The sequence below is a fragment of the Sphaeramia orbicularis genome, chromosome 4 (genome assembly GCF_902148855.1).
Source record: "Sphaeramia orbicularis chromosome 4, fSphaOr1.1, whole genome shotgun sequence".
NCBI lineage: Eukaryota > Metazoa > Chordata > Actinopteri > Kurtiformes > Apogonidae > Sphaeramia > Sphaeramia orbicularis.
The window spans coordinates 43,818,459-43,962,637 of record NC_043960.1 but is presented as its reverse complement, the minus strand read 5'-3'; the positions used below and the strand labels follow the sequence as shown (position 1 = coordinate 43,962,637).

The 144,179-nt window shown below is 38.6% G+C and overlaps 2 protein-coding genes across 5 annotated transcripts; both read left to right on the top strand.

Moving 5' to 3' along the window:
- The first annotated feature begins 6,869 nt into the window (after positions 1 to 6,869).
- On the top strand, positions 6,870 to 54,775 carry plpp2b (phospholipid phosphatase 2b). Its single transcript, XM_030132774.1, has 6 exons — positions 6,870 to 7,386; positions 44,896 to 45,047; positions 46,349 to 46,611; positions 46,833 to 46,890; positions 48,571 to 48,747; positions 50,259 to 54,775. Exons 1-6 carry the CDS (start codon positions 7,326 to 7,328, stop codon positions 50,421 to 50,423), a joined length of 876 nt encoding a protein of 291 aa, XP_029988634.1. The 5' UTR covers positions 6,870 to 7,325; the 3' UTR covers positions 50,424 to 54,775.
- A 26,327-nt stretch (positions 54,776 to 81,102) lies between these two features.
- Positions 81,103 to 133,552, top strand: tle2a (TLE family member 2, transcriptional corepressor a). 4 transcript variants are annotated; one of them, XM_030131320.1, is made up of 20 exons: positions 81,103 to 81,761; positions 94,310 to 94,473; positions 107,185 to 107,248; positions 110,034 to 110,078; positions 113,299 to 113,361; positions 114,054 to 114,158; positions 114,522 to 114,735; positions 115,119 to 115,135; positions 116,728 to 116,823; positions 119,705 to 119,749; positions 120,485 to 120,646; positions 121,156 to 121,282; positions 123,539 to 123,735; positions 124,148 to 124,224; positions 126,391 to 126,640; positions 126,988 to 127,235; positions 127,793 to 127,940; positions 130,470 to 130,620; positions 130,924 to 131,000; positions 132,684 to 133,552. In XM_030131320.1, the coding sequence occupies exons 1-20, from the start codon at positions 81,738 to 81,740 to the stop codon at positions 132,789 to 132,791; spliced, it is 2,382 nt and encodes a 793-aa protein (XP_029987180.1). In that variant the 5' UTR covers positions 81,103 to 81,737; the 3' UTR covers positions 132,792 to 133,552. The 4 variants fall into 4 exon arrangements, with proteins under 4 accessions (XP_029987180.1, XP_029987182.1, XP_029987181.1 ...); XM_030131322.1 differs by having other exon boundaries at positions 81,104 to 81,761; positions 114,054 to 114,095; XM_030131321.1 differs by having other exon boundaries at positions 81,104 to 81,761; positions 114,054 to 114,128.
- The last annotated feature ends 10,627 nt before the right edge of the window (positions 133,553 to 144,179 follow it).

The window sequence follows — 144,179 nt, the reverse complement described above, 5'->3', positions numbered from 1 at the left end:
TATGTTGAAAAATAAAATATAAATTATCAGTCTGTGTTGTTCTGTTCTGGGTGAGGCCATGAACTTATTGAACGGCCCTCGTAAATGTTACATACACAAACGTTGCATATTGTTATATATTTGGATTATTATTGTGAGTAGATTAAAATTCACACAAAAACATAAGTGTTTATCTGAAAAGATGTATGACACCTAGACCCTGCTTTAACCCATAAAGACCCAAACAGCCACTGGTGACCAGAAGCATCTACTGATCTAAACTGTTTAATACCTGTGGATCCATTAATCCTATCAATACATGTAAATAATTGGTGTAAAATACATTTTGTCGTTTTTTCATGGTCATCAGATATGATCCATTTGGATGTTCAGAGGCTCCGTAGTTACCATGGAAACACTGTCATTTTACAGCATTGATTCACCAGTAAACCCATGGAGTTGGATCAATGACAGTGGATGGAGACATTTGTTTTTTGCTCAGTTATTGATATTTTGCTGAAAAAGTCATCAGTTTTCTCTGTTTATGATATAACAACCCTTAACTTTAATCTGAGCTTTTCTCAACATCTACATGATCAGTAAATTAAATATGGGAAAATACTTGATTTACACTGAAAAAATGCAAAATACAGAGGATAATACTATTATAAATGGTGATAAATCACTTATTAAAGGTTAAATTGAGGGAAAAATTAATTATTGAACTGACACAAAAGTAGCGCTGGGTCTTTATGGATTAAATTATGTCTTATGTACATTTATGGGACTTACATTAACGTCATAGATATTTGCATATGAGTGAATTATATAAGGACACAGGGACATGCAACTGACACATTTTGTCTTGAATTACATATGTATAAGTGTATGGATCACACCAAATATTGAGTTTTAATGGTTAAAGCAAATATGTCCTGAATTGTCGCTCTGTATTTGTAATATAAAACTTCAGTGGTGGGTGATGTGTTAGTTTTGATGGGACACAAATTAACTTCAGTGAACAAATGCAACTCTAATTTCCAATTTCTCATATTCCAATACAAAACCACGCTTTTTAAGGTTCCGAGGTGACATTATATCTCATCAGAAATATCCACACGACAGAATCCAGACAGACTTAGTGAGGTAAATGCATATAGAGGCGGACTCAGTGGGAATTATTAAAGATTCTGTTGAAATGAAGACTGTAAATATGTAAATAGTCATTGTACATGTATATATATATATATATGTATATATATATATAGTTACGTAAATGTGGACATAGTTCAGATTCCAAGTTTTCAGTAAACTGAATCCCTCAAAGATCTAAAACATCAGCTAAAAGCATCTACTGATCTGAAGTGTTGAACAACTGATGAGCCACTACTCCTATTAACACATGTGAATAATTCTGGTAAAATGCAGCTTTTCATTGTCATCAGATATGACCTATTTGGACTGTCAGAGTAAATGTTGTTAATATTCATAGTGAACATGGGAACACTGTCATCTTCTGCAATAAATCAATAAAACTGTACTTTGGCCAGTGACAGCAGACACTTGAGTTTATGTTCAGTTAATCATGTATTTTGCTGAAAGAGTCACTTTTTTATCAGTTTTCTCTGTAATCTTTGCATTTAATCTGATCTTTTATGAACAACTACATGATTAGTATTCAGATTCAGAAAAACTTTATTTATCCCTAGAAGGCAATTTAAGGCACATATGAGCAGCATGAGTTGAAAACAGGATAAAAGACAGGGCAGTTATTAACCCTCTGGTATCCGGGTGCACCTTTTAGGCACACTTTGCACTTTGTGTTAAAAAACTTCATATTATTTGTCACAATTTTAAAAAGGTTAGAATTCAAAAGTTGCTCATTTTTGCATGATCTTTAAAATGCTGGCTACCAACTAAAATTTGCACATTGTAAACAAAAGAAAATTACAAGACTAGCATCTGTCTCCCAAGTGTGCCTGAAACGCACTATTTCTTCCATTTGATATGTATGATTAGGGCTGACCTTGATTTACAAAAATAAAATAAAATCAGAGCAGAAAAATAAATCAATATATAATATTTAATAGTTTGATTTATAAGTGTGCATTTTACGCACACTTGGTGACAGATGCTAGTATTTTTGAACATTTGACCTAGCGCCAAAAATAATCATGCAAATTAACCAGTGTTGGAGTTAATCATTGACATATGCCAGGCTGCAAAAATCAAATAATATGTGATCCACTTTTTATGTAGTATAATGAAAAAAATTAATTTTTTGTGTTTTTTGCATCCAAAAAAAAATGGTTTGTTTACATCACAAACACGGCATTTAAAGGGTTAAAAAATGTGACAGTTATTGACTATTTGGTATTTTTATTTATGGCTCAAGTTGATGAAATAGAAAAAAGTGTAAAAGAATAAAAAACAAACTGTATGAAATTTTTTTTTGACATTATTCCACAAGTGTGTGAGAAACGCACACTTGGTGCTTAGTAAGGGCCTTGCTGGACGGGATACTGGAGGGTTAAAAAAGATCTAAATAGAAAATATAAGCAATATACACAGTACATCCAGTGCAAAAAGTGCAGTGTAAACATAAAATCAGTGCTCTTATTAAAAAAAAAAAAGATTGTTAAGGGAGGAAAATAAACAATATATACACAGTATATCCAGTGCAGACAGTGAAATGTAAACAGTGGTTATATATTGACATGTTACTGTACAGGTAGGAATGGATGATGAATAATAATACATACAACAGCAGAAGACAGGTACATGCCAGGCTGTGTACAACAGACCTAAGGTGCATATCGAGGTGATGTTTTTTTGTTTGTTTGTTTGTTTGTTTTTTGAGTCAGGAGAGAGTGTCTCTTCAGTTCAACAGGTATATCAAATATAATACCTGATTTTCCCTGAAAAATACAAAGGATAATATTATAAATTTCCTAATTTCATTGTACCCACAAGGACAATAAAGGCTATTCTATTCTATTCTATTCTATTCTATTCTATTCTATTCTATTCTATTCTATTCTAATAAATGGTAATAAATCACTGAAGAAATGTTACGTGTAGAGGGAAAATTCATTTGGAAGACAAAATATGAAAATATTTGTAGGTGTTTCAAAGTTTAACTATATATATTTAAAACATGAATTAACTTGACCTTTTAACTGTTCATATCTTAATAAAGACACTAAGAAGTAAATATGCTCATTAATACCACTGGCCTACAAGTAAAATGCTTCCCAAAGAAAAGTTGTGAAATTTTACCACGTGTGAGTCACTGATAAAGAAAAACTGAGAAATGTTGGTTGGCTGAAGTTTCCAAGATACAGTCTTGAGTCAAAATGTGAAATTTGAGCATTAATGAGAAAATGAGTTTAACTCCAAAGGAATATTTGTGTCAGAGCTACCAGATCTACTTCAAAACACTGTCTGCACATGACAATACATTCACTTTACAGGTTCTATCTAGTGGAACATTTATAAATGTATTGTATAAATGTACATAAACCAGTATATATGTGTAATAACACTGTATCATATACCTTGAAAACATCAGCAAACCAGAACTTTGGTCATTTGTTTCCCAATTGGTCTTATTAAAATACATAACATTTAGCACATTTAATCTTTGAGGCAGATAATTTCAAAGAATAAATAAATAAATAAAAAAAAATAAATAAATAAAAAAAAAAAAAAAATAATAATAATAATAATAATAATAATAATAATAATAATAATAATAATTGTAGACCAGTGTACTCTGTAAAATAACTAAAAATATACAAGATCTACTCAAATGTCACAGATAAATGCAACAGATGCCAGATGCCAGATGTCACCTGCTAACAGAACACACATGCTCTGGTCTTGTCCTCACCTGAAAAACTACTGGACATATATATCTTATCACCTGTCTCAAGCTTTGGAAACTGCACAAATACCATCTGCTGGATTAGCCATTTTTGGAATCTCTTCTAACTGTAAATTATGCAAAAAAAGATGAAATGGTCATTATTGCATTCTCAACATTATTAGCTAGAAGACAAATACTATTTGGATGGAAATCAGCAATCGCCCCAAAACCATCCTCATGGCTTAGCGACCTCATGCTTTTTTTTTTTTTTTTTTAATTTTATTTAGAGAAGATTAAATACAGTTTGAGGGGTCAGCCATCAAAACTTCAAGTAGTATGGGGCTCTATGGTTAAATACTTAAAAAAAAAAAAAAAAAAAAAAAAAAAAAAAAAACTCTAAACTACAAAAAATACTTTTAGTGCAGTTTTCCCATAGACACATTTTTTTTTTTTTTTTTTTTCTTTTTGCTGTTTGGCATACTATATATTCTTGTGTACTCTAATAATTTTACATGTCCATATCCTTATAATATTACATGTCTATATCTTGCGTGTAGGATGTAACTGTGAATAATTAGATTTGTCTACTATTAGGCAATTTTTTTTTGTCTTTGCTTCTATTTATTTATTTATTTATTTATTTATTTATTTATTTATTTATTTAATTTTACCCTTTTTGTTCTATGAGTATTTTTGCTATTTTTTATTACTATCATCAAATATGTCATGTAGGACCAGGGGTGGGAGGGTGAGGGGGTGGGAAGAATGGGATGTGTTTAATGCCTCTGAAATTGAAAATTCAAATGTTCAATGTAACTTAAATCTGCACTAAAAAAATATGATAAATAAGTATGATTTTAAAAAAAAAAAAAAAAAAGACTAGATAGGTGAAGTCACCTATGACTTTTCCACACATACAGTTTCAGAACACTTCAAATGATGAAATATAAAGACATTCAAGTGTTTTAGGATGTAGTGGTGGGACTTTTGGCTCTTTGAAGGGAGCCGTTCACTGAAAAGAGTCATTCAAAAGACTGGCTCTTTTATGTTTTTTGCATTATTTTGAAACACCAGTGTTTTAATGACTAAATAGGCTACATGTGATGATTGACATTACATTTTAAAGGTGTTTAATTGGTGCGGCAGTAAATATTATCTTACTGTAAAAAAGACTAGTTAGTTCAAATGTGTGGGCTAAATACATGACATGAGAGGTGACATTAGGCAAATACTGGAATTTGACAGAAAAACATCACGGTACATTATGTGGACTGGTCTGTAGCCTAAAAATCAAGAAGAAAATAAAACATTTTCTTATGAAATAACATTTTATCCTCCTCAAAACAAGAACAATAAATGTGTGTAAACATACAGAAAAAATTGCACAAAACACAACAGTGGTTAATCACTGCAATTACAGTATTTAAATACCTAAAAAACTGTAGTGCAATTCTCAGAACAAGAACAGTATGTTGGTAAACATACAGAAAAAATGCACAAAACACAAAAGCAATTTATCATTGCAATTACTTAACCCTTTCATGCATGAATTATGAGAAAATTAATCAAGATTTTTTTCCTGAGTGTTTTTATTCCTCTTTTGGCATGAAAAAAACAATGTGATTGAATTTTTTTTTTAATGAACCTGTTTTTCATGGAGTTACAAAAATGTCCACTCAGCTGGACACCATGCATTTAACTGCTGAAGCAAAGAAACATGTATTTAGTATGTCATACTGTGTGACAACTATGAAATAAATGTTTTTTTATGTTGCTAATCTGATGTTTTCTCACATTTTCACATACTATAATAGTAGTTATTACTCACTCAAATAATATGCAAAAAACAACAAAACACAACAACTTCAAAAAAAACCCAAACCTGTTAATTACAGTCTAATAACAATTAACAATTGATTTACACTGAAATATGTTGTTGCAGATCAGGTTTATCAAGAACAGGAATGTTACAGTAACGGTATGAATTGCAGTGTATTATGGGATGGTGCATAAGTATTCACTGTGTTAGTTGATATGCAAGTAAAATAACAAAATCCGTGAATATACAAGAGAACAGCTGTAGAATAACTGTCCACTGGAGTGACCACTGTGCATGAAAGGGTTAAATACCTTAACAACTGTAGTGCATTTTCCCTCAGAACAAGAACAATAAATGTGTGTAAACATACGGAAAAAAATTGCACAAAACACAACAGTAATTAATCACTGTTATTAATTTAAAAAAAAAAAAAAGAAGAAGAAAATAAAAAAAAAGGGGAAAAAAAATGAACGGGTCTTTACAAAGACTCGGTTCCCATCGTTCATTTCAAAGAGCTGTTCAAAAGACCCCCCCCCCCCCCCCAGGTATTTTAAACCTAATGTTTTTTGTTTGTTTGTTTGTTTGTTTGTTTGGGTTTTTTTGAACGATTAACATTGAACAGTAAATATACATAATAGTATACAACAACAAGGGTAGAAAGTTCCATAATTCACAAAATCTTTCACATTATATAGAGAAATACATGTAAGTAAAAACATTAGGAAAGAAAATAAATAAATAAATACATAAATACATAAAAATAATAAAATAAAATAAATAAATAAAATTAAAATAAAAATATGTAATAAAAATAAAAAAAAATTGCTTGAGGAATAAATAGAAATTATACAAATTGAATAAGATTATACATTTAACATATTTTTTTTGTTTGATTTGCTTTAGAATTTATACTGTTTCTCAAATTGTCCACGTAATTGGAAAAAAGGGCTTTGAAAACAGTGATGTTTGGACGTTGATGTATTATAAACCTAATGGTACAGTTCATTTCACAGTCTCCACGCACCTCCTTCTGGTCTGATCTGTAATAGATTTAAGGAAAGGAGGAAAAAAAAAAGAAAAGAAAAAAGAAAAAAATGACATGAACCGTAGGTTTACCAGGCCAGGCTGGAACAAAAACTGTGCTCTGTCTGTGCGTAAAACCTCAGAGGAAGGCTGTGATCACAGACCCACGGAGGAGCAGACGACGAGGAAGTCAGGAGGAGGGACTAAGTGGAGTGGCGTGGTGAAGACTGGATGTGTGTGTGTGTTAGTGTGTGTGTGGATGTGGTAAAAGGAGTTGACTGGATTCCCCCGGACGTCTCCAACCCTGTGGAGTCGTCCTGTATCTCCCTCCGGATCCAGATCCACTTTGGTTCTCCACGCGTAAAAGGGGTGGACGCGTCACTGCCGTGTCCTCCTGCAGAAGAAGAACAGTGTGTGACGAGCTGCCGTGTCCCCACACTTCCATACCTATGCTTTCAATGTCAGCACAGGTAGGACACAGGATCCCGGAAGAACCCGTAAGGCAGGTTATCAGGTTGTTTGCGTAGCGCGCGCCGTGTCCTCCACTCCACGAACCAAGTGGGCGCAGATGGACTTAACGTCGATCAGTTTGTTTGAGAAGTTGATCCTCCGACACTGAATGATCTAAGAAAGAATATGAAGGAGCTCAGGAAGAAGAAGCTGTACGTGGTGATGGACGTGCTGTGCGTATTTGTCGGTAAGTTTGTTGACGCACGGTGAGCTGTACACACACACACACACACACACACACACGCACACACTTTATCTAGGAATCACTTTAAGAAGCTGTCATCGACTTTAGGATCATATCTGCAGCAATAGGAATGGAACAAACACACTGCACTGTTCTGCATGTGTGTGTGTGTGTGTGTGTTATAGTGTCATGGAACCATTAGAAAACATCCCATAATAGTGATGTGACGTTCACGAACGAATCGACTCTTTTCAACGGCTCTTTGAAATGAACGATGGGAACCGAGTCTTTGTAAAGAGCCGGGGTTTTTTTTGTTTGTTTTTGTTTGTTTTTTTTTGGATTAATAATAGTGATTAATTACTGTTGTGTTTTGTGCAATTTTTTCTGTATGTTTACACACATTTATTGTTCTTGTTCTGAGGGAAAATGCACTACAGTTGTTAAGGTATTTAAGTAATTGCAATGATAAATCGCTTTTGTGTTTTGTGCATTTTTTCTGTATGTTTACCAACATACTGTTCTTGTTCTGAGAATTGCACTACAGTTCAGGTATTTAACCCTTTCATGCATACTGGTCACTACGGTGGACAGCTATTCTACAGCTGTTTTCTTGTATATTCATGAATTTTGTTGTTCTTTTTTTTTTTTTTTTACACATATCTTTATTAAAGTTTTAAGACACTACATATCTTTTCTGACATGAACTGGTAACATTATGTAGATCTCTCTTGAGCATAAACCCCCAGAATCACAAGCCCTCCCCATAGTTTTCACACAATTTATCAGTAAATACATGTTTCTGTGCGTCAAAAATTAAACACATAGTGTGCAGTTGAGTGGACATTTTTGCAGCTTCATGAAAAATAGGTTCATAAGAATTTTTTTTTTTTCATTATTGTTTTTTATGTTTCTTTTTTTTTTCTTTTTTTAAATTTATTTTTCAGAAGAACATTTTCCATTGCATTGTTTTTTTTTTTCATGCCTAAAGAGGAATAAAAACACTCAGGAAAAAATTTTGATTAAGGTTCTCATAATTCGTGCATGAAAGGGTTAAGTAATTGCAGTGATTAATCACTGTTGTGTTTTGTGCAATTTTTTCCATATGTTTACACACATTTATTGTTCTTCTTTTGAGGAGACTAAAATGTTATTTCATAAGAAAATGTTTTATTTTCTTCTTGATTTTTAGGCTACAGACTAGTCCACATAATGTACCGTGATGTTTTTGGTCCAATTCCAGCATTTGCCTAATGTCACCTCTCATGTCATGTATTTAGCCCACACATTTGAACTAACTAGTCTTTTTTACGGTAAGATAATATTTACTGCCGCACCAATTAAACACCTTTAAAATGTAATGTCAATCATCACATGTAGCCTATTTAGTCATTAAAACATGTGCTTCAAAATAATGCAAAAAACATAAAAGAACCAGTCTTTTGAATGGCTCTTTTCAGTGAACTGCTCCTGACTGAACGGCTCCCTTCAAAGAGCCAAATGTCCCATCACTATCCCATAACAACATGGAGTAGACTGGTAAACACTAGGTATGTGGATGCACATCTGAGTCCACTAAAGGAGCAGTGTGTTTGCACATATACTGTCTATGCTAAAATATGTGACATTCACCCTTAAAGACCCAGTGCTACTTTTGTGTCAGTTCCCAAATCAATTTTTCTTAAGTGATTTATTACCATTTATTATAATATTATCCTCTGTATTTTGCATTTTTCACTCTGAATCACAGGTGTCAAACATGCGGCCCGGGGGCCAAATCCGGCCCTCCAAAGGGTCCAGTCCGGCCCTTGGGATGAAGTTGTGAAATGCAAAAATTACACTAACATATTAACAATCCTTTTAGGTCAGGTTCTACATTCAAACCAATTCCATCTCAAGCGGGCAAGACCAGTCAAATACTGTCATAACAACATATAAATAATGACAACTCCAAATTTTCTCTTTGTAAATGTAAATATTTTCATGTATTTACACTAAAACAAAGTATAATTTCACAACAAATGTGAATAACCTAAATAAATATGAACAACCTGAAATGTATTAAGAGAAGTGAGTACAATTTTAACAAGACTCTACCTGTTACTAAATGTTTTGTGTATTTGTAGATCCACTGTGATCTGTGAGTTATAATGTACATGTGTAAATGATAAACTGAGGCAGAATATTGTTAAAATGACATTTATTTTTTCAGTTTGTTTATGTTATTCACATCTTTTGAAGGGATAGTTTGTAGATGTAAACCTTATCACAATGTAAATTTACTTTTTTTGGTCTAAAACAAAGAGAAAAGTTTGGAGTTGGTGTTATTTACATATTATTATGTTATTATTTTACTGGCTCCACCCACTTCAGATCAAATTTAGCTGAATCTGGCCCCTGAACTAAAATGAGTTTGACACTCCTGCTCTAAATCATGTATTTTCCTGTGTTTAGTTAATTGTATTTAATTTGTTCATGAAAACTCAGAGTTAATTCAAAGGTTATTATATCAAAACAGACAAAATTGAAGTAAAAGTGACTTTTTCCAGCAAATCTGTCATTAACTGAATGTAAAACCAAGTGTCTCCATCCACTGTCCATGGGTTTTACTGGTGAATCAGTGTTGTAGAAGATGACGGTGTTTCCATGGTAACTACAGAGCCTCTGAATGTCCAAATGGGTCATATCTGATGACCATGAAAAGATGACAAACTGTATTTTACACCAATTATTTGCATGTACTGACAGGATTAGTGGATCCTCAGGTATCAAACAGTTTAGATTACCTCTGGTTACCAATGGCGGTTTGGGTCTTTATGGGTTAAAGCCGGGTCTAGGTCTCATACATTTTTTCAGACAAACACCTATGTTTTTTGTGTGAATTTGAATCTACTCACAATAATAATCCAAAAATATTACAATATGCAGTGTTCATGTTTGTAACATTTATGCAGCATCCAAATATGACACAAGATGACTGCACATAAATATAGTGTACGAAAGAAAATTTAGAATTTATTAGAAGATGACAGCATTTCCATGGTAACTACGGAGCCTCTGAACATCCAAATGGGTCATATCTGATGACCATGAAAAGATGACAAACTGTATTTTACACCAATTATTTACATGTACTGATAGGATTAATGGATCAACAGGTATTAACCAGTTTAGATCAGTAGATGCCTTTGGTCGTCTGTGGATGTTTGGGTGTTTCTGCGTTGAAGTTCCCTGTGGAGCAGACATTTGTCATTCTTCTCACGGTCTGGACTGGATGTGCACCAGTCTGACTTTACCCAAACTTCTGCAGAGTTTTTACTGAGCGTCAGGAAGCTCAATGTTTGTTTATGGAAATCTGATATGCATATGTGTGCCCCTCTTACTCCTCATTTTCTTCAATATTTTGTCTGCCAGGAGCCCCCCCCCCCCCCCCCCCCTTAAGAATGTCCCACTTTTCAATATCCAGTGCATTTTTCCAGATACTTCCACCACTTTGTGTCCAACCACAAACCATTGTTTTTAATCCAGCTGCTGCGTGAGGAGGGATTTCCATTTAGAATCAGATGTTTTTTAACAGTCTATTTTCTCTGGTAACTAGAGCATCTCACTACAGTGAAGTGGTGTCTTGTCCCCCCTGTGGGCAAATAACTTGAGAAAAGGATTATATCATGTACATGTAAAACGGTTAACATTAGCCATATAGCATAATTAAAGTCATACGAGGAGGGGGCTGAAAAGTTCATAGCCTGACTAAGAAGGAGTTATTCCACAGCAATGAAACTTGGTATACATTAAATTCAACCCCTCCTGATACTAATTGCATGGTTTCCTTCCAGATAAACCCACACTGGATAAATAATTTAGGATTTTGAAAAGTAGTACCAGAGACATTTGGTGAACCATCCGTGGGACCGTGGTCTTATCAAATGTCTGCGGAAAAAGGGGTTAGCCCCCAAGCACATTCATGCTGACATGGTTGTTATAGGGCACAGGTGTCAAACATGCGGCCCAGGGGCCAAAACCGGCCCACCAAAGGGTCCAATCTGGCCCCTGGGATGAATTTGTGAAATGCAAAAATTACACTGAAGATGTTAACAATCAAGCATGTGAAAATCATTTTAGGTCAATTCAATCTAAGGTGGGTCAGACCAGTAAAATCCAATCATAACAACCTATAAATAATGAAAACTGCAAATGTTTCTCTATTTTAGTGTAAAAAAAAAAAAAAAAAAAAAGTAAAATTACACAAAAATGTTTACATTTACAGACTAGCCTTTTACAAATAATGTGAATAACCTTAACAAATATGAACAACCTGAAATGTCTTAAGAGTAGTCTGTAGAATTGTACCAATATTCTGCATGTTCTTCAATGATTTGTGCATTTTTGATCCACTGTGATATGTAAATTGTAATGCACATGCATAAATAATAAACTGAGACGTAATATTATTAACATTGCCCTTATTTTTCTTAAGAATTTTTAGGTTGTTTATATTTGTTCTTGATATGTTCCAGTACAGTTCGTAGATGTGAACATTTTTATTATGGAATTTATCTTTTTTCACTGAAAAGCACAGGAAACTTTGAAGTTGACACTTATCCTATTATTTATATTATTTTACTGGTCCGGCCCACTTTAATGTGGCCCCTGAACTAAAATGAGTTTGACACCCCTGCTATAGGGGATGATGCTCCAGCTTTATCAACTGTGCAAAACTAGGAAGTTGAATTCAAGATGTAGGGAGAATGAGGGAGGGGTGAAAAGCAAGCATTTTCATGAAATGTCTGTAGTACTACTTTTCAAAGCCCTAAATTATTTATCCAATGTGGGTTTATCTGGAAGGAAACCATGCAGTTAATATCAGGAAAGGTTGAATTTAATGTATGCCAAGTTTCATTGCTGTGCAATAACTCCTTCTTAGTCAGGCTATGAACTTTTCAGCCCCCCTCGTACACTATTTGAACAAAAGTATTGGGACAATAGAATGACAAATGATATAATATAGTTTTATATTGTGATAAATATCATATTGATTATTAACCCAGTGTTACTTTTGTGGCAATTATAAAAAATATTTTTTCCTCTCTATTTAGCCTTTCTTAAGTGATTTATCACTATTTATTATAATATCTGCTGGGGTCTGCTTGAGGTTTCTGCCTGTGAAAAGGAAATTTTTCCTCCCACTGTCACCAGTCACAAGTGTTTGCTCCTGGAGGATTCTGTTGGGTTTCTGTAAATTGGCTTAGAGTCTGGTTTTGACCAACTCTATATATAAAGTGTCATGAGATCTTGCTGGACACATCCCACCCTGGCCGGTGCCTCTTCAACCCCCTACCCTCAGGGAGGAGGTATCGGGTTCTGGGGAGCCGAACAAACCGGCTTAGAGACACTTTTTATCCCTGGGCAATAAGGCTTTTAAACAAGTAACTTGGGGTACTTGGGGAAAACTTTTAAACTTTTAAAGCTTTTAAGTTCTTAACTGTTATGCCTAAATATTTATTTTATTTATTTTAATACTTTTATTATCTCTATATTCTTAAGCCTTATTTATATACTATTGTGTTTTTATCTTGTTTATGCTGGATTGCACTGGGGGGGGTGGGGGGGGCTGCATAATTTCATTGTAACATGAGTACAATGACAATAAAGTTTATTCTATTCTATGAGATAACTTTTTCATTGTGATCTGGCGCTAAATAAATAAAATTTGATTGATTGAGTGATTTGATTGGTTTTCCCCTGTAAATCACTTTGGAAAAAAGCGTCTGCCCAATGCAGAAAAAGAGAAAAGAAAGAAAGAAATATCATCCTCTGCATTTTGTATTTTTTTAACTGAAAATCAGGTATTTTCTTAAATTTAATTCACTTATTGTGTAGATGTTCATTAACCCATAAAGACCCAAACAGTCACCGATGACCAAAATCATGTAGTGATCTAAACTGTTTAATACCTGTTGATCCACTAATCCTATCAATACATGTAAGTAATTGGTGTAAAATACAGTTTGCCATCTTTTCATGGTCATCAGATTTGACCCATTTGGACGTTCAGAGGCTCAGTAGTTACCGTGGAAACACTGTCATCTTCTACAACATTGATTCACCAGTAAAACCCATGGAGTTGGATCAATGACAGTGGATGAAGACATTTGGTTTATGCTCAGTAATTGATATTTTTTTGAAAAAGTCATGTTTTCATCAGTTTTCTCTGTTTTGATAAAATAACCTTGAATTAAGTCTGAGTTTTCATGAACATCTACATGATCAGCAAATTAAATATAGGCAAAAATACATGATTTACACTGAAAAATGGAAAATACAGAGGATAATATTGTAATAAATAATGAAAAATCACTTAAGGAAGGTCTTTATGGTTTAAAGCTCAGATTAAAGTTGAGGGTGACTACATCAGAAATAGAGAAAACTGAAGTAAAAGTGACTTTTGCTGAAAAATCTGTCATTAACTGAACTAAAATCAGTGTGTCTATCCGCTGTCATTGATCCAACTCCATGGGTTTTACTGGTGAATCAATTTTGTAGAAGATGATGGTGTTTCCACGGTAACTACAGAGCTTCTGAACGTCCAAATGGGTCATGTCTGATGACCATGAAAAGATGACAAACTGCATTTTGCACAAATTATTTACATCTTTTGATAGGATTAGTGGATCAACAGGTTTTAAACATTTTAAATTGGTAAATGATTTAGGTCACCAGTGGCTGTTTGGGTCTGTTTGGGTTAATATTGATGTTTACCTCCACCAAGGAGGTTATGTTTTTGCCAGGGTTTGTTTGTTTGTTTGTTTGTTTGTTTGTCTGTCTGTTAGTGTGCAACATAACTCAAAAAGTTATGGACAGATTTGGATGAAATTTTCAGGGTTTGTTGGAAATGGGATAAGGAAGAAATGATTAAATTTTGGTGGTGATCGGGGGTGGGGGGGCCATGGGGGGGGGGCACTGATCAGCCTTGGCGGAGGTCTGCGCTCTCCGAGTGCTTCTAGTTATATCTCAAATCAGCATGAACAGGACATCTTCCAGCTGTAGACATGATGTGTCCCAATATTTTTCTCCATGTAGTTTATAAACATCAATATTTCCTTAAAGTTTAATGGGAGATTTTTCTTCTTCAGTGAGATGTGAAGAAAGTAGATGGTTAGTTGTGGTAAAAAAAAGAATCAGTATTTACAGTCAGAGCACGAACGATATTGGAGAAATTTAGAGCCAGAACATTTAAAATCATAGTCACGGATGAAAAAAAACAAAATTAATGTTGAGCGAAACAAAGTAAAAACCATCTCTGAGGCATTTTAGAAGCAAAGATAACAATTTAAACTAAACTAATCAATGCAACGATACTTATGACAATATAAAACTATATAATAGCATTTGTCATTATTTTTTTGCATCCCAGACCCCTGTTAGAAAAGAAACACCTGAACTTAACATGTCCCATTACTTTTGTCCATATAGTGTATGACTTAGATAATTATTCTATGAGGCTAACATTATGTCTTTTGCTGTTATTGTTTGATGAACAGTACTGAATATAGGAAGTTAATGATAAGGCCCTGATGATAATAATGTTTATGTTCACCAACAAATAACAAATGTTAGTGCTCATCTACGGCCTGTGATGAACCAATGATAGAATTACATTTTTGTCGTCCATATTTCGATATGAGGAAACATAATTATAGAATACTTGTATATAATTTCCTAAATGTTCCACTGTTTGACAGAGAACACTTTAAAACCACAAATAACCTCCTCTTATGTTCCATCTTCTCATCTTGCTGCTGAAACCCTAATTTTTGTCTCTTACTTTGCCTTTAAAAACACAAATAATCATCTTGTTTTTTACATTTTGTTGAGTTCAAAATGCATCTTTTACATCATTTTTTATCTTGCATCCTTTTTGTTTTGTTACAATATTTGTGTATTTTCTCATGTCCGGGTACATCTGGTCACATCTTTTTGCATCTTTTACATCGTTATCATCTTGTTCTTTCTTCTTTGTCATTTTCTTTTTGTTGCGTCGTTTACATCTCGTCACATCTTTTACATGATCTCGAGTACCGTTTTCATCCGACCATCTTTTGTTGTGTTTTCATCTTGTATCTTTTTCGTGGCTTTTGTCCCATTGTGTTATTAACCCATAAGGACCCAGTGTGACTTTTGCGTCAGTTCCCAAATTACTTTTTCTCTCTATTTAATCTTTCCTCAGTGATTTATCACCATTTACTATAATATCATCCTTTGAATTTTGCATTTTTTCCAGTGAAAATCATCTATTTTCCTGTTTTCAATCGACTGATCACGTAAATGTTAATAAAAGCTCAGGGTAAATTTAAAGGTTATTATATAAAAACAGAGAAAACTGAAGAAAAGTTGACTTTTCCATTAAAATCTATCATTAACTGAACATTAACCCAGTGTCTCCATCCACTGTCACTGATTCAACTTCATGGGTTTTACTGGTGAATCAATGTTGTAGAAGATGATGGTGTTTCCATGGTAACTATAGAGCCTCTGAACGTCCAAATGGGTCATATCTGATGACCATGAAAAGATGACAAACTGTATTTTACACCAATTATTTACATGTACTTGATAGGATTAGTGGACCAACAGTTTAGATCAGTAGATGCTTTTGGTCGATGGTGGATGTTTGGGTCTTTATGGGTTAACATTTTTTCATCTTGTTGCATCCTTTTCATAATTTTCATCTCTTATTTTGTCTTTTTGCACATTTAAAGGTAAAACCACAGATAACCACCTAATTTCTTCAGCTTTTGTCGACTTCACCTTGTTGTGTCATAATTTACATCTTGTTATAACTTGTTGTTTACATCCTTTTCACTTTTTTTGTCTTATGCAGTTTCCGTCTTGGTTAATCTTTTACGATTTGTGTCTTTCGCATTCTATCCTTACTCTTTCCTTATTGCTAATGATATAAAACGTCAAATAACCACCTAGTTTCTTTCACAGAACTTTCACATTGGACTAAAAATCAGCCTCAAACTGCAATGAAACAATATTTCTTTTTTGCATTTATTCCATTTTTTGTGATAATATTGTTGCATCATGATAACTTTTTGGGTCCTGTCATTCACCAGCACCACTTTTTGGAGGAGGATGTTTTCAGCCTCAGATATCATGTGCGTGTGTGGAATGTATCACTGTGGTGGGATGTTGGGTTTCTGAGTTAATGCCACAAACTCTTCGACAGACAATATGTTGTGTAACGTCTGGGCACTGGCAGCGTTTTCATCTGTGTTGGTGATAGCGGTGAAGTCTCAGGAAGGAAGGATAAAGACTAGAACGATGATGATGATTATGATGATGATGCACACTGCAAAAATCTAAATCTTACCAAGTGTATTTTTCTCATTTCTTGTCAAAATATCTCTTCACACTTAAAATAAGACATAATCACCTAAACAGTAACTTTTCAGTGAGATTTAAGAACTTATTTTTTGACAATAGATCTTGAAAATCTTATTTCAAGAAGTCTTACCGAGATAGTTTTTACTTGTTCCATTGTCAGATTTTTTTTCTTAACTCAAGATTGTTTTTTGTGTAATTCAAGCTAAAAAAATCTGCCAATGGAACAAGTGAAAATTATCTTGGTAAGATTTCTTGAAATAAGATTTTCAAGATCTATTGTCTAAAAATAAGTTCTTATATCTCACTGAAAAGTTACTCTTTAAGTGATTAGGTCTTATTTTAAGTGTGATGACTTATCTTGACCAGAAATGAGAAAAACACACTTGGCAAGATTTGGATTTTTGCAGTGCATGGACAGATCTGCTTCTGCTCGTGCACTTTGAGCAGCTGCTGGCTTTCAGAGCGTACACTTGTCTGGTGACTGTTTTTTTTTCCATCTGTGGGAACATCCACAGACTGCTGAACTTGATAAGCCTCACCATTTCGCTGTCACAAGTCAGGGATTAACGTCTGGGTTGGGTTTGGTCGGTCAGGTCTTCATGGCTGATGTGCCTCTCCCTTCCCTTCTGCCACCCACGTTTTGCCCACCCAAATTATTATCGAGGCAACCCCAAAGCTTATGTGAGGTTTGCCCAGACATGTAATAACAGCATGCATAACTTATAATTATTCTGACCATTAGCCCATGTGGAAACGGTGTTTTAGTTAGGATACAAGTTTTGTTTGCAGTTTGGGGCTACTTACATGACTCTGACCAAACCAAAGAAACACATGTATGAATTACTTTGCACAGAATTTCACATTACTGTCCTCTTTTTGTTCAGTGCTTATGATCTTCTGTAGTTTTTCCACTTTACATAAAGCCAGTTCCTCTGAATTCAACAAGTCAGCTTGTCTTGTCTGACTCTGTGCCTCACGTATATGTCTCTTTATTTTATTTAACCTTTATTTAACCAGGAAAAAGCTCACTGAGATGAAAAATCTCCTTTTCAAGAGTGTCCTGGCCAAGACAGCAGCAGAAAATACACTAAATAGAACTCACAGCCATGCATCTACACTAAAACTATACATAAAACACAGTAAAAGTCTTTTCTAAAACCATACATAAATCACTAAACTAAGAACATACATATAAAACACCATCAATAATTTAAAAGGTACTAAAAATAGGCCAGATATTTGGCAAACTTCTTAGGCCACCATTAGTAGTTTGTAGTTTTGTCAAGGTTTTAATGACTATATATGTGCATTTGACAGCCTCTGGGATCAGGATACAACCAGAATATACAAAAAACATGTTAATCAAACATTTCAGAAGAATCTGCTTCTATAGACAAATACATAGTCATAGTGTTCAGCCAGGGTCAAAGTGCAATATATACTTAGCTCTACTGTTTCCTTTTTGTTTTGTTTTTCTCGGTTGGTGACATGTCTGTTTTTATACTGTATATATATTTACACTTCCTTTCTTCTTTAAACTTTTGCACTACGCATCACCAGAGAGTTGTCACTTACAATTTCGTTGTACATATGTATAATGACAATAAAGGCATTCTATTCTATTCTATTCTATTCTATTCTATTCTATTCTATTCTATTTTATTCTATTCTATTCTATACATCCAGCATTTAGACTGACCTCCCTTTAATAATCATTCATTGCAATTAAACAGTGCAATAAACCTTATTCCTATCCAACCTGTGACATGATCTGCATGTGCACAGCTGTAAATAGTATTTATAGTTTCCCTGATTTGTCTTTATTTTAATTTAGCACTTCTTGTGCTCTTGTGTGCTTTTGTGCTTTGCTGCTGTAAACCTGGAATTTCCCCTTGTTGGACTAATAAAGACATATCTTATCTTATCTTATCTTATCTTATCTTATCTTATCTTATCTTATCTTATCTTACCTTATCTTAAATCAAACATATTTTTGATAATAACAGTAATGGGTAATAAATAATAGATGTTTACTTTTAGTCTTATATTATTAGCCAAAAAATAATAAATAAATAAATAAATAAATAAATAAATAAATAAATAAATAATAATAATAATAATAATAATAATAATGATAATAATAATGATAATAATAATAACATATTTAATAACTTTGTGCTGTAAATATGAGCCGATGTCTAATGTTTCTCACTGCTTTGCAACTTTTATGTCACAGAGAGGCAGAGGTCACACTACACACCGACTTATTCCTGTAGAAATCAGTAAGAAAATCAGAGGTTTTTTTTTTTGTTTGTTTTTTTCTATTACATGCACATATTCCTGGTATTTTCTTCTTGTGTCATAAAGTAGAGTCTGAGAAATAAATACGCTCATTACAACCCTGCAGAAACACCAAAGCTCCCGTTGGCCTTTTGACTTTTGCACTGTGCTGTATATAATCAGAGCGTGGTTTCCTTGGCGTGTTTTCTGTCTCACACCCTGCCCTGCCCAGGTCAAACTAACAACTGTTGTTGTCATAAGAACGGACATGCCCTTCTCACAACATTCTCTTACAACCTAAACCCTCGGACTTAAAGTTATGAATTAATAGATCTAACAGTAAACACTACTGCTGTGATCTGAGGAGTGGTCAAAGCTTTGTCTAGATTGTTTGAGCTGTTTTTGTTTAGTTTTTTTTTTTTTTTTTTTTTGTTCCTGTCCTGTGTTTCATGTGTCCTGGGGTTGCATTTGTTGTTCATTCTAAGCTTTTGGCTCCATCCCTCCCTGTCCCTGTTTCTTGTCTTTTCTCTTTGGTTTCCTCCCTGTCTTTCACCTCCTCTTTCTGACTAAGTCTACACTCCGTCAGCACAAATAGACACTGGGTGTTGGCCGAGAGCTCGGAGGAACCACTAGAGGGTTAACCTCTCCCTGCCCACAGCTCCCACTCGTAGGTGTTAGACTGTGGGGGAGTTCGAGGAGGAGCGCGCCTCTCACTGCCATATGATTGGAAACTGCTAGAGGCGATATGAATGGCAATGAGCTGTGAGTTATGAGTAATGTGTTAGATACTCCTAGTATATTAAACAGCCTTAGGCCAAAGCACAAATAATGTAAAATATGCTCACACACACACACACACATACACACACACCATGCACGTTTGTTGTCTCTCTATAAGCTCTTTGTTGTGCAGTTTCGCTGAGTTCATATTGACAAACCTGTTTTGCTAGAAGTCAGTTATATCTTCGGTTACAGACACACACACAAACACACAAATTACATGCAAATGTCTGCATGCAGAGGAAGTCTTTGTAGTTTAATTTTCCTGTCATGTGATCACCTTTCCAGTATGACTGATTGAGGAGGATCCGATTGCAGAAAAAGATTCATAAATGTGTTTTCATTGGTGTTTAATGGAAATGAATGAAAATGTTAATCATTGTGTTTTTTACCCCCTATTGTCTTCAACATGTCCGTCCATCCGTCTGTCTGTCTGTGACACATCTTGTAAACATTCTAACTCTGAAAAAAAAAAAAACAGCTGGAACCTTAACATTTTTACCATACATACATCGTGTATAGAGCTTGGAGAAGTTCTGAAATGGGTGACCTTGACCTATTTTGCAACCTACTTTTCCAAGGTCAAATGTCTGCACACACCAAAATTCCTGGATACCAGTGGCAGCTGCTCATCTTTCAGACAGAGGAAGCTCATTGTCGGCTTACATTAAAAAAAAAAATTGTCAAGTTATTTAAACATACATTCGGCCCTCCGTTCCTTTTTAACAAAATGGTCAGTGACCTTATCGTACACAGTAGGCGTCTTTTCCGGGGACTGGACCAGTGTCCTCTGAATGTCCAGCAGAGCTAGGCTGCTTAGACGGCCTTGGCCCATTGTGTTGTGGGTGTAAGACTTCAGCCTTTTTAAACAAGAGATGCTCCTTTCACTCCGACCTTGATTGATTTAACTATCTACAAAACGATATTAAACTCGAACAAGAAATGATTAAATTATGTAACTGAAACAAGAAAACGCTGAAATTATGTTGAATTGAAACAAGGAAGTACAATGAGTGGGTTTTATTTACAGTGCAAGAAATGAACGAGTAATTTCGTAGTGGTTTCTGTGATTTCACAGCAGAATGCGCGGTGGTATTAAACTGAACTGTGTCAGTGAAGGAGGAGATCTCAAAATAGCTGTCAATCAAAAGGGATTCAGCCTTTTGACTGATCCTCCAATCAGCTCGTGGGATTCTGGCATCCAGCCTGGCCAAGCTCCGCCCACAGGTCCATTCACCCCCAGAGATGCCCGGCGTCCGGGGGCGGGACAACATCGTGGCATTTATCCAATTACCGTCCAGTTTTGAGGCAATGAAAATAACTGTTCCACTCAGTCCCATTGAAGCCCACAGACGCCCGGTGTCTACGGACAAATGCACTGAGCAGAGATGGATGAGAAAACAGCGACATTGGAATGTATGAGAAGTGAACAACATCGCATCCGTTGATTTGTGATAAAGCTGATTCTGAACAAACTCGTCTGTGAGATGAACGTGTTCTAACACATTTGTAGTCAATGAAATGTCAACACAACCGAACATATTTAACCATTTAATTTTCGTAATTTTAGGGGAAGCCGGGCTTCCCTTGCAGTCTATGAGAAATCGCCACTGCTGGATACATGGATAAGGAACCTTCTGCATTTGTCCAGGAGGGGGCGCTCCACTGTGTGTGACCCAGCAGATTCAGATAACATTCAGGAATATAAATTCTACTAACTATATCTTTGCCTGGTTTTCAGGCCGGGGGGGTTTTGCTGTCCCTTGGTCTTACTTTAAAATGAGCTGTGTGTATCTACAAAGGGAGAAAATCACCAGAGAATGTCTGATGTTTGGACAGATCAAACTAGATTCACTCTTTCTATCCCCATTTAATAACAGGTTTCATCCAACGTTAAGGTGCATTACCATGACCGACGATATGAATGTGAGCCAAAGTTATTATCATCTTAACTAAAAAGCTCCAAACAGACTAAACAAACAGACTCTAACAGGGACTTTGTGTTTCTTGTGGCCACCGCAGAGGAGTGGGAGGGCTATTCAACCCAGTCTGGTATATCCAGTTCAATCTTCACACTTCGTAGCTTTGTTCCAGTGCTGTGGAAAGGTCTGATACCCTCCACTGCCGTTCTGGAAAAGCAGTAAATGTTATCTGTGTTGTCTGTTGTGCTCTTGTGCTAAAGTCATGATGCTGTAACTGAGCATTTGCATTTGCGTCAATAGAGAAACACTAAGATAGAACATGTCCACATGAGGAAATGTGCCATGGTATTATATTATATTATATTATATTATATTATATTATATTATATTATATTATATTATATTATATTATATTATATAAAATGACTAAATCTCTATCAAACAAAAGTGCACATAAAAAGATGTGCGTCTTTGTTTAAAACAGTCCATTTTCAGGGAGTCATTGCAGCTCCCTGGTTGATCTCATGGGGTACTTTCAAATCAATAACACACAGATTGTAGACTAAAGGAGAATGACGATGTGCCAATGTTTGACACTTTATAATAACAAGTGGTGCCAGGCACAACAAACCCCATCCCTCGCACATACATATTGTTTCAATATTTGTTAAATATAAAAATTATATATGTGCCAAGTTTGCAGTAAATTGAAACAAAATTTATATTTTTATAGACATTTGAAATTTCACCATTTCTAAATAAATGGGGGAAAAAAAAGATTTTGAAAATTTTACAAAAAATTTAAAAAACAAGCTATCACTTAGATATTTTTGCAGAGTGATATCTAAAATTAATCTCTATATCTCTGCAACGTTTTAAGTAAATTGAGGTAAAACTGATGTTTTTACAGCAATTTGAAATTTTGGCCATTATAAGTAAAAGGGAAAAAAAATAATTTAAAAATTCCTAAGACATTAGAACATTGACCTAATTTTCCCAAAATGTATTCACATCTATTCTGGGCCACTGACAGTCTATAAACCCAGTTTGGTATGAATTCAACCAATAGTTTTGCTGCTAAAGTGTTAATAGACAAAGAAAAAAACCGAACCAAAAACAATACCCTTTGCCTCCCCTTCGGGGGGTGGGGTGATAATGGATTAGATTTAAATAGTGCTTTTCTATTTACACACACTCAAAGCATGTACACTGGCTCCATTATTCACTCATTCACTCTGGTGGTAAACTGCAGGTGTATCCACAGCTGCCTTTGGACAGGCTGACGGAAGCGTGGCTGCCGATCCACGCCATCGGCCCCTCCACCAAACATTCCGCCTTTAAAACAGTGTGAGTTGCACTGAAGGCAGGTGGGGGAAGTGTCTTGCCCAAGGACACAACGGTACATGACTAGGCCAGAGCAGGATTCAAACCGCCAACCCTCTGGTTATTGGACGACCGGCTGTACCTCATGAGCCCACACCCCCACTTTACTCCCAGTGATCCAGACGCTGAACCTTTTAAGTGTAACGTTATCACCATTCTGACTCCACCCACTACACGATTCTGACAAGTTCAAGGCGTTGGAAAGAAGCTGATGCAGATGAGCATGAGCTGGACGTCCAGGTGTGAATATGGTCTAGACCAGCACTAGATGTAAAGTGTCATGAGGTAACTTTTGTCATGATGTGGCGCTATATAAATAGGATTTGATTGATTGATTGACTGAGTAGTTCGAAGACATCTGCTGGACAGAGAATCCTTCGCACCTCTACATAACCACATGAGGATCTGAGGGTTAATTTCAAGGTAATACTGCTTCAACACCTTTCAACACCCAATTACAAAACAGTCACCATCATTTGAGCTAGGGATGCACCAATACCGATACCAGTATCAGGTATCGGGTCCGATACTCAGTCTGTGTGCTTGTACTCGTACTCGTAAAAGTACTCCGATACAACCGCACCGATACCACTTATGGCAGCGTGACATTCGCAGTTAAGTGCAGCAGGTACAAGGAGTAATGTCAGCAGTGTGGAGATTTTTCAAAATAAATGACCATGACAACAGTAACGTTGACTGCAAGTAATGATAAAGACACAGATGGATACGGACTGAGCGTTCTGTCCATCCTCTGCGTACATTCCATCCGTTTCCCAGGTGCTTGCGGATGTGTACACAGACGGAGAATTTGGAGCAGTACCACTGGGAACTGTAGAGGTAGCGGATATTTTCAAAGAGTGACTGTGTGAGTTAGTGAAAAACTACTGACATATTTATGACAGCTACCCTCATCAATATCAACATTAGTATCCACATTAGTATTACCTCTGTCGTCTCCATGTTCGTTATTACTGACTTTCTTCTTCTCAAAAAACTTTACTTTTCTTCATGGTATTTGTCCAGTATGGTTAATTAAGAGTGGTGCCCCCTGGTGGATTGATTGAGAAACGCTCATTCCAACTCATTAAATATCAGTAGCAGCACTTTGTTCCAGTCAGACTAATGACAATGACATTAAAGGCAAGGCAAGGCAAGTTTATTTGTATAGCACATTTCAGCAGCAAGGCAATTCAAGGTGCTTCACACAGGACATTTAAATAAAAGAAACAAAAAGAAACACATTTAAAACATTATAAAAGAAACATGTAAAAGGTGATTAAAAACAGCGAGTAATAAAACAACACATAAAATAAAAAAAAAAAAATAGAATAAAATAAAAATAAAAACACACACATATTAAAGTAAGAGTTGCAGTGCAGAGTTTCAAAGAGAATATAAAGTTTAAAAAATCAAAAGCCCTTTACTCAAAGACAGCAGTGAACAGGTGAGTCTTTAACCTTGACTTAAAAGAACTCAGACTCTCAGCAGACCTGATATTTTCTGGTAGTTTGTTCCAGATATACGGAGCATAGAAACTGAACGCTGATTCTCCATGTTTAGTTCTGACTTTGGGAACACAGAGCAGACCTGCACCAGATGACCTGAGTGGTCTGGATGGTTCATACTGGACTAGAAGGTCTCTGATGTATTTTGGGCCTAAACCATTCAGTGCTTTATATGCTAGTAAGAGAATTTTGAAGTCTATTCTCTGAGAGACAGGGAGCCAGTGTAGAGACCTCAGAACTGGACTGATGTGGTCCACTCTCTTGGTCTTAGTGAGGACTCGAGCAGCAGCATTCTGGATCAGTTGCAGTCGTCGACTTTTTAGGCAGACCAGAGAAGATACTGTTACAGTAGTCAACTCGACTAAAGATAAATGCATGGACAAGTTTTTCAAGCACATTTACAGCACATTTACAAAAGTAACTAAGAACTGTAATGATATTAAGTACCCATATCGGAACTCGGGATCAGCAAGTACTCAAATGTAAGTACTTGTACTTGTACTCATACTGGAAAAAAGTGGTATCGGTGCATCTCTAATTTTAGCTGAGCACTCGATTTAAAGTGTGCTGCATTACCTTAATGTCAAACAGTTGTTTCCCACGGGGACCTGAGGCCCTGAAGTGCTTCTTCAAACCTGCCAGACTAGCCCAACAGCAGCTCTGCGGTAAACCTGCCTGTGCCACTGTGTGACTTTAGAGTTTTAACATGTTAGTTCAGATCTAAACTGACATACAAACAACAAGATCAAGGCAGCGGTAAAATGTGTAAAAATGCAAAGTTTTTCCAGTGAATCCAGTGTTTGAGGTCGGACTGACTCAATATACTTCAGTTCCCTGTCCGAGAATGAACGAGGCGTGGCAGACTGCGACTGAAGAACAGGTGGACCGCTCACCTTCGATTAGAGTGCTGAATAGTTTGTTAATGCACGTTTCACAATGCACAGTAATCCTAAACATCTGAGTCCACGTCCGCCTCCGGGTGGGAAGGATGTCACTTTACAAGTCACTTGACTGTTTTATTTTTCCATGTATAATCACCAGTATTTATGGGTTTAATCACAACTGAGTAGTAAAAGTCACTCACTGTAGCTCAAGAAACATGTTTTAGTGTTAAGTATAATAATGAGGATACTTATCCAGTTTTTCTGTAAATTGCGGTCCTCAGCAGGAGTCTCCTATTGGCCTGTAGTACGAACTTTGCATATAATATTAACTACTGGAGGCTTTCTTCTTCTTGCCCACCTGGGTGGTGCCTCCTTCAGATTCGGGTCCTCTACGAGAGGCCTGGGAGCCTGAGGGTTCTGCGCAGGATCTTAGCTGTTCCTAGGATTGCACTCTTTTGGACAGAGATCTCTGATGTTGTTCCTGGTATCTGCTGGATCACTACTGTTGCCTTTCTCGAGCTTCTTGTCTTAGTGGCTGGATAGCTCAGTGATTTGCACTGCTGACTTTGGGGTGGAAGGTCGCTGGTTCGAATCCTGGCAGGAGCACAGCATAGATCCAGGTGGGCCCTTGGGCAAGGCCCTGTACTCTATACGCCTGTACCTCCGAATGAGCGTTACAATAAATGATAGAGCCATACCAGGTCAGATGTCGCCCAGGACAACAAGGTCTGCGTCAGGTGTTGGGGAACCAGGACATCCTGATGTCAAATTGGCTACTGGAACAAAACATTCATGGAGCAGGGCAGAGAACATATATATATATATATATATATATATATATATATATATATATATATATATATATATATATATATATATATATATATATTGGTAATCCAGTAAATACAATTAGTTCTTATGTTTTCACTTTATTTATGTCATGACACAATGATAAGCTGTGGTATTTACTAGAATTCCCTGTTGAAAAGTACTTTTAATATATGCTTAAAGGCTTTTCAGTGAGGCTTGAAGTTTGTTATATTCTAAATTTGGAGATTTTTACAGTAAATGATCCAGTTGGATATATCAAATATCAGTCCTTTTTTTTTTTTTTTTGTTAATAATCACTTTCAAACAGCCGTAATGATGGACTCTTCATATATTACTCTGTAGTAGAAGATGTCATACTCCCTTTCATTCATTTACTGTATGTCTGGCATGATTTCCATCTTATTTGTCTGTGACTACTGTGAGTATTTGTGGGTTTTGTTTTTTGATGCTTCTGGTTAGAGTTTCTTAGTGGTGTTTGGCCACTCCAGTGATTGTGCTGGGAAGACTGAATGCCCTGTGTTCTCACAGAAAGCCAGAGAAGACGCCTAATGGGAATGGTTTTCCTCAGGAGAGCCCTGTCATGGAAACTGAAGCCCTTTTAAAACACAGCTCCCTGAGAGATATGATCCTGCTTTTTGTTGCTGCTATTAAATTTATCATAAAAAAGTTACCCACAGTCACGCCCTGAAAGTTAATCCAGTATAAATGTAAAACTTTAATGCAGAGCTAAAACAAAGCTTTGAAAATGGGGAGAGCTGTCTGACTGGACAATATCCATATAGTTACAATAGTTTTAAGTTGTCAAGGAGAAAAGTGTTGACTTTTGACACTCAGTGGTACCAGAGTGGTGTTTTCATAGTGCATATGAACCAGTTTTTTGGGGGGGGTTTTATGTATCTTTCTCTATAAAGCTTTAAATCCTGACATTTTAATACAAGTATCTATATTTTCTACTCCTTACATTTATAAAACAGTCTCATTACTGTTAGTTTTAATACATTTGAGGAGCAACATCCTTTGCTTTTACTTATTGCGGACCTTCATATCAAGACAGATTTCAGTTTGAATGGATGGAACAGTATCCCAGGGTAAAGACGATTCATGAAGTGTAAGAGACACTTCTTACTTTAAATGCAGACCGTGGGAAATGTACATTTATTTACATTTATGCATTTGGCAGACGCTTTTTTACAAAGCGACTTGCTGGGGAAATGTGAGACATTATTACTACTAATGTCCCTGGTGGTAAAGTAAATGATAACACATAGACGACATGCAGATACTTTAAAAAGTAATAAACAGCTTGACCTTCAGTGAACCTTTAAACCAGTGTCAAACTCAGTTTAGTTCAGGGGCCACGTACACCCCAACATGATCTTAAGTGGGCGGAGCCAGTGAAAGAATAACATAATAACCTATCAAAAATATACAAATTTTTTGTTTTACTTTGTTTTAGTGTGAAAAAAGTAAAATTACATTAAAACGTGAATAACCTGAACAACCTTGTATAACCCAAAATGTCTTAAGAAAAATACGTGCAATTTAAACAGTATTATGTCTCAGTTTATCATTTACACATGTACATTATAACTTACAGTAGATCTACAAATACACAAAACATTTAGTAACAGGCAGAATATTTGTTAAAAATGTACTTATTAAGTTTTTGAAGTATTGTATTCTTGAGGTATTTCATGTTGTTAATGTTTGGTCAGGTTATTCACATTTTACTGTGAAAGGATAGTTTGTAAATGTAAATATTTTCATTATGTAATTTTACTTTTTTTTTTTTTCAGTGTAAATCAAGAGAAAAATTTGGAGTTGTCATTATTTGTTATGTTATTATTTCACTAGAGATCACATTGGTCTGTACGAGGCCCCTGAGCTAAACTGAGTTTGACACCTTTGATGTTTATTATCTTCAGTGTCATGTTTACACTTTGCAAAAGTCATCCCACGGGTCAGATTGGACCCTTTGGTGGGCCAGTTTTTTGCCCACGGGCCGTATGTTTGTCACCCCTGCTTTAGAAAATCATTCTAGATAGCTATACACATCAGGTTGACTTTATCCCTAAAACTAACCCCCCCCCCCCCATCAAAACGACCTCTGTGGTTTAGGTCTAAACCTGTGTGGCCTGCTTCGTTTGATCCAGTCCAAATCCAGACTCTTTGATTGCTGACCCTGATTTAGCCGCCCTCCCACCGCTGCTGCGACCTCGCCTGCCACCCTCTGTCTTCTTCTGCGCTGCTTAGAGCTAAGCATGCGTAAATGACAGACAGAGTGAAACAGCAGGATTAAAAATAAAGAATAGGCAGCGGCAGCAGCAGGATTTGGTGTGACCGGTGAAGTTGGGCGTTCCTCATGTGAATTAGAATTCCAGAGGCCAATGCAGGCAGACGTTGTAGGCTCAGCACATACCTTCCACATTAGTCAGTCCAGCTCGGGTTGAGATCCGAATGAGGGAGGGTTTGGTTGTTTTGTTACTGCAAGCCATCCTTCAAAGATCCATATACCTTTGGAACTATAGATTTCATGCTGTCACAGTATGGAATGAAACAAAAGAGAGATGGAATAAGTTCAAGTGCAGAAATGAGGAAGCAAGACTTATCAACATAAGGAAAATGAAGACAGAAAAGGGAAAATCATAGCAAGAGAAACCCCTAAGTGACCTCGACACTGGAAAGAGACTGAAGACGAGAAGCAAAAATGGAAGAAATTAGATGGGTGGTGAGAAAAGGGAAAGTTTTGGGCCAAGCAGGGCAGCTGAGGGGCATGAGAACACCACCTCGCACCACACACATTCACACTTAGCTTTTACACGCCAGAATACGCATAATAAAAACCCAGACCGTGTGTTTTCCGAACTGTAGAGAATAATGACTCGTGCACATGGTTCTGCAGGTGGAACCGGGTATGTCAGAGGTGTGTGTGAGACACTTTTCCAACTATGGGAGGAACACTTATGACGCTGAATGATTGTGGCGGTTTAACGATAATCACCTTGATATGAGTTGAGGCTGTTGGCGCTGTGAAAAATGTGTAAGGCTGAACAAATGAGAGACAAAGTAAAGGAGACGGGCCAGAAAAAAACGAGACAGAAAGAGGCAACGTTCTCAAGCCCTGTGTGCAATTGTGGTCCAAATGGTCTTGTGTAATTGCACATCTGCCAGCTAAATAAAGCAACCAAACCATGGAGGCCTCTATATTTACAATAGGAGAAGTGTGTGGGAGGACGCTGCGATCAAGAGAATGACGGACAGAGGGATGTAGCTGGAGAGAGAAGAATGAGCGGCTTTGAATAAGAGACAGAGAAGGAGAAAACGGAGTGGAAGATGTGAATCAGCAGTGGTGGAAGGCATGAAGGAAAGTCTCCTCTCACACTGATGGCTTTGTTCATCAGTAGCGCTGCTGATGTGTTCTGTTAGCGCTGCTCAAAACGGAACCAGGATGAAAATGTTCATAGATATGAGTCCATCTAGAATTAAGATGATGATGTTAAATCTGTAATTCTGTCCAGTTTGAATAAATAAATGAATAGAATAAAATAAAAGTTGATCAGTGAGGATTGGTAGATGTATCAAGACGAATACGTCACAAAAGTTGCAACAGAACAAACATGTCGCGAAAGACGTAACAAAGTAAGCAAATTGGAAAAGACACAAGAAAAACAAGGCAAAAGATGGAAAAAGACAAACTCAGCCAAAACTCAGAGACAAAAGTTGTGTAAAAGACAGAACAAGACAATTATGTTGCAAAAGATGCAATGAGGCAAAAATGAAATAAATACAAAAAAAAAACCTGTAGAAGACAAAACAGAATAAAAATGTTAACCCTTTAAAGTCACAATATTGCCACAAGCAACATAACTGAATGAAACAGACAGCTTTTTGAAATATTAATATCAAAACTGAATATTAGAAAAAAAAACAAAAAAACAAAAAAACAGAACTCTGGTGCCTAAAGGGTTAAAGATGTTAAAGACCGGACATGACAAACACAGCTGCAGTCTCTGTTTCCATGATCTTAATGATATTTATCCATTTTATATTTAACCCATGAAAACCCAGCGCTATTTTTATGTCACTTCCCAAATGAATTTTTCTCTCTATTTAACCTTTACGTGATTTATCTCCATTTAATATAATATTATCCTCTGTATTTTGCGGTTGTCTTATTTTTTTTTTTTGTCCCATGAAAATCAGGTATTTTCCTGTATTTAATTTGCTGAAAATGTGGATGTTCATAAAAGCTCAGATTAAAGTTGAGGGTTATATCAGAAACAGAGAAAACTGAAGAAGTGACTTTTTCAGCAAAGATATCAACAACTGAATATAAAACCAAGTGTCTCCATCCACTGTCATTGATCCAACTCCATGGGTTTTACTGGCGAATCAATGTTGTAGAAGATGACGGTGTTTCTACGTTCACTACGGAGCCTCTGAACGTCCAAATGAGTCATATCTGATGACCATGAAAAGATGACAAACTGTATTTTACACCAATTATTTACATGTTTGGATAGGATTAGTGGATCAACAGTTTAGATCAGTAGATGCTTTTGGTCGATGGTGGATGTTTGGGTCTTTATGGGTTTATATCTTTTCATCTTGTTACATCCTTTTCATAATTTTCATCTCTTATTCTGCATTTTTGCACATTTAAAGGTAAAACCACAGATAACCACCAAATTTCTTCAGCTCTTTTACATCTTGTTATAACTTGTTATTGTTTATATCCTTTTCATCTTTTTTTTTGTCCTATGCGGTTTCCGTCTTGTTTAATCTTTTACGATTTGTGTCTTTCACATTCTATCCTCATTTATTTCATTTCATTTATTCATTCATTCCAATCTAAATGATTGGAAAGGAGCAGGATGAAGAAAACTTATAATACCTGCCCCTTTCTTGAAACATCTGCTTACATCAGATACGTTGCCATTACAGTTATTAAAGTAAACAGTTTACCTGTCAATGCAAATAAAACAAATCCAACATCCATAAGTTAAATTATGTCATTACATGCTTTTATAAAGCTTCTCTATTCTTTCCCTATACAACCTCTTAAACTGAAAAATATTTGTACAACTCTTCTCTTCCACTGCCAAAGAATTCCACATCCTGACACCCACAACAGAAATACACATTTTCTTCACATTAGTCTGCACCCTTTGCTGTTTAAAATTAAACCTCCTTCTATGTTCTTCATCCTGTGATACCAAAACAAATAATCTCTGCAAGTTTGCAGGCAAAAGTCCGTTTCTCGCTCTAAACACAATCAGCAGTGTCCTCAATTCAACCAACTCTTTAAACTTAAACAATCCTGATTTAATAAACAACTCATTTGTATGTTCCCTGAAATTAACATTATACATGATTCTTTTTGCTCTTTTCTGTGATAAAAACAATGGTTTTATGTTACTCATATATGTGTTGCCCCATACTTCAATACAATAACTCAAATACGGCAGAATAAGTGAACAATATAAAATTCTCATTGTTTTATAATCCAACACATATTTTGCTTTACTCAATACAGAAATATTTTTAGACACCTTTTTTTTAACATAAGCAATATGTGACTTCCATGTTAATTTATCATCCACTATTACACCCAAAAAACGAATTTCTGAAACCTTCTCAATCGTAACCCCATTAATAGACAATGATCTGTCCTTACTCTTTCTTTATTCTATCTTTTGCTAATGATATCAAACTACAAATAACCACCTAGTGTCTTTCACAGAACTTCCACATTGGACTAAAAATCAGCCTTTCAAAGTATTGATAGGTTTAGTGGATCAACAGGATCAGTAGATGGTTTTGGTTGCCAGTGGCTCTTTGGGTCGTTCTGTTTTAAAATATAACTAAGTAAACACACTAAACCAAACCCAGAGGTAATGTGTGTATCACTTAGGGGTGTGTTGGGGACACTACAGACAGATGCAAATTTTCAGGCCAAGTGAATGAGAAGCCTCGGCCTTTGTTCCATTTTTAGGAGGGTTAAGTAAAGTGGGCTTGTCCTTAATCGGAGGCAGGGGGAGCTGGGGTTTTGCATCCTGTGACTTCAAACAGGCTCCCATTAGAGGCTCAGGCAGCAGATTTCTGACTGGCAGCTGGAGATTAACTTCCTGGACACATTCCAGACTGGCAGCACTTCCCTTCCTCCATCCGCACATGCAGGTGTTTAAAAAAAATGTTCTGCTGTATTCCAATAAGTTCCTTTCCTCACTGTATGCTCCGTTGTTTTTTTCAGCCCCCCCCCCCCTTTTTTTTTTTTAACTTGACAGGAAAATAGCAGATCTTGGATGTGTACGTTTAGCTCCACTCAGACACTCTGCTCAGTCTTCAGCTGTGTCAGTCGGGGCTGTGGGCTTGTCTCGTGGTATGCTGAAGACCTAGTTTGTCTACTGACGGCTCTATTTTTGCCAGTGAGCAGTGTTTGTACATGTTAGTGTGTCTGCTTTTTAGAGAGTGGCTGTTTGTTTCTTGCAGATTTTATCCTCGGCGGCGCTGCTCATGAGACAAACACACACTTTAACACCTCAGGACGTAGCAGTGGTTCTGCCTACGACAGCAGTCCACACACTTTACATTACTTTACTGGCAAGCTTTTATTTTCTTCCAAACTTGTAATTTATGTCTAACAAGTTAAAGTCAGGTGTCAGTTGCAACAGTGCTTCATTATGAATACAGAAATAAAAATCCATACTTTTTTTTACAAGGCGAGGGAGGGTTATTTAGGCACGCTGCTTCACTCCTTCCATGAACCGATGTAGCGACAGGCAAAGCTGTCAGCAAGCAAAAAACTGAACTTGATTAAAAAGATTTCAGAAGCACAGCCATAAAAAGTTTTAGCACACAACTAAACATATACTCCACCATGAAAATACTGATGACAGCCATGCAAAAGCAGGGTTTTTTTCAGTGGGAGGAGGTAGCATATTTTATAAACATTCTAGCTGGTCATGTTTTTTTACCCTTTTATTCATTAGTTCTGCTTAGTTTTGAGAAATTCTGTCCTCTTGTCACCTGCGTGTTCTGTATCTCCCTGTACTTAACTGTACTTCCAGGTATTATCAATGGAATTTGTGAATTTTGATGTCGCAGAGACGAAAATACAAACAAGTGGTTCCAGGCACAACAAACCCCGCCCTTCTCTCATATTGTAGTTTATTTTGGCATCAATCCAGCTGATGTCACCATATAAGTTGTCTCTATATATGTGCCAAATCTGAAGTAAATTGAAACAAAATTAATGTTTTTATAGACATTTGAAATTTTGGCCATTATAAGTAAATGGAAAAAAAAAAGATTTGGAAAAATTCATAAAAAATAGGAATTTTGTCCTACTTTTTCTAAAATGTTGTCAGATCTATTCTGGGTCACTAGCAATCTATAAACCCTATTTGGTATGAATTCAACTGATAGTCTTTTTGTTAGAGTGTTAACGAACAAATAATTATGTGTATTTATTGTGTATATTTCCATAAACTGATTGAGCGAATATACTAAGCTGTATTGTGTTACCAGTAGGTGGTGCTGTAAACTACACTATATATGTCTTTAATAAACAGAGTAGAGGAAGGACAGTATTTTTTCACAGATTAACAAGAGGAATATTTTAGTTTCCTCATCAGTCCAAGGCATGTTTTCATACTTATAGGAATAACTCCAAAGACGCTGCAAACAGCTGATCAATCACACCTACCTCTGAATGTGTTATAATGTGTTTCCATTTCCTTTATGAGTATTTACTAGTCTGTGAAAAATCATTTCAACCAAATAAAAACATTTTTGTGAAATGTTTTTTTTCAGATTTTGCCATTTTCCTCAACATTTTTCAAAGCAAAACTTCTAAATGTGCATGAAATATATTAATTGAAATAGAGTCACATGATGGTCGTCACTGGACACTTACATTATCCCTGTCAATTTAACATCAATTTCAAGCCACAAATAATTACATCATGTCATATTAGAATTAAAACTATTTGATTAGATATGTTATCAGACAGTTATAATCCATGCACAGTCCTTAATGTTGCATTTCAAACACTAAAAACAGCAAAGCCCCTGCAAGAGGTCCTCTTTACGGATGTTAACATACTGTAGGTTCTATCTGTGGAGAAACATGAGGTGAATAATAACAAATTCATTAGTTAACATTAACGATCTGGTTTTAACAATTGGTTGTTAATTTCAGTTACTACAGCAGTTGTGAAAATAAGTATTACGTACAGTATTGTGATTAGGTTTATATCATAATACCTTGACAGAGGGGGGTGTCGAGGCACAGTGGCAGCACTTCTGCCTCACAGCGAGAGGACTTTGGGTTCCATTCTCAGTTGAACCAAAGCCTTTCTTTGTTAATAATAATAAATTGCATTTGCAAAACACTTTTCATTCAAATGAATCTCAAAGTGCTACAGAGGAAAAGAAAGTCCTTGAAGAAATACTTAAAAAATAAAATACTCCATGTAAAACGTCACCATGTTGAATTTACCTGTTCTCTCTACAAAATGCATGATATGTCAGATTTACCCTACCACCAACAAGAGGTACATAATATAAGTATAGGTTAATTCTCCTGTCAATGCCCCTGACCACTGATGGAGGTCTGGGGTGAGCCCCTGAGTCCCTTCAGTGGCAGCCTAATGCGCTAATGCTAATCACTAATACTAATGCTATACTGTGTGTTTATTATCATGGGTAAAATGCAGAGAGTGAGCTGCTGCAGGGATAATAAAGTGATGTTAACCTTCAAATTTAAGCATTTAAGCATGTTTCTTGTCAGATGGATGGATTCTGTTCATTTGTCTGTCATCCATATGTGTCTGGGCTGACTTTCTCAGATGGAATTCTGCAGAAGTTTCACAGAGATTTGTCTCTTTGTCCTTTTTAAAAAATAAATAAATAAATCTTCTATTCTTCTATTTTTTTTTTTTTTATTATTTTACTTTTACCTTGTCACTTGTTGCATCTAATTTTACAAGTACTATGCATTTAAATGATATTGTGATTGTGACTAACTTTATTTCGAACATAAGTAGAGCAAAATACAAAGGTGAACGAAAGACAAAAGGAAACCATAAATTTAAACAGAACAGTCTAGAATATCCAATGCAACGAGCCAACCAAAAAACTACCTCGATGTGGCTCTTCAACGACACTTTATGTTTGAAATGGAGCAGGAAGAAGCTGAGCTTACATTGTCCTACCCCAATTTTGGTGCAGAGATATATGCCCACAAGACAGTTGCCCACAACCTTAATGAAAAAAGAGACAAATGCCCACAACTTTATTTCAGAATATTTTATTAGTAACAAAAGTAACAAAATTATATACATTGTTAGTAAGGAAATGTAAAAAACACTACCTGTGATATCCCATCACCTCCATATGTAGACATATACATAGCTACTAAGGAAAAATGTTACATGTTAAATTAAACAAACAATACAAGTCCCATCGCCTGAGGATTCATATGTGAAATATTCACCTCGACGAGTTATAAACATAAAGAATATGTTAAAGTCCCATGTAAGAAAAATCTGAATTTGCATTTACATGTTGAATTGAACTGTCCATTGCATTTTATTTAATGTAGCACATACCACGAAGCACCTTAGGTTTCCACAATCTGTTTAAAAAATTTATTTATTTATTTATTTATTTATTTATTTATTTATGTGTACATGTAGCACCTGAATATTAATAAAATATTCTCCAGGAAAAAAAATATCTAAATCAAACTGTCCTTTTGCATTATTTTAATGTATTCACACATCATGTAGCACCTGAAGTTTCACCTATAAAGCATTTACAAAATATTACAAATAATGTCCTTCACATTACATTATTCACTAAAATATCTGCAGTGTTTGCATCTTCATATAGTTCCCCCATTGGAATTGTCTTGTGGGCATTTGTCATGGAATCCCAATTTTACATGACTAATATATACAGTCAGTAATAAAATAATAACAGTCTAATAAACCTGGTAAGCTAACAGTGGTGGATTCAGGTGCACTGTAAGTGTGATGTGTTGGAAACGGCGGGTTCCTGTATTGGTCTGAATGTTGGAACCATTCAAAGTGTTTTCACATTTTGATCAAACCAAACTGTGGACAAAAACACCAAAGACTGTCCAGTAAAGGTTTCACACCTGGGGATTTAGTTGAGAACAAATTAAGAAGTCTGAATCCTCAGACCAAATGAGGGAGGTGTGAAAGTGCCCTTAGACCTTCCTTTGATGCTTTTCACCTCATTTTTTCCTTCCACTGCACTGTGATTATGATTGGCCTGGCTGTGGCAAGTGCTAAAAGCTTCATAAAACAGTTTAAAGTTACGGCGCCATCTGTGTAGAAATAATTCTGCCCTTTCTGCTGTTTTAAAGTGACGTTTACCTTCCTGTAATAAGTAAATAATCACTCCTTTGACTTTAGCCAGACTAATCTTACACAAGCTTTTAAAATGACCCACTGTACTCATTATGGGTGAGTATTGTCACAAATGTTTCCTCTCATTTTGTTTTCAGTCTCAGTTTGTTTTAATATTGTGCTAAATGCAAACACTTCATCTTGCCTAAAGAGTCGGCTGATGCAATATGTTGAATGGAAACAGACTTCACCCCCCATGTCTCCCACAGCTGGAGTGACTGCATATTGTGGATTCAGCCCCCACTGACCCAAAAATGTGAAACGTTTGTTTTCATGCAAAGCAAATCATGTTTTAAGGATTTTGACATGCTGTGTAAATTACACTTTGGTCCATATACTGACGATATCAAGATTCTGGAAACGTATGGAATAATATTTTGAGGAGACATAGCATCCGGGTGGTTGTTGAAAGAAACTGATGGAAAAATTCCAGATTTTACAGCCTGTCTTTGTCTGTGATATTTTAAAAGCCTCACAATGGTAGGGAAAGTTTCAATCCTTTATAGAATATGTCAGAGTAGCAGACAATTACAATTCTCTGGTCTCTTTAAATACATTCAAAATCATTCTAAATGAATGGGGAAAGGATAAATCCACATGTAGATGTTTATTCTAATTGATTGAATCAGATTCTGCTTTGAGATGCTTTTAAGGAACATGTATACTTTTAGTACCTTTTAAATTATTGATGGCGTTTTATATGCATGTTCTTAGTTTAGTGATTTATGTATGGTTTTAGTTGACTTTTAGTTCTCATTTTTATTTTTTAATTTATTTTATTTATTTATTTTGACTATTATTGTGTTTTATGCATATTTTTAGTGTGGATGTATGGCTGTGATTTCTATTTGGTGTCACTTCTGCTGCCAAGACACTCTTGAAAAAGATATTTTTTTATCTCAGTGAGCTGTTTTCCTGGTTCAGTAAAGGCTAAATTAAAAAAACCCCAAAAAAACAATAATAATTGGTGTAATAAACCATCGCTCGGTCCAGCCTGTCAGTAAAGGGACACATAAAGGTAACCGAGCTGCTGTTGTTTTTGACACTCTGCTGTGTTGTCGCCAGCTGGAAAGCAGGAAGCAGGACACAGATGCAGAGGCTGCCACCCTGACGCCACATCAGTAAATCCATACCAGGACGCTCCCCTGAGGGATCTGAGGCAGGATGTTAGCTGACACAAGACTCCACGTATTGTGCTGTGGTTGTCACAAACAGGATTTTGAGGGTGTTGAGAGAAAAATATGTGGACATTCTAATGTGAACACTCTACCAGCTCCACCAGCAATTTAACCAAATCCTGGATGTGTAAACAGGGATCCAGTGGGTGGCTGTTGGTGAGTGGGAAGCTGCCACACCGAGACAGGTGTCTTCCAGCTGCTGCAGCTCACAAAGAGTCAGGGTTGTTTGGAAAAAAAAAAAAAGGGTGAAGTCGGTAGAGTAGGTAGCTGTTGGATTAGACATCCACTCCAAGGCAGGGGTGTCGAAGTGATTTTCCTCCAGGGGACACATTCAGCCCAATTTGATCTCAAATGGGCCGGACCAGTAAAATAATAACATATTAGCCTAAAAATAATGACAAGTTTTTCTCTATGTTTTAGTGCAATAAAAAACATTTAATTATGAAAATATTTCCATTTACAAACTATCCTTTCATAAAAAATATGAATGACCTGAAAAAACTGAAATTTTGCAAGAGAAATCAATGCAATTTTAACAATATTATGCCTCACCTTATCATTTGTACATGTGCATTACACACAATGTTACATTTGGTAACAGGCATAATGTTTTGGAATTTGGAACTAAAATAAGAGCCGTTTGTACAATATTACATCTCATCTTATTATTAAGACAACTTACAGATCACAGTCAACCTACAAATACATAAAACATTTACTAACAGGCAGAATATTGTTAAAATTACACATAATTTTCTTAAGACCTTTCAGGTTGTTCATATTTGTTCAAGTTATGCACATTTTATTGTTAAAGGATAGTTAAACGTATATATTTTTGTGTTATTTTTTCACATAAAAATCAAGATGAAAAATTGTAGTTATCATGCTATTATTTTACTAGATCACATTGGTCTGTATGTGGAACCTGAACTAAAATCAGTTTAATGCCCTTGATCGTTAATATTGTACTTTTTGCACTTCACAAATTCATTCCACGGGCCAGAGTGGAACCATTGGCGGACTGGTTTTGGTCCGCGGGCCACATGTTTGTAAACTTGGGTCTTGTGACCTTTCTCTTAGGCTTTTGGTTACTGTCATTTGCCTTGTGGGTTAAAAATACTGGTACTGCTTTTGAGCTTAGATGTGTAATTATATATTTTAATTGGTGTCTGAGCCACTACTTTCAAGCTGCAAAGTGTTGCAGTGTCCCATTTTTTTATTTTTATTTTTTATTATAAACTTTGTATTTTATTTGTGTGTGAATTAACAAAACTGATCTTGAATACTGGAAAAGGTTCTGAAATCTGCAGCTTACGCTAAGTCTGTTTTTACTTCCATCTTGTTTTGACATATTTACTGTGCTCCATACTCACTGGGGATCTCTGTGTTTGTGTTTTTTGTCTAAACTCAGCTTCTTCAAGGTCAGCTTACCAGGAGTGAATGTGTGTGATGGTGTTTACTGGGCCTATAGGACACTGGAAACAATAGTGCCTATAGTGTAGTATGTATTGTCTTCTCCTCTCAGCACAAAGCGTCTGTTTTCCTGCTTCCATTCCTCACTGAGTCAGACGTGGTGTCTGTATCTGTAGCTAGCATGTCATCATACAGTGTTGGTAGTGATCTCATGTTCACATGGAAACATGTCAGACAACATTAAGAGTCAGACACTACTGTACAGGTGGAATAGGGTGTTCTATTATAAGAATACATAAAAAAAATAAGACCAAGGGTCCTGTAGTCCAGCAGCATATTAAATACAGTAATTGACATTCGTTTGACCTTTCAAAGTAACTCAAGGTCAAAGGTCATGGCACCAAATGAAAGCCCAAGGCTTTTTCTCAATACGCGTTCTTGTCTGGTCTTCCATTCTCGTGAAACGCCATCAGTCGCCCAAGATGCAGTTCATGCTGGCCCAGCTGTGAGCCCACCGGCTCGGCTGAACCGACGAAATGTATTACAATTACAAAAAATATATACAAAATGTATAAATGACATGTAAATACTAGTACAAACGTATTGAAATCAAATTGAGTGACATTGTGGTGATTTGAGGGAAATACGTTATGGAGCAGATGGTATAAATACAGCAGAGACTGGGAGGAAAGTTCACAGGTACGACGCCGTTTCAATTACAGATAGACTTGCGTTCTTAGGAAATACGTTCCCTGAGACTGTTCTTACCAAGACCGTACTCGCCGAGTTCACAAGACTGTACTCTGTGTTCTTGGTATTGAGAAACGGCCCATTTGTGACTTCCTATCTATTGCCAATTGTAATTATATCAATACCTTCAACTGTGTTAAAGATATAGCACTTTGAAATTTGTCCCTCTATAAACCAATGGGTATTTTAAAAATTTCAAAATTTCATACAAAATTCAAAAATCAATATTTCCCAATTTTTTAAATAGACTTGGGAGACCTTGCCCCAAGGAACATCTGCCATGAATTTCAATCGATTCTGGCAGACGGTTTTGGAGAAGAAGTTTCTCTAAAAATTGTTTACGGACGGCAGCTGATACCAACAGTCCATCAGACCTTCTGGCCGTTGGACTAAAAACTGACCCGTTTTAAAACCACTTCTGTCCAGAGCTACATAAGCATAAGTGCATGAAGCTCATTGTTACTGGTAATATTTATGTATGTCACTGTTGAGCCTATGGTCACTGTTGACCTCTTATCAATAAGAAGCATTTTATGATCATTTTTTATCTGTAGTTTAAGTAATAATTCAATAACATATCAGCTCTAAGTACCCAAGTAACACTTTAACCCCTGATGTGTCTGTGGTGTTTGTACTGAATGTATGATTTATTTTAAATATCCATTAAAATTCAACTATTTGCTCAATAAGAAAAAATTCAAAACATGCTGATAGAATAGACCTTGTGATTTCCATAGACATTTGAGCATGCTCAGTGCACCCCCCCCACCAGTGTCAAGACACATAGCAGTGAGTGACTCACTATAAAAATAGGCAGTTTGTTTTTGTGTTGGGTTTTGTTTTTTGTTTTTTTACATCATTTTCTTTGTCATTTTTTCTTTTTACTGTTGTTTGCAGTGTTGTCATGATTTTCCTCTTTTTTTATTTTTACTGTGTTTTTACTGAGTTTTGACCATGTAACTGCTTTTGAAGTTCGACCAGGTGCCAAAAAGCAGCTGGACTGATTTAGAAAAGAGAGATAGTTTCTTAGTTTAGCAATAATCAGTATTTATCAAAAAGTCTTTGTTTGCTGTGATGTAAGACAAATTGATGTGAGCTTGAATAGCACACAGTTGTTAGAAAACAATAAAAAAAAGTGTCTTAGTGTGAAATCAGTCTTACTTTTGCTTCTTTTTTCTGGTGTACTGTATTTATTCTGAATCAAATAATTCACAAGTTCCTATTTTAAAGCTAATTAACTTCTATTTAGTGTTCAACTGCATTTGTATGCTAACAACTGTGTGCTAAGTGAGCTGATGTTAGTTAGCATTTAAGTGCAATAAAAAAAGGGATTATGATCATATTGTGAAGGTAGCTCTTGTTCATTCTGTGCATTTCACTGTACTATTTCATACTTATGTGGAAATTTCATGTTGTTACCTCCGCCAAGTCAAACGGCGGAGGTTATGTTTTCATCAGGTTTGTCTGTCTGTCTGTTAGCAAGATGACTCAAAAATTTATGGATGGATTTTCATGAAATTTTCAGGAAATGTTGATACTGGCACAAGGTACAAATGATTAAATTTTGGTGGTGATCAGGGGGGCAGATTTTTTGTTTGTTCGTCTATCTGTTAGCAAGATAACTCAAAAAGTTATGGATGGATTTGGATGAAATTTTCAGGAAATGTTGATACTGGCACAAGGAACAAATGATTAAACTTTGGTGGTGATGGCGGGGGGGGGGGGGATCTGCCTTGACTGAGGTCTGCGCTCTTTGAGTGGTTTTCTAGTTTTCTGTGGAATATCTCTCTTTCTGTTCTAACTAAAAACACCACTGAATATCATGCAGAATGTTACAGGTTACAGCAGGAACAAAGGGGGACAGGACTTGGCGAGCACTCATTTGCTAATTTCACATTTACTTACATTTCCTAAGGCTCCAAACATATTGACCTTAATAGCATTTAAAAATCACTAATATTTACCACATTTTAAACAGTTCTCTCAGTGCATATCTCAGCTCTAGTATTTAGGTCAACTATCACATTTATTTTGTTTTCAGGATTAATTTTTCTTTTCACCAAATGAATTCATAGCTGTATTTACAGTAGGTTGTTGTTCTCTTTCCATCCTGACTGGTTTCTGGGTGGAGGTAAAATTCACTTCAGCTGAATCTTGATCTTCCATCTACTTGTATATTTTCTTTTTGTCTCAGTCTTCAACAGTTTGGACCCTTGGTCTCTCATCAGTCAGTCTTGTTGGAAGTCTTCCTGAAATTATGTCAGCTACAGACATTTTTTTTAAAGAATGGGAGGGGTGCACTGCTCATTTACACAGAAATGTAATACTGCTGGTGAGTGTACTTTGCAGGAGTGTGCAGTGCTGCTATTCCGTGGCTGTTTTTCTTGCATTTAGTATGTGGCTGCATGGCATTTCCAGAGTGGCCCCAAGACTGTCTGGTTAGGGATATCAGGGTGGCGAGTACTGTACGATTTTCAGAATGGTTGCAATGAACATTTTCATTCAGAGACACTATGTTTATAACGATTTTTTTTTTCATAAAACAATGTTAAATGCGATTTGCGATCAGTAAAGTTACATCATATTTTCTGAAGGTCAGTGTCAGTCACTAGGGTGGATACTGGATGATACTGATATTGAACTAATATATTTGTCACTGTCCACTACCATAGTGGAAAAAAAACTCCCCATGTTGTTTGTCTAGTTCACAGGTGTCAGACATACAGCCCACAGGCAAAAACTGGGCCATCAAAGAGTCCAATCTGGCCCGTGGGATGAATTTGTGAAATGCAAAAATTACACTGAAGATATTAACAATCAAGGATGATCATTTTAGTTCAGGTTCCACATTCAGACCAATATGATCTCAAGTGCATTAGATTAGTAAAATACTATCATAAGAACCTTTAAATACAAGTCCAAATTTTCCTCTTTTTGTATAAAAAAGTCAAATGACATAAAAATGTTTACATTTAGAAACTGTCCTTTCACAAAGAATGGGAATTATCTGAGCAAATATTAACAATCAGAAATGTCTCAAGAGAAGCATGTGTAATTTTACCAGTATTCTATATTCTACTACCAATATACGAGGGCCGTTCAATAAGTTCATGGCCTCACCCAGAAATACTGGTTGTTATAATAGAGGATGTTACATTCTTTCGTGATGGGATAGTGATGCTTGAACATCGATAGACCAAGTGCATTGCTGTAAATGGAGATTATGTTGAAAAATAAAATATAAATTATCAGTCAGTGTTGTTCTGTTCTGTGTGAGGCCATGAACTTATTGAACGGCCCTCGTACTATATTATACTAAATGTTTTGTTTATTTATAGATCTACTGTGATCTGTAATTTATAATGCACATGTAAATGATAAACTGAGTTAAAATTGCACTTACATTTCTTAAGACGTTTCAGGTTCAGGTTATTCACATTTTTAATCAAACTTTTTATATTTTCATAATGTAATTTTACTTTTTTCATTGCTGTTATTTTACTGGTCTGACCCACTTCACATCATATTGGGCTGAATGTGGTTCCTGAACTAAAAAGAATTTGACATCCCTGGTCTGGTTTGTATTTGTTTGTTTTTTGTTTGTTTTTTTGTTTTGGTTTTTTTGAGGGTTTTTTTTCTTAAGCAAATCACTCTTGTTTAGAGACACATTAAGCCCAGAATGCAGTGACAGCATTTTTACAAAACTGTGGAACATTTGCATGAGGAAAAATAGGTCACAATATTATAATGACTTATTTCCTGCAAGAGAAATATCATGAAAAAAGACACATCATATTAACGTTTTCACTGTGTAGTTGCAGGTCAGGGGTTGTTGTTCCTTTATATAGTAAGATCAATGTTAACATGTAAGTAGTGGAAGGGAAGAGAATGTCAAACAAGACATACAAACAGGATTATTCCAACGGAGTACATCCTGTGAGCCAGAGTACCCTCTGAAATGTTCAGGGATTTATCCTAAGATTCAAAGTTAGTTTGCTTGTTGTCCTTCATTTTCAAAGTCCAAGGAAAATAGTGTGAATGCAGCAGAGAGAGGAGGGAGGAAGAGAGGGAGTCGGTATTTTTGGGATGGATGTTTCCAAATGACTGAAGGACATCATTAGCTTCAATAACCTTGAGTCGAGCTATATTTGGTCATCTTTTGCAAACAGCCACATCATTCAAAAGGCGTGTTTTTGTGTGTGTGCAGTAGTTTGTGGACACTCTTGTGTCTACTGGGTAATGTGTGTGTTGTGTGATTTGACTTTCTGTTTGCCTACCCGTCTGTGTATATAAATCCTATTTTTTCTGCTGTTTATTTTTGTAATTCCTTGCTGTGTAATGCTACCCCTGACATTTAACTGCCAAATGTTTTCTTTTCTTCTTGTGGGTTGTTTCATCATTGTGATTTTAGGACCTAATGCCCCGAGGGAGAAAGAAGACAATTTAGCTATCCTTAGAGAAACATTTTCAATTTCCAACCTAGGAAATTATGTAATATCTGAAAATCGTAAAAAAAAAAAAAAAAAAAAAAAAAAGAGGCGGATAGGTTATTACATTTTTTTTCCTCCAACACACGGATCAGTCTAAATCCTGGTCTATGTTTGCCCAGTTGTTATCTTGGCAGTAACCAAGTATCATATATCACCATCAAACATTATCTCATTTCACCAAAAGCACTGTTTTTCCAAATATAGTAAATTTTCATTGACTAAACCAGATGTAGTCACGCTGTTCTTCTGGTGTGTGTGTTTTTTCTGCAGCGGCACTGCCCTTCATCATCATGACCATTGTGTCTAAACCATACCAAAGACACATTTACTGTGACGATGAGAGCATCATGTACCCCCTAAAACCGGATACAATTACCCATGGCATGCTGGCAGCTGTCACCATCTCCTGCACCGTCATCATTGTAAGTTTTGGCATCAGTTGATTACTCCTATCACACACTCTTTTCTGTTGTCTTCACCCACATTCTCAGGAGACACTGGGGTTGGGATGATAGCTGTGTCACTGAGCTCTGATGGTGTGAAACCAGATCATGAATAATTTAAACACAGCTACAGAAGGGAACAATTGTTTAATTAAAGATGTGAGTCATATTTGTCATGCTCCTAACCCTCTGAAAACATCTGATTAGCCAAAACCTTCCATTATGGGCTGGATTTTTGCCATCCAAAATCAAATTACAGAATTCTCAGACCACTTGAATTGTTGCCATGGAACAACAGCTCACCTGCTGTCAATGTTGTCAACTGAATCATGAAAAGATGCAGAAATGTGACAGTACACCAGCTGCATACAGAGACAGTTCGGACTGAATCACCTGAGATTTAATATTCATACTGAGTTAACAGCTGGTTGTCAAGGCCTTGTTTTCTTCGGAAAAGGGTCATGTGACATGTATGACGAATGTTCTGAAGTTCTAATGGAGACAGCATTAGAAGTGATTCCAAAAGTATACTTTTTATTTTATTTTATTTTGGGGGGGGGGGGGGGGGGGGGGATCTAGTGGACATAAGAAATGTCATATCACCCGTTGGTTTCTAAACTACCATTTTGAAGCCAGAAGTTTGTAAATGGACTGTCACAGTGGCTTAGTGACTGTGTAAAATGCATTTTATTAATAAGGTCTAAAACTCAGCAGGTAGATGAACATACATACAGTCATACAGACCTGTCAGTCAAAACCTGACCATCAACTGCTACAACCTTCTTTTTTACCTAATATATTATTTCCACATGTGTAAACTTGTCTTTTACCATTGACTGTAATCCTATTATTTTCTGAAAAGAGGTTGTGCGAGCTAAAAAGTGAGACTAGACTTACTCCTGGAAAATAAATTATTTAATATTGAAAGATAAAAATTCAGTACTGGTGTATGACAGTCCTAGTTTTTTGGAGCCAACCCCAGTGGCCATCAGTGGTATTACAACTTTGGGCTGTTTAAACACTGCCTCCATTTTGGAGCTGAGGTTCTACAGCAGTAGGTGTAAACATAGCAAAAGTTATGCATTTTTAACAAAAACCTATTTGTGTAGACAAAGGTAAATCTTTTGCTTTACTTTGCTTTTTTCATTTTTCTATTCAAGAAAGTGAATTCAGTAGACAACACCAAACCCTGATGGTCGCAGGGAATGTGCTAAGTGTGGAAAAAATGGAAAACCAGTCATTCTAATGATTGAGAAACTTACCTCACTTTCTCTTCTTAGATTTCCTCTGGAGAGGCTTATTTGGTCTACAGCAAGAGGATTTACTCTAACTCTGACTTCAACCAGTATGTCGCTGCACTCTACAAGGTAGTTGGAACCTTCTTGTTCGGAGCAGCTGTAAGCCAGTCACTGACAGACCTGGCCAAATACACCATTGGACGCCCAAGACCCAACTTCATGGCCGTATGTGCCCCCAAGGTCTGCACAAGATACATACAGACAGCAAACTGCTCTGGCAGTCCTCAGGACGTGACAGAGTCCAGGTAGGAGGAGAGGAACTACACATTAAACTTGTGCTTCGGGAGGGAAATATGCTGGAATTAATAAATAATAATTTAAGTGGTTTACTCTTCCAAAACTGAAGGGAGTAAGAAAGGAGCCATTGTTTGGGAAATGTAATTGTAGTCCTTTGAACATCGCAACACACCAATGCATAAAAGTGCTGAGTGATGCAATGGATTTTCTTCTTTCTCCTTCTCTCCAGTTTGTCCTTCTACTCTGGCCACTCATCGTTTGGCATGTACTGCATGGTCTTTTTAGCGGTGAGTACGGCAAATGAAAATAAAACAATGTAAATATGAATGTCTGTGTGGAGTAAATATTGGAGATGTGTCTGTGTGATCTCATTGCAAATATTCTCAGTGTGATTCAGGCGTAATAGTCCCCAGATGGGCTCATCCGAGAGCAGGCATTTGGATGAGTCTTCAAGAGCTAATTGTTGAAAAGGAGAAAAGGCCCATAGAGCCTATTTTATGCCTGTGGACATAAAAGGACAAGGCAAGAGTTCAGAGGAAGAATGTGAACACTGAGAACACTGATCTGGAGGCCTTCGCTGTTTTTTTCCCAGCAATGACGATGGCAAAGCATGTGCTGTTTTCTGTCTTCAGACCTATCCAGTTCATTTCCTTTGGCCTCGTTTCTTTGTGTTAAATGCCAGGAACCACTGTTAGACAGCTAACTTCAAGAGGCCAAACAAAGCAGCTGGCCCATCTCAACAATGTTTAGTGCAGAGACAGTTTGGACATAAAAGGCAGAATCTACCCAGCAGATACCTATTCATGACAGTGGTTTGGTCCACACTCTTAGTTTTAACACACAGAGTCAGCAAATATAACAACAATCTGTGTTTATGTGTTATATTGCTGAAAAAGTGTCCCGCACCATCAAGTCCTGCAAAGTGTGACTGTGTGGCACAGCTGCTGTAATGCAATGCCAATTTTTGCACCTCCAACAGCAGCCCATCAGAAGCCCAGGGAAGTCTGTACGGCTGCCAGGTTCATAATTTTTTTGGCATCTACTACTTTCCTGGAAATGAAAAGGTTTCAGTCCATAGTAGATATAAATTAGGTTTGCACTCAACACTTTTTTTACAGGTTTATTCCAGGTTGAGCCCCTACCAGCTGCTGTTGTTCCAAGAAAGAGACACAAATTGAGATGAGATGCTTATAGAAATGGAAATGCACCAAGAAAATATATTTTGAAGACACTGATTGAAGATACTGAATATTAGGTTGCTAACACATTATAGGGGTCGTATTGGACCCCATTTAATACGTTAATCCACAAGTGTCATGTGTTTCCAGAATGTGTGTTTTGAGTTTAAACCCCAAGTACCTCACAAATCATTCCTTTTCCTAGCTCTGCGTAGTCTTAATTCACTGTTTGTAAGACTCTCAGAGCAGAGACTGTATAGTTGTGATATTCAAAATATACAGGAATCCATACAGCTAATGCTTTCAGGGGTTTAATGTTCCAGTTTTACGAAGAAAAAAAAGTCATTACTTTTCGCAAGATGTCCCCTTTAATGTTTGTGATGTTAAATGTCTCTTTAAACAGATGGCAGATCTAGGAAACCCAACAATTTACCCAGAGCCTGATAATATCTTTTAGAGCAAATATAGAGCTGACTATCACAAAACAGGAATCTGACTGCTTTATTGTTTTACTGCTTTATCAGCATTGCAGTATATTAAAATATTTGTGTAGCATGCCAAGAGATGTATGCTCAGTTGGTCGTGTTGTTATATATTGTTGTGATAACCCTAAAAGCGCGAACAATGTTTTTTCACAGTGTAATATCATAGTGGCTGTACAAATAGAAAAGAATACCCATCATAAACATGTTTATTTCCCTTTAACTCTTCATTTCTTTTCTCTTTTCTCATTTTCTCCTCGACCACCTCCTGATCCTACCATCTTCTGGTTTTCTTCTTCTGCTCCAGCTTTATGTACAGGCTAGACTGGTGGCTAAGTGGGCCAGACTTGTCCGGCCCACCATCCAGTTTTTCCTGGTGGCCTTCGCGGTGTATGTGGGTTACACCCGTGTCTCTGATTACAAGCACCACTGGAGCGACGTGCTGGTGGGGCTGCTGCAGGGAGCACTGGTTGCTGTACTCAACGTGAGTTCCCCAAAGCTGACATTTAAGAACTACTGCACATTCCATTGGCTTGATAAAAGAGAGGTCACTATTTGATGGTCTGTGGTTTTGCTGAATATCCTCACAAAGCAGCATCTTTTATCCAGCCTTGACCACACTTTGAAACACAATCAAAATTTAGTTGCGGTTCTAGTTTTATACCTGATGACACTTTAATGTTTAGTCTTCTCATGTGGTTTTTAGCCTCAGGAAGCGAACACATGGGTGGGCAGTTACAGTTCATAAGAATGACACTGAATTGATATCTTACTGGTTATGATACTCCCTTCAAAGTGGGAGTCAGCTGCTTGAAAAGACCCAAAGACAGGAAGTAGCAGAGTCAAATGGAGAAATGGAGTGTTAGGCTGCATCCACACTAATGCTTTTAACAATGCACAGTGAAATACAAAGCATATGACAAGAGAGCTAATAACACTACTGAATAAAGGGATTAATACAAATTTCATGAATAACAGCTGACTTATTGTGAATGTAGTCAGTGGAGTCATGATAAAATGTAGAATTTAACTGCCCAACAACAGCTGTAACCAAGGCTGACATCCTTGCTTTGTTCTGTAAAGGGTTATGTGGAAGGGAGATGGCAAATTAGGGAAGGACGCATAGTTACTGATAAGAACCAATGAGGCAGTCAGTGCCATTTTTTTCAGTACACATTACAACACAGCCTTTGGATTTCTGAGCTAAAACAGGGTCAGTGAACATTTCCAAGTATTTCCATTTCAGGGAGTTTAAACTCTAGAATAGTGTGGACATTAACCATTAAATCAAAACCCTAATAGTGTGGACATAAGTGAAATCTTAGTGTTAGTAATACATCCTTTAAAGTGGGACTTGAGCACTTCTGAAAGCATATTTCAGCTTTATTTCATTCTTGCAGTAAAAATCCATAGGCAAGACATAGTTAGGGGTCAAGTGTGAGTCCAGTAGAGTGTTAGTTGATAAAAACCCACACAGTCTCATTGGCAGGTTCTCAGGCGAAGGTCGATTCTCCTCACTTCATCCAGCTGGGTTTCTTTATTGTTTGGCCATTTCCCTGTTTTGATTCAGCCACTGTCAGCACCACCATGTGGAAATTCTAGAGTGGCAAGTGTGTGTATATGTGTGTGTGTCCATGTATGATTAATTGGGAAGTGAGCTTGGGCCTTTGGCCTTCAACGTGCTGGGTACAATTACAGACCCTCTTGGGCATGGTGTTTTATAGCCTACAGGGGTTGTGCCTGCTCTCTGTGTGTTCCCCTCAGATGTGTGTGCATGTGTGTAAGTGTGAGAGTGTCAGTTAACAGCTGTGCACAGACTTGACCAGACGTAGTCTATGTAATCACAGTTTCCAGCCCAACCCCTACCTCCTCTGTATCCCTTATACTCTCACAACAGTCTGCACCAAAGATGTTGCTTAGAAACCAAAACTCTTCCCTTCTCTCCCTCCACTCCCCTCCTCTTGTCTCATTTACTTTTCTCTCTACCTCCTGCAGGTGCACTATGTGTCAGACTTCTTCAAGAAGCGTCCTCCACGTTGCACTCGCACTAGTCAGAACACCACCGATAGTGAGGAGCCAGAGAGGAAACCCAGCCTCCAGATTGCTGACTCTGAGCACGGCAACCATTACAACTACCACCACAACCCTGGCCCTGTGTGATAGGGGCTGACCTTATCACGGGGGAACAAAGGCTGTAGCTTGCAGACCCAAAACCTGTGGGAAAGGGCCCAAACCAGGGACATCAACTTGGATTGGTCTTTTTTTTTTTTTTTTTTTTTTTTAGTTCATGGAATAAACTTTGTTTATCAGCAGCGTGAACTCCACAAGAGTCCTTCTGCAGACTCCTGATGCTATGGGAAATGGTTCGCTCTGCTATGTGAAAAGTCCTGTGTTTGGTGTCTTGTCAAATTTTAGCTGTCCAGTCTCCATCAGTCCTTTGTGAGGAAGCTTGGAAGGAATTAAGATAAGGGGTCTGTTGCTTGTAGCTTTCATGCCCCCATCTCCATTTGCGTCAACCACTCAAACCCACCTGCTCCCCAACCACTGGAACGACGGAGGGGACTGCATCCCACAATCCCCTCCCAGAGACCCCCTGTTCTCCTGCACGAGAGAAAGGGGTATATATCATGTTTTAGACATCGTCATTGATGTGTAGTAAATGTATAGACTTAAAGCTTCATTAAGCAAAACACTCACAAATTAAGTGTAACACTATAGACTATTATCATACATAGTGCTTGTGCTATAGCATTTAAGCATCTTAAAGGTCCAGTGTGTTAGATTTAGAGTTATTTAGTAGGATCTAATTGTAGAAATGGAATATAATAATCATAATTATATTTTCATTTGTGTATGATCACATAAAAATAAGATCGGACATGGGGGAAAGAGTGACGGTTCCATGTTGTGCTAACATTGTTTTACATTAGAACAAACATCCTCTTCCTTTTTTTCCATTTTATTGCAGGTGACGATCAGCCTTGAGGTGCATTGCTTTCATTTACTATCTTTGCGTGTGGACCATAATTAATTTCCCCTTGACTAAAAAGTGGCGAATGGGTAAAGTAAGCATTGACTCTAACATGGGAAAAAAATGTTTGTATTCACTTGGTTGCAATTAGCAGGTCCACCACTAGTTGTCACTAACTGCTACACACTGAACCTTTATTTGAAGCTACCTTATGAATCTTAGCCAAATATTTACTCCCTTGTACTTCCTTGTTTTGTACAGAGCTGGTACAATACCTATACCAGCTACTTGTTTAAGTATGGGCCATTTTGATCTGAGCAGGTATGGCTGTTTCTCCGGTGTTCATTTCTGAAACTGCCCCCAGTTTAATGTAATGGAAGCGTGTTGGGCTTTAAACAATATAATATGTTAAAGTGAAGAGCTGATTCTGGGAGATTGGAAGTACTAGGGACTCATTAGGACTTTTTGATTGATGCTTAATGGAGCTTTAATGTTTTGTTGTTTTTTTTTTTCCTGTACATATCAATCAAACTAGTTAGCAATGATGAAAGAAATGTAAGACAGACCAAGGAAGGCAACAAGCACAATTTTATAATTCATTCACTTTCAGTGCACCTTAAATTGAGTACACACTCAAAGGTTATTGTGAATCAGGTGGATTTGTTCTAATTAAAATCAGATCAAGGTAGATTAATAGTTTTCCTCTGTATGTCAAGTAATCTTGACGGCAAAAAGCCAACAATGTGCTTCAAAGCCTCAACCACATTGCACCAGGCCACCCTGAGGTGTCTCTGAAACATGTAAAAAGATTTATCATTAAGGAGGTTTATAGTGACTTGATCTAAAAGAAGAAACTAGATACAGTCTTTAGAGATTATTTTTGATATTTGCTGATTGGTCTTAACTGACATACACTGTCTGGTGACTCACACAGTTATCCTCCTTTATGGTGTAGTTTAGTGGTATCAGTGGATGTAAAGCCTCAGGAAATCTGGCTTGTAAGAGTAAAATGCATTCAGTATGATTCCAAAGATGAGTTTCTAATCTACAAGATTCTGAATGAAGGTAATCCTTTAAAACTATTGTGATTAAAAAAGGCTCAGTTTGCTGTTCAAACCATTTATGAGACTTATGAGGCATATGCTATTAATTAGCTCATTAGCTATACCATTACTGAGGCTAAAAGTGTTAGCAAAATATGTTAGCTAGTTAGCTAGCTTTAAATATACTTTAATAACCTACTTAATAACACATCAGTAACATATTACATTATTACATACATACCACAGTATTTTACATTAGTGTACATGTCAAGCTAGCTAGATGTGTATAATTAGCTAATATCTAGCTAACATAGCTAGCAGACAGATAACGAAGATTTTTAGATTAAAGATGCCAGATTCTTTAGGTGTAAACATGACAGCCTTGGGGTCTTCAAGGGGAGGCCAGAGTGTCTTCTGTTTCAGGGGAGTCCTGGAAGAAATGGCTCATTTCTTTAAATCGTTGGTTCTTTGACAATCAGATGACCTCTGCAATGATCTTCAGCATTTTATTCATCTACCAGCAACTTAAAAACTACTTGACAAGATCTAAAATCCATAAAATGATCATTTCACGAGACAAGTTTAGCATGAGGTGTGGAAACAGGCGAGGCTCATTTATTCCAGCTCTGCAGTCTGTTGTGTACCCCAGCCCAGGACTAAACACATGCATTTTTATGTCATTTTTTCTTTTTTGTAGAATACCAAACCCAAGATAAAAATAACCAAAACCAGACTGATGTGACTGGCTCACAGTAATACATACACAATCAAAGATGAAACTTAGCTGTTATATTTTCAACAACAGTGAAACAATGATGGAATTCTTGTCAGTAGTCTTAGTATGTTTGATAGTTAGCCAGTAGCTATTAGCTAATGGGAGCTCCGTAAGTTGGTTTGGATAACAGACTGAGGTGTTTTTATTAATACTGGAGTAACTGTGTAATTAATCTCCAGTATAAGTATCCATCCAATTCACACCCAACAACATGTGGGATTTACACTGAAACTAATTTCAAATACATTTAAACATGTTTCAGTATATGACATAACTGTTGTGTTTTATGTTTCCAGGGGCTTTCAACTCACAGTGACTATTCTTTATGCTCAGCCTGGATCAGTCACAATTCCCAAATGTAATTGTAATATTTAGCCTAAAACTTGGGCCATATTAAGAGATGTGACATTTACAAATTATAAATACATGTATTGGCTTTCCAAACTGAATTAAGTGATAGCTCCATGTTTCCCCGGTGTGAAATGGATTGCAGAGATAAAAACCCTGGATATGGATAGCTTCATTTTCTTCCTTGATTCAACAGTGATATACCACTATTATAGTGCTAATCAAATATTAAGAAATTTGGCTTGCTTGTTTTCTTTTCTTTTTTTTGTGCTCAAATACACATTGAAGAAGGATGAGACAGCCATTTTGAAAATGGTGTTTAATTTATTTTAATATAAGAAGGTCTTTATGTTGTCTTGCAAGGTTGGAAATGCCAGCGCTGTTGAGGTTTATGTGCAATCACCCCTGCTTGCCACTATGAGCCAAAAATACTGTACCTACTAATGCTATGAGACATGTTTCATGTTGTGTGAAGGATGTGTATATATGCCTGCATGATTTTATTTCACATTTAAGTAAGCTTTAATTCCACCTGTAGGCCTACAGTGCTTTTTTTTGCCAACGCCACATTGGTGCCTTCTCAGACTAGTAGTGCTTGCTGGAGTTGCCACAAAAAAAAGGAGAAAAAAAAGGGATCTGATTCCAGGTCCAAACATAAGCCAGATGCCTTGGCAGGGCTTTTAAAGACCTGTTGTAGTGATAAAGGGTTACATACCCAAAGCTAGTAACACTGCTCCATTTCCACTTCAAAGACTCGTCCATGTGTCCCACCCCCCTTTCCTGTGTTGATACGTGAGGTTAATTTGTGAATAAGGTTCCCTGTACAGTTCTTACAGCACACAGACTCTGGAAGGACTAACAGGAGATCAGACAGACCACAGACCTGATAGGAGTAGACAGGAAGACAGTCAGGATCTCACCTGGAAATGATTGTGAGGCCCTTAAAGCTGAGCTGAGACTTTCAGGGGTGGGGTTAGGGTTATCCCATAATGAACCTTGGTCCCTGGGGTCTTCTACACATTTAAAACAGATTTATAACAAGAAACAGCTGGAACCAGTTGTGGTGAAGTGCTGTGCAAGCCCTGTTGCCTGCTCTGTACGTCTAAATCATCCCTGCATTAACTCCAGCCCAAATGAGGATGAGGATGTAGAAACATTGTACTTTTTTGTTTCCCCTTCAGGTTTGTTCTCAGTTGGTGATGTGGCTCCATACGTTACTCTGCTTTCTTTAGTCTAGTGCCTTAAATATGCACTGTTTGGTCAATCTCTTGTTTATATGTCAACGTGTTGGTTTGATTCATGTTGTGTTCATTTATGTATAGATTATATCTATAGTCTCAAACCCAGAGAGTTTTAAATAAAAATATAATCCACATTCTCGTGTATTGTTTTGCTTAATTACATTTATTTGTCAAACTATATTTCATGTTTCATGTTCATATTCAGAGTAGTTTCTTCCTTTTTAGGCCTAAATATGAAACCACTGAGGTGACAAATAATCAACTGAGCATCAACAGCATCTTTTCAAGGTGCTCCTAGCAAACTTTGAGTAATCTTGACTCCAAGCCATTTTCATTTATTTAACTGGTCAGAATATAAACTCTTCAGAAGGAGAACACTTTTTTTTTAATTTAGTTTTTTAAAAATAGTAAGTATTTTAGGTGAATCTGATGAGCCGCAGACGTTTATTTCATATTGACCCATTATTGACCCATTTTCCGTGCTTTTGTAGATGTTCAGAAAATGAGTAAATTATGGTAAATTACAGTCATGATGTTCTGTTAAAACAAAGTCCTTCACTCAGATGGTTCATCACATATATAGCGGTGCTGTAAGGCACTCTGACAACCACTAGTGTGTACTTTAGAGGTATTCTATACAGTCGGCAACACATTATGTAACATTATTTTTCTGTCTTTCTGCCATAATTTCAGCCCCTATATGATGAATGTGTTGTGGATGATGGCAAAAGATTGTGTGAGGTTGTCTGTTGCAATTTTGTACTGAGACTTTTTGTATTTCTTAAACGAACAGTTGCAAATTTCTCACGTAGCTTGGCACAAAAAGTAATTCCCTGTCCACAATAACACAGATATTTTTTCTAAATAGATGGTTTCTTTCACATGACCTTCTTTTTACAAAATATCTCTGTCCAAATGATAATGCAAAAACATCAGTCAACCACTACAAATGCTCAAACAAACAATTATTTCTGTTGGAGTTAAAACTGCACAGAGGCTGTAATCGGTCATGACAACACGTTACCTTAAGTATTGGTTGGGGTTGTGGAAGTGTGTTCTTTACATGATGTGGATTGGAACATCACACTGATTCTGTCCATCTCCCAAAGGCATCAGGTCATCACTGACTTATACACCTGGATTTGATGTTTCAGGTGCAGCTTCATTACACAAAGCAATAATAGACATGAGCATAATGGGATGTAATGCCATCGTTTTCAGATTTTTCCATTTTCCCTGTCTGCATGGATACACACAGAGCAGTTTTTGTTTTGTTTTTTTTAATCTACACTTTGGATAGAATTTTTAAAACTGTTTGTTTTAGTAGAGAGTTTAGATGTGGATGAGAGGCCCAAATGTAGAGAAAAATAATCATTTGCATATATCCTTGGGTGGATGCTTTTATGTCAAATCATGACTCCTGTTACCAGTGATCCTGTTAATAGTGGAATCTGACAGAACAGTGTTATTTATAAATCCTATTATATTTAGAAATCCTATTATTATTCTCCATTAGAACAGCAAGAATCAAAAGTAGTTCAATTAAAACCACAAATTTTAGCTTTTATTCTAACTATAAGTAAAATTTCCCCACAAACATTTGAAGTGTAATGAGCTCATGGCTATTCCCACTGTAACATCTCAGCATTAGAGGTTTTGTCTGTCTGGAGTTGGACTGTTAAGTGACTGATTCATGGCCTGCTTGTGCAAACGGAGTCTAATCAAGACAAACTGTAGAGGAATCAGGAGGGGTTAATCGAGGCTGCTCCACTCCCTCAGTGTGTGAAGGCTGGAGAATGGAATGCTCCTCTAAAATAAACACATATATTTATAACGAAATAAACACTGGACCCATGGGGACATTTGTGGGAGTTTTGTTGGCAGCGGCATTGTAAACCACTGTCATCCTTCATTTAAAACAATATTACTCACAAGCATGTTATGAAAGTTGTGCACACATATAGCTATTCTATTTTTATGTTAGTGTCAAAACAACTAGGAATGGAAAACATTAAGGTATTTTATTTACATGAGTATAAAGCCATTTAGTTTCATCTTCCTTAGAATGATTTACAATGAACAAGTTCTCAGCTATTCATTACTTTCTCCAGAGATACATAATATTCCCAAACTGAATATATTATCCTTAATGTCTAATGTACCTTGTTACATTATGAGAGATAGTTTCTATGGTAACCTGGGCATTTCTAAGCTTGGTGAAGGCGAAATCTGCCTGTGGTTGTAAATAGTAGGGCATAATCCATCTAAAAGTGATTATCCAGCACATACATTTGATCAATAGATCTATAATCTTCCTGGGCGGTTAATGAGGCAGTTAGATAGCTGACGCCCTGCAGCCTAACATTATCTGTGTCGCTGCCTATCCAAGCATCATGTATAACATCAAAACTCTAGAATAACGAGCATATGCTGTTAGAAAATCTAAAGGAGTGTAGTCTAAGGAATCTTTATTTTGCAGTAAAATGCATGTTCCTTCAGGTTGGTGTCAGAAAACATCAACATAACACAGAAAGTCAAATCCGCAGACAAACCTGAGAACAACGTAGCAGTAAAATCCGTAGTTCCTTGGAAAACATCACAAATCATGAATGGCCCGTGTGCGCACAGGGAAGGAATTCTGTGAATGACCAGTAGCTTGCTGAGATGTGGCTTTTAAGACGAGTGGTTTTGGAGAAACCTCAGCACTGAAAGCAGTAAACCATGACAGAAAAGTCCCAGGCGCCAATATTTTGATGCTGTGGTTGACAAGAAGCTATAGTATATACTTGACTGTTCGACCCATTTTGGGGACTGTTATTGCGGACAATGAAAGTGGCACGCAACAGGAAATCCATTTTTTTTTTTAGATTCACTTCAAAATAGTGTGATCCAATTTTGTGTTTTTCTATGATGAATTACTTGCACAGCTCATTAAATTATTCAGATATGCGGAGACTTCCTGTCACACAACAGACATGTCTATCATGATACAAGTCAAAATTATGAAAAGGCTCATGTAGAGGAAAACCCACTTCATCGCCTTTTAATAAGTGAGTATTCTGCAGCATTGATTCAGAGGTGTTACACTGAGTAGATTCTGTACTTTCTCATGGTGGAGGCCAACAGAGACATTTTTAGCTTGGCGCCGTATTCTAGCAATTAAAATGCCTTCAGAAATGAGCAGCTAGTCTCTGTTGTTTTTCTCTTCCTATTATAGACAGCAGCTAGTCCTCTTGCTTACAGTTCCCATCACCAAAAGTATTTATTTTGCAAAGAGGCACATTAATTAACACCATCTCTGGTCCATGCGCATTTACAAACACACAAACACACACACGGCTGCGTTATTAATGCAGGTTCACTGGCCTTGTGTAATTTGAAGAAGAAAAAAAACAACATATGAATATGTTTCTTATAATTAAGCCCACAGGACTCAAACCTTATGCACTGCCTGCTTTGATGCTGATTTGCTGAGGGAATTATTTTATGGTGGAGGTTCAATGTGTTGTTCACACAAACTGCATTTTAATAAGACAGCAACCATGACTAACACAGCTTTAAAATGACTTTTGACCACACAGTACGTTTCCTGGATTGTCAACCGCAGGTAAAAACCTTTATGAAGACAAATGTTGATGATGAATTCATGATGAGGAATAATTTATCAAAATCCTGAAAAAACAAGTAAATGAACTACCGAAAGAATAACAGATTCAAGCTGCCATTATATGTTTTTCTTTTTTATTGGACAGCATTTCCTTTTCTTTTCTCACTGAATAACAGAGAGCATATTAAAGCATGACCTGGTAGACTGTGTGCTTAAGGCTAAGGCCTTATTGTAGCATGAGATATTCGTACTACAGCCTTGGAGTGTTCAAAGGGAAAACAGTCTGTTCTGGTCAAGGGGCAAGGACCTCAGCTTTAAAATGAAATCAATGTGGAAGTATCTTAAAGGTGAAATATGAATGACTGGAGCTGGGTTCAATTCCAAAAAGCTATCATTGCAGAAACAGCTGCAATATTTTTAGCCTCTAATAAGTGATCTTGTTCATCTTTAAATTTTTGCTCCAGATTTCAGGTCAACTAGAAGCTTTGATTTCTGTCATATTAGTTTTGGACTGACAGGACTTGCTTTTTCTTTTTATTTTACACAACACATTTTTCCATGATAGAACTGCTGTAGGCTCCTCTGACAAGTCAGTAAAATGACTTTGTTAGGCAGTGCTTGATGAAATTTACAGTTTTACCGTCAGTAGACTAGTGTTTGGCATTAGCTTAACTCAGACCCCTTGTACTCCCTCAGCTCTGCCCCGTTTGTGCAAATATGGTCACTTCCAAGCAGGGCTGAACTGGGACAAAAATTCAGCCCTGGACTTTTTGGTCCAGACCGGCCTACTACAACCCGCACACAAGTGCTGTACTGAGCAGCCCTGTTAATGTACATACACACAAGCCCTTAATACCACCACTTTTACTGAACAATAATATTGTAACAGTAGTTAATCAGTGCTTGCTTGATGTGAACTGTATAATGTGATAATATTGAAAGTATAGCATACACATGTGTTATTCAGCTGACCACAACATCACCACTTCCTTCACACGGTGGAACGTCTGCTTCAACATTTTCTGCTTCAGTCTCCGGCTGGTGTACCATGTTACTGGTGGTTTCAGCATCTCCATCAGACTCACTGTCAAACTGGCGCTGGTCCCAGACCACCTGCTGTTGCTCTGAGGGACCTGGTGAAGCAGCAGCCACCTTGATACTAGCTCCGGCCCCTGCAGCAAACATCCTCAATTTTTTTTTTTACTTGTTGCAGCCTCAGCTGCTGGAGTTTGTCTTTTCTTCTCCCTCAATTTTGTGGCACTGCCTTTGCATTATTTTGTCGCCTTTTCCATTTTATTAATTTCTTTTACTTGGTAAGATGATACCACTATCTCTCTGATGACTCTCTTTCTCAACTCCTTTTTTCATAAGGGTGATTGGATGAGGGGTGGGACTCCTGGGCCACTGTAGCCTCTTTCGTAGGGCCACTGGGCCATGTATTCTGAAAACCGACAAGCCAGTGGACCAACTGTCACCTCTATGCTGAGTCTGCAGCTCTGTGGGCCGGTGCTGTTCAAGGTCAAGGATTGATCATTTAGATGAAAGACAAACCACTGGACCAATTACATGTCCGGGATAACGACCAGTACTCCATATGGCCTACTTCCAAAAGGCCAAAAGGCCAAAATGGCTAAATCACAAACTACTGGCTTTAAAACAGGAGTTTCTAAACCAATGTGTGACATCCTCTGCTAAATACACACATAATCTATTGTTCTGTTTGGGTGGGGTCATATGGAAGAAATGGCTCAACAATTATTTTGTGAAAACTGTTGTTTCCATAACTATCAGATGATCTTTGCAATGATCTTTAACATCTTCTCTGTGCGGGGAGTATGGGGTCTGGGGCCCTTTGCTAAGGGCAGTCCGGTCCTTGTATGACCGAAGCAGGAGCCTGGTTCGCATTGCCGGCAGTAAGTCAGACCTGTTCCAGGTGCATGTTGGACTCCGGCAGGGCTGCCCTTTGTCACTGGTTCTGTTCATAATTTTTATGGACAGAATTTCTAGGTGCAACCAGGGGCCGGAGGGGGTCCGGTTTGGGGACCACAGGATTTCATCTCTGCTTTTTGCAGATGACGTTGTCCTGTTGGCCTCATCGAACCTGGACCTTCAGCGTGCCCTGGGGCGGTTTGCAGCCAAGTGTGAAGCGAGCGGGATGAGGATCAGCACCTCCAAATCCGAGGCCATGGTTCTCGACCGTTAAAAGGTGGTCTGCCCTCTCCGGGTCGGTGGGGAGTCTTTGCCCCAAGTGGAGGAGTTCAAGTATCTTGGGGTCTTGTTCACGAGTGAGGGAAGGATGGAGCGTGAGATTGACAGATGGATCAGTGCAGCGGCTGCAGTGATGCAGTCGCTGTACCGGTCGGTTGTGGTGAAGAAGGAGCTGAGCCGAGAGGCGAAGCTCTCGATTTACCGGTCAGTCTACGTTCCTACCCTCACCTATGGTCATGAGCTTTGGGTCATGACCGAAAGGACAAGATCCCGGATACAAGCGGTCGAAATGAGTTTCCTCCATCGGGTGGCTGGGCGCACCCTTAGGGATAGGGTGAGGAGCTCGGTCACCAGGGAGGAGCTCGGAGTAGAGCTCCTCCGCATTGAGAGGGGCCAGCTGAGGTGGCTCAGGCATTTGTTTCGGATGCCTCCTGGATGCCTCCCTGGGGAGGTGTTCCGAGCATGTCCCACCGGGAGGAGACCTCGGGGAAGACCCAGGACACGCTGGAGAGACTACGTCTCTCGGCTGGCCTGGGAACGCCTCGGGGTCCCCCTGTAAAAGCTAGAGAAGGTGTCTGGGGAGAGGGAAGTCTGGGCATCCCTGCTTAGACTGTTACCCCCGCGACCCGGCCCCGGATAAAGCGGAAGATAATAGATGGATGGATCTTCTCTGTGCATTTGCAAATTCTGACACCCTCGATTGTTTTGTTAGATGAATGACAGTTTATGCCGATTTATGGCAGCTCTATACTTTGTCGTGAACCTGAATCATGGAATGTACGCACATGCATTTCTATGTCTCTTTTCTCCTATATAACTACTATAGAACCAAAGCTTAAAAAATAACGAAATTTTCAAAGACAATTAACACTAATGTCTCTCATCATCTGTTCTGTTGAATCATAAGACCAACTTCTTTCAACATTAGGAGAGAATAAAGCAACATTATAAAATTGAAATCACTGACTAACAGACTAACATGACTGAAGCTTAAGCTAAGTCACCTACAGGTTAGTCATTACATTCATGGACAGTTGAACCGCTGACTTAAGAACCCTTCATCTTTAGTCAGAATACCTTCACTGCAGCAATCTGTAACTTCATCTGTAAGTTTGTCTCAACATCAAGATATACACACACTAAAACCTTAAATTAAGAAAAACAATTAGTTAAGTGGCACTAAGGCCATGACTATCACGGTAACACTCTCCAAATCAAATACTGTAGAAAGAAAGAGGTGACATCACAGCCACCTTCAGTCCAACGTCGCAGAGGTGTAACTACTGATACAGACTGATGAGGCCATTGAACAGAAACAAGGTTTCTCCTCTTTATCGGTATATATACGTATATTGTATTTTTATTTTTTTTTACAATAGCAGAGCATGGACATACAGATCATGGGAAAAAGACGAAAATTTGGTGCTTTTTGAGAACTGCTGTCAGTTCTTCATGGAGAAAAAGTTGCTCTGTTGCTGAAAATCTCTGCAATATTGAGTTTCAGGTTTTTAGAATCAAAGTTCAAAAAGTAGGAAAACATAGGTCATGATTTGTCGTTTGTTTATTGTAAATCCATCCCAGGTCGGTGGTTGTGCTTTCTCAGTGTCATTCTGGTGCATTTATATATAACTTATGTTGAACTGAAAGTTGCAAATTTCTAAATTGCAGAGAGGTACATTTCAGTTCAGCTGCAGTCCAGAGAGAAGTTTTTGTTGTACTTTCCAGCTCACTTGGCTTGTTCACTTTGCACATATCAGTCTGATTGTAATCTGGTAATCCTACACAGACAGTGTGTTCTTTCAAAGCTTTCAGTCACTGGCAGTGACCAACTGGAAAGAAAGCAGTAGTGAGGGAAAGGTAGTGAGGCAGGAGAAGCTTTTGGCTGGAGCATAGGTGGTCATAAACAGTCTGAGGAGGTATCTAAGACTCCCTGGGTTCCAGCTTCCAGTCTCCAGTCTTTTGGCCTTCTGCGACTTGTCTTGGATAGCAGTTCTGTGCCCGGGGGCCCAGCAGTAGGGGCCATGCTGGATAATGGCACATTTCTTTCAGGCAGCATTGGGAGAGAGAGCAGCTTATCTGGCTTCTGGCCATCCTCACCACTACCAGTGACCCTGATGAGGGTTTTATATATTTATATATTTACACACACACCATTCCTCTTGCCTTCGCCAGTGGGTTTGTCCCCCAACCACCCCCACCTCCTCTAACCTGCAAGTCATGAGACTTTATAGATTTACGGTTGAGGGGAAAACATGTCCCGCTGTGGAACAGTAGCGACAAGGAGAAGTAAACAAACCATGGCTACGTCGCTGGAGGCTTTCTGTGACAGGGGCTCTGTTGGGAAACAGCCCAAGGTCCTGTTCCAGGCTCCAATGATGTCATTCCAGAAGGTACAGCACCATGTGTTAGAGGCCACGTGGATGAATACTAGCTGTAGTTATTAATGCTCAAGAAGGCAAATCAGGAAAGGTGGAGATTTATATCTGTGTCACATGTTTACACAAGAGAAAGACACACTAATATTCAGTGACATACAATAAAGACCTGACACACTGACTCCTGCAGAGACCACCACCACCCAAAGATGAGATGGTTGTAGTATTTAACCCATGGCACTTTTATTATACTCTTATGTTATGTTTAAGGTTCCAGATTTGGATTGCAGGAAAATATAGATTATCCCATGGGCCCAGAGTGGAGATACAGGCCTAACATAACATCTGCATGTGGATTTAACACACTGGTAATCTCAACAGACGCTGACTCAGCATTTGCTCAGCGTATAAAATATAATTCACAAATAGCAACATATTTTTTTTAATAACACTTTAACTAAATTTTTTTGTACCACAAACTAAACAGTCTGACCAGTTCACCATATCATCTACATAGAGTACAATCCCTCACTTCTGTCAGTATGATATAAACGTATGGGGTTCATAGGTGTAGAGTTTGAAAGGGGGGGGGGGGGGGGTTACTCTCAACATTTAGAAGATGTACACATGGAGATAAGCAGCTAAGACTGATGGGAGAAGATGGTCATCATGGAGTTTATAGACTGGATGTTTGGCCACATTGTTAGTTTCGGTACCGTTTTCCACCTAGTCCACTGTTTGAGTTGGGGACATCCATGTTCTGTAGCCTGTTCTACCACAGACCCAGGTCAGCATTCCAAAGTTTTGTCTAGACTGGCATGTACATTTAATTCTGTCATTGTCATAAAGTGAGACTCTGTTGCTCCAGAGGTGAGACACTTTCATCGCCCCCACCTATGTCTTGTTCAGGATGATCTTCAGTTCAGATCTCAGTGATGTCTGTAACAGAATACCAGTACTTTAGCTCGATTATTAAGGTCAAAACCAGGACATGGTGTGGTCTACACGCAAAACATACAAACAAAAAAATGGGATACTTCAAATATAACAATAATAGTGGGATATTCAATTCCATGAAATCACGCTCATCAATCTATCGTCTAGTGATTTGATCAATATTTTAAAGCAGGGGTTCAGGGGCAACATGCAGCCCAATATGATCCAAAGTGGGCCGGACCTATAAAATAATACTATAGTAACCTAGACATGATGTAAACTCCAAACCTTTTGAGTGAAAAACCGTGAATAACCTGAAATTTGCTAAGAAAAATAAATGCGTTTTTAACAATATTACATGTACATTACGACTTACAGATCACAGCGGATCTGCAAATACACAAAACATTTAGTAACAGGCAGATGTTGTTAAAATTGCATTTAATTCTCATTTCACATTGTTCATATTTGTTAAGGTTTTTTTCATGTTTTGTCAAAGGATAGTGTGATGTAAATGTAAGCATTTTCATGTCATTTTACTCTTTTATCACTAAAACAATGACAGAATTTGGAGTTGTCATTATTTATGGGTTATTATAATCATACTAGCGCACTGACCCGTGGGGAACTATGAGTCATATTAATACTGATATCTAGAGACTGAAGTTAGTAAATGTGTAGTTCCTATTTTAACTTCATTTCCCATCATGCAGCATGGTACTGCGCTTCCTGTCAACCAAGCAACGTGATTGTAAGGCTACTGTATTCCAAAATGACTAATATCGCCCAAAATATTGGTCCTATCAACTTGCCAAGATATTTATTGTGGAGATGTGACTATTCCTCAACTGTGGGTACCAAAGTGGACAGTTAAAAACAGTTTTGCATTAAATTAATTTGATTATTTTTCCTGGCCATTTTAGAGGCACAATGTCAGAGGTATTATATATATTGCATTTTGGGAGGATTTATTATGATTATGTTGTTATGAAATATTGGTATGGTATTGGAGATATGGGCAATATTGTTTGTTAATTACCTGGGGGGAGGGGTCTCAGGGTTTTAAAAGAGGGGCTTTCTCCACCATGAGTGAGTGGATGCTCAGCTGTTTACACGTAACAAGAGGGCTGTTTGCATAACTGAAGAACGATTTTTTTCTACTGTTGTAAATACCATTTTTCATATTTTGTTAATGAGCACTAATTTTTGCATCTCAGGAAGACGAGCATAGTAAATCACTGAATATCTTTTTTTTTTTTGACTACACCATTTTTTCCTTTTCATCCTGAGGAACTCCCTCACAGTTTCAGTTATTTAGAACTGTGCAGATACACACACACACACACACACACACACACACACACACCCAGATGCTCTGAGCCCTTCCAGTATTATGATATAGATTTTACTGGCCCCACCCTCTTGAGATCATATTGATCTGTATGTGGAACCTGTACAAAAATTATTTTGATTGATTGTTAATGTCTTTGGTGTTTTTTTTTTTTTTTTGCATTTCACAAGTTCATCCCACTGGTCGGATTGGACCCTTTGATGGGTCCACGGGCCATATGTTTGACACCTGTGCTTTAAAGCATTTGTTTTCATCAGCTTCGATTTCTGTTAAATTATCCCAGAACACATGCATGTACAATATGTTTTGAATGTGCAAAACATTTAGAGCAGGAACAGAAATCCTACTGAATCCTGTGAAACTCCACAAACTAAAACCACAAAAGAGAGTGGGACAGTAAATCAGGCCTGTATTTGTGTGGATTCATGGCATCGAAACGTTTATCTGCAAGGGAATGAATACTTAAAAACAATTCAGAAAGCCTGTTATATTCTGAGGCGTCACTTTGTGTCTGAATGTTGTATTATTGGCCCAATGACAATGGGATCTGAAATAGACCTCCTCATGTGCCCTCACCCTACTGCATCTTTACAGACTGGAACTACATCAGTAAATGGACGTCCATCAGTCCTGGTGCATCTACAGCCTGTCCATCCATGGGAGTGGATCTCTTCTTCACTGTGGTTCTCCCTCAGGTTTCTCTTTTCCAACTGGGTTTTGGAGTTTATCCTTGCCAAGAAGGAGGGTCTAAGGACAGGAGATGCCCGGGACATTAATCCATTTCCTTCATCTGCTGTTTATTTGACTGTTGTTTGTTTTCATTTCCAGTTAATTCTGTAAAGCCCTGTGAGGTAACCTTGTTGTGATATAGGGCTCTCTAAATAAAGTTGAATTGAACTGAACTGAACTGAACTGAACTGAATTGAACTGAATTGAATTGAATTGAATTGAATTGAATTGAATTGAACTGAATTGAATTGAATTGAACTGAATTGAATTGAATTATTCTTAACATACAAAAATACATTTCCACCATAAACTGATACAGAAAAGCCATAATTGCATACAAAATCCTGGAAATTAAGTGATGCTCAAAATTTCCTACAGGAGAAAGATCAGACACTGATTAATGTACCCCCCAATGTACAAAAAAAAAAAAAAAAAAAACACAGATGGGGGTATGAATGTGGTATATTTCAGTTTGAACAGTCATGTAATTTCTTTGCAGGAGACCACTTTGGGCTCATAAAATGTCTTTCCATGTGCTAGTTTGGCTGTTTTTTCAAACATCCATTACCACAATAAGCTCAGAAGGAGAACCAAGACTCCACACAGGCATCTCTTGGCACAAATGAAGTTCTTGTTATAAATCATGAGTCATCTCATCAGGAGTCTATCTTTTAATGTTAACAACAATGGGATTGAAACCGTCTCCTCTTTAGCTGTTGCCCATGAAGCATAGAGAGAAGGACCATAAGGGGAAGTGGGAGGTCTGGGTCCGTACTACACAGCCAGCTGGTCTCCCCTGGAAAATACAAGATGCTTTCATGTGCCAGAAATCAGCAGAGTAAGAGGGAATAGTGAATGAAGGAAGGGAAAATGTTAGTGTAGATGCTTCGAGCCAAGAAGCAGAAGGAAAGAGAGGGAGATGATGGTTCAGTTTACTGAAATTCAGCAATCTTCAGAGGAAGGGAAAGTGCTGGCAAGAAAGAAATGGAAGGGGAGAAAAAAAGAGTGAAAAACAGAAACCTGGATTTAGTTCAATAAAGAAACCAGAGACATTTAGTCTGATTTATGAAATGCTGATGCTCATCACAATTTATTGCTGATAAATTAAACAATCACATGACCTTATACGAGAGATATTATATTTGACCAAGCAGCTTAATGATGCTATTTATGAATGCAACTGGAAAAAAAAGGCTCAGAAAAAGTTGTATCCCTTAATAACATAATAAATATTTGTGTGAATGTGTGAAAAACCAAGTGAAAACATTAAAGCGTGACTGGGCTGGTGTTTGTGTGTACAAATTAGGTTTTGAGTCCCTTTGCAAAACCAGACTCCTATTTTAAAGTCAGGAAATTGTTGTGTCTAAAAACTGTCCTTCCATTTGGAGACATATCACAAAATGCATGTGACTGAAACTTTTAATAATCACCAAAAAAAAAAAAAAAAACACACTGGGGTCTGGAAAAAAGGAAGACAACAAACAATTTCTCATTCCACACAGATAATAAAAACTTCCACAGTGTGCAGTCAGTCTTTAACACTACCAGGTGCAGTGTTTACGTCAAATTTTGGGTTGGCTAATGGTGATACAGTCCTTTAGTAAATAAATATTTTCTATATGGTCAATATTTCTGTGCACTATAAAAATATGCGCCATAACTACCTCCTGTTTGTGCAATAGCCCCCCCAGCTGCTACAATGTTTCTGTTCTGTTTACACAAATTATACTGGTTATTCTGTTTTGCACTATTTTATTCTGCTATTTACATTCTGTTTATCTATTTATTCCTTATTGCACTCATTTATTGCACTCATTTATTTTTAGCTTGTTTTTAAAAGTTATATAGACCATATTTTAATTCTGTGGATTCCGGAAGCCAAGCAACAGCATTTCGTTGCCAAAATCTCACTGCTGTGTTTTTTTGTGCAATGACAATAAAGGAAGTCTAAGTCTAAGTCTAATCTGTATATTAACCCTTTCATGCATGAATTATGAGAACCTTAGTTAAGTTTTTGTTTTTTTGTTTTTTTCTTTCTTAATGTATTTATTCCTCCTTGGGCATAAAAAAAACAATACAATTGAGTTGTTGTTTTTTTCATGGATTTACAAAAATTTCCTCTCAGCTGCACAATGCATTATATTTTTGAAGCTAAGAAACAAGTATTTAAAACCCAATATCAGAAAATGATATGAAAACAATGAAATAAAAACATGTTTAATGCTGCTAATCTGTTATTTTCTCACATTTTAACATATTCTAACACTAGTTATTACTCACTTCATGGAGATAATATGCAAAAAATAACAATTAACAACTGATTTTCACTCAAGAACCAATCAAGAACAGCAAAGTTACAGTAATGGTATGAATTGCAGTTTATGAGATGGTGCATAAGTGTCCACTGTGTTGGCTGATATGGAACTAAAACAACAAAACCCATGAAAATACAAGAGAACAGCTGGAGAATAACTGTCCACTGTAGTGACCACTATGCATGAAAGGGTTAAGGGAGTAAAGCTCAGAAGTTAATGTAATTTAGGTTGAAGAAATGTAAGGTTTAACAGTGAAATAAATTACAGGGAATAAGTTAATTCATGTATTTGTTAAAAATATATTGACAGTGTTTACCTAATTAACTATTTACATTTATGTTTGCAGAATTATTATTTACACATTTACATGGTGGGGAACCAAAATTTACAATGAACATTTAGTTGTTTTTTCTCCGCAGGCACTACGTCAATTGTTTTGAAACCAAACATATATTGATGTCATAATCATACCTAACACTATTATCCATACCTTTTCACAAACTTTTGCCCATATGAGTAATCAGGAAAGCAAACATCAAAGAGTGTGTGATTTGCTGAATGTACTCGTCACACCAAAGGAGAGTTCAAAAATAGCTGGAGTGTCCATAAAGACTGTTTATAATGTAAAGAAGAGAATGACTATGAGCAAAACTATTACGAGAAAGTCTGGAAGATACTATTAAAGAAGAATGGGACAAGTTGTCACCCCAATATTTGAGGAACACTTGCGCAAGTTTCAGGAAGCGTGTGAAGGCAGTTATTGAGAAAGAAGGAGGACACATAGAATAAAAACATTTTCTATTATGTCAATTTTCTTGTGGCAAATAAATTCTCATGACTTTCAATAAACTAATTGGTCATACACTGTCTTTCAATCCCTGCCTCAAAATATTGTAAATTTTGCTTCCCCACCCTGTACACATTTAAATACTGTCATTTGTAGCGTGCAGCTGAGATAATCTGTTGAATCTGCATTTCTAAATCACTTACATTTCAGGCAAGGCAGATTTATTTGTATAGTACAATTTATACATAGGGCAATTCACAGTGCTTTACAAAAATGGAATAGAGACAGGTTAAAAACACAAACTTATGAACATTACCAGTCTAAGTACTGCTAGCTCCTGATTGGTTAGTTCAGTCATGTGAGGAGATGTGTCAGGAAGTGTTGTGGCAGCAGTAGTGGTCGTGTGTGAAAAGTAAAGCACTGTTTAAGAGGAAATCTGTCTCCGTCCTGCAGTCTCATTTTATTAAGAATAAACCATTAACCACCAACAAACCCTCACGTTACAAGAGTAATTAAACAGCATTATATTTTATTACTGACACCCTCAGTCCAACATGCCTCGTATCATATATTGTATCGTATCATACCTCATATCATATATGATAACTTAAAGAGATCAGCTCATACAAGTAAAAGAACTTAAGTCTGAAAGGAAAAGTGTACAACGTGTTTATGTTTTTATGTTAAACCCACATTCAAAATAAAAAGCAGTCTTTATCCATTTAACCATGGGCGATACGTGAATGTGATGCAACATTAGACTCAGATTACATTGTAACTTGCTGTTATACTGTTTGTATTTGCTCAAAGATTATTGAAATAAGCTTAAACTGGCAATAAGTTAACATACTGATGACAGTATTCACATAGAATCACACAATTGTACATCAAATTCATCCTCTACACAGAGACCAACTATATTTAGTATTTCTTAATCATTTATGGAACTTTTTAACAGTTGATGGTTTCATATTTAATTCAAAGTTGCAGGTTTTCTATATAAAGTTGGAATGATTTTGTTTTCAGACACATTCCTGTTTTTATTCCTATTTATACCCATCAGTAATCACATGTGACCAGGGGCAATGATTACATAATGGGTCCCAGTTACACTTTATCTGTCAAGAATAAATCACATTGTCATGGTCATTTGTTTTTTTATTAACTTTTTTTTTATTGGAAGTAATTTCACAGGTATGACAAAAAGGACTTCCATTCTTTCAGTTTTCTTTTTGTCCCACCCTACCCAAAAGAAGACAATCCTTAATGTAAATCCAATATTGACAAGCAATCAGTACAGAGTAGATACAATTGTCTAATTAACAAAAAATAATTACAATAAAATAAAATAAAATAAAATAAAAATAAGAAGCTGGAATAAAACAAAACAAACAAATGGACAAAAAACAACGCAGAACCAAGAGAAAAAAAGAAGGGGAAAAAAAAAGGGGGGGGGGGGGGGGTCTTGGTCATTTCATAATGTATTTTATTCCATCTTTATGAGCAACAGTGTACATTTAAGTCTAACTGTCAACATCACATTGATCTTAACTCTGTCATGCATGAATTATGAGAACATGATTGAAGTTTTTTTTTTTCCTGAGACTTTTTATTCCTTTTTACGCATGAAAAAAAAAATATGAACCTATTTTTCATGGAGTGACAAAAACGTCCACTCAGCTGGACACCATTCGTTCAATTTTAGAAGCAAATAAACATGTATTTACTGATATACTGTGTGAAAATTATGAAATAAAAACATGTTTAATGCTGCTATTCTGATGTTTTCTCACATTTTAACAGTCTTTTTGTTAAAAAAAAAAAAAAAAAAATGAAGTTGTTGATTACAGTCTAATAACAATTAGCAATTTTTTTTATTTTTAAATGTCAAACGTATAACTGCAGATCAGGTTTATCTAGAACAGCAAACTTACAGTAATGGTATGAATTACAGTGTATGGGATGATGCATAAGTGTCCTCTGTGTTTGCTGATATGAAACTAAAACAACAAAATCTATAAATATACAAGAGAATACCTTTGAACAGCTGTCCACGGTAGTGACCACTATGCATGAAAGGGTTAATGTAAGGTGTGGTTTTCTAGCCCTTTTTATTCACTCTTTGCATAGTGTCTGCATGCATATACAGTAAAATAAAGTTATTGGTACAATGAATTCTAATTTTCTATCAATCCTTGATAACTCTGGATCCTTGAAAGGGTTAAGCATGCATTAATTTCAGGATAATAAAACAGAATGTGTAAAATATACTATAATGTTCACTCCTGATTTGAGAGTGGCCTGTGTTGGGTTTCGGTTTCTGACTAACTCCCTCACTGTAGACTATGATCGGTGCATTTGCAGTCTTAAACACCCTCAAACATAAACATGATCACGTTGTTGAATTATGACAAGTATCTGCTGATAGTGTGGTGGCGACACCGTGTGGTATGATTTAAAACTGCAGCCTGATGCTTGAAAATGGCGTCACTGTACCATTTATTTTGCACTTATTTAAAGTTTGCAACATTTGTCATGGAAGTTGGAGGTAATCCACTCCATAGTAAGTATTTATCTTAATAATTTACTGCTACAGTATAAGCTTGCAGTTGTTGGAGGTTTTTTCCTGAACAGATAACTCTCCTGCTAAATTTATCCTAAAAAGCAGGTGGCTCCAAGAGTCCAGGTTGCTCTATTTTCCTGTGAATAGAAAACTTTATCATGGAATAAAATGTGCACACCACTGGTTATTAATAAAACTGCTGGAGTGTGACTTCCATCAGGAAATCTGAATGAATGAATGAATAAATAAATAAATAAATAAATAAATAAATAAATAAATAAATCAGTTTGACTGAGCTGCAACACCTTCATAAACCAGCAGGTGGCAGTATAATGCAGTGTTTCTGCTTGATGAAAGGCGTGCATTTTTAAGACTCCGGATGCTTCAAGAGCCAAGAGAGAATTTGGGGTTTGAGCATTGACGTTTATATGGAGGTCAGTTTTTTTTTTTTTTTTTTTTTTTTTTGTTTGTTTGTTTGTTTGTTTGTTTGTTTGTTTGTTTGTTTTTTTGGGTCATACTGAGCTATGTTAATTGCAGAACTAAGCATCAACTTTTTTTGTAATAATAAGAATAGATTGATACCAGAGTAACACTGTTCTGTTCAGTTGAGGCAGGGGTCTCAAACATGTGGCCTGGCGGCCAAAGGTTCCAATCCGGCCCGTGGGATGAATTTACTAAGTGCAAAAATTCCACAGTCAAGGCTGTTAAACTCATTTTAGTTCAGGTTCCACATACAGACCAATATGATCTACAGTAAAACAAAAGCATAATAACACACAAAAAATAATGACTCCATATTTTCTTCTCAGTTTGATGTGAAGAAAAAATTGTGACACTATGCCTATAGTTAAAGAATGTCAACTTCAATTTTTTTTCTTTGTTTTAGTGCAAAAAATACCATTACATTATGAACATATTTACATTTACACACTATCCTGTAACAATGAAATGTGAATAACCTGAACAAATATGAACAATCTGAAATGTCTAACGAAAATTAAGCACAATTTTAACAATTTTTCTGCCTGATTCTAAGTGTTTAGTATCTTTGTAGATCCGATCCATAATGCACATGAGAAAGGATAAATTGAAAGCATAATATTGTTAAAACTGCACTTATTTTTCTTAAGAAATTTCATTTTTTTCCAGGTTATTCCCATCATTTTTGTTTGGATAGTTTATAAAAGTAAGTATTTTCATAATTTAATGGGGGTTTTTGAACTAAAGCAAAGAAAAGTTTGGAATTGTCATTATTTATAGGTTATTATGCTATTATTTTACTGGTCCGGCCCACTGGAGATCAAATTGGGCTGAATGCGGCCCCTGAAAGAAAATGATTTTGAGACATCTGAGTTAAGGAAAGGACCACTTTAAAAACCATACAAATTCTGTGCAAAAAGTCTCAGGACATCTTCAGCTTTGCTGTTTTTGCAGGGCTCGAAATAGGCATACATATTTATTCATTAGTCTTTTTTTTATTAAAATACAGTAGTGAAATACAGGAAATGTGGGCACAGACTTAAACACACACACACACACACACACACACAAATCTTGCATAAAAAAAACTTCTACAAGCAAAAGCCAGCATTCAGTGCATTCTCTGCTGTCATGATATACAGTAGGTCAAATAATAAGTATGAAACCTTGCATAATATACCAGAAGATGAATACACTAAATCTCTGTACATGTTCAGTGCAAAGTGAGGTCAAATTAAACACTGAACACTTGCACTGTCCAGTTCTATTTCATACAGCGACTGAGAAATGCACATGTATGGTTGTTGTAACTGCACTAAAACCACAAACCTAATGGTGATGGTAAGACTTCTGTGAGATACTGTATATTCTTAGATGATTTACTCTTCTTTGTTAAAGAGCTGCATCTGTTTTTAACGGAGAGTAGCCGTGTTTTTGAAGATCATTTTAACCTCCTCTATAATCCTTGACCTCCTTTGCTTAAAAATATAATGCATGTATCCTCTGTATTATAAATGAACACCTGACCCCTCTCCCCTTCTGTCTCTCTCTCCAGTTTGCCGCCACTCGTATGAAGTGGAAACCTGTGGCATTGACTGGATACTTTTGGAAGAGAGCATCTCTCCACAGTGTGAGATGAGTGACAGCGCACGGCGAGTGCTGTCAGTAGCATTTGCAAGTCAATGCTCCGATTTTAACCTCTTCACTCTCCCTTCAGTGTGGATAGACTACCTGAATTCTAAATCAGCCTTCTGAAATTTTCGCATTGACCTTGTCTAGAAATCCCTCTGGCACACACAAAGTTATCTTTTTTGCAACAAGACTCTATAAGACAAACCATGTTTTATAAGTCTTTTGGATTCATCAGTAGTTGAGTGTAGAGCAGTGGACGGTGGAGGCTTAAATGAAAATAGTAATAGTTTTTAAAAAATCATTAACTGATTAAATTTTACATAAATAATTTTATGTAAAATATATTAAGTTTATTCATATATAGCAATTTTGAAAACATACATTCAGCAAGTGCAAAAACAGGGAACACAAATGGTAATGTAACAACACAAAGGACAAAACAATAAGGTAAAAGAAATGCAAGACTGAGATTAGAAAGTTAGAAGTAAGGGGATTATAAAATGCAGAATGCACAGCAGATGATATAACCAAGCACACTGTGATGTGAGAAAGTCCAAATTAACAGATCAATAAATACAAAAGAGAAAAAACACAGTGAAATGTACTATTTGTAACTTTATTAGAGGCTACATTGAACACTGTTGAACTGACTCCTCTGTGTAAAAGTAATAAATCTATAAATGCATCCCTGGATCATTGAACATCTAACTCAGAGTGATAAATCAATAAATCTAGAAGATGATATCAAAATAACTGTCACAGTCTAGCTCAGTGGTTTCCAGCCTTTTTTGGCTCATGACCCCATTTTAACACCAAAAATTTATGGTGACCCCAGACATTCAAAACAGAGACATTTTTCTCTTGGCAGGGCCAGGCTGGGGAAAAAATCTTTCCATTCTCTGTTCGATATGGTTTTCTGACTGCGACTGTGTCCGGGCAGGTTGAAGCGTTGTAATGTAGTCACATGATCGGGTCAATCAAGATATTATATCCTGCCTTTTGTTTGAACTAGATTTTTATTAGGAAAAGTGTGTGATGTTTTAATTATAATGAAATATATATTGAATCATTACAAAATATCTTTTTATTAGTTTTGTGGTTTTTTTAATCAGTTACTAAAAATTTCAGGCAACCCCACATGGGGTTGCAACCCAAAGGTTGAAAAACACTGATCGAGCTGATTCTAGCTGTGATTATTTTCTATAAAATCAACAAATGCAGTTTAGAAACCTAATATTACCCATCACAAACTAGCTGAACCAGTACCTTCACATACCAATAGTTTGTGAAATGTTCTTTCAGCATCACCTGATTCATCTGTCTTTAGTGTAGAAGCTCATGGTCAAATTGTGTAACATTCACAGACATTTTTCATTACCCTTTACTACATGGAGACACAAATAAGTCCACTATTATGTTTCATAAAGACAAAAAAATGCCTAAGAAAGGGAGATGTGTTCTTTCCCTCTCCTGCGGTGACATTGAAACACTGTCCTATTGATACAAAAGAAAAGACGTATTTAGCAAATACCATAGAAAAAAAACAAACGAGGATCATTATTGATTTCTTGCATGGTGTTATGTTGTCCAACACTAGAGGAAAGTTTTGTGGGGAGAATCAGTGTTACAGCACAGCACTGGAATTCCTCAGTTGCCAGATACACACATGCCTGTGGGCATAAATGTGTCAGCATCTGTTTTATGTGTGCATACGCGTGCATATGTGTGTCACCGATGCACAGGCTATTTATTTGTATTTGTCTGTGTGTGTGTGTGTGTGTGTGTGTGTGTGTGTGTGTGTGTGTGTGTGTGTGTGCGTGTGTGTGCGTGTGTGTGCGTGTGTGTGCGTGTGTGCGTGTGTGTGTGTGTGTGTGTGTGTGTGCATGTGAGCATAGCTGCTGCTGATGTGGGTCATTACCCCTTCTTTCCCCCGGGGGCCATGCAGCAGGAAAGGACAGAAGGGGAGGGGATGGATGGAGAGGTGGGGTGCGGCTGAGGGGTAGGGGGGGATGGGAAAATAGAAGGTGTTTGAGGGAGGGGGTGGGCTTCGGTGTGTGTTTGGATGTGTTGGTGGTGGGGTGTCCCAAAGGAGTAGAAACCAATAAATCACTGCACCGTCTCTGCACTGACACCCAGCTTGTCTGATGAGGGACAGGGAGGGGTTGGGGTGGGAGGGGGGGGCTAAAGTGAGGTGGTGGTGTGGAGTGAATTGAGTGCAATGTGGGGGTGGGTATGTGGGGGTGGGTGATAGTGGGGGACACCACCATGACAACACTGTGGCCTTGTCTTCCTGTCAGTCAAGCCCACGCTGGGCAGGAGCCATTCTCAACCTCATCCCACACTCACTGGGGAAATCGGTGGGAGGTGGTGGGGCTGGGAGGGGCTGGGAGTGGAGGGTCACAAAACCAAAAGTTAACGACTGCAACCAAAGCACCTTCCATGAGAATCATCTTGTTTCTGTTTGCTGTTTGGTGGGAATATGTAACTAGAAACATTAGTTCTGAGGTCACTTTCAAATGGAAACTATTGTTTTTAGACTGAAAAGGTCCAGTGTGTATGATTTACAAGGATTTAGAAGAATAGAATAGAATAGAATAGAATAGAATAGAATAGAATAGAATAGAATAGAATAGAAAATGACTTGTAGCATTTATTGCCATAGAATAACACGCTAGTATTTATAGTAGCTCTGAACAGATTTGATCTACTCCAGTTTTTTTATTTTTTATTTTTTTTTGTAGCAGTTCACACTCAACATTAAAGTACAATACAATCACCTTTTATGTTTGAATGTGGACCAGAGTGAATTTCCCCTTGACTACAAACAAAATTAGCTCTAATGATGAACTCAGGTCAGATGTAAGGAACAACAAAACACTGAAATCTGCAACTTTGTCACTGGATATCTTATAATTTAATCCTGCTTTTAGATGTAAAGCACTTTGGGCTTCTTTGTGTTGTTGTAAAGTGCTATATAAATAAACTTTGATTTGATTTGATTTGGATATCACAAAATGTATCACACTGAAGCTTTAAAATACATGATTTTTTTAATTTGCCAGGTAAAGTTAAATAAAAGTGCTACTTATTGGCACTCAAAAGACTCATATAATAAGAAAGAGACAGATTTAAAGGTTCAGTTTGGGACATTTAGTGACAAGTAACAATGAAGTTACAGATTGCTGAACTGAATGAATAGCCTTATCTATTTCCTTATCTACGGTGGCCATAAAACACAGACTGGGGTTTTGTCTAGTCTAGTCTTTTGGGTTTGAGGGAATGGGGGTGGGGTGAGGGGTTGAGGTTCCAAAAAACCCAGTGATTCTCATTTTCACATGATGATTTGCTAAGAAAAATGTACATATGAATCCTCCTAAATTTGCTGAAATGATCAAATGTTGGACCTCTAAGACAGATAGGACATTGTTTCTTTTTCCATAGATCTTAAATGTAAGTGGTTCTATGGCTTTAATACACGCTGGTCTATGCATTCTCCACTGATATTGCAAAAATGGGTTTCTCCGAGGCATCGATGTGGATTCCTGCAGGTATGATTGTTGTGAAATTGTTGGTCTGGAAAGCCCCCAACAGCTCTCTGATTTGATGGACTGTCTCCAAACCCTGATTACTCTTGATGTTTTACATCACACTTTTAGCAATCCAGTCGTATTGTTGCTCTATTGGGAACATGCTGAAGTGATGTGAATGATAAAATGTAAAACAGATGAGAGAAGAAAGTAAGGAGGGTGGGGGTGGGGGTGGGGATGGTGGTGCATTAGTTGTACCCTTCATTATGATGCTGTTGAAAAGATCTGTCTTTAAACTTGGTATGAGTTCACAGGGCTTTAATATTCTCTTACTGGACAGAATTTGTTTTAGCACACAACAACCACGAGCATCTTGCCCGAGTCTCAGGAGACAGCTGAAACTTATCGATCCAAGCAAAACACTGTAATAACTGCTCTTGTTGTGCTCCGTTCCAGCGAGCAAAAAGAAAAAGTGTAATAAATGACGGTTCATCTTCCTGATAGGACGTCTGTCCGGTAGAGCCTGTCAGCCGTTGCTGTGTGGGGTGTCATTTTGTGCTAATATCATACTCACAGTTTGACGCTGATAGTGCTATTGGCAACCGCAAAAGAATGAAGTCATCTCTGAGGTTTTGGTGGGAGGCAAAGACATTTCTCGTCACCTCATTTCAAAACCACCAGCCCCCCCCACCACCCGTGATGTGTTTCTGTTTAGTACCACTTTGCCTGCTCTGCTTGTCTGCTGCTCTTCTCTCTCTGGTTGTAAAAGGATGCTGCTGCTGCTGCTGCTGCTGCTGCTGCTGCTGCTGCTGCTGCACCTCCAGGCACTTTCTACTGTTTTGCCCTTTGGGACAGGTGTGTGTTTACTTACACTTAGCATCCATATGTTTTTGCTGAATTGTCCCTTTACAAGCTCAAACTAAAAGCTCCTGTGACTTTATGACCACTGTGCCCCCCCCCCCCCCCCTTTTCCCATCGCAGGTCCACTCTGATGTCCCCTTTGCTCTGAACCTCACCGTAGGCACCGTGTGGACTTATGTGGGATATTTAATCACTGGATCACAGCCAGCACACACACACACACACACACACACACACACACACACACCTAACACACTCCTTCATCTGACCTGCCAATAGCAATAATATGTGTCCTTGACTTATCATTTTCTATCATCTATATTATTATGCCCCCCCCTCCTCCTCCTCCTCCAAGCCCACAACACAACACAGCCTCATACATCCTTTGCACCCCCCCCCCCACACACACACACACACACACACACATATGCACAGCCAACATGAAACATCTCCCTGTGCAGCAGCAGACTGCAAAGCACTGCATTCCTCATGACTTTTTTTTTTTTTTCTAATAAATGTGATCCCAGAATCCGGGTAGAGGGAGACCAGTGCTGTGCATTAAAATTCATGGGAAAAAATGGCAATAAAATCTTTCTTTCTTTCTCTCTCCTCCTTCTCTTTCTCTCCTTTACTCCCTCCCTGCTTCCCTCTTTTTCATTCCCTCACTTGTCTGCACAACACACACACATTCCACACACACACACACACGCACACACACGCACACATGCACACACACTTTTTTCATCACCCATGTGCACTCTTCTTCTCCTTCAATCTCTAACCCTCCTACTGGCTCGTCTTTCTCAGCATCCCCCCTGCTGTCCTTCATCCTTTATTCTCTTCCTCCTCCTCCTCCCACTACCCCCCCCCCCCCCCCCCCCCCCTTCCTCTCTCTCCCTCTTTCGCTCACACACACACACACACACACACATATACTCTCCCACAAACACACACCCATCTATATTTTCCAACTCCACCTCTGGCAGGTTGTGATTTCCACTGTCAGAAATTGCTTTTTCAATATCTCTCTCTCTAATTATGAGCCCCGCTAAAGGGGTCGTGCCACCAGAATACCAATTTTTCCACCATTTCTCCCCTTCTGCTCCACAATAATTCTCCTTTTCCAGGTAACAACAATGCTCACATTCAATAAAAAGCCGTGCATGCTTTTGCAGCATGTAGTCAGCTGCAGCTCTGGGTGCATTCTTCTGCCGTCTTCATTTACATCTATTTGGTCCATTCATGTTTTTGGGTGAATTCCTCGTGGTCGTGATTAATTTCCCGACTTCTACAAATGAACAGGATGATGCAGCAGAGGTTGGAGTGAAGTATATTTATTTCCACATCAACGAGGACAAAATGGGGAAGAAATGTAAGGGGTTTTTTATGCATTGACGGTTTTGCGGAAAGAAAAAGGAAAACCACTGAATCTTGATACAACCGCTGCACATACACACACAGATCCACACACAACTCCTCACGTTCTCAATCACTCCCCACGTAGCGAGGAAAGGGTTAACCTCACGGAGCGGTTGTAGTCTCGCTTTGATTGACGTGTGCAGCACTGTGCTACCCTCCGTTCTCCAATCAGCAAACGGTCAGCGGACCCACGTGGGTGTCTTCGACGCTCATTGGTGTATTTTACCAGCGTTCACTGTGTCGAGGACGAGCCCCACGTGGAGATTTCATTCAATCACTGAACAATTTCACTGAAGCCTCTTATTTCTGCACAAAATGATGCACATTTAAGAAAAAAGAAAAGAAAAAAAAAGAAAATCTTAATTGTATGTGTGTGGGTCGATTTTTTTTTCCCAGTTACACTTTTGTATACGTAGATGAACTCAATTAGCCCACCATGCAACAACCATGCACCAGAAACCAAACCATGGTTTCTTTGCAAATATCATGAGGCTGTGTTTGCAGAGCAGCATTGTGTACGGATGCCTGACGCTTCAGGTTTGCCCAGTATTTAACCCTTTCATGCATATTGGTCACTACAGTGGACAGTTCTCCTCCAGCTGTTCTCTTGTATATTCTTAGATTTTATTACTTTAGTTTCATATCAGCCAACACAATACACAATACACTGCAATTGATAATATTACTGTAACTTGACTGTTCTTGATAAACCAAATCTAACATGTTTGAGTGTAAATCAACTCCTTGTTATCGTTATTAGACTGTAATTAACAACAAAAGTTTTTATTTTTTTATTTGTTTGGCATATTATCTCCATGAAGTGACTAGTATTGGAGTTCGCTACAAACAAAAAGTTAAGGATATATTTTTTTTGTCATTTTTGCCATTTGTAAATAAAACTATATCTGGTCATTTAAAAAAAAAAAAAAAAAAAAAAAAAGTGTTTCAATTCAATTCACACAAAAAAAGTAAAAAGCGTTGTGCAAAAATCCCAAGTGAAAAAAAAGCCCCAAAAATTTTAAATATCCATAACTATTTGTTTGTAGTGTATGTTAAAATGTGAGAAAAACATCAAATTAGCAGCATTTAATGTTTTTATTTCATAGTTTTCACACAGTATGTCAGTAAATACACGTTTCGTTGCTTTAAAAATTAAACGCACATTTTTTGCAACTCCATGAAAAATAGCTTCATGAAAATAAAATAAAATAAATTAATTAATAATAATAATAATAATAATAATAATAATAATAATAATAATCTCGTTGTTTTTTAAATGCCTAAAGAGGAATAAAGAAAAAAAAATCTTGATTAATGTTCTCATAATTCATGCATGAAAGGGTTAAAAGAGTAGATGGCGTTAAATTAATTTTTCTGGCAAAAGGAGACTCTGCCAAATCCAACCCTGTACGTCTGATTATTTATTTATTTACTTATTTATTTATTTAAAATAAGACGACCTTAGGCGAAAAAGTGGCAATCCTTCTCTTTTAGGACCCTACTACTACCACCACCCACCATCACCCCCCACCCCTTGCTCCCCCATCTCCTCCTCCTCCTCCTCCTTTAAGGCTACTCATATGTTATGTCCCATTGAGGATCAGAGAAGGGGAGGGGGGTGAGAGAAGTGAGGGACTGGGAGTGTTGTGTGTGAAAAGAGTGCAGGCCAACGAGCGAGACAAAAGAGGCTGCGGCTGCATTCAATGTGCTGGTGGTGTGTCCGTCTCCGAAGCCACAAGCAAACCACATCACCCCCCACCACCTCCTCCTCCTCCACCTCCTCCTTCTCCACCACCACCACCTCCTCCTCCTTCCTCTCTGGCCTGTTCTCTACGAGACAAGACGGCGAAAACACACAGGAGAGAGGGGACAGTGTAATTGCTGGAAGCGCGAAGTTGAAGCGCTCCCTCGGACCTGCGGCGGAGGCTTTCCTTCTTCTTCTTCGGCTCCTTTTTTTCTTGTTCTTCTTCTTCTTCGTTCTCTTACCGTACACTACTCGCTACACGTCGAGTGCGGTGCGGTAGCGGCGGTGGCGGCGGCGGTGTGGGGTTGGAGATATAACCCAGAACAAAGGAGTCTTGAAGCGAGGAATGAGCGAGCCGAGACTAGCTTTGCCATTACCTTTGAAACCGGGCCAAATGCCTCTCTGAGACCAACAATAGTACGTCGCGGCTGCTCGTATTTCTCGACGAAGCATTCCGCCCCAAAGGAGAGCCAGAAGAAGGACCCAAAACAATACAATTTAAAAAAAAAAAAGAAGAAGAAGAAGAAACGCACATTGAAAGACACAAAAGTCGGCGGTTACAATGTTCCCTCAAAACCGACCACCGGTAAGTAAGCTATGCTATTATTCAAGCTCATTCTCTTATAATCGCTTTCTAAATGTGCGTTTTCTGTCATATATCACGTTATGTTAAAAAACTACAAAACAACCTCACTTAAAAATTGCCTTTATCACCCTTACTGTGTATTTCCGGGACTCCTTTGTAGGAAAATATACTACACATACTACTGTAGTGATGTAGTTAGCATACATACTGAAGCTACAACATCCCCATCTGTGTTTATATCATAAAAAGGTCCCTAATCTTTTGTCTTATGAAGGTCAGACAGTGTGTTGTTGCCCCCAGCAGTCAGTTGGGGGGTTTAGTAAAAGCAAAGCCTCCCTCAAACAACGTCTAACTTTACTGTGTGTGTATGTGTGTGTCTGTCTGTGTGTGTGTGTGTGTGTGTGTGTGTGTGTGTGAATCTTATGTCCTTGGTGGCCACAGTGGAGCCTCTTTTCTATCTTCATACTATTGTAGAGTTGACCCAGATGATGAAGTGTGTGTTTGTTTGTCCCTTCTCCAGAGCTGTGAGAGGGGGAAGTTCAGCTTGTTGACACCTTCTCTCAATGGTCTGCCCTTCTCAAGTACCACTCTTTGTTTTGGGTAAAGGAAAAAAATCAGCTTTTTTCTTTATTTCTTTTCAGTCACATCAAGGCTGATTCATGCCACTGATTTGATAGGTTTCCAACAAGGTGCCAGCTCCTCTTTTTTCAAGGAGCTGAGATTGTCCTTCGCAAAGGCTAGTATAAGGCGGCTCTAGAAATGTGTTGTTGAGATAGGTTTTCTGTTAGGTTCACGATGAAACTCACGCTGCGTGGCTTTAATTTGTTTTAGTCGAGTTAGGTGGAGAGCTTTTGAGCAGGCTGAAATACATAAACACTGGTCCTCCAGCTGTGTGAAGTATCAATTAAGACCTGCTCATTTGCCTAACCCTCATCTCCATCCCTCAGCCATGCCACCCCTGCACCCCACCCCTGACAGTGTTTTGACATTCATGTCCCATATACTGAAACCAGATTAAGTACACTGTGAAGTATAACCTTGTTTTAATTAATTCCTCACACAAATCATTTTTCACATTTTTGTACAAATTACATATTGGCTGTAGTGCTTAAATTGCTCTATAGTCATGCATTACCAATATTTCAATCTGTTCTTCTTTGTATGATAAAGAGATCTTGTTAGTCCCTTTTTCTCAAGCATACAGTGTATACACAAACATGACACACACACTCCAGCAGCTGTGTATGTAGTATAACTGACTGCAGAAAGGCAGGGCAGGAGGCAGACTGTGGGTCTGTGGTTTGCACTGTAAACCCAATCCCTCTCATCCAGCCTCTCCTCGCTGTGTTCCTGTGAGAGCTCCAAACCACATCTTAATGTATGGGCAGGCGTCCCAGGGTGAGAGGAGCAGACTGCGGCGGGTCTGCGTGGAATGTTTAGGCCAGCAGCCCCTGTTTTAAACCCTCCGCGGATCTCAGCAGTACCAAAGTGAAGCGCTGGGACTCTGGAAAAGTCACTGGCCATCACAAGATCTTGTTTGCGCCTCTGAGTGAAGGGCCATTCAACCTAGTAAGATGCTGCGCAGGCAGTAACCTTTCACCACTGGATACTGGTCTGTTGTAAAGGAAATGACTCATATTTGATATGAACAGGTTATTAACATGTTATATCACTTATAATGCGTATCTTTTAGAAAACCAGGAGTAAAAATTAGGCTGCATTTCACATTCAGGTGCACACAGATTCTCTCAAAACGTAACACCTTATTTTACCAGTGTTTGCTGTGCTGAGGTGGAACAACACTGCATTCATTCAGTCATAGAACCTCTGAAAAATCTTCTCAAGCTCTTGTGTTTACAGAAAGTGTTACACTTTTTTATGAAATTAAGATTTTATCTGTTTGTATAAACATGAGAGATAGCGATCGGTATGGAGCAAACTTGGCTCTGATAGTAGCTGACACATAATATTAGTCTCCTCAAAAGTAATTACTTACTTTGATGGAAAATAATAACTCATTTAAGAAAAAATGCACCTAGTCAATCTCTGATAAGGACTGTGTGGGTAAACATTTCACATTCGGGTGCACAATAGACGTGGCGGTGCAGTTTTCCTGGTTGTAACTGAATCTACATGTTTTGGCTGTTCTGCAACACGTGATCAGCTATGTAAAATATGGAACTGTGTACATTACAGTAAGTCTATAGGATAAGACTCTTCATGTTATATGTGAAAACATGGGCCCTTTAGAAAAATCATCAAATCATTGATGCATACCTTGTATTATAGGAATATGTAGATACACACAACATAAGTAGATCTGATTTTAAGTCATCACAGGTGTAAAATCTAAATATTTGCACACAGTCCTATAGTGATGCTTTTTTGTTGAATTTGTGTAAATATGACAGATTCTGGTGACAGTGACTGGCTCCTGTTTGTGTCTGGTCTTGGCATTTCCACCAGCTCTCTACCTCCATTTTTTTTTTTTTAGATATGAACAGTGGGAAAGGTTCTGCTGCTGTGGATAATTACGTTTCCTTCTACCAATAAGTGTTACAAGGTTAAAGCACATTTGTAGTTGAAATCTATTGTAATAATTGTTTTTGTTGATGCGATAATGATCATTTTTAGTATCTGGCTATCAGTCATTTCTGTTTTAAGAGGTCCTAATGTTTCCTCTGTTGTGGTTATACACAGATTGTTGACTGTACATACTTGTTTGATTTAATTTAACTCTTGTATTTACTGTAGATGCACATTATCTTGCGAAGCAGTAATAGCTAATAATAGATCACAATATACAATACCTTTTGATTTTTTTTCCCCTTGTCTCTCAATGAGCTAATTTATATAATACAGTCAAACAGAATGTGTTTATGTCTGACTGTGGGATGTATTTGTTTCAGTGGTTTTGTATTTTGGATGCAGGTTCAACATGAGCAGAATCAGAAAAATGTACTCGTTGGTGCAGAAACTTTGCCTCTTTAAACACACAGACAGACAGTACTTCAGATTAGAGGTTGACCAATAGTGCATTTTTAAAGGCCAATGTCGTGCCAGTAGTTTGGAACAGGAAAAGGCTGATTAAAGGTAGGGTAGGAGATCCTGGAAAAACGGTTCGAGTGAGCTACATTTTGAAAATACACAATTAAAAGTCCAAACCCCTTTCTTCAGGCTTCCCCCGAAGCCACGCCTTCAGAGTACTGGATTGTACTCGCAGTGGGGGGAGGGACAAATGGCAGTTGAATTTGATAGACATATCACCATTCAGTCATTTTGATGGGTCGGTTAAAATGATTGGATGGTGTTTTTTCAGTCCTGTCCATTTCACAGGTGGCTAAAAAAAAATTATTTTTGTGTTAGAGCATTTAATTAACTGGTTGCAGTTGGGGTGTGCAGGGGATTTTAAGCAATATAGTAAAAAATACTCCAGGAAAATATCTCCTACCCTACCTTTAAGGCCAATTAATCACCCTACAAAGTTCCCAGTAAAAAACACATGACCCATGTCGTTATTACTGGCTTTGTTTGAAATGAGGTCACAGCTGAACTGAACATCTGAGTCAAACTAGTAAATACTTCAATAAATAAGATTACTGAACTCAAAGTGATAAATCAAAAATGTGAAAATGAACTCCAAAATCTAGGTGAGATTTTGTTTGAGCTAATTGGCTTTTTCCCTCAAATTCAGTTCGAGTAGAGATCCATGGACTACTGTTGCTGCCAAATTTTGCTAATGCTGATAGGTTGTGAAACACTTTATTGTATTTGACCAAATATACAGTCTGGTTAAGGCTTACCAGCTTGTCAAGTTTATTAGCATTTTTTTTAATATGCAAATTGTGTCCAGTATTTTCTATATAGGCTACTAGTTTCATATCATAGTACATTTAAACAGTTAATACCACTAATGTCGTTGTGTGTAATTTTGGATATTTTGTCAATGCTATATGTGACTGTGATTTTACTCTTAATTTTATTATTTGGTGTCTAACAGTGACCATATCAGGCCTCATGACCATAGTGTTTGTGCTGTTCTCACCTAAAGGCGTAACACCGCTAACAAAGGCCAGGGTCCCATGATGAGAGGCAACCAAAAGACGCTTTGGAGCACATGAGCGATTATGTGAAGTATTTGTGAGAAGCTGTTTTTTCTGTTATTATTTACAATCACACTATGTTTTACCACTCATTCATTAGGTATGTACTGCAAAAGTTTTGGCTGTTACCAGTATTTAAAATGACAGTGATAGTTTGAGTCATAGTTGATGATAATGTAATTCTCTGTTTATTTGTTATTTTTTATCCTCCCTTTTGTGCTAGGGAAACAGAGAAATCCTCAATTTTATTTTAAAAAAATTAGATAACATAATTGCAAAGGAGCATGTATTTAACCGTGTAAAACTTAAATATAACACAACAAATATGTATTGGTCACTACAATTGATAAAATTATATCTTATAGTCGGATACCAATATTCAGTTGATATTAGCCTTTACCAATATACGACTGATATATTGGTAAATCCAAAGATTTTACAGACTGATATTTAGTGATATAATCTCTTTTTGGTGGTATTTTGAGATTGACGAGATAGAAATGCAATTAAATAAATACTTGTACTGGTGATTTTAACCAAATTAAATCAGTTTTTGCTTAATCATTTGGGTCTTCTTTTTTTTTTTTTTAGGAAACCAGTTAATAGTCATTGGGCCATGCTTAAGGTGTGGTTTTGTGTATATGTTGTTTGTAGATCATTTCAAAAGGCAGTAAGATGCACCCTTCACTCTCAGACCCTACCATAATGCAAGACCACACTTCCCCATCGCTAGCATGCTTTTAGCTCTTTATCGCTACTCTTTTCCAGCAGCGAGAGTGTGGCTATCGATCAGCTGCTCGCCTGCTTTGCTCACTCGGCCGATAGATGGGAAGAGAAATAGAAAAGGTAGGAGAAAATGAAGGGAAAAAGGCTGGAGGGACCTCAGGTTTACACAAGCTGTTGTGGAAGGTGCGTGCTGATGGAAGGAACAAACGAGCTTGGGGGGTTACCTAATAAAAGAAGGCACCTCCAGCAATTAAGCCAGCTGACAGGCAAACTGTGGCGCTTCGCTAATGTGGGGTGACAGCAGGGAAATTTGAATAACGAGGCTTGCGGGAGGAAGGAGAGAGGAATGAAGGTGGTAGTGGTGGTGAGGGGGTCGGGGGGAGGTGGGTATGCAGAGGGAAAGAAAGATGTGTGGTGCTAATGAAACAGGTGCCTGGCAGCCCCTCCCCTTTAAGTGCAGGAACCATTTAGAGATTACCAGCACGTTTTGGAGAATGAAGGAGGATGGAGGGGGGGGGGGGGGGGGGCAATGGACCAGTGTCAGTCTTTTTCACTGCAAGCTCGTGTGTGTGTGTATATATATTTTTTTTTCATAACAGTGCAAATTCTCACTGAATGTTGACAGTTGGGTTTGTATAATTTGATATACGAGGCTTGAGAAAGAAAAGTATATCGACTAGTTTCTTGGCTCATGGAGATGGGGATGTGTGTTTTTTCAGTGTGTGGGTAGATAGATACTATGAGATACAGGAATGCTATTCTGGGTTAGACCCTCTGTCACTGCATCCTCCTTGGCGGTAGTCGGATGAGAGGGAGAGTGAGAGCTTGGCGGGTGCTTACTCTGATGTTCAACTCTGTGGGTAAGCAGTGCAATTAGTGGCCTGACTAATGGGCCGAGCTATATAAAGGGAGACAGTGAGACAGCATCTTCTCAGCTGAAGGAGAGGGACGGAGAGAGACCGAGCCCTGATTAAACCAATTTCACAAAGTGAATGCCGTGTGTAGGATTAAATGGGTTTTTGACTGTAAACAGACAAGTTGACATGTTCAGTTGTAACTTTTTTCTTTTGAGTAAAATAGTGGCTGATTCAGTGGTGAAATCTGGATATAATTAGTGCTCAGGATTTGTAATGAATGTCAAGAAAGGGTAGAAAATGAGCTTCACTTATAAAAAAAACTGGAATATGTGGCCTTAAGTATTGTGATGTGTCCCATTCATCTTAAGGCTGGTGTATGCTTTCACCTTCGCCATGCTGATTCATGGACCAGAGGTGATCATATCTGAACCTGTAAGAGCAGGTACGTGACAGATGAGCTAAATACTAGCTTACTGACATGGTTAAATAGAAAACTAAAAAAAAAAAAGAATTAATTTAGTGAATGAAAGCTTAGAAAATCTGACTCCAGGTGAGCGAGCTGTCAGTTACACCTGTCAATCAAAACTCAACAATGATAGACACGAAAGCCTTCTCCTAGCCCTAAAACGTCAATAATGGGGGATAATAATTTGTAAATGAACCACCAGAATACTTTTTACATGATCAGAATAAAACAAATGAGACCATAATAACTCCTGGGGGGAAAAAAATAAGGGCTTGTGTTGATGTGTTATTGGAGAAAAGTTCCAGCCTATTGTCAGGCCTTTTTTGGAGCCTGTATCTACCGGCAGTCGGTGATACTATAGTACACAAAGATACTTTGGCATCATTTTCACTGTGGAGACACGGTCCTTGCCCTTTGGTTTGTATTAATGAGAGGAAGCCACACTGATAAGAAACGTTTTTTTCTGCGACCTAAAAAAATACTTTCACTGGTGAAAATTACAAGAGAAAGAAACAATCCATGAGAAATCAATTTCTCCCCACATCCCCTGCGCCCATTGGAAATGAAAACACCACATGGGTTTTTTTTTAAGTGAGCCTTATATTCCTATGGTCACAACCACATTAAACCATGATGGCCCCATTGCAGCTCCATTAGCAAATTATGTATCAGTGTGGGTCAGTGTGGGTAGCAGGAGTTGAGACACATCCTGTGGCTTCTCATCAATATTGACGTAGAAGCTGCAGTCGTGTGAATGCAATAAAGTGCATGTGTGCTTGTAAATACTTGTGGAAATCTGGAGTGCACAGACGTCTTTTTAGTGTTTGTGGCAGGCATGTGGGGGCATGTATTCTGTCTTCCTGTCTGTGTATGTGTGTGCCTGTGAATGTGTTTTTTTTCTCTCTCTCTCTCAAGGGTAGGGGGTTAGAAAGAGGATGTGAGGTCATCGTGGTTTGTCTCTTGTGGTGTAATTAGAGGTAACTCAAATGAAAACAGTAATGATTTCATTCAGTGAATGCCACGCTGTAAACAGTCCCCTGTAATGTTCGAATTCATTTCGCTGCATTTGTTCACATACATTTGTTGGTGTTTGCGTTTTTAATTCAGGGGGTCGTTGTGCTGTTGACCTCGACTATAATGTGTGAAGTGTGTAACCTGTTACGTTAAACCAAGGTTCATAGTGTGCAGCCCTGTGCACAGCACTGTGGTTTGTGTGCAGACATTTCTGACCATTTAGCATGTTTAAACCAGATTGTTTCCACTCTGCAGTCCCACTGTGGGGATGTGGGGTCTGATTTAAAATCCCCATAGATGACTCATTGTGCTCACTCTCTCATCCCTTCATCATCAGGTTCTCATTTAATCATTGCAATTGACTTAGGCCTTCCTGGGCTAAGAGGGAGAGATTAGTGTGTATGTGTGTGTACATTTAAAGTGTCGGGGTCAAACCCTACGTGGTCCAACCTCCCAGATTTTGGTCAGTAGGTGTCCTTAAATGTCTAGCTTTAGCTCGTCTTCATCAGATGGCTCTGGGAACAGAAATAATCTCAGTAGTGACAAGACTCTGCTGCTCTGGGCCTGTAAACACCTCTTCACTGATTTATCTAAACAGTTGAGTAATCAGATGATCTCTAATCATATCAGAGAGAGCAGCTTTCGCTCCCCCGTGCAGGTCCACCTCGTTCAATCCTCTCTCAGTATTACCGAGCCCGACTTCTGCATATGAATGTATGAGCCACACAAAGTCCGATCCTGTAATTGTGTAACAGAGATTTTAGTCTATGTAAGCTTTGTTCAAGGGCAGACACCGTGTCTCTTGTTTGTTTTCGAGCCAGGACATGGCGGAGAGAGACGGAATAACGGACCCTGGGATTATCAGGCGAGGCTCCCAACCTAGATCCATTCCCAGAGGTCAATGGGTCAGCGCGGCGACCTGACCTCTCACTTAAAAGCCTGCTCAGCTGTTTTCCCGGGCAGGAGTTGAAGACTAAGCAGTAGTTTATAGGAGTTAGTGAAGACTTTGTGTTTCCTGGGATAGGAGCTTTGCTTTCACTGTATTCCAGACTCTGCATCTGTTCATCCTGTCACCAGCTTTTCTGCTTTAGAAGTATTTAATGTAATTCTTTTAAATGTCCAGTGTGTTAGATTTAAGGGGATTTAAAAGGTTATTAATGCAGAAATGGAATCTAATATTATGTCTGCTGTAGTGTGTATTTGTATGAAAATGGGAGTTGTTTTATAATAATTAGAATGAGTCACATATACCTACAGATGCATCAGACTGCCTTGTTTTTACAGTATTTCTTCTCATCTTCCATTTCATAGTAGATGACATCCAGTGTTAAGGTGCATCACTGTCACTGTTTGAATATGGGCCAGAGTTAAAATTCTTTACACCTAAAGATCCAGACATGACAGTACAGATACTGACTCGAGTGAGGGGCTTGCACATATCTTTTGGCCACCATAGGGGAGAGTACGGGGGATATTCAGTTCACCTCTATATAGCTACCACTAAAACTCAATGTGTAAACCATGTAGCTCTTTACTTTCTCCACTCGCCTGCTTCCTCCCCCCTCACCTGGAGACACAGTTATGTGAAGATTAAAACAGCCCTGGAAAAGTTGAAAAGAGGGGTGTGATTATTATTATTATTATTATTTTTAAGGGCATAGAAGAAGTAGAGTCATTTCTTTCTTCTTGCTTCTATCCTCCCATAAAATGGCCTTGGTGCTCTTCTTTTTTCCTGCGAAGAGTAATTGCTGTGTGAGAGAGGGAGTGGAGGAGAGAATGTGTGTGTGTGTTTAATCAAGGGTTTTGTGTGAGGAAAAAGGGAGTGAGTGTGTTTCTGTGTGTGTGAGGAAGACTGACAAAATGTGTGTGTGTGTGTGTGTGTGTGTGTGTGTGTGTGTGTGTGTGTGTGTGTGTGTGTGGCTGTCTATGCTCCAGGAGGGGGATCTGGCCGACAGATTGAGAGCAGCTTGTTAGAAAGAGGAACAATGAGGCCACAGCCCCTCTCCTATCTTCTTTTTTTTCATTTTCCTTTCATTCCTGTCCTCTCCTTTCCTGTGTTTGGTTTCTCACTCCCTTTCCTTCTCTTATTTTCCATCTCCCTTCTTCTCTACATTTCACTTTCCAGCCATTTTCCGCCTTACATGTCCATTTTCTCTCCATATTTCTATCAGCCTTATCTTTTCACTTCCACCTCCCCTACCTATTCAGCACTGCCCCCTCCCCACACTCACCCCTCCCATTTTGTCAGCATTTGCTTTCTCCTCTGATAGCGTTTCACCCTTCTTGTTTTCTCTCTCCTCCTTGGCCACTTATCTTCCTGCTCTTAGACATGCATGTTTTCTTGCACATATACAGTATGTTACATGCTGGCACACTCCGCTTTTGTCATGCAAATGTGCTGAACAGCCTGGCATTCCTTCTCTCCGATTGAGTTGAGAGGTGTTGTGATTAAGTCACTAATTAAACATCATTAACATGAGGCACACATCATTGATGTGTAGGACATGGAAATGTATGTTGTTGGGGGTTTTTTTTCAACCAAATTAATTATTACTGCTGTCATTCAGTTCTACCCACATACAGTGTATGCCTATTGTTACCGAACTCCAGTTAGAGAAAAAAAACCTACTCCACCTACAAAATATTTTTTTTTCTTTTTGGCATTTTTACAGGCTTTGCCCTGCAGGACGATTGCACCGCATTGTGTGATTAAACCAAACCTCACAAGTGTATGTGAACTTTAAAGTTGTAAGAGCGGCAATGAATGAACATACTGACATTTTAAGGGGTTTGCTACCTACCTAGATATTTTAGATGGAAGCTCGGTGGTAGTCAAAATTGGAAATTATTACTCAGGATAAAAATGACAGCATGGCACCAACGGCAATCACACTACCAAATGGGAAATGGAAGAAATATTTTCCAAAACGGGAACAGAGCATGAAGCAGAAAATGTTTCTGTTTCACCCTTGAGTGTGGTTAGTCTTAGTTTTTCCTATTTCACAAACATGCTGTGATGTGGATGATTGAACCTGCAAGGAAGAATGTCTATAAAGAACATGGCTGTTTTTTTTTTGTCTTGTTTATTTACATTATTCAAAGGTGCCAAAGGTAACTAGCTACATTATAACGCATCCCCAGGGAGCCAGACAGGGTCTAGCAAAGGCTAACATCACCACCTGTAAAGGAGGCTCGTAAGAGAAAAACAAAATGGCCCTTACTGTACCCTCAGAGGGACAGGTATTACTGCAGAGTGAACTCAGAGTGTTCTGTCGGTGAGTTGTGACTGCAGTCTGGTTTTAAAAATTCAACAATGTCTGTTTCCACAGCAAGAAACACACTGACATTACAGTCTCTTTTTCAGTAAATTTTATCAGATGAACCAGGCTGAAAAGAGGGCGAACACAATTTTAAACCTAGCATAATTACCTATAAACGACTTGTCACACTTGTCTAGTGACAGGTATTATTATTATTATTTTTAAATCTTCAATATGGTGACAGAGCTAGTACGTGTGAGAAAATAAAAACTACCATTTAACCTCTGTGTCTTACTCGAGCATTGCCAGACTTGTGAACCGGCTCTCCCAGGCCCTGCTGGATTCTTCACCCTGTTATTTTGACAGTGAGCCAAATAGACAGACAGACGTACAGCCCCCACCACCACCACAACCACCCTGCTAGTCCAGCTCTCAGCCCCCTTTTGTCTGCCTGTCCTGCAGCATTACCCCTATGGTTGTAGTCTCCTAATTGCTCTGGACCCTGCAGAGACGAGAGACTAAGCACAGAGGTTGGGAGGGGTCTACAGCCACAGTGGGGTCCTTTTTTTTCTCCCTCTCACTGCTCTATTTCTTTTTTCTTTCTTTTCTCAGACTCGCAACTAAACAAAGTGTGCTCATTTGGCTAAGCAGCTCTTGTACTGCCCGCCCACCCATCCAAATCTCAGTGACCCATTCACACCTGGCTCTGCTGGAGATTACTGTGTCAGCAGGGCCTCACTGGAAGGTTACATACAGGCTTGGTGGCAAACACACTAGGGCTGCAACTAATGAGCATCTTCATTGTTCACTAATCTGTTGTATGGTCTAGAAAATATCAAAAAATGGTGGAACATGTTGCTCTAGTGTGTAGTAAATCTAAGGTGGCATCTCCTAATGTGTTTGGTCCACAACCCAGAGATACTCGGTAAGGATTGACAAATATGTGTTTTTTCACAGCTGATACCAATCAATAATTAATTTTAAATTCAGTAATAAGCATTAACTCATGTGTCTATAAGTAATTTTCAATGAATAGACAACAAAGTGGTTGTGAAGTCATGACATACACAGTAACACGTCTAATATTTAGGGCTAGACGTTCTAGCAAAAAAAAAAAAAAAAAATCAGACATATCTTTTCAGGCAGAATCATGATTCATGATTTGATTCACAATTAACTCAAACTTATAAAATGCAGGTAAGTTGCAACCAAACTACAAGTTTTGTTGTTATCTGGTTTCTCTGGGCTTAGGCTGTGTATAATGGGTTATGTGGTTATGGGTATAATGGTAATTGTTTGTCATTATTTCTCCAGCTGCAGCAAAATAAGATGTTATGTAAACTATAAGTTAAAGCAGACTGAAACTGAACACTTTGGTGCAGACAGATGCCAAAGCATCGCAATAAATGCACTGAAATAAAATATTGTTGTGATCTATGCCAGTAACATTAATGCTACAGACCCATAGGTTACCGCAACACTGTAAAATACTGTAATAACAGTAGTAAATGGGCCATTTAAAATGAATGGTAGCTGAGTAGGAAACTTTTGACTGCACTGTTTATTTTTCAGTGACATAATCTGTACAATATCTCACCCTACTAATATAAATACAACCAAAATTTGCATGTAAACCCTTATGAAAATGTTAATGAGACATTTGTTTACATTACTTGATATTTATTATTCAGGAAATTCATCCTTATACTATATTGACTAATGTTAATAGCATCTTTTAAACTTAAGTGTATTAATATTTTTGTCAACTTGAAGATCACTAGACACATTATTTGCAGTGGAAACATACAACTGATGTCATTTCAGGCTGCTGTCGAGAAATGAAGCCACGAATAGAGCAATAGAGTCATGTCTGACAGCTCTAATTACAGATTACTGTTCAGAATCCCAAGAATGGGTAGAATTCTTTTTGCTCTCCACTTGAAATGTAATGTACTGAACGGTAGCTATTGAATTTTTGCTCATCATGCTAAAAAATTGCACACTGAGACGTTTAAGTTAATTAATGTGTCCTTATTCTAAAGTGTTGCCATTACGACATGTAACAATTTGAAGTTGGTTTTCTAGTCAAATCTCTTAAGTCGCCCGCCTCTTCTTTTTTCAGGCACCTCTACAGCCACCACCGGGGTCTTCAGCTTCAGTGGTGGCAGCAGCAGCAGCGGCGGCAGCTGCAGCATCTGGGACGCCCCAATCCCTGAAACTAACCTACCCAGAGACTCTAGACCGCATCAAGGAGGAGTTTCAGTTCCTTCAGACCCAGTACCACAGGTGTGTGTTTGTATATGTGTGTGTGTGTGTGTGTTAGTGTGTGTGTGTGTGTATGTGTGTGTGTGTGTGTGTGTGTGTGTGTTGCTGACAACAGTTTTGCCCAATGATCTTGCATTGGGTTGTGGCCCAGTTTGCCAAGTTTTGACTGGAGCCCTGTGAGCTGAAACTCCCTCTGCATTCTCAGCAGTCCCACTCGAGTAAATAAACGAGGGTGCATTTCTTTTTTCTCTTTCCTTGGTGCTTTCTCTTGTTTTCCACATGTACATACAAGTACACACTATATCTCTGACTGAGATAATATGAGACAAAGGAGGATTGAGATGTTTTGACTCTCCCTCTTGGCACCGTCTCAGTGGGTGCACTGTATACGCTGCCGTTTGGAGAGAAATGTTCATGCACATGCACAGGTACATGTAGGTATGCAGCTTACTGTTTTTGCATGCCTGATCTGCAGGAATGGGTGCCCTGAATGCCTTTGAATGTGGGATTTGTGCTGGAAGTGGAGTCCCAGCCTTCTCCCCCTCCCTCCCTCTCTCTCTGCCCCCCCCTCATCTTGGCACACCTTCACAGGGTCCCCATGCCCTCCCCACTCCTCTACTCTCATTCTGCTTTGATTTAGCTGGCCAGAATCTCCCCTCCCTTCCTCTCTGTCCCACTTCAAACTTCTTTTGTGTGCCCCCCCCCCCCCTGCTCACAGCCCCTCAAACTCCTGTGGCTACCGCTTCCCTCGCCGCCGTGTGTGTGCCCTCATCCCTCTGTCTGTACTGTTTGTAGAAGCTCTAAGAATAGTCTACCCAGCACTGACACTATGATACTGGAACCCACATGTATACTTTAACCCACACAGGACATTTATGATGACATTTAACTCAATCATACATTTTACAATTTTAGATTAGATTTGATAGAGTTTATTGATCCTTTGGGCAGAACCCAACTGAGGTTCCAATAGCAGCACAACACCAAATATACACACACAAGAAATGCCACAAGAAAAATGGCAAAAACAATAACTCATTAAAAAAAAAACAGTAAAGAAAAAAACAGCTAATTTCACATTACAAAGTACTAGTAGAAATAACAAGTAGCAAAGGAGTAATAATAAAGTAGTAATTATAATGATAATAAACAGCTAATTATGTTACACTATTATAATATTCAAGATAGATAGATAGATGTTTGTTTTCCTGCTTTTGTGTGAAACATCCAAAAAGTATCAACACACTATAAATGAACCAAACCATAGCTGAGTTTGATCTGGCCTGAGAGCATCCTCTTTGGTTCAACCAAAATCAGTTGTTTTGTCTCCATTGTAGTCCAGGATAAGGTTTTACACCTCCTAACTTGGTTGTTATCAATCTGAAAAGCTAGAAAATCCGAACCAAACAAGGTCTTCATTAAAGATATTGTACTGTTTGCTAATTTGCTGGTTGGTGACATAATCAGAAAATTCCAATATGAGTAATTCAGGCCAGTGACTCATTATTCAATAGTGCAGGTTTAAAAATGTCTAGACATTAGTCAAGACAGAAGTGTGGTCTACATGGACATGGTGTGGTTGTAAAGTGATCTAGAGGTGATCATAAGGTTGTTACATCTGTTCAGAATAAAAGAATCTCTTCCCAGTGCCCAGTACTTTACATCTTAACACTGATGAGATGCCAGTGCCCCTATTTTTACAGATTAAAAGTCGTTTTATTCCTTCTATTTTTATTCCTAAAATAAAATGAGGCTTTACTTGCAGATCATGTCATAACTGCAAGTGGAGATATCAATTGTATGCTTGTGCAATTATCATTCGTTTTACTTGAAGATGCATCTTTCCTGTTCATTAACCTGTCAGTAACAGTCATACCACCATTCTCTTGGCTAATAGATAATACTCACTAATTCAGAGGGAAATCAAAGGTTATTACCCTGTTGCCTCTTTAAGACAAGCCCCCAGAACTTGCTGTGAACCATTTTTTCAACACTGACCTAGACAAATCTCGCAGCAAACATGAGTCACCCGTGGATCTGGTGATTGAGACGGTGTTATCAGCTCCTCTGGCAGCAGTTCAGTGGCACACCTCGTGTTACAAAACACCTGGAGCGTTTCCCTCTCGCCAAGCACCGGTATGGCAAACGAGCTCGCAGAATAAACAATGAATGAATGGTGAGATTAAGAAAGCGATTGGGAGCAAGAGCAAGCTTGTGATTGCATCTGCGTCTTCTCAGCATGCTGTGTGAGCGAGCCTGGGTTCAGATTTCCAGGACAGTTTGTTTAACCTTCTTCTTGCCTCGAGGCTGTTGCAGACAGAGAATTCACAGCAATAATGTTGAGTGGTTGACAAAAACTTGAAAATTAATACCATAGCTATAGCCAATAACAGTAACAACAATTAGTGGAACAGATTGTGCCATCTGACATCTTTTCACGTACGTGTCAGATGTATGTTTCGTCTGTCACATGGGTATGAACCTGTTAATTGGAAGGGCTGCTTTAGCTCATTGATAATTGCTATACAAACAGCAGTAGAGATGCTGTCAACACTGTCAGAAGAAACATTTCAGCTGTCTGAATGAACTAAATTTGAACACTGACCATTTCAAAGTTAAACTGTAAAACTATTTTCATCATTCAATTTTCAGCGGTATTTTATTGTGCTCATTATGCTAATGTCAATTGAAATTATTGTGCTATTATAAGTTGGATAACTGTTGAAATGAATATTGAAGTTGAAGCACTAAATATGTAAAAGTATCTCAGTTACTGAAGATCGAACCCAAAGTAACTAATCAATAAATCTGGAGCTGAATATTGAACCAATTAGTGCTTTTTCTCAAAGCCAGTAATCCTACTGAGAAGCCTAATATTAGCCACTGTCCATTTTCTGCTGACACAGATGGCATGTAAACTTATGAAACCACCAGTACGAAGTTAAATAAATAATAAATAAATTTTATATATATATACAGGGTGGGTAAGCAAAATTTACAATATTTTGAGGCAGGGATTGAAAGACAGTGTATGACCAATTAGTTTATTGAAAGTCATGAGAATTTATTTGCCACAAGAAAATTTACATGATAGAAAATGTTTTTATTCTATGTGTCCTCCTTCTTTCTCAATAACTGCCTTCACACGCTTCCTGAAACTTGCGCAAGTGTTCCTCAAATATTGGGGTGACAACTTCTCCCATTCTTCTTTAATAGTATCTTCCAGACTTTCTCGTAATAGTTTTGCTCATAGTCATTCTCTTCTTTCCATTATAAACAGTCTTTATGGACACTCCAACTATTTTTGAAATCTCCTTTGGTGTGACGAGTGCATTCAGCAAATCACACACTCTTTGACGTTTACTTTCCTGATTACTCATAAGGGCAAAAGTTTCTGAAAAGGTATGGATAACAGTGTTAGGTATGATTATGACATCAATATATGTTTGGTTTCAAAACAATTGACGTAGTGCCTGCTGAGAAAAAACAACTAAATGTTCATTGTAAATTTTGCTTCCCCACCCTGTATATGTCTGTGTGTGTTTGTGTGTGTGTATGTATGTGTATATATATATATATATATATATATATATATATATATATATATACCAGTTCATCTTTGACATTCACATGCAGCACAATGAAAGGCCTCGATTCCCTCTATAATTGTATAACTCTGACACCTGATGCCGCTTACCAAACCCAACCCTAAAAAAAGTTAATTTGGCAACACTTTTGGAAAGCACCAGTTGGATGGCCAGTCGGTAGGATTAGATGTGGCTTTGTTTAGGCCAGCAGCAGACAGGTCAGATCACAGATCCACATCTGATTGCAGGCTACATCTCATGTAATCAGACCTACTTGTACACTTACTCGCTCTGCAGGGAAAACATGACCCGAACATCCACAGGGACAGAGAAAAACAACACTGACCCATCTGATGCATGTGCCACACACACGCACACACACACACACATATATATACGGGCCTCCCCAATTATCTTTGCACACAATGATGTCTAGAAATAGCAGGGCTTAGTTGTGTATTTTGACTGCTGAGAAGGTGGCTGGATTCTGATAGATGTTGGATTAGACAGCAGGAAAGAGATGGAGGGAAGGGATTAGCACTGATGAGCTGCAACTGTGTGTGTGTGTGTGTGTGTAGGCAGACGGGTAGATGGATGGGTGGGTGGCACGGTGTGTTTCTAAATGTGTGTTGCTTGTTGCTTTTGATGGCATGTGTGCGGCTGGTACGGAGGGATGAGGAAGATTACTAAGAAACTAAAGAAAGGGAAGGGTTAATTAATTAAAGGGTCATTGCTGGGTCAGCTGCTCTGATTTGTGTGTGTGTGTTTCAACTATCTAAACAGGCTGTAATCAGCAGACGAAGGGGAGACGGGAGGAGCTGCTGACACAGAGCTCTCATTACTGTAATTCTCCCTCTCTGCGAACACACACACACACACACACACACACACACACACACAAGTTCCTGGTGAATGCAGGGATGCTTGTTTTATGACTGATATACAGTATTGCCTGTGTGTGGTCTGTGGAGTAAAATAAGCTCTCCACTCACCACTCACATGCTGCCACTCATCACTTAAGAGCCTTTCCACTTGTCTATTCCCAAATACTACACAACAGTTGTATCTACAGCCACACACACACATGCACGCACGCATACATCCCTGTGTGAGTGTGTATCATTTTGAATATTCGGCTATCTCAGCTATCACTGTATCAAATGCTAAGGACTGTTCAATGAATGAGCAGTGAGGATGAGATTAATATTGACCAGATAAACCTGTTTTTATATGAAAGAAATTCAAGCATTGTATTAATTTGCACAAAGACAATGTCTCGATCAAGTTCCTAGGTCTATGAAATATCAGCAAACAAAAGAAAAACATATCAAACCCAGGGGATGCATGTGATATCTTGATTTGTCTGGTCAACAGTCTAAACGCCACAAACTGTCACAATCATGAAACACAATACCAAGTATGTGAGCTAGTTTTAATATTTGTGACTAGTGATGCTCGATTACCTTAATTGGCATGTCGGTTTGTGCAGATATATGTTGAAATGGACTGCTGTGCTGGTCACTGTTGGTGATTTTTGGAGTCAGTGATACAGGAATTGCTGCTTTTATTGTTTTGCGATAGTTTTTTTTGTTTGGTTTTTTATTGTTTATGTACTAGTTCAAATGTGTATGCTTGAGTTGAGGAAAATGCACATTGTGAAATAAATAATCCTTGACAAATGGATAATTATAAGTTGTAACTTTGTCACCATGATTTGGAACATGACCAAATTGTGCAGCTCTATGTGTGATTACATAACTAGGATAAAATATTTACAAATTTTCTGGGCAATTACACGGGCTTAAAACTGTATGGCAGTGAAATTATGGTCAATGATGATGATTAACATTGGTCATTTTTGCTTGATTATACATAGATTCAACAACACGTCACGCAGAAGAAATAACTGAAACGCACCACATATGGATACATATTCTCTTTAGCCAATGAATCTCATATGGCCCATAATAGTTACACACTAGAAAGTTTTTTGTCTTCTTTTCCTCTAATTAAACACAATGTTTTATCTGTCATTACAGAGCATGATGCTTCATGTTAATACTCTAAAGCAGAGGTGTCAAACTCCTTTTATTTCAGGGGTCACATTTATCCCATTATGATCTCAAATGGGCCAGACCAGTAAAATAAAAGCATAATGATATACAAATAATGCCAACTCCCAACTTTTCTGTGTTTTAGAATGGAAAACAAAAATGAACATCCTGACAATTTTAACAATATTAAACCTCAGTTTATCATTTGCACATGTGCGGTACAACTTATAGATCACATTGGAACTACAAATACACAAAACATTTAGTAACAGGCTGAATATTGTAAAAAAAAAAAAAAAAAAAAAAAATGCATTTATTTCACTTTAGCTCATATTTGTTCAGATCATTCTAATTAAATTTTTTTGTGAAAGGATCGTTTGTAAATGTAAACATTTTTTTTGTAATTTGACTTTTTTTTTACACTAGAACAAAGGGAAAATGTGGTGTTATCATAAGTTATAGGTCATTATGATAGTATTTTACTGGTCCAACCCACTTGAGATAGAGTTGGGTTGATTGTGGAACCTGAACTAAAATGACTTAACATTTTCAGTCTAATTTTTGCATTTCACAAATTCATCCCACAGGCCGGATTAGACCGTTGGGCGTGCTGGTTTTGGCCCATGGGCCATATGTTTGACACCCATGTTTTAAAGTTTACCAGTGATCCTCTCTTTTTTTCATCCTTTTACCCTTTTTAGACTCCGAGCGTGATCAAATATTATACAGGAATCAATTTGATATTGAGCAATATGGAAAAAGCTCATATTTTTGCTATGTGGTCTGTTCCTACCTAAGCATTATTAAAATGTCAAGTGGCTACTTAAATCAGTTAAGTGTTGCAGCTCTGTAACATCCTGGTTTTTTGATTAGTTTAATTGCAACCATTACCTTTGAGGAACTATGAACAAGTTTTGCATGACATCAAGAAATAAATGAATATGCAAATTGTTGCACCCCAGGTCTTCAGAGTCCCAAGTCTGCAGTTGTTGATCCATAATTCTCTCCTAGATCATCCTATTAATAGAGCTATTTTAATGCAAACATAGTGTTTCTGTTCAATCTGCCTGCAGTTCATCTCTCCTTCACAAGTAGCTATTCCAGGTAAATGAAAAATGGGGGAAAATCTGTTGCTTATAAAGATGTCTGTCAATTTTCATAAAAGAACAAACAGATTGATTACGGGGTCTGGGTTGAATGTATCTTTTTATAAATAGCGGAGAATCCTCTGTGTTTAACCGTCTCTGTCACTCAACAAATGATAAAATTATATTTGCTTTAGGGAGGGCTGAGACTTTGTGGTTTGGTTTATAGACTATAGTCGTGTGCGTTTTTCTTTGTGTTTGTTGTGTGAGACAACTTCACCCTGTTAAGTGTGTGTGGGTGTGTGTGTGGAGGGGGGGGCATTTATAGAAAAGCAGTATAGACACTTAAGGTCGGCCCACTATTTTGTGACAAGATCCCAGCTTTGTTTTGTGTGTCTGCGTGGAGGTGTGTGCTCTCTCACACGCCCTTGAGACATGATGAAAGAGTACACAGCCGAGCTGGGTGGGTCCCGGGTGGGTACAGTATGTTTGTGTGAAACAGAGGAATGTGTGTGCGTCAGTGTTTGAAGAGTGAGGCTTCAAGAGACACTGAAGGTTTTTCCACTGGAGCAGAGAGGAAAGGCCGATCAATAGTTAATGAGATGTAAAGTGAACAGTCACATACCTGCAGGCTGGGGGGGCTAAATGGTCCTGACACAGTAAAGGCACGTCACTGGTGCACTCATACATGGCTCCCATCTGTGTGTATGTGTGTGTGTTTGCTGGCTGGAATGCATGTTTGAGCAGCACTTGTATTCCGTCTGATGCCTCTTGGCCAGGACAGTGATGGCTCCGGCTTTAAATAGATGCAGACTTGGTAGCAGGATTCAATAGTGATCAGTGGGTTAATTACAGAGTAGTTATATGTCTGGAAATGTCATTAATTTCTATGTAGAGGTGGAAGAAATGTTATAAAAAATATTGGTCAGTCAATATGGATAATTATCATGATAAATTAAATCGTAATTTCTTTCCTCTTTTAAAGGCTACTTTTGGGTCCCGAGTGAAAGTTATTTGTGATTTTCAAATTATTTGTAAAAAACATAAGTAGACATGGACTGATATAATCTGTGGCAATGGGATGTTTTATAAACGATTAGTTTGAACAGTCAATGCCTCTAATTGTGGCTAATTTCAGGCTTCTTGAATGGAAATGCTGACTTTGAGGGAGAATAACTCCTGTAATCAGCTAGATTCTATAAACTGTGTAGTTGATGATTAATACAGATACACTGATACACAAAAAGAAACCGGTTTCAGCCAATATTTGCTGATATCAGTTGTGGCATATGTCTTTTCATCGGTGGCAGTGGCTGATATTTATGGGTCTTATTAAAACAGGAGTATTATTATCGGTATTGGCTATTGGGCAAGATGTGTTTGCAAAATTATTGGCTGATATTGATATTTAAAATCACTGAATCCCTAATGGTTGTTGAAATGCCTAACCAGGGACAAGTCCTACAAATGGTCTATTGGTATTGTTCCTGTCAAATAAAATGTAAACAAATGCAGAACCCACTGTCACCTTTTGTCCATTATTGTGGTTGTCGGTCTTTGGAAACCTCTAAGTATAAGGCAAAAAAATATAAAACATGAAATAAACTTAAAGTGATGTACAAGCTGAATCCACTAGATCCATTGGTTAAAAACAAAGGTGCACATATGTGAAGAAAAGTTCATGTATTTATCTCTGACATCCAGCGTGTGAACAAATTGTAACATACTGTTACTGACTTTCTTGGTAGCATATTTCCTCATTTCAGATGTAGAGGACTTCATTCACTGGTGTTCATGATCACTCTGGTTTGCCCCAGTTCCTCTCTTCAGCTCCTCTACAGCAGCAACAAAAGTTACTGTTAGCTTAGAAACCGGCATCACAACGCCGACTCCACAAACATGAACTTCACATAAGGGCTCTTTCTTATTGCAGCTCATAAGAAATTGCAATCTGCACAGTTTTCACTATAAAAAGTAAATCACCTAATTGACATTCATGCTGTGCCAAGTAACTGTTCCTAAGGTTTCTTTTTTCCAGCGAGTGGTCAATATTTATTGTTGTATCTGCTGGCACTGGCTCATTTAGGGTTCTCTGTTTCCACAGTCCTCCTGCTCACTCCACTGCCTTCCTGCAAAAAGAAAATCAATGTTTTTCGGAGGGTTTTTATCTCTGTGAACCCAGTTCAAACAAATCTCAAACAACAAAAAGCAACAGACAAGTGTTTTATAGGAAAAAAATATGAAAATGTTTTGTTTCTCGAGCAAAAAATAATCACCGTGGGAAGAAGGAAAGTAAAGGTATCGTTAAAAAATGAACAGTGAAAGGAAAGTAGATGACATTCTTACAATACTCCGTCGTCTGCCTGAGTAAAAATGCACATTTCTACAAAGTGCGGAATCTTAATTAGATGCTTCACTGTCTGTAGGTTCTTGTTAGTCTGCGTATTCATGCATGTGTCTCATTAGCATGTTGGTGTGAGTGTTCATTCTGCATGTGCGCGCCTTGTTTCTGTAAACCTGTACGCAGCTTTAGTGTGTCCATGCACACATAGACACACACCTAAATGCTTCCATGTTCCAAGTAGTATGTTTCTGTGCATGTGTGTGAGGGCATATGTGTGTGTTCAGTAGCACTGCAGTACTGACAGAGCTGTCTCAAGGCTGGCAGGCTGCAGATTTGTTGCGCGTTCGGCTGATCATCTTATCTCCTGTCACCGCCAGTGAAAGATTGGAGGAACCGAGCCCATCGTGGCAAACAGATACACACATACAGACTCTCACATGCACTTGCGCACATACACACACACACACACACACACACACACACACATACACACACAGTCATATCTCCTTTTTTCCTCCACTGGCTCTTTCTCTCTTGCACGCTCACTCACTCTTGTTTTCTCTCTGTCGCCATGCCTTTCTCTCAGCCTCCAAACCACCTCTCCCTCCCTCTCTCTCAGTAAATGGTGCTGAGCCAAAGACTAATTATTACAGGCAATCATTTCGACATGAAATACCCACTTCCTGCTCACCGCTCTCCTCCCCACTCTCCCTCATTCTCCTCCCCTCCCTCGAACTCCTTTATGTTCCTTAAGTCACATAATGGTACACACACACACTCACACACACTCACACACACTCACACACACACACACACACATACACACACACACACATACACACACACAGAGTAATTTCATTCCTTGAAGTCCATTTTGTGGGGAATGGTTATTGCTTTCTGAGTGCGACCTTGGGGTCTTTCCTGTAAGCACAAGAAGTGTCCGTCTGTGCACTGTGTGTGTCTACATTTGCTAAGCAACCTTGTAATGCTGTTTTGCAATATCTGGAGTGCTGTGCCAAAAATGGAACAGATTTTATGGAGATGTTTTTTTTCCCTCCTCCCTACTTTACCATTATTTAATTGCATGACTGAGTGATGCTTATTTGCTAAAACAAAGTCTGAAGAACTGAGGTGATTTTGTTTGTGTCTTGTGGAGATGAAACAATTAATCAATTAAATGTCGACCATTAAATTAATTGACTATTAAGAGAAAAAAAACAGATTCTCTGCTTTTTATCCTCCTTTGTGAAAATGAACTGAATGTGTTTTGGTTGTAGAACAAACAATTGATGACATCTTAAGCTTTGAGAAGCACTTTAAAAAACAAACAATCATTTACTGGCATTTTATAGACCAAATGATAAATGAATTCCTCATGAACATAATCAGCAGATTAATCAAAGGTGAGAATATTCTCATGTTGCAGCCCTGGTGTCTTATGTGGCATTCAGACTGACCGTCCACCTTAATACTGGGCAATATACTGGATGAGTTGGTATACTGGTATTTAATTCCTTGTAGGAGCTATAGAGTCCTGTTATAACACAGAACAGTCATAGCACAACAGCTAATGCAGTCCATATTTTGTTTTTAAAAAGAAGCTAAATTAATATTATTCATAAGTATTTATCTCTGTTTTTTTTAACTACTCTTTAGTTTATGCAAGTGTGACAAGCAAACCAAAGACAAGGTGTATAAAAATACAACAAAGATAACAAACATCATTGCTGGAGCTGAACCTGTTGTTTATCTTAATTGTGATAATGACAAATAAATTTGATAATTGATAAATCCTCTGACCTTTATCCAACACAGTCTTTGAGATTTGGGATTCTGGGTCTGAAACCCAGTTTGAAATCTTACTACAAGCTCTGTCTAATTACGACTGACATTTTTAGCATTTTGACACCCTATAGACTTAATATAATAATACATAATAACTACAGAATCAAAGAAAGAAATCAGAAGATTAAATGCTCAGATAAAAACTAGTCTTTGGCTGCCAACCTAATCACAGCAGAACCATTTCCCTCTCATTATCTTTGCATCCATCAAGAACTGTGTGAGTTAGTTTCTAGTCGTGTCTGTGCTTCTCTTGAGCTCATCCCATGTCTGTGTTGTGACGAACACTTGCATTAAGTACACACACACACACACACACACACACACACACACACACACAGAGATGACGGTCACATTAGTTCTCAGCCCAGCTGTGAGTGACTTCTGCCGAGAGGCAATTCCAGTGTAATAAAATCTACAGGGGGTAGGGGGCTATAATCCACCCCACTCCTTCACCACTGCCACCACCTTTTCCCACTCTGAGTCCTGCTTCTCTCCCTCTCCTCACTCGTCCCTCTTCTCCTCAACTGGCTGGCAATGATAAATGAGTCAATTATGTGTGTGTGTGCACGCCATGCTGCAGAAGGAGAGCGGATGGGGCTGTTATTACCTGTTGCGGCTGGGGGTAATGTTGCGGTATTAATCATATTCTAATTTTCCTCCACCAAACGACCCTCCACCTCCCCGCACACACAGACACGCACAAACACACACACACACACACACAACCTAATGTACCACCACATCCCTCCACACCACAACCACCCCTAGCCCTCTCTATCAATCTATCTGCTGCCCGCAAACAAGTCTGCATAAACTGCCGAGGGCCCAAAATATACTACCTCTCCAGGGAGGAAGGTAGGAAGGAGGGTGGGGGTGGGGGGGTTAGGGAGGGGGGGCACAGTTGGAGGGTTTTTCTGTGTTAGTCAGAGAAAGTGAGAGAAGGAGATGAGGTGAGTGAGATGGATACTGAGTTGCAGAGGTAACAAGGGAGGTGTTTGTGTGCTTGGACTCGATACACAAATCCATATAGGCATGCAAGAGGGTGTGTGTGCGTGCAAATCCAGCCACTGGCATTATCCAATTTTAGAGGACACCCAGGAGAGACAAGCAGACACAGGACAGACAGTGATATAGGACACATGGGAGAAGTGTTTGGCTGCTGTCACCTCCAGAGACTGTGTGTGTGTTCACATCAGACCTCGAAGTAGCTGTGGATCACACTCTGTCTCCACTCGCCTGACATGCCCACAGCTAAACAACTTGTGTCATGTCCTAAACAAAGAAAAGAGGAGCAATTGTTAAAAAAAATGTGCAAATTTTTTGACAGGACTGACATATTTGACCCACTTTTAAAACCAAAGGCTCAGCGAAACTTGACCAAGTGTGCCATCGAAGGTAAAATTGTCAGGTGAGGCCGGGACGGTAATTGGGGGAAGCATCAAAATGTAGTTGAGGGCACACGGCTAGATTGAAAATTGTCCGGAGAGAGAATGTGGAAAAAAAGAGAGACACCTTGGATGTGCCGAGCTGCCTGCAGTCTTGGCTGGATTTCAGGCTCCAAGCGTGACTTCGTCTATTTCTGCTCTGCTCTGAGGTGATAATGGGCTGTCAGCACCCCAGTCACCCCTGCTCCCTCCTCCCCACAGAGTGTGTGTGTGTGAGAGAGAGAGAGAGTGTGTGTGTGAGTGTGAGACAGAGTGAGAAGGGGAGTAATTTGTTGTCATGTTGAGTAACTTGCATTCTGTATTTTTATTTGGAATATCGTACAAATCCAAAGTAACTGTTTTTGACCACTGTTTTTCCCTCTTTTTCTGCAGTTTAAAACTGGAATGTGAGAAATTGGCTACAGAGAAGACAGAAATCCAGAGACACTATGTTATGGTGAGACACTCCACACACACATACACACACACACACACACACACACACACACACACACACACACATACACATACACAGGCTGTCTCTCTGAGCATTCACTCACAACAAGTGTGTTGCCAAGCCTGCTGAATCCCTTTCATCTGCTTACAGCTGCCAAACAACACCCACTAAAAACCACAGAGCAGACCACACACACTACCAAACACACAACCATACACACACAGATATCATAAGAGAGCAGAATAAACAGCATTTACATGAGCCTGCAGTCTTGTGTGTGTTTGTAGTTCCTTTCATGTCTGTGAGTGCGTGTCCTCCTGGGTTGCACTGCTGTTGTAGCCATCTAATGCTATTTATTTAATCACAAGTTTTATTTAATAGTTGTGATTGGTTACTCTGGATACCATTTAACCATATGATTAAATATATGTTTAGCTCAGACCTTTACCTCTGTAAAGTTGCCGGTTGTCAGTCATGCCCCCCCAAACTTTCCAGCTTGTGCGATCACATGGCATGTGCTCTCTGACACTGCAGTTTACTCGCCCACTCAGTGAGATGTTTATCAAAGAGTAAAGGATGTGACACAGATGCACATGTGACTACGTGGTTAATAGCTTGGGTTTCACACGAATTTCTTGGAAACAAATGAACCACACACACATTCAGGTGCTTCCTCTTTCTTTCATGGCCAGCTCAAGATTTAGACTTTAGTACTCCATGCAATACAAAAGTGAATGCATGCAGTTCATAATGACAGGGAGGCAAAAACTTGACTTAAAACTGCATTTAAAATTGTAAGGTGTGTCATTAATTTGTTCATGCTAAGATGTAGAAATATGAATAGTGTTAAAATTCTGAATGAGTAAATGACATTACATTAGTGAAAGAGAGGATAAGTGATTGGCTTCTTGAGTGATATTTCTAATGACCTGGGAAAAGTGGTTTGGTAAAAGTCCCAGGAATCAAATGGAAAATATAGAAAAGGTTGTCCTGAAGAAGACTGACCTTATTATTGTAAAAATGGATTAGAGAATTGAACTGAACTGCACTTTAAAAGCCAACTGGGAGTAAATTGTGAATAAATAAGGTTTCTGTAAATATGTCAGGGCTATACAATTATATAGTGTAACATGACTGTCAGGTCTTTCTTATGGTTAAAGAAAAGGATGAAAGTTGTTGTCTTGAAGTCTTATAGACCATTCCAGCTTTGATTTACCTGTGATCAGAGCCACACACAAGCACAGCTGACTGCATGGAGGCTGCCCAGAACCTGCTGTGCCAAAAAAGAGCTATGTGGCAATGTTGGCACAGAGCAGGGACTTGTGGGGGATTGAAGTTTTAGTGATTGGAGAGGGGGGAAGGGGGGAGTTGGCATCAAGCACAGGCCAGGTCTCCTTTCCTGGCTGATGATTTGGGGGAGTTTGGATGTTGCTAGGCAACAGGCGAAACTTGGCACACCAACTGCAAAGCAGAGCTGCCAGCTGCCAGGAAAGGCGTCTTTTATGGAGGCACACAGAATAACACACACACACATAAGGAGGAGCGAGAGCACACACACTGAGAACGCACACGTTTTCAGGGAAACATGCACACAAAGCACATAGATGCACACGCCTACACAGTTGCAGTTTTGTGCGACACATACATACACCTGTGTGCACACACACAGTTGCTAACTGCCAGGAAAGATGTCTGGAGAGAGAGAGAGAGGACCCCTGCCATCTCCTCTCCCATCCTGCCAAGCTGTTCTGGCTGCCCAACTGCCAATCTCCTCTCTCCACAACCAGCCACGCTGAAAAGCAAATGTCAGCCTGTCACTTTCTGAGGCATCTGACTTTAAAATGCTCCCCTTTCGTCCATCTCAGAAGGTAGAGAGAGAGACAGAGCGGAAGAGAGAGGCTCACCTGTCTCTCTTAAGCATTCATTTCCTCTTGCGTTGTGCACAGCTCCTTGTACTTTCAGATAAAAGCCAGGGTCAAATAGCTCACATTAGACATGATTATTGCAGTAGTCCGTCACCCTCTCTGCCTGGTGGCAATTTCCCTGCCTCACTTTGCCTTTCTGGCATCTGGAACGTGCCTTCAGGGTCATTTTAGTGCCATTGACTTTCAGCAGCATGGTGAGGTTTTAGTAACATATGGCCTCTTCAGAGTGTGTGTGTGTGTATGTGGGTGTGGGTGTGTGTGTGTATGTGTGTGTATGTGTGTGTATGTGAGGGCTGGCATTGTCTGACGGATGGAGCAAAGGGAAGCTTTTTTTTTGAGTACTTATGGTCTCCCACACTTCGTGCAAAAACAATGACTGAATTGTCATTTTATGTAAATTTAACATCTTTCCCAACTATGACAGAACAAATATTTTCAGTCAAGGAAGACAATATATTTTATGCCGTTTGTTTTGTGTGTTTAGCAAACAGTGTCCTGAATTCTATTATGGTTTTATCATATACAAAACTCCTGCGATTTGTTTATAGTAAATGTAAAGTATTCTATTCTTAATTCAACGTACCAATTGTGGGCTTCACAGGTCCTCAAGTTGAAATTTGCATTAATTTCCAAATGCAGTCTTTGCAGGAGTTGTCATAGCATATGCTTGATGTGCAGAGTTGGAATTCATAATTCATTATAGCTTACTACTTTGTCATTCCGCCTAAAAAAAATGTATTCCTTAACTCTCCATCTATAATTCCACAGTAGACCTTCATGTGAAATATTCTATTAGTTTAATAAATTCTTCATAGCAGCCAACTGTTGTGTATTAACCAATGCCCTTGTCTGTGTTTCAGTATTACGAGATGTCCTATGGCCTTAACATTGAAATGCACAAACAGGTGAGTAAGCCTGAGCCCCCCCCCCGGCTCTGCACCCCCATTAGTGATGCCTTATTCTCATGCATTATCTCTGCCCCTTTTTCTCTCTAGTCTCTCTAATCATTTCTCTCACAGAATGCGTTTCCAGGTGTTTTTATTTGCATTTTCAATTTGTACATCACAAAAATGGAAATGGTGAGAATTTAAGATTTTGTAAAGAAGTTTATCTTTTGGAGAAGAACAAATATGTATAGAAAGAAGTTAATATAAAACAGTTCATATGAAACAGATTTAGGAAATTATGATGTGTTGTCACATGTGGACCGATTTTGGGGAATTAATGTAATAAACAAATATGAATGCCATGTTATGTTAGGTTAGTAACAAATGCCACAATTCATGAAGAGCTGCAGAAACAAGTGTTAAACAAAAGGCCTTAAGAGACCAGAGGGGGTTTTTTTTGTTTGTTTTCTTCAGGTTTTTGTCATATGTCTTATAATACCAGTCTCTCAATCTGCAGCACAGGTAGTGTCTTGCAAATAAATACTGAAATACTTAAAACTTTTTAAACAGTTTCCGTCTGGCAGATAAATTTACAATGCTAGAGTAAAACCATGAGCATTTTGAAGTTAAGGATGATGTGGTGATATTATGACAAAATCTAACTTGCTTTATATTCAAAGTTTTTAGCCTCAGCAATCTAAAGTCACAGGCTCATTTTGGTGCATGTTCTTCATTTTCAGTAGTTTGAGCGCCACCTATATTTAAATAACTCATTAGATTGTCAGGAACACAGGTGTGGCTTTTCTGCGGAGTTAAGAGAACAAACCTCTCACAACCATGGCACAAACTCTGAATTTTATGGACTTCTATATCCTGATTGTATCTTGATTACTGTTACTGTCATGGCTTTGTTTTTAGATGTGGGGGAAGTCTTTTCTAAGTGTATGGGAGGCATAACAGCAACAGTTTCACCCATTACTATGATGATTATGAACTACCTCTTAATATCCCCGTAACACTAGCGCATGGAAAATTGAGTTAAATTTTGTGCCTCATTTGGATGGAGCTCCTCCCCTTCCTGTCACCTTAGTGTCAATACTCTCTCTAATGAACCTATATAGCTGTGTTGTGCTGCAGAGGCGTTAATAGGTTCCACAAACAGACTTCATTTTGTCACCACAGACAGAGTGATGAGGATACTCTGCCCTTCCTCAAGCCTCCAGAACAGCTTCCCCTCCTCGTCCGTCATAAATCCCTGTCTGTCCGTGGCTGCCTCTATGCATCCATTCATCCCTCCCTCCCACTCCTGCCCTGCTTTTCTATCCCATATCACACACTGTCTCCTTTCCTTTCATTTGCCATCTTTGTCTCTTTAAATGCTCTTCTCTCTTAATCTCTCTTTCTCATGCCTCCCTTCTCTTTACATTGATTCTCTCTTTCTCTCCCTTTTTTCCTACACCTCTGTCTTCTTGCAGACGTACAGTCCATGCTGAATTTCACTTTAAATCAGGTCACTGCCTTTCTTCCTGGTGTCTCACTCTTTCTTTCCCTCTCTCTCTCTCGTCGTTCATTTCACCGTCTCAATCTCTTTGGTTTTGACGTGCCACTGCCCCCCATCCCTCCACACACATATACACACACGCGCGCACACACTCACTCACTCACTCACTCACATACACACACATACACCCCATCTCAATTTTTTTTCCTCCCCCGCCTTCCTTCTGTTTCTTTTTTCCCGTCTTATTTCTCCTCTCCCTCCCACATCCTCCGTTCATTGGCTGTCATTTCCTCAACCCAATCTGCCCTTTTCCTCCTCCTCCTCCTCTTTCTCCTCTCCATCCTCCGCCTCCTCTTTTCATTTCCCCTCTCCAATTTTGTCCTCCCCTCTCTTTATCCTCTTTCTCTCGATTGCTCATGTTCTCTCTCTCTCTCCCTCTCCCTTTCCCTCTCGCTCCTGAAGATGTCATTTAGTAGTTGGAGTTCTCTAACAAGAAATCATTGTGTCTCCCTTGGGTTGGGGGTAGGGGGAGTGTGGGGTGGTGGGTGATGGGGAGGGGAGGGGACGATTCAGAGGTTGTAGGGAAGGAGGGAGGGAGAGGAGGAGGGGGAGGTGCACTGCCAGGGTGAAAAATGGAAAGTCGAGGGGAGGGATGTGGGCAAGCAAGAGGAATAAGGGAGGGAGTATGAGAGAGGAAGAGTGAGAAAAAAGGAGGGGGTGGAAGTTCAGGCCGGCATCAATAAATCACTTAAGAGAGAGAATGGGGTGGGGAGAGTGTGTATATGTGAACATACACACACACACACACACACATCTGCACACACACTCATACAGCAGAGCTTAGCTGTCAGCAAGACAAACAGCCTGCGGCCATAATGATGTTGTCATGATCTCTGCATGCATATCATTACTGGCCCTAACGGCCTTGTTGGGCCCGCCGCTAGACATGTTTGTGAGTGAGTGAGTGTTTGTGTGTGTGTGTGTGTGTCTTGTCTTCTCACATGGAAGAATTTGCAATACAGCTTAGTGTACTCATATAGGGAGGGAAGAAATGCAATGAGAGATTGATTGGAAAAAGGGATAAATGGAGGAAGATGGAGAGGATGAGGTAGGGATGGAAAGAAAGATAAGGAGGAGGAGGAGGAGGAGCTGGTGGGATTGTCGAGCATTTCAAAACAGACACACACCCACAGCAAGAATCACTGACCCCCAGCATGAAACACACACACAAGCATGCAAAATGCAAAACACACAAACAGACATCCAGTGACACATCAGAAACACATGCACACAAACACTCGAAAAGAAGATGGTGAATCTCACGTCTTTTCTCCTTCTCTCTCTCTCTCTCTCTCTCTCACACACACACACACACACACGCTGTACACACGCTCTGTGTGGGCTGGCTGTGGCCACAGCAGATGCTGTCCATGAATATTTTAGCCAAACTCCCTGGCAGAGTTTCCATTTGCATGGACCAGATGTAAGCAGCTGAAATATTTACCACACTGGCCCTGAGAGAAGCAGGCCACAGCCGTGTTGAGTTTGTGTGTGTGTGTGTGTGTGTGTGTGCATGTGCGTGCATGTGTGCGCGCACGCACGCACGACCTTTTATGCCTTTTGAGCGTGTGTGCTTCCTTTTTGTTGGTGCCGAACCTTGGCTTTGTGGGTGATTTCGTGTTTGTTGGTGTGCGTGTTTATTCATCAGTGACAGCATCTTTTTTTATTTTTTTTTAGACTGAGATTGCCAAGCGGTTGAACGTGATCTGTGCTCAGCTCATCCCATTCCTGTCACAGGAGGTAGGACACACACACATGAATACACTGTACAGCAGGCAGCCATTGCTGACAGCAGCCCACCAAATAGGCGTGTGCGTGCATACACCACATCAACACAATAAGTAATAATTCACCATCACAAACACACAGGGGGCTGCAGATGGACACAACTTTAAAGCACATTTATTTTTCTCGATGGCCAAATGGTGCTCATATGATTCAGAGCACTATTTCATTTATAGTGATAGTGAGAGTATAAATAAATTCCAAGTTAAAAAAAATATAAATTTAAATGGAGGGCTAAATGATTTTTTTAAAGTCATATTGCAATTATTGTAGACAACTAAAGACATTTTTACAACCCTTTGCATGTTAAGAAAAATGCACACATTACTGATGATTGGTTAATGTGTATTTTCAACTTAATCATACAAACTTAAATGGAAAATGTCAAAACAATACACCATACTTCACTGCTGTCACTGAATCTAAAATATCATTAGGTACATACAGGACATTTTTCAGCAGCAGAATTTGGTGATTAAATAATTGTACATCCTTGCATTTCAGCTGAATCAGTTGTCCAACTGTAATTTTAAATGTTTATCTTTTATTTTTACAAAGTAAAATAGAACTTAACTTTGTAGCCCAGTCTGAATCCTCCTGCCCTTATTGACGTCTTGTTTTTTGTTGTTTTTTTTTTGTGTCCACAGCACCAACAACAGGTGGTCCAGGCCATGGAACGCGCCAAACAGGTGACCATGGGGGAGTTAAATGCTTCGATAGGGGTACGTGGGCTCCCCCCTCTGCCTCATAGCGTGTGTACCTTATCCTCCCATATATTTTTATTTTTCCTCCTGTTCTTTTCCTTTTTATATCGAGGCGAAAATCTTCTTGCCCACTTTAAATTGTAATATTCAATTGGTCGTATCTTTCAAAAAAGATCACAGAATCTGAGAACATGTATTTAGAAGAAATCCTAAACAGAGGAAATGCCGTTGAGTCCCTGCCCTGACCCCTGCCCTTTCATCCTGCTCCTTTCAGGATTTACTTCCCCTCCTTTCCTCACCTTGATCACTTTCTTCTAAGCCACTTACTCCGTTGCCTTTAAGTCACCCAGATCTCTCTCCTCTGTCTCCTCTCTCTCTCTCTGTCCTTTATTTTGTGCTTTCTGTCTACAGCAGCAGCTTCAGGCTCAGCACCTCTCCCAGCATGCCCAGGGTTTGCCAGTGGGCCCACACCCATCAGGACTCCCCCACCCTGGCCTGACCCTAGGCGGAGGGTCCGGCCTACTGGCCCTGTCTGGAGCTCTAGGCGCCCAACTGGCCGCCAAGGATGAGAGAGCACACCTCGAAGCTGCCGCTGCTGCCGCTGCTGCTGCAGAGCACCACAGAGGTACAGACACAGCAGAAACCATGCCTGTTTAATGACTTTTGTTTTTCTCAAAGTAAAAAATGTAAGACTTAGGAGTATAGGGCAGGGATGAGAGCTGGATCACATTCTCTGAGATGAAAATGTCTGGTCACAGTAGGAGAAAAGTAAACGCCAGAGCTTGGCTTGATGGATTCTGATGAGTGGCTTTGCTTTGGATTTTTGGCAGGCCAAAGGAGTGTTGTTGATAACACTCCTCAGGGATGTTTTTCCACTTAGTCATCAGCAGTTGAGTGATGTAAAGTGATTGGAGATAATCTTGCATTTGTCTGTCTGTGTCTTTATCTGCATTTGCTGTCCTGTGGCCGGTACCTGAATGTTTGGTCTCCTTTTCCTGCATTATGAAGACCGGGAAGCAGGACCGGTGAGTACAGTTTGGCACACATTCATTGTGTTATGTAAGAAGCTTTAATGAGCATCAGTCTCCTTATTAAGAGATAATGTATCTAAACACAACAATAGTATCACCACTGTTCTTATGCTAAAAAACAATGAGAATGTGGGTGTAAACATCAAAACAATTCAAGACATGTTAAGTGCAGAGAGGTCACACTAAATTCTCAAGCTTCTGGTCAGTAAAGGTTTTCCTATTTCTAAAATATACATTTTTAATGCTGTTTACCTTCGTCCTGAATATTGCTATTATCTTTATACAGAGACTGAAATACATATGTGTTATCATTAGATGCTTGTTAACACAAGGAGCCTCATGGTGGCCTAAGACTTCTGCGGTGCACTTACAGGAAAACAATGACACCTGCTCACCTTTCAGTTTATCATAATTTGATTTGTAGAAGAGCAGTTTAGTGTTGCACAACACCAGGATGTCCACTGTACAAAAGCCCTAAATTTATTATATAAAAAAATGAAGGATATAGGAATATAGAATGGGGAGTTTATCCTTATAGGAAGTCTTTAGCCAGCTTTCCTCAGGATCTTGAATCTCATTTTCCAGTCCTGGTTGACTCAAAAAATAAATAGAACAATTGATAGATAAATAAATAAAGAGGGGAACATGCCTCCAGACCCACAGAAGGGGATCACATCTTTTGTTCCCTTTTCACCCTAATGAATCAATATCCCATGAACATGAATTTAGTCTGTAAATTCTTTAGAATTAAACCTGTCAAAAACACTGAAGAAAGAAAATATTAGACAAATTGGCCTCAAGTTAATGAAGGGTTTGTGAACAGTGCATTTATGCATAATTTCAGGTGTATATGATCACAGTTCCTATAAAAATAATATAAATATAAAAACAGCTTATTAACTTACACTATTTGAAGTGAGGTTGATAATAACTGACCATTAGAGAATGGAATCAGTCCCTATTTAATGTTTGTAGAGTAACTGACTAAAGACACTTCTGGTCATGTCAATGTTGTGAACAGCCATGGAAGTGATTGAATCCTCCCCTGAAATATTTTAAACTGTGAGAGGACAATGGTTATCAAATTACCTTTGATTTATATTCAGAATATTGGCGTCAACGTGGCCTTTGTCTTTTAAATACCGTCAGAACATTTACTACTGCCACAACAGTTTAGGCCTCAACAGTTTTGTAAAATTTTTGACATTGCTGTTATTATTAAAAAAAGTGCTAAATCGCTGCTCCACAGTTCTTTCTGCTGCCACGAAGAAAACTTATAGCATTCTCTTTCTTCTTTTTAGTCTTACAGTGAGCCAAGCGATCGATGCCGCCTGATATTCCATCACATTCATCTCTGCAGCTTATAAGGCTGACATGATTTATGCAGTCCCTCTCACCTCATTATCACCCTCTTCCTTCCTCTCTGCCCTCGCTCCCCTTTCTTCACTCCTCACTCTTTCCTTCCATCTCCCCCTCCCCCTGCTCCTCCTCCTCTTCGTCACACCCCTTGTTTGCTCTTTGCTTCGGTCACTTTCATCAATGCGGTCTCCTCCTCTCTCCTCCTTTTCTTCCTCTCCTCTCTGCAGAGCTCTCTGTCCAATGGGGATAAAGGGCGCCCAGCAGACTACCTCAGCAACGGCAAGAAGAGGAAAGCTGATGAGAAGGAGTTCATGACAGACTATGTGAGCATCATGTTTGTTCTGACAACATTAAATTCAAAGCATTTGAAGTAAGTTTTTCCCAAGCCTGCTGGTCGTCAACAAATGAGATCATTGGTGATCAATGCCGGGTCACCAGGCTATTGAGACCTGCTCTTTTATAGTCTCTAATTAACATTCTCAATCTCCCTTTTAAATGAAAAAATATACAGTTTGCACACCTGTTGTGTCTGTCATGTTTTTAAGGGAGATAAATGAATCTTTATATTCAGATTTAGCTTTTTGCTCAAGGTCAGTCAGAAAAAAAAACACAAACATAAAAACCTAATGTTTTAAGTTTTCATCTGTATATTGAAGTACTTTTAAATCCTGCAGAGAGGAACATTACACTTGTGCTTGAATTGTATAAAGTACGGTGCAGACTACAGCTGCATGACGTTTCACATTTATCAATTCAAGAGTCCTATTTTGATTATTGTAGTCGAAAAGTAAGTATAAACGTGTTGTAGTGCGTTTCATTTCAGTTATTTTACACAGTACTCTACACAGTAACATGGCATAGCGCTCATTTACAAGTTTGACATTATAAAATGTTAAGCAAAAGAACAAAATTTGTGGAAAACCTTCCCACGCCAAGTCCTGTTTGAGGGGATTTTTCCAAAAGGAGCTAAGCTCCTGGAGTCAAAAATCAGGGGTAAAAATGCTAATCTTCCCTCTGCAGCTCTCTCCTTTCTGTCCAAATTGAGAGACTAAGTATAGATGACCCGATGTCATATGCTGTTATGTAAATTGAAACCACAGAATGTGATCTGCCATTGTAATTACAACATAATGGACATTTAAGTCATATAACTGATCAGCTGACTGACCCATAAAGCATGAAAATAAAGCCGTAGTAGTAGCAGCAGATCCAGACTGTATCTGACATCAGAAGAACTGAAACACAATTTTACTGTAAAACGACAACAGAATGCTCATCTTCTTCACCCCGTTTATTAGTCATTTGTAACATAACCCATAGCACAACCCTCTGACAATGTCTCACAGTGTAGTATTTGCTCCAGAGCTGTTTATGGAAATACATTTTTTAAAGTTGCCACTTTCTTTCTTACAACTCCTAAATCACCCATAGTGTGGGAGTGAATGGTTTGCGTCTGTGTGTCACCTCTGGGATTAATGAATTTTGCATCTATCCAAAAGTTTGTCATTTGATGAAAACACAGCTACCATATTGTTAACCTCATAGCATAGTTACCTAAGTCATACATTATCTGGCCAAAAGTATTAGGACACAAATTCAGGTCTTGTAAGATAAACATCAATATTAACAAGAAAAGCACTCGGTGAGCGCAGACCTCTGCCAAGACAGATCTGCCCCCCACACACACACACAAAAAAAAGTAATCATTTCTTCCTTGTGCCAGTATCAACATTTCCTGAAAATTTCCTGAAAATTTCCATCCATAACTTTTGAGTTATCTTGCTAACAAACAAACACGCAAACATGCACGCACGCAAACACACAAAGCAAAGTGATCACAATACCTCCTGGTGGAGGTAACAAGTGTTCAGAAAATGCAAACCTCCGCCAAGCACCCCAAACGGTGTGCATGTGTGGATCGATTCTTTCTTTATAAATAATTTTCGTTGAACAGCAAAAACCAGAACTTATGTCATAGAACATAGGTCTATGGATGTGCAAAACAAATTTCATAATGATTTTTCACGAATTGCATTTTTTATGATTTTTTGAAAATGGTGCATAAAAAAAATAACAAAAGTCACCAGAGCATAACAGAAGAGAAATGGAGCGGAACGATATTTTGTACAAAGTTGAAGCTTGGTACCAGTCATGTGTATGTCAAATAATATTAAATCCCAATCAGTATTTGTTGAGTTATAATGAAAAATGTGTCATAAATGGGATGTTCAATGTTAAATTGAAATGTACACAGAGTCCACAGTGGATGTGGACAATTTTGTGCCAGATACAGGATATTGTTATAAGCTATGGGTGTATCAAATTGGAGGCTACTCAGTCATTTTGAATTTTTTATGAATTTTCAAAAATTACTTAATGATGAGAGATAGGAAAATTTGAGATTTTGTGACCTTGAACTTTGGCCTACTTGGCCCAAAATCTAATGGGTTCGTCCCAGGGCTTAGGTCTATCTGTGGGTACAATTCGGTAAAGGTGGTTGGAATAGTTTTCCTGTAAAGTTGCTAACAAACAAACAAGAAAAGCACTCGAAGAGCGCAGACCTCCACCAAGACAGATCTGCCCCCCTGATCACCACCAAAATGTAATCATTTCTTCCTTGTGCCAGTATCAACATTTCCTGAAACTTTCATGTAAATCCATCCATTACTTTTTGAGTTATCTGCTAACAAACAAACACGAAAACAAACACACACGCAAACACACAAAGCAAAGTGATGACAATACCTCTTGGCAGAGGTACTAATTAATATGACATTTATCATAATATAAAACCATAGTATGACTATATTTGTCATTATTGTTTTGTATCTCAGACTCCTGTTAGAAAAGAAACACCTGAATTCAACATGTCCCAATACTTTTGTCCACATAGTGTAATTATGCTGAGGCTAACAACATCCAAAATGAATACCTGTAGATGAGTAACTAGACTACCATTGCAATTTGATTAATCGTGGCCTGCTTTTTTTAAGACCATATTTTCTAAAACTTTTCCCAAATCCCATTGTTAGCAGAAGGCCTTGGGGAACACAAATAAGCCCCTCCTCTTTGTGGATGCCTTTGTTTGTGTGTGTGTGTGTGTGTGTGTGTGTGTGTGTGTGCTGTGCATTTCTACATATAATCTTCATACATCAAACAGCAGATGTGAATCTCTGACTTTCTCTCTCTCTCTCCCCCATACAGGGCAGCGATGCAGATAAGAGTGATGATAATTTGGTCGTGGACGAGGTTAGTAGGCGGCTGCTGGACTCTCTCGGCCTCACTTTGTGGCTTTCATCTGCATACATCATGTAAACACACCCAGCAGGACCATCTGAATAATAATAATAACATTAATACCCCCCTCTGTCCTCCTCCACCTCTGACTGCCCTCATTTCCCTTCACACACAACCATAAATATATAGACACACACTCTCTTCTGCAGTTCTTGCTGTCATGTTATTCATCATATCCATAAGTTCTTCATTAATTTGGACCATAATGGATGAAGTAGCATGAGGCTGTTAAAAGGTGTATGGTCACCCAAAAGGATTGAATGTAAAAACATGTGAATGCTGTAAACAAATAGAAAAAACAGACAGCCTAATCTATTTTCATCTTTTATTTCTGTATTATGCCTGATGTTCAGGAATCCTGTTGAGTGTCCATTGTGCATTGGATGATAGTAATTGAGCCTTGTTGATGAAAGGTTTTACATTTCCTTCTTGAGTGGGTTTTATTGGGAAAACTCCTCTGGTGCCAGAAAGTGATTTCTTTTATGTTCTCTGCGGTTAGTTTGGAATCGATGAAGGAAGAGCAGAACGTTTGGCATGAGCACTTATAGTAATCAGAGCAAGCTAAGAAAAGGCTGCCACCTACAGAAAATCCAGCTTAATTAACATGATAATAATAAAAGGATGGATTAATTATCATAGAATCTGCAGATATAAACCACAACCACCTCTTCTTTGTTTGTGATTTAGGACCCGTCATCCCCTCGCAGCGTGCAGTCCTACTCATCCAGGGAGAACGGCCTGGACAAGATGCCCCCGTCCCGTAAGGAGGGCCCCCCACAAGCCAGCCCCACCTCCCTGGCCTCGTCCAGCAGCGCCACCTCCCCCTCCCGCAGCAAGGAGCCCCCACAGGTTAGACACTCAGACATCTGTATTGACACACAACCCATTCATGTGCAGCCCTCTAACACAAATATTTGAACCATTTGTGCGGCGTAAGCTTCACATGTGCAGAATCTCACACACACAGCGGACGTGGTGTATTCCACTCCAGTGTTTCCATGCCGTCAACACACGCACGCTGTATTCTGCTGCTGTTTTGTTCAGGGTCAATAGTTCATCTGAGTTATTATGCTGTATATTCAACCTCCCACACACATTCACTCTTAGCCACTGACGTCCCACTGGGCCTCTCAGGTCCCATCTGCCCTCCGTCATCCTTATTGTCATTCTTGTTTTGTTTGTGTGCTTTTTTCTTTTCCATTCTTCTTCTCCTGTGGCTGCCTCTGTCCTTCACTGCTGAATTATCCCACCCCGTATCCATCTAATTCTAAAGACATTCAGTTTTTTTCACGTTTTATACCAGATTTATTTCCTCTTCGTTTGTTGTATATTAACAGATCTTTTTTTTTTTCTTTCAGAGGGAGAAATCCAGTACTCCAGGTATGAAGCCGGGAACACCCATGTCTCAAGAGTCGAACACGCCTGGACCTAGCGGCCCCCCGCAGTTCAGACCTGTCCCGGGTAAACCTGGTGTGGATCCCCTTGGTGAGTGACAAAAAAAAAGCTAGTATTTACGCTCAGCCCTCACCACAGGGTATTGTCATCAGTTCGGTGTCTGTCCGTACGTACGTGTAAAAACTTTGGTGTTGACTGAAGGCTGAGGGTTTTCAAGAAATGTTTTCTTCTCTAGTGCATAACACCTGAGGCAATGCACTTTATTGGTAAAAAGACACTGAACTTGGTAAAGCCTTAGGTTGAAATGTACTTTCTCAGCCTCTCCAACAAAATTCAACAGAAATATGTAAACAGCATTAAAACAAAAAGACCTAACTTTGCCCCTTACATGTCTTGAAGTTGTTTTGTGCAGGGAATTCGAGATTTACTGCATTAAACTTCTAGGGTTTTACATCAGGTTTCATTTGTCACATGTCAATGTTTCTTATTGGTTGAGATTCTTCTTGTCATGGGAACAGAGGCCGTATTATACACTGACTTTTGCCTGTAGGTGCTGTTTTTTAAACATACTTTTTTGTATTTTCTTGTTGTACATGAATAAAGAGGCTGAGAAATAAATGTCTGCTCATTAAATTCCTGCAAAAAACAACAAAGCTAAAGGTGGCCTAAGACTTGTGCACAGTGCTCTAAAGCCCACCTGCACCGGGAAAACTGATATTATTTTTTAGTTTCTCGCAGCATAGCTCAGGAGATAAATGTCTCCAACCTTCCTCTCAGGGACTGAAGCTTTCACAGCACACAGGGGATCAATTAAAAAATATGAATCTGCATCTGCATAGATGGGCTTTTCACCGTGTACTCGCTTTGTAATGTGAAGTGATCCTATCAACACCAAGCCGTGGTAGTTGGTATGGGTGTCAGCCAGCTCCCCACCACCGACCACCATCTGGACTTAATAAGCAGCTGTGGGCAAAAATATTCAGCGCGCCTCACTTTTTAAATGGAAAGATTAGGAGAGGTGATGGACTGTGACTGTGAGCTGCTTCATAATGAGCCTCCATCTATTCCACTGTATCTCTTTCTCTCGCCTTTTCTCACATCACCTGTTAGCCCCCTGCGCCGCTTCTACACACACACACACACACACACACACACACACACTATACATACACACACCATAATGCATGTATTTGTGCACACTCATAGCCACACAGATGGGTTTAGAGGTGTGTGTGAGTGCACGCATACACCCATGCACGCAGTCCATCTCGCTGCAGGAAGCCGCAGTGGCCAGCAGGGGTCAGTAGTGGTCCAGTGCTGCAGCTACTAGTGGCGTCCTGCTTTTCTGTTGCAGACGGGCAGCTCCTCCTCAGCCTGTCAGTCTCATGCGTCTCTCCTACTGAAAGTCTCTGCAGAACTACTCACTTCAGGATCTTTTTACATCTCCATCCTTAGTGCTCAAATTAAATGGATTGTTCACATCAGATGTTTTTTTTTTTTTGTTGTTGTTGTTCAGCTGGTTTTAAATGTGGCCAATATCACATTCCATTGTGGAGTGGCTCTCACCGGAGGCACATGAACAAAAACAGTGATGCTCAGATTTTACTAACGCACACTGTGAAAATACTCCAGTCCAAGGAAAAGTTGTGTGTTTCAAACTGTAGTTTTATATTTGTGCTGTCAAGTAGTCATTGTGCAGTGGCAGTATAAGAAATCCAAATGGTGTATTATTTTGCTTGTTGTGCACAAAGGACAGAAACTCATCACATAAAAACAAATTCATTATAATTTTACTTTCAGATCTGCATTATAAAAAGCCCAGGTGGTGTGAGTTGGATGTGTGTGTTACATTTTATTTCTGTACATCTTTAGGGTTGAGCCCATTTGAACTTTTTTTTTATAGTATCTGAGGGATGTCCTCCAGTGCAGTTGTACTGAATCACAGTCTGGAGTGACATTAAAATTCACATCAATTCTGCTCTGACCATTTGGACTGAGGTCACATTACAACAACATCAAATTTAAATCAGATTATTTTTAATCATATTTTAGATAAGAACTGAAAAGATGAGATTTTCACAGTCATGAAATGCATAGACCTTGAGCAAAAAGAGCAACATATGAGTGTTATATGTGTCGTATGCATCACACAGGAGTAAAAAGGTCAGATTTGATAATTTTTCCTAATAGTGTGAACATAGTCATTGGTACCTTTGTTGAAGTGATACTGAAGTCCGGTGAATATCTGACTTTTCTTTGGTCAGTCATTTTTTTCACTTAAATAATTCTGTTGAACTCTCTGTAATTCTCTCTCTGTTTTCTTTCTCCTGTCTCACCGTCGTCCAGCTCTGGGTTTGAGGAACCCTCTGGCTGTACAGGGAGCGTATCCTCCTGGGGCGTTTGGCCTGCCTCCTCCGGGGGTGAACGGCGACCTGCCTGGGGCAGCGGGCTACGGCGCCGGTCTCCACTTAGTCTCCCCCCAGATGAATGGAGCTGCCGCGGCAGCAGCAGCGGCCGCCGCGGGCTATGGACGGTCCCCTGTGGTGAGTTTGAGGCACCAGAGATAATTTGTCTTTTCAGTGTCACTGTCATATGTAATACCTCAGCATATAAAACCAACCAAGAGGCAAAAAAAGGATGTATAGTCCATGGGACTGTTTCAGAGTGAGAGAAGTGGGAATTGAGGCTGCATCGTCATTTATCGTCTGTGAATCTATGACCTTGGATATTGAAAAGTCTCTTTGCTTTTATATGATCTAATTTAATTCTGATCTCTCATCTGACACTGTCTCTGTATTACTCATTTTATGACTGAATTTGTCTCTTTTTGTCTCTTCGATCATTTTTCTTTTTCTTTCTCTTTTTTTGCCCCTTCTCTTTTCCTCTCCTCATCCTGTTCGATATCATTTCGTGTGGGTTTTGTGCCTTCTGACTGCATATCTTTTTGTCTTTCAGGTGGGTTATGAGTCTCCACACCCACATATGAGGGTCCCTGGGCTGCCTGCCAGCCTGCAGTCAGCCTCCGGAAAACCGTGAGTTTCCTCTTCCTTCAGATCACTCATTTCCTCACCTGTTCAGTGCAGTCCAAAACCTCAGGCTGTCCTCGAATTTCAATTACAACACCAGAAGAGAACAATGCACCACTAAGCAGAAAAGAACAAAGAAGAACAATGAACATGTTGTTTGAGGAAAAATGTTGTTTTTGACAAATACAGATCGGACCTAGTGAAGAGTTCTTTGATCAGTGTAGTTAGGGTTGTAGGGTTAGTGAGTCATAATGTGAAAATGCACCAAATACCAAATCCAAAATATCACCGTACAAACACAGGACCTTTAAATTGTAGCCTTTTGCAATTCTATAATTGCACAGGCTGACAGTACAGTCGTGGTTCATTTCAGTGTGCAGCGAACAGGTGGAATGTGTGCATCCTGGAGCCTCTTGAAACTCTGTTCAGAGTGTAAATGCACCAAAGCTCCATTGTTTCTATGAACAACCTGAGCTCATACATCAAAAGTTTTGGCCTTAATGAGACATACGCTTCCTACAGACTGCAGCTGGAAGGAGGCCGTCTGCCTGACACTGACATATTCACAGAAATGTTGATTAATGTGCACAGTCCTTACAAAAACAGAAAATAGAATTGAATAAATCGGTTGCAAATGTATTTTCCAATTATATCTTTGGCTTTGCTTTGATATTTCTGCCATTGTACGAAACAGTGTTATTTACACAGAAGCTTTAATAAACTTAAGCAGCAGAATATTTTTGTAAACATTATGCAGTGAATGTCAATATTTAGTGTCAGTCTTTCAAAGAAGTGATGGAGACAGTATCAGAGACTGAAGTGTGGCTTTTATTAATAAAATACCTCCTGATCTGAACATGAGACAGATACTGTCATAAAGTGCATAGTGTGTTAAATGAATGTTCTTGAACAATGTTAACTTGTAGAATAGTATTAGAATAATAATAATGGATTAGATTTCTATAGCGCTTTTCAAGGCACTCAAAGTGCTTTACATTATTGATCCCTTATTCATTCACTCTCACATTAACACTCTGGTGGTGGTAAAGTACGTTTGTAGCCACAGATGCCCTGGGGCAGACTGACGGAAGCGTGGCTGCCAATTTGCACCAAACAGCCCCTCCGACCACCATTAAATGAACCGTGGGCGTGTACCTTATTAATGTACCTCAAACTTTGAAAGGTTCTTCATCCCCCTCCTCTTCCTCCATGTGTGTGTTTCTGCTGACTTTAACCTTATTTTCAACATTTGTATTTACCCACAGCTTCAACACTTGTATTCATACTTTCTTATCAGTTCCATTTCCATAAATGCATTTATATAACATGTTGATAATGTTTATGGAAATGGAACAATTAGTGTGGGGGAGGGAAGGGCTCAATTTTGCAAAATCATTTTTGCGCTCATACACTGGTTTGAGCCTTTTTAGAAAGAGTTACAACACTTCATGGAGAAATGAACCCTTTTTTTTTTACATAAGCCCTGATGTTGCTAACCTGACTGATCCCCGTGTCCCCTTTAAAGGCCCATTCATGCTCTACATTAAAGACGCATACATATGTGTGTCCATCCTCTGGGAGTTTGCAGATGCGAACCCCAATGGAGAATACGGAGCAGTACCACCGGGAACTGTGGAGGCAGTGTTGAGATTTAAAGAGAATACTTTCCAGAAATGCCCATGGCCAAGTCACCATGTTTGTTATTGACTTTGTCCTTCTCAAAAAATTTTACTCTTCTTCGTGGTAGTTGGCCAGTATGTTAATTAAGAGTGGCGCCCACTGGTGGATTTATTGACAAACACTCATTCCAAAGCAACGGAACTATGAAGGCAGTGATGCCTGACACTGTTTGAAACGGACGTACCTATTTACGTTGGTGAAGAGAGCATGAATGGGCCTTTATGTTGTTATCCATGGAGGAAATAAAAGGATGGGGGCAGCAATGAGAGGCTCGTTTCTAATTTAAGCTGCTGTGTAGCACAACCCTATAGCGCCACCCTTCAACATTCTAGCCAACATCGCAAACATTTTATGGAAATATGGCTTCTGATTGATCCTATTTCTTCTGTCTCTTTGCAGTACAGAATAAATGGTCTGTCACCAGTACTAGTTCTCTTTGAGCTGAATCTCTGTTACTACGGTGCTGATTTTTTACTTTTCTCGTCTTTCCAGTGCCTACTCGTTTCATGTGAGTGCAGATGGACAGATGCAGCCGGTGCCCTTTCCACCCGACGCCCTGTTGGGCCCGGGGATCCCTCGCCACGCCCGTCAGATCCACACCCTGAACCACGGAGAGGTGGTGTGCGCCGTCACCATCAGCACGTCCACGCGTCACGTCTACACCGGAGGCAAAGGCTGCGTTAAGGTGTGGGACATCAGCCAACCTGGCAGCAAGAGTCCCATGGCCCAGCTGGACTGTCTGGTGAGACATGAGGGAGGGGGTGTGGGGGGGCAGTTCAACAGATACTTGTAACGCAATATTGAACTTTTGTTCCATCTTGTCTAATAATGTTGCTCTACTACTGTAAGGGATCCTGGTCTTATTTGTACGCAAAAACACACTTCATATGATGAATTACCTTTATGTTGCTGTCCTCCAGCCAAATCCTCCAGCATCTTTATTTATAGCTGCAATTCTGCTGTAGCAGCATGCTTAACTTTGTACGTTTATCCCCTTGTCGTCAGTTACAGTGTACTACAGCATACATCATCATTTTATAAATATAAGGCCATCTTTTCACTGTTTTTCTTGTGTTATTGTCTGAACAGAACAGGGATAACTACATCCGTTCCTGCAAATTACTATCTGACGGACGGACGCTGATTGTGGGTGGGGAGGCCAGCACTCTGTCCATCTGGGATCTGGCTACGCCCACCCCTCGCATCAAAGCGGAGCTGACGTCGTCTGCCCCCGCCTGCTACGCCCTGGCCATCTCCCCCGACAACAAGGTCTGCTTCTCCTGCTGCAGCGACGGCAACATCGTGGTCTGGGACCTTCACAACCAAACTCTGGTCAGGTAAGAGGAGGGGTTTGTGAGTCTGTGGCTTATTTTAGATGAAAAATGTAGAACTGTAGACATGTAGAAAATGAAGAACTGGGGAGGAGGCCAGATTCTATCCAGGCAACCAAAAAGGAAATGAGAAATGATGAAAAGGAAAGAGAAGTTGTGAGGTCATATATCACATCTACACTGTCGATCATAAAGTAAAGAGAGACGGGAAAAGGCAACAATGGCAACCAAGGCCTAGAGGAGGGTTGTAGAGCCGAGTCAGAGGGCTTTATTTTTCAGGCAGTTTATGTGTGGATTTTTTTTTATGTGGAGAAAATGCAGTCTTTTTTTCTCAGACAGCACAACTCCAGTAGTACTTTGCCACATTTTCATTTTTTTATTCAGCTGATACAACTCTTAGAATTCCCCTTTTGACGGTCAACACAGCACAGGCAGGAGTCGTCTAAGTGTTGTGTAAAGTCTACCCTTCAACAGTTTGTTTGTCCAATAAAGAATTTTTTTAGATGAAATTCCTAGTAAACGCACTGAGTTCAATCCGAGTGTGATCTCTGATTTCCCTGCAGGCAGTTCCAGGGACACACAGACGGAGCGAGCTGCATCGACATCTCCAACGACGGCACCAAACTGTGGACGGGAGGACTGGACAACACGGTCCGCTGCTGGGACCTCCGAGAAGGACGCCAGCTCCAGCAGCACGACTTCACCTCACAAGTACGTCCACGTTTTCCATCCAATCTATTGATGTTAATATTGTCTATAGACACAGTAGAGTCCCAAACAGATGGACCAGGTATCACTGGCGTTAACTCCAGTTTGTTCAGTTCTGTTGTTCTATATTTACATGTATACGCACAAACAACGTCACATGTCAGCAGTGATCTGTAGATCTGAACATGCGCAGGGTTCCCACAGGGTCTTAAAAAGTCTTAAAAGCCTTGAATTTACAAATCTGCATTTAATACCTTAAAGTCTTTAAAGTGTATTCAATTTGATATGGTAGCTTTGTATCAGTAACTTGTTTACTGTACTGTATTTAAATGTGTCTGGGAAATGTCCAAGATACAAAGAAAGTAACATTAGTCTACTCGGTTCCACCCATTCCAACCCAACAATTTCTATTGAACTTACACTGCAAAAATCCAAGTCTTACCAAGTGTATTTTTCTCATTTCTGGTCAAAATATCTCATCACATGTAAAATAAGACATAATCACCTAAAGAGTAACTTTTCAGTGAGATATAAGAACTTATTTTCAGACAATAGATCTTGAAAATCTTATTTCAAGAAATCTTACCAACATCATTTTCACTTGTTCCATTGGCAGATCTTTTTTCTTGAATTAAGCAAAAAAAAAATCTTGAATTAATTGTCTGAAACTAAATTCTTGTATCTCACTGGAAACTTACTCTTTAGGTGATTGTCTTATTTTTAAGTGTGATGAGATATTTTGACTAGAAATGACAAAAATGCACTGGGTAAGATTTGGATTTTTGCAGTGTAGGAACCAATTATTGCTAACTTTGCCTCCGGTGAGAAATGACTACAGAACATTCAGCCCAACACACGTGCAGCCATTAGTCATGCACACGTCGCCTGAGAAAGCTAACTTTGGGAATGTTTTCTGAAATGGGCATTAAATTCTGTTCCAAGTAGTCTGAAAAAAGTCTTATAAGACTTAACTTCAACTTGAAGGAACCCTTCCATGCAGAAGTCCATAACCCAGAACACTTACAAATACCCTCCAGCCAAGGAGAAGCTGAGGTAGCTCCTGAATACAGCTGTAAAGTCAAACACACAGCCCACCGCTACCCATACGTGCACGTCCTTAAATGTAATTAATGTGCATTCTGAACATTTCTCACTGGAAAAGGTTAATGGAAATGGCACAATGCAGAAAAATGTGGGATTTTTGCAAGCTTGTGTTTTGTGGTAAAGAGTAAATGTGCACAGAGGAAATGGAAACAACTTTTATGAATTAATTCAGACGTAGCAAACATTGAACTCACATGTCTGATCAGCTGTTTGCTGTGTCGTACACATATTCTTATAAAATGTGGAAATGAGTCTTGTATAACCGGTCATGTAGATGGATGAGATCACATTATTTCTCCAGTTCATCTGTGAAAAAAGACATTTCAACTATTTTAGACAGAAAACAACAACAACAGCTCTACTTCTACTTCTGCTCTGTTTATTGTGTAGCATAACCTACGATAGTGACTGAACGTAGGATAGTTTATTTACTCTGAGCCAGTTTATGTAGATTCACATAATTAGGACTTTAATTTTCATTTCACATTTCCGTGACATTTTCAAGTTACATCTGGTCTAACACTGCACTGCAAAGATCTAAATCCTACCAAGTGTATTTTTCTCATTTCTAGTCAAAATATCTCATCACACTTAAAATAAGACATAATCACCTAAAGAGTAACTTTTCAGTGAGATGTAAGAACTTATTTTTAGACAATAGATCTTGAAAATCTTACGTCAAGAAACCAAGATAATTTTCACTTGTTCCAATGGCAGATTTTTTTTTTTGCTTAATTCAAGATTTTTTTTTTGCTTATTTCAAGCAAAAAAATCTGCCAATGGAACAAGTGAAAATGATCGTGGTAAGATTTCTTGAAATAAGATTTTCAAGATCGATTGTCTGGAAATAAGTTCTTATATCACACTGAAAAGTTACTCTTTAGGTGATTAGGTCTTATTTTAAGTGTGATGAGATATTTGGACTAGAAATGAGACAAATACATTTGGTAAGATTTGGATTTTTGCAGTGTGTTTAGACTTTATCAGTGAACTTACTGAGGGTTGTGGGTAACAGACAGATGACTGCCTCAGCTCCATTTGATTTAAATGTGGGATTAAAAAACAGGACAATAAAGCATTTCCTGTTACTCTGCTAATCGAAAACATATAGAATATGGACATGTTCCAACTTATTAAATGTAACAGTCACCAATTATTAAAATATACGACTCTTCTCAAGATATTAGTAGATGAAAATGTGTTATTGTAGTTAAAGTATGTATATTTATTTATTACATTTATTTATACACAATTAGCATCAGAGTTGAAAGTCAAACAGCGTATGAGTATTGGAAGTAAAATGAGTCAAATCAGTAGATCCACATTTTGTAAACCGAATCAACAGGTTGATGACTTTTGTACCACATCTCCTTCTCATGTGTGTGTTTCTTCCTCTTCTTTCTTTTCACCCCCCCCCCCACAATCCAGATCTTCTCTCTGGGCTACTGTCCCACAGGCGAGTGGCTGGCTGTGGGAATGGAGAGCAGTAATGTGGAAGTCCTGCACGTCTCCAAACCCGACAAATACCAGCTGCATCTCCACGAGAGCTGCGTTCTCTCCCTCAAATTTGCCTACTGTGGTATGTACACATACACACACACACACACACACACACACACACACACACACACACACACACACACACACACACACACACACAGCGGCTGGATTGATGGTTTGGTTACATCACATTACCTGAGGGTATTTAATCATGTAGAAGCAGAACAAATCTCTGCTTCTCTCATTATTCAGAAACAGTTTCTTCTTTTTTTCCCTCCATCTCCTGTTCTTTACAATAGCTGCTCTTCCTCTCATCGTCTTCCTCCATATCTCACCTCCCCTGAGGCTTTATCTGTTGATGGCTGTGTTTTTCATCCTGTAGGTAAATGGTTTGTGAGTACAGGGAAAGATAACCTCCTGAATGCGTGGCGGACGCCGTATGGATCAAGCATTTTCCAGGTAGGTCGTTGGACACATTGGACTGGTAGTTAATGTTTTCTGCAACCAGCACTGAAAAACCAGTACAACAGACACAATGAGATACGGTTACCTCTGATCTGGAAATAAGTCAGATATTAACACTGAAAAATGTCATATCTTCTCTTGTTTAAACATAAGATATTTTAGGACAGACGTGCTTCCTTTTGGCTTGATTCACTGCCGTCTTTATGTACAGAGCTCTCGTGGTTATGACAAAGAGAATTAATTTTTTTTAGGAATGTAGACTCTTGGACTTATGGTAAAACTAGTTGTTTTTGGATCAGAATGGGTGACCTTTGACACTCCTGTGGACCTGAGGAGACAGATGTTTGGGGCGGAGCCTCAGGGTTGTCAGATTAAACCTGATAATTAAAAGTGAAATGTAATAAAACCACAAAAGTAGAACATAAGATGACCTGAACTGGACGTCAGATCCAGATATTAAAACTAAAGCTAAGACTCAGAATAGGTGTTTTATTTCCATATGGATGCAAAGCTATGGAATGTCTTGAATAAAACATCTTAAAGCTTAGACAGAGCATCCTCTATTATATATGAGACACTACATTACTGTAAGAGCAGTACAATTAACTAACTAGGGTGGGTTTTTCCAGATCCTAATGGAACAAATTGACTCTAAATCTTCAAGTTGAAATTTTTTTTCACCTCTAATGGATGAGTTTATATCCATCAATTTTGCCTGGGATGAAATTCACAGAACAAGAGAGCAGTAATTAAAGTTACATTCACAGTTAAATTTACACAAAAATACTAAAGAGAAATGCCAGGTTTGTGGAGGGTTAGGTACTGGGACGGCTTATGGTTGTTGTTATTTGACTGAAAACAATGGATTTGGGTGCTTCTATTTTTTACACATTTCCCCCCAGGATGTACCTAATGATGACCTCAGATAAATGCAAAAAAATTATACTCATGCTCTGAGCCATCCCAAAATTAATTAATTTTTAATAAAATATTGGGGCCAAAAACAGGACCAGAATTGGGACATGAAAGCTACCTAAGTGTCAGTGCATCATCTGAAACACATGGCTGTAAATGGTCTTATATAGCACTATAAATAAAGACACTGTGGTAAATGTGATGACCCTAGTGGTTTTTCTAATCCAGACATGTGGGTTTTTCATGAATCGGCAGTCTCAGTCCAAGTTTCGTGTTTAACCCATTGTGTCCACTTGCGTTACATGCAGAACCTGCCCAGTTAAACACAGATAAATTGCGGATGATTTTGCAACAGCACACATTTTTGTGAAACACTGCCTTGCATAATTAGTTCGATTCCCAAAAATGTACCTGTGAGAGAATAAAAAGATATTTGAAAAAATAGTAACTCGTAATTTCTGTGTTCTTTTTGACATGTTACATGCAGATTTTTGTATAAAAATAATAGAAAAATGTGTTTTATCTGAAAAATAGTTTCTCTTTTATCTCAGTAAATATTTATTTTTAAAATAGACCCAAAGTGCTTCCAAACAGGCTTCATAACATTAGTCTGAATCTGGTTTGAATTTTTAGCCCCCATGTCCTGTTTTTAGGGACCAGTTTCATTCCTGGAAACATTTGCGTGTGTGTGTGTGTGTGTGTGTGTGTGTGTGTGATTATTCCAATGTGTGATTGGTCGTGTTCTTCTTCGTGTGTTTGCAGTCGAAGGAGTCCTCGTCAGTGCTCAGCTGTGACATCTCCCCTGACGACCAGTTCATCGTCACCGGCTCAGGGGACAAGAAGGCCACAGTCTACGAGGTCATCTACTGAACTCTGATTGGCTGAAATAACTTGATAATAAATAACAGGGCTCGCTCCTGCACCAATGACTGTACAGAGCGCCGGCGGCATCGGAAACAAGAGACACTCGACTTCTACTTTGTTGTTTTTGTTTTCGTTTGTGAAAGAAATGAGAGACAGAAGGAAAAGTGAAGGGGCACAAAGTCACATCTCTGGAAAAAAAACAACGCTGAACTTTGTTTATAAAGCTCTGAAAATGCTGGTTAGACAATAGCTGTGCAACTGTGGGATTCCTCCAAAGAACTTTTGTTTTTGTTCCTTTTTTTCTCCCTTTTTTACAAAAAAAAAAAAAACAAAGTAAAACCTCTGTAGTGAACAAGAAATTAGAAAAAAAAAAGAAAAAAATAAAGTTATTTTTTTAGCCTTTGAATTTTTCGCAGACAGTCGGACCGCACCATGTGGATAGACAAGAGAAAGAAGACAGAGATGGTGGACTGAAGTGGACTGGGACGGGTTCAGGTCCCAGTCTGCATCATGTTTTGACCTGGTTCAGGCTGGTCCGACCCGGCTCAGTTCAGTGCGGAGCTTGCGTGGCAGACGGCTGGTCGGGGTCCTGTGGGGGTCGGGGTACCGTGGGGGTCCAGCCCTTCTCCTCCTGGTTCGGTTTCAGCGGCACCATGATTGTATCTTCTGTGACAGAACCGGGCTCCGTTTCCTCTCAAGTGTCCTGAGACCGAGTTTGTTTTTGTTCCCTGTATTTGTTTTTGCTGTCGGTTTTTTTTTGTTTTTTTTTTTTTCTTGAAAGAACAAAGACAGACTTATTCTGGAGATGTTTTTGAGTAAACCAGCCTGGAACAGAAAAACCACAACGCAGAGGTCAGAAAACAGAACTGGGTTCAAACATCACACTACAGGTACTTTTCAGTTTGGGGTTCGAGGCGTCGGCTCCGTCATCTTCATCCGTGACATTGCGTGTGTTTTTCTATTGACTTTGTTAGGGCACATAGACACACAGGTATTTTCACAACTGCATCATGAACCTTGACCTTGCTTTATGGACATGTAAATAAAGTTCTCTAAAGCCAAACAAGGATGTTCTGTGTGACTTGGATTCCACTAATCTGCACTCCATCAAACAAGGGCTGAGAAACAGAGGATACACTTTATTACATCAGGGTAAGGGTGAAAGTCCTTGAGATTTTTGTCCAACTGATTTCTCCAAGACTATTCACCTGATTCTTTTTAGATTGGACACACGTTCTTTACCACGAGTAAAGATGTAGTGCACAGTTTGAATGAATTTCAATTTTGCAAATTTTTTTTTAAATTTTTGTTCTTTTTTATTTAAAAAAAAAAAAAAAAAAAAAAAAAAATATATATATATATATATATATATATATATATATATATATATAGTTTTTTTTTTTTTTGAATTTCCACGTAGACCATTAGATTAGATTAGATGCTGTGTTATTGATCCCACAACAGGGGAAATTCAATGGTCAAGGAAGCAACAGAATAAAGTGTGAGAAAAAAGTACAGGCATAAGGCAAAAAAACAAGGTAGTGCAAAAGCAAACTATCCAAAATATAAAATAATAGTAACTAGAAAAGCACTCAGAAAGCATAGACCTCTGCCAAGGCAGATCAGTCCCCCCCCAGATCACCACCAAAATTTAACCGTTGTTCCTTGTGCCACTTTCAACATTTCCTGAAAATGTCATCAAAATCCTTCCATAACTTTTTGAGTTATCTTGTTAATAGACAGGCAAACCCGATGAAAACATAACCTCCTCTGCAGAGGAAAAAAAAACTATAGACTATATACAGGGTGTCCCATAAGTCTCCATACATGGGAGACATAATACATATGGTTCTAACATGTATTTCTTTCTATTTCTTCTTTATAGTTCTTCAGCAGTGGAGGACACACATTGAAATGTGTTCCCGACAAAATGGCAGTCATATAGAGCATATTATATAAATAAAAATGGTTTATGTCAAGAAACATTTATTTTTCCTATGTATGGAGACTTATGGGACACCCTGTATATATTTGCAATAAAAGGGAAATGGTGAAAGTCAGACAGTCCAGATGACCCAGACCGGACAGGGTTCTGCTTCTACTGTCCAGTCTGACAGCAGTGGGTGGATGACCTGTGGTGGCGCTCTTTCCTTCACTGTGAGCATATCCGTCTGCCTCTGAAGGATCTGCTGTGATCCTCCACGCTCTGATGCACTGGGTGAGAGGTGCTGAACATGACGGATGTCCCCCTCCCACCCACCTGCTCCACCATGTCCAGTGGGCCCAGGACAGAACTGACCCTCCTGACCAGCCTGTCCTGGTCAGTGCTGCCCAGACCACAGCAGAGGATACCACCGTCAGGAATCCATCCAACTGATTTCTAGGGACATTATTAAACCAATTCTTTTGTGCCTTTCTCTCAGTTTTGTTTTTTTTTTGTTTTTTTTAAATGTACAAAGTTTTTACAAAGGTTGAAAGTTAAGATTCAAATTGAATCCCTGCGTATCAGTGAGCAGGAGTGGGTGTTAGGAAGCTCCGCCTACTTTTTCACTTTGTTGAAGAGGATCGCACTCGTTTTGTGTGATGGAAAAAAAACAATGTATGAACTAAACTACAAACTTCTCACTACATGTGTCTTGTTACATCTTAGACCTCTGTCATTTATCTAATTTGTCATTTTAATCTTTTTGTCTTCACATTCATTTGGTGTGTTTTGCCATCTTACATTTTTTCTCTTTGGCTTGTTTTGACATTTTAAATATTTTGTCTTTTTGAATATATATATATACACACACACACACACACACAATTTGCCTTACATTTTTTTCATCGTTACATATTAGTTTTCCTGCATCTGCATCATAGTTTTAAGTCTTGATTTATTCCAATTTCAATCACAATCCAAAATCAGCCTTGAAACTTGAAAGAAATAATGACTTGATGATTATTGTGATCGTTACCGATATCATTTTCTGGTCAAAGATGTTACTATGACACAGATGTTTATCTGTTGTCCAGTGTGGTGTGAGGTAGAACTGAACTGTGGTTGATGCGTTTACACAACTGTTTGTCAACAGTGTGTTGGTAAAAGGGTCAGATATGGCTTTAAAGCAACACCATGGAACTTTTGCTCGTGGGGTCCCCCTAAAGTCAAGAAACGGTATTGTCTGTAACAACTGGGGTAAAATCTCTATCTTGGTAATACTCGCACATTTGTTGCCAAGCCATTGATGCTGGCAGACTTTCTGAGGCAAGACAGGAGACATACTGATAGAAATTTACAGGGTCTTCCTCAGCGAGACATGATTAAAATCACCCAATATAAAGTTTGGAGCCTCTGGTCTGTAATCTCTGTACAACATCAAATACAGTGCAGGAGGCAGGATCGGCATTTCCCTTTGCAAAGTGAAAGTGAAACTTACGACGCGTTACTAATTCCTCTAAGTCTCCCACTGTTGTGAAGCTCATTTACCTTTTCACTACCTCTTGAAACTTCGCAAACTTTAATTAGCAACGGCACTGACAAAAGTTGAATGTCTGGTGTCCAGATTTGTTGTGTGATAATAACAGAGCTGCAGTATCGTTCATTTTCATATACAGACATACCCCACCTCCCTGTGTTTTACCTGTTACTTCAGTATTGTGGTTCAGTCAGAAGGGGGTCCTGAAGCCATCCATGGCGCAATCGGAGCTGTGGTCCTGTTCGGTGAAAGCCATGACACAACAGTCCTTCAAATCCTTTTGGAAGCGAACGCTCCCCTGGAGCTCGTCTCCTTTATTCCTTCAAAACGAACATAAAAGCACCAAACTCCTTACTGCCAGTCACTGCGTGCACATGCACCCATCTATTATGTGACTTATGCCATAAAGCAGTCAAATGTAGTTGTTCTGTTTGTGTAGGGTAGTGATGGGACTTTTGGCTCTTTGAAGGGAGCTGTTCAGTCAGGAGCCGTTCACTGAAAAGAGTCGTTCAAAAGACTGGTTCTTTTATGTTTTTTGCATTATTTTGAAACACCAATGTTTTAATGACTAAATAGGCTACATGTGATGATTGACATTACATTTTAAAGGTGTTTAATTGGTGCGGCAGTAAATATTATCTTACCGTAAAAAGACTAGTTAGTTCAAATGTGTGGGCTAAATACATGACATGAGAGGTGACATTAGGCAAATGCTGGAATTGGACCAAAAACATCATGGTACATTATGTGGACTGGTCTGTAGCCGAAAAATGAAGAAGAAAATAAAACATTTTCTTATGAAATAACATTTTATACTCCTCAAAACAAGAACAATAAATGTGTGTAAACATACGGAAAAAAACTCCTTTTTCTGTGGCTCATTACTCACAGGTGGTCACTCACTCTCAAACTTTTCTCCGCCTCCTCCAGTCTTCCAGCTCCGCCTCCTCCAGTCTTCCAGCTCCGCCTCCTCCAGTCTTGCAGCTCCGCCTCCTCCAGTATGCTCACCTCACGCTTCAAACGGTTGTTTTTTGCTAACTTCTTGCCATGAGACATACGCAGTACACAAGCACTCTTTTTTTTCTTCTCGAACATTCTCCTCCTGCCCAGTGCCTCCCCAGTGACGCTAAATTGACAGGAAATCGGACACTCCCTCCTTAAGAAAAAAAAAAAAAAAAAAAAAATGAACGGCTCTTTACAAAGACTCAGTTCCCATCGTTCATTTCAAAGATCCATTCAAAAGATTCGATTCGTTCATGACATCACATCACTAGTGTAGGGGTCTGTACCCAAAACCAGAAGTTGCATAGTACCAAGCAATGACCAAAGTGTAACTGAACCTGTTGTGAGTTGTTTTACCGCCAAAATGACCTGGAAAATATAGTTTGAAGGCTGAAAAAGTCCAAAGTGTTGCTTTAAAACCAAAAAATCTGAGGAAGCATTTGTTGACTTCAGTTGAAACCGTCGCTGCTGAACATCTTCGAATATTCAGCTGAAAAATGACGGCTATGAACGGTGAGAACACACTCGCTGTTCTGGGATGGAAACGTTTCTTTCTCTCTGAGTGGAAAGCAGCGGCACAAAGCCTCTGTACAGTCGGTGTCTGCGTTGTCGTCTTCGTGCGGCGTCCTTAGTCATGTGACGGCTGCCACAGAACTCACAGCATGAGCGACTAAAGCGTCCCAGCTCCACAGTGAATAATGCAGCCGTGCAGATGTGTTTGTGCTGAGCTGGCTCGTACTGTGGCCAGACTAAGGTGATCTGCAGAACAATAGGCTGTGAAACCCAATATTAGAGCAATAATACCCAGGAGGCCGTGCTCCAGTCATATAGGTGTATTCCAGACTGTCCTGCACACACTAAAAGCTTTTAGAGTGGGACAGTAAAGCAGAGAAAAAGACTAAAGCATTTATCTCCTTTATAGATTCTTTAAATAATATATACAGGGTGGGGAAGCAAAATTTACAATGAACATTTAGTTGTTTTTTCTCAGCAGGCACTGCGTCAATTGTTTTGAAACCAAACATATATTGATGTCATAATCATACCTAACACTATTATCCATACCTTTTCACAAACTTTTGCCCATATGAGTAATCAGGAAAGAGTGTGTGATTTGCTGAATGCACTCGTCACACCAAAGGAGATTTCAAAAATAGTTGGAGTGTCCATAAAGACTGTTTATAATGGAAAGAAGAGAATGACTATGAGCAAAACTATTACGACAAAGTCTGGAAGATACTATTAAAGAAGAATGGGAGAAGTTGTCACCTGAATATTTGAGGAACACTTGCACAAGTTTCAGGAAGCGTGTGAAGGCAGTTATTGAGAAAGAAGGAGGACACATAGAATAAAAACATTTTCTATTCTGTAAATTTTCTTGTGGCAAATAAATTCTCATGACTTTCAATAAACTAATTGGTCATACACTGTCTTTCAATCCCTGCCTCAAAATATTGTAAATTTTCCCCACCCTGTATATTCATGGATTTTGTTGTTTTAGTTCCATATCAGCCAACACAGTGGACACTAATGCACCATCCCATAATACACTGACATTCATACAACTATTGTAACTTTGCTGTTCTTGATAAACCTGATCTGCAGTAACATGGTTTAGTGTAAATTAATTGCTAATTCTTATTAGAGTGTAATTAACGGTTTTCTGAAACGAAAAGTTGTTGTTTTTTTTGCATATTCTCCTGAGACCCAGCAATGCATTTTGTCCTCTGTAGGGGACAACAGTTTGACAGTTTTACTTAAAAAATACTGTCCATTGCAAAGGACATTCCATTAAAAAAAAATAAATCAATGAATAAAACTAATTTTTAAAATGTATATGAAAAAAACTGTTGCATTATGTAGTTTCCAATCAAGACAATTTTTAATATATAAAAGCTAAAATTGTCAAATTCCATGGTCTCAGGAGGATTGTATCTCCATGAAATAAGTAATAACTACACTGAACAAAAATATAAACGCACCACTTTTGTTTTTGCTCCCATTTTTCATGAGCTGAACTCAAAGATCTAAAACTTTTTCTGTGTACACACAAGGTTTATTTCTCTCAAATATTGTTCACAAATCTGTCTAAATTTGTGTTAGTGAACAGTTCTTCTTTGCTGAGATAATCCATCCACCTCACAGGTGTGGCATATCAAGATGCTGATTAGACAGCAGGATTTTTGCACAGGTGTGCCTTAGGCTGGCCACAATAAAAGGCCACTCCAAAATGTGCAGTTTTATCACACAACACAATACCACAGATGTCACAAGTTTTGAGGGAATATGCAATTGGCATGCTGACTTCAGGAATCTCCACCAGAGCTTTTGCCTGTGAATTGAATGTTCATTTCTCTACCATAAGCCATCTCCAAAGCTGTTTCAGAGAATTCATGAAGAAGACTGTGTGAGGAAAATGGTGGTCACACCAAATACTGACTGCTTTTCTGACCCCCCTGGACCACCCAATACAGTAAAAGTGCACATTTTAGAGTGGCCTTTTATTGTGGCCAGCCTAAATCACACCTGTGCAATAATCCTGCTGTCTAATCAGCATCTTGATATGCCACACCTGTGAGGTGGATGGATTATCTCAGCAAAGGACAAAGGAGAAGTGCTCACTAACACAGATGTAGACAAATTTATGAACAATATTTGAGAGAAATAGGCCTTTTGTGTACATAGAAAAAGTTTTAGATCTTTGAGTTCAGCTCATGAAAAATGGGAGCAAAAACAAAAGTGGTGCGTTTATATTTTTGTTCAGTGTAATATTAGAGTATGATAAAATGTGAGAAAACATCAGATTAGCAGCATTAAAAATGTTTTTATTTCATAGTTTTCACACAGTTTATCACTTTCTGATGATGAGTTTTTAAGTACGTGTTTTTTTGCATCTAAAATTAAACACATGGTGTCCAGCTAAGTGGACAGTTTTGTAACACCACGAAAAATAGGTTCATAAAAAAAAAATTCAATTGCATTGTTTGGTTTTTTTTCATGCCTAAAGAGGAATAAAAACACTGAAGAAAAAAATATTGACCAAGGTTGTCATAATTCATGCATGAAAGGGTTAAACAAATATCTATCATTTTTCCTTACATTATTACCAATAATGCATCCAAAATACATCACCAGACATGTTTTAGGAATTGCATAACCCAATATCTGAACAATTGTTGAATGTACATGATCCCAGAATGATGCAAGTTTAGGACATGACCAAAAGACATGTGTATGACTTACATTTTGATATCTCCACAAGGCTGAACTCTGGACACACATTTAGCTGTAATTTTAGGAGTTATAAAAAATCAAATTATATTTTTCCAGCAATGTTCCCTCTATGTTCTTGAAGAAGTAGTTGACTGCTGAGTTCTGCAGATACTGATCCATTCCTCCTGAGACACATATTCCTAGTTCTTTTTCCCATTTCTGTTTCACATCCAAAGCATTCCAACCTCTTTTCCCCATTAAATGTTTGTAAAGAGATGATATAATTTTGTATTTTTTGAATGATATACTCCAATTATCCTTTTTACAAGCTCATTGCTTTATTTTTTTGTTATAAAAGTCCCTTAGTTGAAGGTACCTAAAGTGATCTTGATTGGCCAAGTCAAACTCCTGTTTTAATTCTTGAAAACTTTTAAAGCAGCCGTCTTTAATTAGTACACACCAAGCCGTTATCCCTTTATTAATCCACTGCTTATATCTCAGGTCCTGGGTACCTGGGGTAAAGGTTTTATTATAAGCAGGCCACCGAAGTAGATTTTTGAGTTTTTGAAATATTAAACATGTGCCTTTACTTCTAATGCGTCATATATTGATGGTTTACTCCATGGACCTGGTTCCAGATGTCAGTATAGTTACTAGTGATCGCTGATAGGAAGTCATAAACGGACTTTCATTTGGGTCCATGACCTTTGACCACGAGTGACCGTGAAAGGTCAAATGATTGTCAATTAACCCTTTCATGCATTGATTATGAGAACCTTAGTTAAGATTTTTTTCTTGAGTCTTTTTATTCCTTCATAGGCATGAAAAAAAACAATGTGATCAAGTTGTTTTTTTTTTTTCATGGAGTTACAAAAATGTCCATGCATTTAATTTTTGAACTAAAGAAACATGTTTAAAACCCAATATCAGAAATTGATATTAAAACAATGAAATAAAATCTGATGTTTTCTCACATTTTAACATATTCTAATGCTAATTATTACTCTTTTCATGGAGATAATATGCAAAAAAAAAAAAAAAAATCATTTTTTTCTAACAAATAACAATTGATTTACACTGAAACATGTAACTGCAGATCAGGTTTATCAAGAACAGCAAAGTTACAGTAATGGTCTGAATGTCAGTGTATGGGATGAAGCATTAGCGTCCACTGTGTTGGCTGATATGGAACTAAAACAACAAAACCCATGAATATACAAGAGAACAGCTGGAGAAGAACTGTCCACTGGAGTGACCACTGTGCATGAAAGGGTTAATGTCTTTAAATACGCTGTTGGACTACAGGACCCTTGATCCTATTTTTTTAAGGTGGGGAATGTGCATAAAGTGACTTCACTTCCTCAGAAGGTACTGATAAATGGTTGATAAAACTGCATGTCAGTGTTGAGAGAATAAAATAATTCTTCTTTAGTTTATTATTTTTCTTGTAGCGGAGGAAAAGATCACAACACACAGTGGACAAAGGATGAACACGAGATCATTTTTGTTTTTCTTCCTTTATTTTTTACACATAGTTTGTCTTGTACAGCACATGGGAAACGCATCAGGAGGGAAGACACAGTGCATTAAAAAGAAACGTTCCTTGGCTTTTAAAAAGAGAACTTAACATAAAAGTCTTTATACTGTCGGAACAGAGAAAAGCACAGGCAGGGGAGAGACGTTACAGTTAAAGAGTATCAAATACAATGTCCCAAATAGTCACGCTATACCACCAAATGCATAGCCATTATACAGCATCATTCTGAGGAGTATACAAGCTCGTGTATGAGAATATCTTTAGGTCTGCCTGCGGCTGATAAGCAGACGGGGAAAGAGGCAGGCATAGGCGTTAAACTGTACAGATAATCTCTGACTGCGCTGGTACAGTAGCCATTGTAGAAGTCCCTCATAACTCTTCTATCCTGCATTAGCGCTACGGCAACAAACATGTCCAAAACTGGCTCAAATGTTCTACAGCTGAACTAAATTGCATACTGAAATGTAAAACCCACCCGTCCTGTTAAACTGTGTGGCTTAGCCGTTTCCCTGTGCCTACTGAATGAAATCAGATTCATTTTGTTCTCAAGTGGTGCCAGCAAAAAAGTGGAGCTTTAGTGCAACAAGCATGCAGTAAAAAAAAAAACAAAAAAAAAAACAGAAAGGAAAAACAAAAAAATGAAAAGAAAAGTGGGACCTCTCCGATGGCTAAACCTGTATCGCCATGTCGCAGCTGTGCCTGCAGTACACAGACCATAGACTCAACAGAAACATCGTATAATTACACAAGAAGGACCGAAAAACAGACTAAAGTACGCTTACTACCACTTAGCTTTGAAAAAAGGGGGAGTAAAACAAAAACAACCAACAGTGAACAGAGGAAATTGTCTCCCGTACGGAGGGTGTGTGTTATTTCTTTTTTTTATTTCTTTACACGGGGCTGCAGATGCCGCACGCCCTCTGCCTGTCCCCGTCACCAAGGATACAGGTAGAAAAAAACAACACAGAAAGGAACTAAAATATTTCTCCCACCTGTGTTCCGCTTGATAATGTGTGAGAATACGTCCGTCTGAGTTTTAATCCCAGAACCCGATTCCCAGTCGGAGGCAAACCCCAGTACATGTCATGACAACGGATGACCAGTCGCTACTGGGAAAACACACTGGAATAAATGGGAAAGTTGAGGAAAAGTGGAGATACCGTTAGCCTCGTAGCATAATTATCTAAGTCATACACTACATGGACAAAAGTATGTGGACACGTTGAATTCAAGTGTTTCTTTTCTAACAGGGGTCTGGGATACGAAATTATGACAAATATCATAATATAGTTTTATACTGGGATAAATGTTTGTTTTAAATCATTATCTTTGCTTCATAAATGCCTCAGAGATGGTTTTGACTTAATTTCTCTCAGCATTGATTTTTATTTTTATCCATGACTATGATTTTAAATGTTCTACCTCTAAATTTTCTAAAATGTTTTCCATGCTCTGACTGTAAATAATAATTTTCTACCATAACTAACCATCTACTTTCTTCACATCTCACTGAGGAAGAAAAATCTCCCATTAAACTTTAAGGAAATATTGATGTTTATAAACTATATGGACAAAAGTAAGCGGACACATCATGTCTACAGCTGGAAGATGTCCTGTTCATGCTGACAGATAGTTGAGATATAAACATCAATATTAATAATCATTACAATATTTATCACAGTATTGTTTTGTATCCCAGACCTATTAGAAAAGAAACACCTGAATTCAACGTGTCCCAATACTTTTGTCTATACAGTGTATGACTTAAGCAGTTATGCTATGAGGTTCGTGATGTTCACACACTGCCAGCCTTAGTTAGAGCTCAGTTCAGATTTATTGCTCAGATGTGACTTTTTTTATTGTAGTTGATCTGTTCCATGATATTTCTTTTTGAAATGTTTTATATCTGATTCCTGAACTCACAGACATGCACAGAAGCAGTGTACGAAGACGTGTCCACATCATTCCTTCAGTGAAAATACTAATAATGGAATGATGTGCATTCCAAACCTAACTTTTAATGTAAAAATATAGAGTGAAATGGTCCCTGTCAGTGATGTACAATTATATCTGATGTTTTTGGATGTATGCTACTGCTGAATTCATGTATATGTTACATCTGACTGTTGTACATGTTTACACACTTTGCCCATAGTTGGAATCATTTTATTTTCAGATACA

What these genes read in the sequence shown, in the direction of transcription:
- tle2a (XM_030131320.1), top strand. Translation starts at nt 81,738, where the DNA reads ATGTTCCCTCAAAACCGACCACCG. An exon ending in TCCCCCCTCTGCCTCATAGC is followed by an intron (nt 114,159 to 114,521) that starts GTGTGTACCTTA and finishes TTCTGTCTACAG; the next exon opens with CAGCAGCTTCAGGCTCAGCA. An exon ending in ACCTGGTGTGGATCCCCTTG is followed by an intron (nt 121,283 to 123,538) that starts GTGAGTGACAAA and finishes ACCGTCGTCCAG; the next exon opens with CTCTGGGTTTGAGGAACCCT.
- plpp2b (XM_030132774.1), top strand. Translation starts at nt 7,326, where the DNA reads ATGAAGGAGCTCAGGAAGAAGAAGCTGTACGTGGTGATGGACGTGCTG. An exon ending in TCTCCTGCACCGTCATCATT is followed by an intron (nt 45,048 to 46,348) that starts GTAAGTTTTGGC and finishes TTCTCTTCTTAG; the next exon opens with ATTTCCTCTGGAGAGGCTTA. An exon ending in CAGGACGTGACAGAGTCCAG is followed by an intron (nt 46,612 to 46,832) that starts GTAGGAGGAGAG and finishes CCTTCTCTCCAG; the next exon opens with TTTGTCCTTCTACTCTGGCC.